At 49.2% G+C, this 127,227-nt stretch overlaps 7 protein-coding genes, 2 long non-coding RNA genes and 1 other non-coding gene across 14 annotated transcripts; 7 read left to right on the top strand and 3 right to left on the bottom strand.

The window, feature by feature from the left end:
- Positions 1-10,788: 10,788 nt before the first annotated feature.
- On the top strand, positions 10,789-18,619 carry THEM5 (thioesterase superfamily member 5). The gene is made up of 6 exons (XM_012462741.2): positions 10,789-11,416; positions 12,400-12,601; positions 14,128-14,263; positions 17,529-17,639; positions 17,959-18,083; positions 18,400-18,619. The coding sequence occupies exons 1-6, from the start codon at positions 11,294-11,296 to the stop codon at positions 18,441-18,443; spliced, it is 741 nt and encodes a 246-aa protein (XP_012318164.2). The 5' UTR covers positions 10,789-11,293; the 3' UTR covers positions 18,444-18,619.
- A 14,201-nt stretch (positions 18,620-32,820) lies between these two features.
- Positions 32,821-33,972, top strand: C2CD4D (C2 calcium dependent domain containing 4D). Its single transcript, XM_012462740.3, has one exon. It carries the CDS (start codon positions 32,821-32,823, stop codon positions 33,877-33,879), a length of 1,059 nt encoding a protein of 352 aa, XP_012318163.2. The 3' UTR covers positions 33,880-33,972.
- A 6,740-nt stretch (positions 33,973-40,712) lies between these two features.
- Positions 40,713-66,017, top strand: RORC (RAR related orphan receptor C). 3 transcript variants are annotated; one of them, XM_064370842.1, is made up of 11 exons: positions 40,713-40,774; positions 42,990-43,019; positions 55,750-55,835; positions 56,203-56,344; positions 57,558-58,058; positions 58,276-58,397; positions 59,661-59,793; positions 59,952-60,023; positions 60,240-60,350; positions 61,864-61,973; positions 65,721-66,017. In XM_064370842.1, exons 1-11 carry the CDS (start codon positions 40,732-40,734, stop codon positions 65,880-65,882), a joined length of 1,512 nt encoding a protein of 503 aa, XP_064226912.1. In that variant the 5' UTR covers positions 40,713-40,731; the 3' UTR covers positions 65,883-66,017. The 3 variants fall into 3 exon arrangements, with proteins under 3 accessions (XP_064226912.1, XP_064226911.1, XP_064226913.1); XM_064370841.1 differs by having other exon boundaries at positions 59,952-60,059; XM_064370843.1 differs by lacking the exon at positions 60,240-60,350 and having other exon boundaries at positions 59,952-60,059.
- A 1,849-nt stretch (positions 66,018-67,866) lies between these two features.
- On the top strand, positions 67,867-72,998 carry LINGO4 (leucine rich repeat and Ig domain containing 4). Its single transcript, XM_012462736.2, has 2 exons — positions 67,867-68,018; positions 70,501-72,998. Exon 2 carries the CDS (start codon positions 70,514-70,516, stop codon positions 72,293-72,295), a length of 1,782 nt encoding a protein of 593 aa, XP_012318159.1. The 5' UTR covers positions 67,867-68,018; positions 70,501-70,513; the 3' UTR covers positions 72,296-72,998.
- Positions 72,999-78,721: 5,723 nt separating this feature from the next.
- LOC110569009 (uncharacterized) lies at positions 78,722-83,167 on the bottom strand. The gene is made up of 2 exons (XR_002479153.2): positions 82,767-83,167; positions 78,722-78,884 (listed from the first exon to the last, which is right to left on the bottom strand). It is a non-coding gene; the product is annotated as an uncharacterized LOC110569009 (long non-coding RNA).
- A 311-nt stretch (positions 83,168-83,478) lies between these two features.
- Positions 83,479-109,171, top strand: TDRKH (tudor and KH domain containing). Of its 3 annotated transcripts, XM_012462732.2 has the most exons (14): positions 83,533-83,615; positions 91,651-91,799; positions 93,124-93,230; positions 94,235-94,424; positions 95,135-95,274; positions 95,371-95,692; positions 98,183-98,343; positions 98,521-98,693; positions 98,912-98,976; positions 99,254-99,405; positions 99,633-99,731; positions 99,989-100,085; positions 100,291-100,382; positions 100,566-100,654. In XM_012462732.2, the coding sequence occupies exons 2-13, from the start codon at positions 91,676-91,678 to the stop codon at positions 100,341-100,343; spliced, it is 1,683 nt and encodes a 560-aa protein (XP_012318155.1). In that variant the 5' UTR covers positions 83,533-83,615; positions 91,651-91,675; the 3' UTR covers positions 100,344-100,382; positions 100,566-100,654. The 3 variants fall into 3 exon arrangements, with proteins under 3 accessions (XP_012318154.1, XP_012318155.1, XP_064226910.1); XM_012462731.2 differs by having other exon boundaries at positions 83,479-83,615; positions 100,291-109,171; XM_064370840.1 differs by lacking the exon at positions 100,291-100,382 and having other exon boundaries at positions 100,566-109,171.
- On the bottom strand, positions 103,339-106,448 carry OAZ3 (ornithine decarboxylase antizyme 3). The gene is given in 6 exon segments (XM_012462735.3): positions 103,339-103,593; positions 104,417-104,502; positions 104,968-105,143; positions 105,889-105,963; positions 105,965-106,025; positions 106,304-106,448. Coding segments are annotated over 6 exon segments (564 nt in total). The 5' UTR covers positions 106,327-106,448; the 3' UTR covers positions 103,339-103,450.
- A 715-nt stretch (positions 109,172-109,886) lies between the features above and the next one.
- Positions 109,887-113,346, top strand: MRPL9 (mitochondrial ribosomal protein L9). The gene is made up of 7 exons (XM_012462733.3): positions 109,887-110,056; positions 110,234-110,390; positions 110,871-110,995; positions 111,214-111,264; positions 111,810-111,911; positions 112,447-112,530; positions 112,835-113,346. Exons 1-7 carry the CDS (start codon positions 109,904-109,906, stop codon positions 112,967-112,969), a joined length of 807 nt encoding a protein of 268 aa, XP_012318156.1. The 5' UTR covers positions 109,887-109,903; the 3' UTR covers positions 112,970-113,346.
- Positions 112,998-126,784, bottom strand: LOC110569008 (uncharacterized). The gene is made up of 5 exons (XR_010340480.1): positions 125,939-126,784; positions 117,477-117,633; positions 117,040-117,318; positions 115,302-115,394; positions 112,998-113,423 (listed from the first exon to the last, which is right to left on the bottom strand). It is a non-coding gene; the product is annotated as an uncharacterized LOC110569008 (long non-coding RNA).
- Positions 124,104-124,207, top strand: LOC135272351 (U6 spliceosomal RNA). Its single transcript, XR_010340512.1, has one exon. It is a non-coding gene; the product is annotated as a U6 spliceosomal RNA (small nuclear RNA).
- Positions 126,785-127,227: the final 443 nt, after the last annotated feature.

The following is a 127,227-nucleotide window of genomic DNA, read 5'->3' as shown; positions in this document are numbered from 1 at the left end:
TTCTTAGCCCATTCTGAGAAAGCAGGGGTGGCTGTCATCATGGAGGCAAGGGTGTGCTTGGGTGGCCATCAGCGTGGAAGAAAGACAGGCTCAGTGGAAGACATGCCTCAGTCATCACAGTGAACCACTGGAGACATGGCAGAGGTGACAGCAGCACCAGCATCAACACGGCCCCTCAGCAGCCTCCCACCCTGTCTTCCATGTGAGGAGCTGGGGCTGCCCCCTTAGCCCTGGTGGCTCCAGGCTTCTTAGGCTGCCTACGGGAGGCCAGGAGGAACAACCCTGGGGCAGGGTAAGATATGACACGTTGCCTGCCTGCGCAGTATTCACACCCCAAATAGGGTATGCACAGTTAGGAATGACTTTAATGAAAATGAAGGTCCCTACTGGCTGCCCTGGAACATGTGCCCAACCTTGAGCTGTGACAGTTCACTCGCCTCCTGCCAACCCTCCCCAGTCTTCAGGCTTGTGCTTCCAGAGCGCAGCAGTCTGGCCAAGTGCAGAAGGGGAGAAACAAAAACAGGAGTGTCAACTTCCCGGGGCAGGAATTTACATTGACCTTAAAGAACCTTTTCAGGCCGGGCGCGGTGGCTCACGCCTGTAATCCTAGCACTTTGGGAGGCCGAGGTGGGTGGATCACCTGAGGTCAGGAGTTCAAGACCAGCCTAGCCAACATGATGAAACCCCATCTTTAAAAGAGAAAAAAAACAAAAAAAAAAACCTTTTCTTTTCTTTTTTTTTTTCTTTTTTATAAAGATGGGGTTTCCCCATGTTAGTCAGGCTGGTCTTGAACTCCTGACCTCAGGTGATCCGCCCGCCTCAGCCTCCAAAGTGCTTAGATTACAGGCATGAGCCACCACGCCCGGCCAAAAAAAAAGAACCTTTTCATGAGCACATGTGCAATAGATTTAATGCAAGAATTTTACCCTACTCAGGAGAATCAGCGTTAAAGAAGACATACAGAGCCTGTTTATCAAGAGGCAGTATCCATCTGTGAGTGAAAAAAAATAGATGAATTGGCCCATACTGCTTCTCTTGAGCCATTCAAACCTACTGCAATACAAGTAATTAATTGTGAAAAAGAAAAGTGATAGCTATTACTCAGTTACAATTTGCCAGGCATTGTGTAAGCACATTGTGTCACCTTCTTTACTCCTTGGATACTATTGATAGCCTCAATTTACATGTGAGCAAACTTTGTGAGGCTAGGCAAATTCCCAAAATCACACAGCTAGCTACTCTATGAAGTAGGTACTCTTATTATTCCCGTTTTGCAGATGCAGAAGCTGAGGCAAACCTGGGATTTGCTTCTGGGTCCTCCTGGCTTCAGATTCCAAACTTCCAGCATCAGGGTTCACTCCCCCTCCATGATGACTAACACAGAAGTGCGTAAAGGTGTGATGGTGTAAGTGGAGAGGGATCCCGGAGAAGGCAGAGGTGGAAGGGATATTTATTTTATCACTGCACTCAAGGCCAGAGTTTCCAATTTGAGATTTTGAAAACTTTGTATTTATAAAGAATAATACCCTGATCAAGAAATTGATAAAGTTTTAGGCCAGGCATGCTGGCTTACGCCTATAATCCCAACATTTCAGGAGGCCAAGGCGGGAGGATTGCTTGAGCCCAGGAGTTTGACACCAGCCTGGGCAGCACAATGAGATCTCATCTCTACAAGTAATTTTTAAAATTAGCTGAGTGCTGGCCGGGCGCGGTGGCTCAAGCCTGTAATCCCAGCACTTTGGGAGGCCAAGGCAGGTGGATCACGAGGTCAAGAGATCGAGACCATCCTGGTCAACATGGTGAAACCCCGTCTCTACTAATACGAAAAAAAATTAGCTGGGCATGGTGGTGCGTGCCTGTAATCCCAGCTACTCAGGAGGCTGAGGCAGGAGACTTGCCTGAACCCAGGAGGCGGAGGTTGCGGTGAGCCGAGATCGCGCCATTGCACTCCAGCCTGGGTAACAAGAGCGAAACTCCGTCTCAAAAAAAAAAAAAAAAAAAAAAAATTAGCTGAGTGTGGTGGCATGCACCTGTGGTCCCAGCTACTCAGGAGGCTGAGGCGGGAGAATCTATTACGTCCAGGAGGTCAAGGCTGCAGTGAGCCATAATCACATCCTTGCACTTCAGCCTTAGTGACAGAGTGAGATCCTGTCTCTAGGAGGAAAAAAAAAGAAATTGATAAAGTTTTCCTTCTCTTTTGAAATGTCGATATTCTGGCTGGGCTCAGTGGTCTGTAATCCCAGCACTTTGGGAGGCTGAGGTGGGAGGATTGCTTGAGCTAGGAGTTTAAGGATCAGCCTGGGCAATACAGTGAGGCCCCCATCTCTGTTACACTAAATAAATAAAATAAAATATAAATATTCCTATGAAGGGTCATAATGTAAGAGTAGATTACATTATTTCATTGTATTACATAATAAAATAAAATTAGTTATTTTATTTTATGTCTTAGTTTAAATGGGAACCTAAGAGTAGATTTTGATAAGGAGAACGGCAAAATGATGGCAAAGGGGACGACGTTGAATCTGAGTTTATGAAAGAGAAATTTTCCCTGGCTGCATAATTTTGCCAGATATCCCATCCCTGAAAGGGCATGGCTGGACCAGACTGACCTCATCATAGGTGAAGCCCCACAGAACCCTCAGACTGAATCTGGAGGTGCCTCCAAGAGCCTTCGGTTCAAGTCCCTCATCGTAAAGAGAAGGAAACTCAAGTTCATTGAGGTTATGTGACTTGTCCATCTATACATCAAGCCTCATGGATGGCATTTCCGAAATTTATCTCGATTTGTTTACTCCTTCACATACCATCGATATATGAAATCCCATGGAAGACTCTGAGGCTATGTGCCTCCTCCTTGGACCAGTGTCCATGGTCAAGGGGTGGGGAGCTTGGATGGCCAAAGCTGTTCAAGTGGCCAGGTCTGATTGGCAGTCCTCTCACCCAGCTTGACTCTAAGGGCTTTCTGCCAAGTCAGCATGGTTCTGTTTTCAGAAGACTGGGAGGAAGGGATAGAAGATGACAGGAAAGAGAACTGGTGTTGAAGCAGGATCGGCCACAAGAAACAGACCTCTCGGACACCGAACTAGGAAGGAAGAGGTGTTTTATTATTACGGCCAGGAGCGAGGCGGCAATTTGTCTAACAGCCAAGCTCCACTAACAAAGAGAAGCTCTGCCTTTACATGGGCTTACACTCTAGATATTACACGTGAAAGGATCTTAGGTTTACAGCCTTAGAAATTACATGTGAAAGGGTCTTGGGTTTACAGTTTTAGGAATTACATGTGAAAAGGTCTTGGGTTTACAGTTTTAGGAATTACATGTGAAAGGGTCTTGGTCAATGGAAGAGTGGCATGGGGGTTTGATCTTGTTTAAGTAAAAACAATGTCTTCCGGAGAGATTCTCCCACACCATGCCTGCTATTTACAGGAAGGTGATTTAGGAGGCGCCAGTCGGCCAGGCTTTTCTTCTATTGAAATGCAGTGTGGAGGTCAAGGGGGGCTGATCCTGGATGCCTGGGTCTCCTTCCTCAGTGTCATGATTGTATCTTAGCAATAGCCTAGACATTTGTGACCCAGAGATGAATAGGGTGGAGGTGATGGAGGAGGCGTGTTCCCATTGTGGATTGTGTTTTGGCAGAGAAGGGATGAAACAGAGACAAAATCAGAGAGAGGAGGGGTGAAGGTGGTGTTTCTGGCTGAGGCTCATTTCCAAGTGCTACAGTTCAGTGTTTCAACCCTGGAGTTCTTTCGAAACTCGCTAAAGTTTGCAGGGGGGTTTTATAAATGAGCTGGGACTTGGGTGACTTTATGAAAACATTTCTCCCATATTTAGATTTGGGTGAGATAGATATTATTCCTGAATCTTGGTTCCAATACGTTTCCTTTTGTCACCTTGATCCACACCTGTGATTCAACAATAAGGTACTTCAGAGGCAGTCAACAGCTCAAGTGTTGTCTCCTAAATCATAACATTTATTTCATTTCTATTCCTGACGCAGCTAATGTACAATTAGAGATAATTAGTGGCCACTCTGTCACATCCACCCCCAGTCCTTTACGCTTTTATTTACTCATTACTTGTTTATTGAGTTTTTCTTCTGATCCTAAAATGGACACTAATGATATACCACTATCAAAATTTTCCTTATTATCAAAACTTTATCAATTTCTTTTTTTTTCCTAGAGACAGGGTCTCGCTCTGTCACCAAGGCAAGAGTGCCACGGTGTGATCACACCTCCAGAACTTCCCTGCCCTGCTGAAGGCCAGGACCCACAGCCACAGGATGGAAGGGACTTCCCAATGAATTATTTCCATGTCTTCATAGACAGAACACAAGACAGCCTCAGAGTCAGACACTTGCAGACAGCCCAGCTTCCAGGAGGGAAAGCCATGGTCAGGCTGGTTTAGTGTGTCCCAATCTTGTTGGGACACTCAAAGAACGGAATGTCATTGTCTTCCCTCACCCTCCAGAAGCCCGAAGATAGAGCCCTACCAGCCCCCAGAGGAAAAAGAACCTGTTTTGCAGTTGCTCATTATTCCTACCTGAGCTCAGATGGGAAGGAATTCTGAGAAGAAAGGAGGTCTGCCCAATGCTGACTAAAAGGGCTAGTTGGCTGGGGAGAGGGGAGGTAGAGAACATTGGCTACAGGGCATCTGGCAGGGAAAGGTGCCCAAAGAGGAACAGGGCTCTTTTTTTTTTTTTTTTTTTTGAGACGGAGTTTCGCTCTTGTTACCCAGGCTGGAGTGCAATGGCACAATCTCGGCTCATCACAACCTCCGCCTCCTGGGTTCAGGCAATTCTCCTGCCTCAGCCTCTCGAGTAGCTGGGATTACAGGCACGCGCCACTGTGCCCAGCTAATTTTTTGTATTTTTAGTAGAGTCGGGGTTTCACCATGTTGACCAGGATGGTCTCGATCTCTTGACCTTGCAATCTACTCTCCTGGGCCTCCCAAAGTGCTGAGATTACAGGCGTGAGCCACCGCGCCCAGCCCGGAACAGGGCTCTTTGTCTGGGGAACACAGAGTTAGGGGTGGCAGGGGGAGAACCTTGTGAGGCTCCCCTGCAGGGACAATACCCAAGAGCCCCTCAGGAGCCTCCTGGGGCCTGAGGAGGACTTACCTGCACCCCGCCCTCGCCCCGGCCACTGCTTTGACTATCAGCAAGGACAATGCCCTACTGGGGCCACGAGACTTGGCTCCATAGCTATCTGTTATCCTGTGTGGAACACACTCCACCCCTGGGATGTCCCTGACCTTGAGGAAGGGGACTGGTTCCTGTGCATCCCCAGCAGCCGGTGAAGTCCGCATCACCTGTACTTGGAAGGCTCAGGAGCTTGGTCCCTGAGCTGACTCAACAGCTAGCGACACCCCTGCTTCAGAGTTCTCAGAGGAGAAAGAGGCTCAGGGTGTCAGGGGTGTCAGTCATTTAATATGCTTCTTAGCAGAAATGCGGACTTACTGAGGAAGGAGACCTAAGCATCTAAGACCCCCTCCCCCTTGACTTCCACATTGCATTTCAATAGGAGAAGTAAAGGCTGGCAGACCGGGCCCACCTTAATCGCCCTCCTATAGATCACAGGCACGGTTTGGAGGAATCTTTCCGGAAGGCATTGTTTTTACTTAAACGGGATCAAACCCCCACCTAAGCCACATACCCCACACCTACTCCATGGACCAAGACCCTTTCACGTGTAATTTCTAGAGTTGTAAGCCCAGGACCCTTTCACCTGTAATTTCTAGAGTTTATAAGGTTAGGGATTTTCTTTGTTCGGGGCTCGGCTATTTGGGGCATCCAGACCCACTGCAGCCCCTGACCCAATAAATCACCACTTCCTTCCCAATTCGGTGTTCTAGAGGTTTGTTTCTCGATCTTTCCTGCTTTATTACTTTCTACCCCAAGCTAGTAAAGCAGATGTACCAGTGGCACTGTGTGGCTGTCCGACTGGTTTGAAAGTATTCCCTCTCAAGCCATGATCTGGATTTGAGGAGGGGATTGCAGTACAGGGCCGGCCAGGGCCTCTGAGCCTCACCTCAGCGCATGCACACACACATACACATGCACACACACACTCAAGCACCACACACGCACACGCACATGCACACACTCATGCAGCACACACTCATGCACCACACACGTGCAAGCACACACACTCATGCACCACACACGCGTGCACATGCACACACACTCATGCACCACACACACACGCACGTGCACACACACTCATGCACCACACACGTGCAAGCACACATGCACCACACGCATGCACGTGCACACACTCATGCACCACACACGTGCAAGCACACACTCATGCACCACAGACGCACACGCACATGCATACACACACTCATGCACCACACACGCACATGCACACACACATACACGCACATGCACACACATGCACCACACATGCGTGCACATGCACACACACTCATGCACCACACACACGTGCACACACTCATGCACCACACACACGCACGTGCGCACACACATGCACCACACGTGCAAGCACACATGCACCACAGGCATGCACGTGCACACACACTCATGCACCACACACGCACGCACGTGCACACACACTCATGCACCACACACGTGCAAGCACACACACACTCATGCACCACACATGCACGCACGTGCGCACACACACCCCTTCAGGATGTCACCACAGCTTTCTGAGCTTGGAGGTCCTGCCTTGCTGCCCCTTAGCATTTCACAACTAGGAACTCGGTTCTGGCTGAGCAGTGGTCAGGGCTCCGACATTTGTGGAATGGCCTCAGGTTCCCCTCAGTCCCAGCACAGTTCCTGTTTCTGTTCCCTGCTGAGACCCTATCAGCCCTGTGATCACACCGGCAGCTGCCCACACAGCCACCCCTGCCTCGCAGCTATGCGGCTCCCCTAGGCAAAAGGCCCCCGTGCCGTGGCCCAGTGCACCCTTCAAGCCCAGCCTCCCAGGGTTCCTCTGGGCAGAGCGCTCAGCAGCCATTTCTTTTAGCTCCCATCCTGTGCCCCATGTTTTGTCAAGACAGTCTTTTTCCTGGTTGCAGAGAGTCCTCACCTGCCCTGGCCTGTCTGAGGGTGAGTTTGTTCCCTTCCGCAAGCTGCACAAAGCCTGAGGCCCATAGAGCCAGCTGATTTATTAGTTTCAACATGTAACAATGACTTTCCTTTTCAGAGTCCTCTGTGGGTGTCCAGGGTGTAAAATGAATCTCAAGAAGGTCCTTCCCAGAGGGAACCAGGAAAAACTGGCTAATCTGGAAAGAGTCAGAGACTAGATCTGGGGCAGACAAGCAGCAGACTCCTGGAGGGCCTGGGAATGAACTGAGAACCAGGGGGCGGGACCGGCAACTCAGGACAGGATCTAGTCAGAGGCATTTGGTTTGGTTCAGGCAGTATTTCTGTAAGTTACTATTGCAGCATCTAAAGATTAGGAGTTTTCACATACAAGTCTAGATTGGCACCAGCTTTTCTTGAAAAAGCAGAGGTGCCGGCAGCTGGGCCTATATCAAGGTAACTCCCACATAGAGTGAGGCCAGAGTTGCCCCCAAGTCCCCTTGGGTCTGCCCACCACCCCTATTAGGCACAGCTCCTCCTGCCCAGCTTGCCTCTGACCCTTAGCTCTGCAAGTCAAGGAACTCGGCTTTCCTGAGGCAGGGCAGCCTCAGCAGGAGTTGCTCTCCAGAAGTTGCCCATGGTAAGCCTGCGGGGCTGAATCTTCAGGCGGGATCTGATGTCTAGAAAAGGTCTTTCCTCATCCAGATTGGCCAGATGGGATTCAGCCCAGACAGCACCATTCCAAAGTGCTGGGAGCCCCACCATCCCGCAGGGGACCAGTCAGTCCACATAAGGGGAGCTCAGCACATGTCCAAGGTGAGCTGAGAAGGGCCCCCAGGGCTACCCATGACATGGAGGACTTTGAGAGATACCTGGGAATGTTAATCATCTTCCTGTTTCCTCTTAGTGGTTAACAATAAATGTCTTTGAACAAAACATGTCCTCTGAATTTGTTTGGAGGGGCAACAAAGAGGACAAGCTGGGGAGACTGGGTACGCCATAGTCAGCCTTACAAGGGAAGGAAACTCCAAAAGATAGAGAGGTACAAGTGAGTTTAAATCTGGGACCAAGAGCTGTTGTGTTGAACCCACCAAGGCCTTGGTTACTCCTGCTCTTTCACTCCGAGCCAAAGAGATTCCTCACACAGTGGTATGCTGGAGCCGGGTCCTACTGGTTTACAAAGGCTGACTGGGCTCACCTCCTCCTAACTGCACAGTGACTTCATATTGACAGCTAGAAATCAGCCACCATGGGAATGTTTACACTGCGGAAATGGGCAAACACTACACATCAGAGCTCCCCCGACCTACCCCAGTCCCAGGTAAGACTGTTGTGTGTTTGTCCACATACCACTGCGGTTCTGTTGCGGACCACGGGCAGATCAGGCATAGGACTGGCTTCTGGGCACAGGTCATACCCCAGGAAGAGAAGCTTCCGAACTCAACGTCCACCCATGGGTCCCAAGCTGGAAATGAACCAGGCCAGCAGCACGCGAAACCAAAACTCAGCAGTTCTCAGCTACACTTAACGGGCACTGGCTTCCTCTTTTTTCCGATTGTTTCTCCAGAGACCCCAGGCCTGAAGAGAGGCTGTCTTGTCTCTGGGCTGAATTTTCTTTATTTTCTCTGAGCTAAATTCATACAGGAGGAGACGGGCTAGGGCTGAAGTTCATGTTGTCACAAAACCCATTCAAAGTATTAGCTGGGCAGCTTTCCACCTCCCTGGAGAGCCGACCACTGGCCCATATCCAGGAAGGGCTCCGTGTTGCAGGAAGTACCCACAAGAGGTGTGGAATGGTGGAAGGAGGAGTGGAAAGGGGGAAAGGAGCACTTTCTCAATAATCCTAGTCTTTCTTTTCCTACATGGCCTTGGAAACCTCCTTCATGCTCCTCCGGCCAGCCTAATTCGGGGCCACGCCCATGGTTGCACCATCAGCTATGGACGTTCTTCTCAGATATCCTAATTCCTTTCACTGTCAAGCCCTTGATCCAACCAGAGATGCTCTGCAGTATCACAGTCAGCACCAGAGCCTCGTCTCTTTTATTTTCTCCCTCCTGGACACTCTTCCCTCCTAGCAAGGAAGTGAAGGTTGACCTCAACCACCCGCCAGCTCCTTCCCTTCCCCTGTTTTCCCCTGGACCACATCATCCAGCTGAACCTTGGTGATCATCCACTCAAGAAAACAAAGTTATACAGGGAACAAATGTAACTAGTATGTGGCAAGGCTGAGAGCAAAAGTGACATAATCATAATTATGTAAGTATTTGAAAGTCAAGTTAACCAAAAATCATTGAACAACCAACATAGGAGGCAATAAGAGATTCAGACCCCACTGGGATCACAAGGGGAAGTGGCTGGAGGACGACCCAGCTCCCAAGTGGCCCTCAGCCAGTGAAACAGCAATTTCCTTTTCCAGGTTCAACTACTGACTTTGTTTTCTTTTAATTGAGACAGGGTCTCACTCTGTCACCCAGGCTGCAGTGCCCTGGCACAATCTGGGCTTACTATAGCCTCAAACTCCTGGGCTAAAGTGATCCTCCTGCCTCAGCCACCTGAGTAGCTGGGACCACAGGTGCACACCACCACGCCCAGCTAATTTTTTTCTTTTTTGTAGAATCAGGGTCTCACTATGTTGTCCAGGCTAGTCTTGAACTCCTGGGCTCAAGCGATCCTCCCACTTCAGCCTCCCAAAATGCTGGAATTACAGGCATGAGCTACTGCACCCAGCCACCTACTGACTTTTTGTGTGTGTGGGTGATGGAGTTTTGCTCTTGTTGCCAGTGCAATGGTGCAATCTCAGTTCACCGCAACCTTTGCCTCCCAGGTTCAAGCCATTCTCTTGCCTCAGCATCCTAAGTAGCTGGGACTACAGGCATGTGCCACCATGCCCGGCTAATTTTGTATTTTTAGTAGAAATGATGTTTCTCCATGTTGGTCAGACTGGTCTCAAACTCCCAACCTCAGGTGATCTGCCTGCCTCGGACTCTCAAAGTGCTGGGATTACAGGCGTGAGCCACTGCGACCAGCCCTACTGACTCTTCCTAGGAGGACAGCCCTTTCGTCCTGGGATCACCTTGCTGGGACCAGCTTTCAGCTGTCAGGTCCACCTGAGGAGCCCCTCCTGCTCCCCACTTGCCTTTTCTCTGACTCCTCTCCAGTTCTCCTATCCTTCCTATGATTTTTCTTTTCTATCCTATGTTCTCCTCAAGTCTATCCTTCCAGATCAAGGATGGACCCAGGAAATCAAGGGACACCAAGTGCCAGGGAGGCCTGGGCAAGCCACAGGCACAAGGTACCAGCCATAGCAACAGCTGCAGCCCAGGGCTGAAGATGACTGCTGCTGGATCTCCCTACTTATCTGGAGATGGCAACCAATTCAAATATCTTTGCTTAGACCAAGAGCCTGAATCGATTTAAAAAAAAAAAAAAAAAAACTGGTTCAGGCCAGGCACAGTGGCTCATGCCTGTAATCCCAGCACTTTGGGAGGCCAAGGTGGGAGGATCACCCGAGGTCCGGAGTTTGAGACCAGCCTGGCCAACATGGTGAAACCCCATCTCTACTTAAAAAAAATACAAAAATTAGCTGGGCGTGGTGGTGTGCGCCTGCAATCCCAACTACTCCGGAGGTTGAGGCAGAAAAATCACTTGAACCCAGGAGGCAGAGTTTGCAGTGAGCCGAGATTTCGCCATTGCACTCCAGCCTGGGTGACTGAGCAAAACTGCATCTCAAAAAAAAAAAAGGAGGCGTCTAAGGCTGTGAGTTGGTTTTCTGAGTCTCAAAATCATACCAGAGTTTTCAGAGTCAGGTATGCACTGCAGCATATGCCACAAACACTCCGCCAGCACCCTCCAATCAAGAAATGAGCTTTCCTTACCTTTCTGGAAATGCTCTTGGATTTTCCCTCGGAACCCCAGGCAGCTCTCCAAGGCTCTGTGTACCCCATGCTACTTGCTTATGTGCTGTTTCACTCCCACTCCTTTCGCAACTCAAGCCAGTCCTGCTGCCTCTTCATGCCCAACAACATCTGCCCCTCCCCAAGCACTGGGTAGGGTCCTGGGCCCAGTTAAAGGCAGGGAACATACACAGCGTGTTGCAGCATGCTAACCTAGCCTTGCCTAGCTCTCCGAAAGAAAGCCTGCGACCGAAGGGAGAGAAGCGGCCCCAAGTGCAGCTCAAGCACCCCTTAGGAGTCAGCCGAGACCCTCCGTCCAAGCAGGACCCAATCCTTGCACTTGGCCATGATAAGGAGAGGCTTCCAGGTCGTGGCAAGACTCGGCCACCACAGAGAACTTCTTGGGGCCCCCCGTATCCTGCCCAGACTCAACCCTGCGTCAGCATTTGGATCCTCCACAGACTCTCTGGTGAGTGAGTTCCCAGCTCAGCCAGATGGGCAGCCTTTTCCCAAGAGTCTAGGGCTTAAGGAGCACCCCAGATCTCCTCTTCCCAGCCCACGGCCAGGGTAGGCAGGCAGTATTTGGAGGAGCTATTTGATTTGGCAAAGGGAAGGTGCCTTGGGATACCAAGTGGCCCTGATTCTGAACTAAAACCACCAGGAGACCTGCATCCTGCTCTGAACCTTGTGTGGCCACCAACAAATCGCTTTCCTCCTATGGGACTCAGACTATTGCAGCAAAGCTGGGGTACCCCCAGACAGAGGACCCTCTCTATGGTGTTGGCAAGCAGCTTGCATGCTGCCCAGTTGTGACTGGTGTGTGAGCAGGTGACGCTACAGAGGACTTCCTTATGTCACACAAACGGGCACATAGTCTGTGCCCCATACGTGGCACCACACCTCTGTGGGAGCCACATGTGTCTCAAAGGCGCCACCCTGCCCAGGCAGGCCCACAGCAGCGGGCAGAGCTGGAGTCGTCCCTGAGGCAGGGTGACTAGAGTGGTCCTCCACAACCGTGACCCTGCCCTGCAGAGGAGACAGTGTCTGGTGCAACCACCAGCTCTCACAGTCAGATGCTTGCCAACCTTGGCCATATTCCCTCAGTTTCCCCATCTGTACAGTGAGACTGACATGAGCAGTTGTCGGCTTTACAGAGCTGCTCACAGGTTTTAAGCAGGACAAGGGTAACACACCGCATTGAGCAACATGCCCATCATCTCCGGCCCCACTTACTGCCCGCCCTTCCTTTGCTCTTTGTCCCTGTGTCCTGCTACCCACAGGGGTCCCCAAACCCCCTGCAGGGAAGATGGGCCCTTTCCCTTGGATCGATTCTCCTCTGGCAGAAGGGATTGAGAAGCCCCAGCACCCAGGAACAGCTGTTTAGAAGTCCCGAGCTCAGGCAGCAGCCCCTCTCCAGGACGCTGTCTCGTCCTTCTGATTTTTCCTGCCCAGGTCTCAAGATTTTGCTCAGAGAAGACAGATTTGAAGGATTATGCCCTTCCCAATGCCAGCTGGTGTTCAGACATGCTGAGCCTGTACCAAGAATTTCTGGAGAAAACCAAGTCTAGTGGGTGGGTCAAGTTGCCCTCCTACAAGTCCAACAGAGACCACATACGGGGATTCAAGCTCCCGTCTGGACTGGAAGTTTCCTCGGGTAAGGCCAGGACCGTGAGCACACACACCCCAGCCACCCTTCCCTGTGTTCTAAGACTCTCAGAAGCAACTTCACAGGCAACCTTCCAGTTCTCAGCCCAGTTCTTCCTGCTGTCCAACTCCACCCCTCACGCTGCAGCCCCAGGCAACAGGCAGGCAGGGTGACCTCTCAGGTCTCCAGCTCCCCTCCTCCCATCTGACACACCACACGCTGCTGGGCCCACCTTTGCTCCCAACCAAGCATGTCCCCACTGGAAGACAGCTAGCCCAGCTCCCGCCCTGACTTCTCACTGGCTGCTCCTCCCTATCAAGCCTCATCCCAAGCTTTCCCCTCCAATCCCATGAAAGCCCTTGGATGCCACACCCCCTCCACTGCAGGCCTTGCACACCATCCCTGCTCTGTGGGGTCTGGAGCAGCACTCCTGAAAGACCCATTGGTTCCTAATGATATAGAGCTTCCACCTTCGTGTGTGTGTCTGTGTGTGTGTGTGTGTGTGTGCACGCACGCATGTGTATCTTCCTGTCTCTCTCAGTCACATATGTGCTCTTCCTGCCCAGTGATGAATGAGTGGTACAGGGGACAACTACCCTTGGGTTTATGGCACAAACAAAGCAGGGATACCAACCAATAATTTTTTAAAAAGAATTTGGTACTACTGGCCGGGCACGGTGGCTCACGCCTGTAATCCCAGCACTTTGGGAGGTCGAGGCAGGTGGATCACTTGAGGTCAGGAGTCCGAGACCAGCCTGGCCAAATGGTGAAACCCTGTCTCTGCCAAAAATACAAAAATCAGCTGGGCGTGGTAGCAGGCATCTGTAATCCCAGCTACTCCAGAGGCTGAGGCAGGAAGAATAGCTTGAACCCGGGAGGCGGAGGTTGCAGTGAGCCAAGGTTGTGCCATTGCACTCCAGCCTGGGTAACACAGCAAGACTTCATCTCCCAGAAAAAAAAAAAGAATTTGGTACTTCTAAAAAAGGATGTGGTAGTGGTAGTTGTCTTGGAAAAAAAATCAGGACGTGGATGGATTTTCTGCTCTCATTTTACTGTTTAGTATTATTCTTTTGAATTATATGTGGATTACATAATTACATTTTCAATTTTCTTTTTCTTTTTTTTTTTTTTTTTTAAAGATGGGGTTTCACCATGATGGCCAGGCTGGTCTTGAACTCCTGACCTCAGGTGATCCACCCACCTCGGCCTCCCAAAGTGCTAGGATTACAGGTGTGAGCCACCGCGCCCGGCCACATTTTCAGTTTTCAATGCTTATGGTCTAAAGTCTTGCCCTAGCCCTGATCCTATCTCCACTCTCAGCTAGGACACTTCCTGCGTGTCTCTCCCCTAGACAGAAAGGCTCTGTGAGGACAGCAACTGCCTCTGCTCCCAGAGGGAAGGCTCCCTGGGGGTGGACCTAGTGTCTTCTGGTTCTCTCTCCTTAATCTTGTACCAGAGGCAAGACTCAACCAAACGGTGCTGCCTCCTGACCACACCTTCCTTTTCTGGCTGTGACACTGCTTCTCTCTCCCCAGGCAAAGGTGACTGGCGCATCTTCACCAGGTGCATCCAAGTGGATGGACAAGGCTATGAGTATGTCATCTTTTTCCACCCACCCAAGAAGTCGGTCTGTCTTTTCCAACCAGGCCCCTACCTGGAGGGTCCCCCAGGGTAAGGTCACCGGTAGAACCTTGGCCGCCTCCTGGGCTTGGCTCAGCAAGGCAGGTTCAGCACCCACCAGGCTGGCCCTGGAGTCTGTATCTTTCTCTAAGGGGTGAGGATGGGAGTGTGGGGCATGGGCTTCAGCCTCACAATACCAGGCCTGGAAGGACATACAGCGTTATCTGGCCCAGTTCCCACTGTGCAGATAAGGGCTCCTCATCAAAGTCTCAAACTTTTCCAGACAAAAGACCTACAAGGCCACTTTGAGAAGAAAGTGGTACACTTGGAAGAGGGCAAGATCTGGAATCTAGACTCTGACTTCCTGTCCTGCTCGGCTGCTGCTGGCTGTGGGACTCCGAGCAAGCAATCTGACCCCTGGTCTTTAGTCTTCTTACCTGAAATCTGGGGCAATAATGTCTACCTGCCAGGGTGACCAGAGACATGATATTATGGGCCTGTGTGTGTACGCTCATGAACATAAAGCACAGTACAGTATCAGACACTGCCCATCCAAAACCCAGGTTCTACTCATGGGGAAATGGAGGTGCTCACAGCTAAAGTAACTTGCCCAAGGCAGCACCAGCAATCAAAGTCAGATCCAGGACTCGACTCTGGGAGGTGAGATTCCAAGTCCACTCTTCTCCCCACTGCACTCTGCTGCCTCCAGACTCGGAACAGACCTAGGGAGGAATGCACACTGGGCATAAATGTGTCCACAGACTGGCCCTGGGCCACCGAGTTCATGGTTGTCCCCCTTCTCCACCATCCCTATGCCTGCTCCAGACAGTCACTGAAAGCTAGAGGTGGCGCTGGAGCTCCTGCAAAGGAAAGAGAGACAAGAGAGGGCAGGAGCGGCTGTAGGGTCCTGAGGCCTGAGAGGGGCTGAGCTGGGGTGAAATAGAACCCAGACTGCTAAATAGATGTCAGGGCCTCCAGAGGCTGTGGATGCCAGCTGCGGCCCTCAGTCACCCTGGTCATCCCAAAGGAGTCCTCCACCGGGACACTGCTCCACACACTAGGACATGCAGATAGTAGTGAACAATCCGTGTGTAAAGATTTCGATTAGGATGTGAAGAATTGCTGAGAACCCTGCCCAGGCCATGGACCCACCCCCTCTTCTGAAGCATGGTTGACTTTTATTTAGGGGCTGAAGGAGGTGAGGCCAAAGAGGCAGAGGAGGGCCATCCAACACTGAGGCCAGTCAGTGGATTGAGGGGTTGGGGAGGTCCAGAGAAGAGATTGGTATCCACCAGGCCCCAGACCATGGGGAGTGGGAAGGAGGAGTTACTCACTGACCAAGAGCTACTCTGCGGATCCACATACCGACCAGTGGGTCCCCAGCCTGGCCAGTGAGGACAAGAAGGAGAGAGTTGGGTTCGAGTTCTTTGACACCAACTCCTTTCACTCTCTTTCAAGCACTTTGGGAGGCAGAGAGGGCAGTGCCTACGAAGTGTGTAAATTATGTTTGCAAACTTTTATTTAATCCGCTGAGATCAAAATTATTCTTATTCACAATTCGTGGTGGAAAAACTAAGGCTCAGAAAGATTTAGCAATTTGCTCAAGATCGAACACGCAGTGAGCAATGAGGCAAGGAGTCCAACTGGGTGAGTGTGGCTGCGTGACCTCCAGCTTTCTCCACAGAAGAAGCAGGGAAGGAAGGGTATGGGAAAGCCACTGGTCACAGGAGCAGGAGAGTAACCCATGGCAGTAGAGCATGGACAGCTGATCTGGGTCTGTGGAGAATTGGGACTGTGGTTTTGAAAATCAGGAACTCAAATCCGTTTGGTGCTATTGGAATTCTAAAATTGGGTGCCTTTCTATTTTCCCCAGATTAGCCATCCATGAAGTAGCTAATATGAAGCTTGCACAAGCAAGAATGAACATGTTAATGCTTTTTTTTTTTTTTTTTGAGACGGAGTTTTGCTCTTTTACCCAGGCTGGAGTGTAATGGCGCGATCTCGGCTCACCGCAACCTCCGCCTCCTGGGTTCAGGCAATTCTCCTGCCTCAGCCTCCTGAGTAGCTGGGATTACAGGCACTCACCACCATGCCCAGCTAATTTTTTGTATTTTTAGTAGAGACGGGATTTCACCATGTTGACCAGGATGGTCTCGATCTCTTGACCTCGTGATCCACCCGCCTTGGCCTCCCAAAGTGCTGGGATTACAGGCGTGAGCCACTGCGCCCGGCCCCTGTTATGCTTTTTTTTTTTTAAGAGATGGGGCTTCTCCATGTTGGCCAGGGTGGTCTTGAACTCCTGACCTCAGGCGATGCACCCACCTCAGCCTCCCAAAGTGCTGGGATTACAGGCGTGAGTCACTGCGCCCAGGTTTTTTTTTTTTTAGACGGAGTCTTGTTCTATTGCCAGGCACCAGGCTGGAGCACAGCGGTGCAATCTTGGCTCACTGCAACCTCCACTCACCAGGTTCAAACGATTCTCATGTCTCAGCCTCTCGAGTAGCTGAGTTACAGGCACTTGCCACCACACCAATTTCGTTTTTGTATTTTTTAGTAGAGATGAGGTTTCACCATGATGGCCACGTTAGACTGGAACTCCTGACCTCAAGTGATCCACCCACCTCAGCCTCCCAAAGTGCTGGGATTACAGGCATGAGCCACTGCACCCAGCCATTCTAGGCATTCTAAATAAAGCAAATGTCTGCAGCATTTGAGCATTTCAGCTCAATTTCAGCAATGAGCCTGCTGAAGTGGGTTCTCTGCTTTCTGTGGCAACACTGCTCACAAGTCTGTCATGCCAGCCCCTTGATAGGTCATAAGTTATGTTTCACATTTACTTATCTTGACATGTGGGCCCCGCACTGACTGTACGGACTGGTAAGGTGAGAAACAGCCCAGGGCTGTGCCTCGAAGACTGAGTCAAAAAGTTCAGGGACTTTTTCATTTCCCGTGTATGCACATCCTTCCAAATTATGGCAATTGTGGCCAGCAATTAGGTAATGAATCAGAAAAGCTTTTCTATTAACTTTATCAGGAAAAAGCAGTTTTCGCTGATGAAATAGAATAGTTGTATCAGTGGCTACAAACACATGCCGAAGCAAAAGTGAAAAGCTCAGCTGATTTTGATGGATTTGATCAGATGGGATGCAGCTGTTTCCTTTCCTATTTGTCTGCCCTGAGGCTGAAGGTCTGTGTTTGGAAGGGTCTAGGGAAAGGGAGAGGCGGGGTCACCACAGGAGGGAGGAAAGGCCCAGTGTGGGGGTCCACCCAGCGGCCCCAGCCCAGACCTTGCTCCTCACCCCACCCCTACCCCCAGGTTTGCCCACGGCGGGTCCCTGGCTGCCATGATGGACGAGGCCTTTTCTAAAATTGCCTACCTGGCTGGACAGGGACTGCTCACACAAAGCCTCAACATCAGGTTCAAAAAGTAAGTAAGGGCCCTTGGGGCACTGGCCAAAGTCACAGCCCTTTTCATCCCTGGGAGTGGCCATCCTCGGCAGCTGGGATATGGGAGCCCTGCCTGCCACTCTCCTTCCCAGCCCACTCCCAAGCAGTTCCTCTAGTCCCTGGCCAGGACGCAGCCTCTGCTGTCCAACGTTTGGGAGCTGACAAAAAGGCCCTGAGCCCAGGGCCACTCATGAGACCTCGAGGCAGGGAGGAATGAAGAGAGGGAAGAAGACACAGAGGGTGACGGGGTGGGGGGCCGGGTTCACATAAGAGATGGGCTAAGCTGCCTCCTCTCCCAGCTTGATCCCCGTGGGCTCTCTGGTTGTAATGGACATAGAAGTGGAAAAGATCGAAGACCAGAAGATTTACATGTCCTGCATCGCCCAGAGCAGAGACCAGAAGACAGTCTATGCCAAGTCCTCAGGTAAAGAAGCCCCCAGCCCAACCCCAGGCCCCATCCTGCCACCACCCACCCCCAGAACAAACAGGAAGAAGGAAAGATGCCAAGGATTCACCCCAAGCTGCAGTCCGTCTTCTTTAGGGTGGGATAGGGCACCTACTGGAGATAGACGAACTGAGGGAGAGTAGGACTAGGGTTTTTTTCTGTATGAGTTATACAACCTGTCCTGAAAGGACAGCACCCAGGTAATGGGTAGTTTGGTGCCACATGCTCAGAGTGCCCATCCGTCTCCTGCCGTCTCAGTGCAGCTCTTGCAGCTCAGCTCACCTTTCTCTTGCAGGTGTCTTCCTTCAGCTGCAGCTGGAAGAGTCGTCGTCCCAGTGACAGTCACTGTGCCTGCAGGAAAAACTCTCACTGCTTCTCCTGCCTGCCCGGGACCCACCACAGAGCAGGGAGGGGTCCTCAAGAAGCAGTTGGTGAGGCGAGGGAAAGGGCTCTTTTCTCTGAGTTAATAAAGTCTCACAGCCCCATTCTCGGCCCAGGGCCTTTCTATGGTTGGAAATCAAAATCTTTCCAGGGCATCCCACATACCCACCTTCCCATTCAGCACCAACTGAAAAGACTTACCGAGTACCTGCCAGGTGCCAGGCACTGAGTGAGGCACCAGGCACCCAGCAGTGACAGACAGGACCCCAAACTCAAGATGCGCAATGTGGGGGCCAGGGGCCAAATGCACAGAGTGCCCCATCACACTTCTCCCACGCCCACCCTGCCTTCCATCATGAGTGCAGTGTCATCCCAAGGGGAGGAGAGGGCAATTTTACTCCACGAAAGCAATCAGAAAACGCCTTCTAGAAGAAGCTCTTCCTGAACTGTCTCAAAAGTTAAGTGTTGTTCACCAGGCAGGTAGGGGAGGAGAGGATATCTCAGGCAGAGGGAAAGTCAGACAAAGTGCAGAGGTGAAAGTGCACAGGGACTTTGGAGAAGAGCAAGGTGTTGAGGAGGGCAGGCGTTTAGGGAAAGAGAAGGTGGGCAGGGCAGGAGCAAGCCAGGGGAAGGCTTCATAATCCCTGCTGGAGAGCTGGAACTTTGTCTTGCAGGCAACAGGGAGCCTCTAAAGGGCTTGCGCTGGGAAGTGACAGAGATTTGTTATTTAGAAAGATGACTCAGTGGCAGTAAGGCGTCAGCAAGACTGAAGGCAGGAGCACCGGTCAGGAGAGCCCTGCAGGCTTTACACCAGACAGTAAGGGCTTGCAGGGGTCAGGGCCTCAGCGCTGAGAGGTATGGGAAAATGTTACAAATACAGCAAGTGCAGGATTTTGCCACCAGTTGTACAGTGTGGATCTGTGAAGGAGAGCTCTCTAGGATGACTCCAAGTTTCTGGCTGACAGGTTTCCAGGTGATTATCACTGGAAATACAGAAAGAGGTGGGGGTAAAGAATGAGCTCAGTTTTACATGCATCGAGCTTGAAGTGCCCATGGAAGTTGTACCATGTGGCGGGTGCCAGCAGGGACGTGGATATGGTGCTGTGGGGCTCAGGAGAGATGAGTTACTGATTCAAACTGTGAGTCAATATGAAATGTGACCTGAAGCCCCTGGGAGTGCCTTATGCAGAGTGAAAGTGAGGAGGAGGCAAGGGAAGTGACAGAGGTGAGGAGGGAGGGGAAATGGGAGGGAGGGAAGAAGAAAAGAGGTCAAATATAGAACCCGAACCTTAGGTCACACTGAGACTTCAAGTTGGGATAGAAGACCAAGGATCCACTATGGAGGCTGAGAACAGGACAGCCATGACCATCCTTCAGAGGAAGAGGCCAGCAGTAGCAAATGCTGACAAGAAGGCAAGGAAGATGAGAATTAAAAAGAAGCCTTTGAGCCAGGTGCAGTGGCTCGCATCTGTAATCCCAACACTTTGGGAGGCCGAGGCGGGAGGATTGCTTGAGGCCAAGAGTTTGAGACCAGCCTGGGCAACAAAGTGAGGCCTCCATCTCTACAAAAAGCAAAACAGTAGGAAAATAAAATAAATCAGCACATAATAAAATTAAAAAGAAGCCTTTGGATTTGGTCGTGAAGAAAATGTGGTTTCCTTTGCCAGAGCAATTTTAGGAGGTGGGAGAAAAATCCAGATTACAGTGGATGAAAATATGAACAGGGAATGAGGAAATGAATGTAGATGCTTCTTTCTAGGAATGTTGTTGTTATTCAAGGAAAGATATTTAAGGGTATTATAAATTGCTAGTGGAGAGAGGCTGAAACCTTTAGGAGAAAGACGGGGGCGCCCTCTAACGGAGCGGCTGTCTTACAGCTGTCTTGGAAGCCATGGGAGAGCGTCAGCATGACTGAGACCAAAAGGAAGGAGGTAGAGTGTAGATCGGGACAGGAAGTTGAGGGGATTCAACTCAGAGTGCTTCAGCTTTCTCAGTGACATGGAAGGCAAGGCCATCAGTGGGGAAAGAGAGGTCTGGAGGAAGGGGGATGGTTTGGAAAAGCCGCTGTAGGGATCAGGAAAACAGGTACCAGGTACATGTGTGGCCAAGACATGCTTGAGTGCCCAGCTGCCGGTAGAAAACAGGTGTCTGGAGTGGCACCAACCTTAGGAGAGAGGAAGGTGGGAGCCAGCTGGCAAAACCCAAGGGCAATGGTGGATGAGTCAGGTGAGAACAGTGGAAGGGGAGGAAAGAGAGCAAGATGGCTGGTACACATTTCTAAGGACAAAAGATTTGCTGTGAGGAAGAGGAACAATGGAGGAGGCAATGGCTACCCAGGAGAAGTCTGTAGCTCCTCTAAGCCTGGGGAGGAGAAGGACGGGACCAGCTTCCAGAGAGGGGGCTATAAGAAAGAGACGTCCTGTCTTGAGACTGCCAGAATTCCACTGAGGCTAGTAGGTGGAGGGGATGTTCAGACAGAGGTTAAGATTAGGGAAGGTTTAAAGGCAAAGAATGAGAACTTCCAGGGCCATATCATAAAGGACTTTGTTATTAGGTATGGTAAAACCAAATGTTAAAACAGATAAGTCTTTAAATCTCCATAGCTTAACCCATATCTTCAAATAGAATGTATTTCTCACTCACATAAAGTTCAGCCAGTGGTGTCTAGGAGTCATTCAGGAACCTGGCTGACCAAAGCTTTGTTATCTCCAATACACGACTTCCAAAATCACCCTCGGTGTTGGCATCCGGTTGCCAGATGAGAGAATCCACAAGGGAGATGTTCTGGGTCAGGCCCCCAGGTGGTTCCATCGGCCAGAACGCAGTCACAAGGCCCCACCAAACTGCAAAGAAGACTGGTTAGAAAATATGGTCTAACTATGTGTTTTTTGTCTTTTTTTTTTTTTTTTTTTTGTAATCTACAAACTTGATTCAGATTTTGCCAGTTGCCCACTAATATCGTTTTTAGGGTTCAGGATCCAATTCAGAATCATATGTCACATTCAGTTGTCATGTTTCTTTCTTTTTCTTTTTTTTTGAGACAGAGTCTCGCTCTGTTGCCCAGGCTGGAGTACAGTGGTGAAATCTTGGCTCACTGTAACCTCTGCCTTTAAGGTTCAAGCGATTCTCCGGCCTCAGCCTCCAGAGTAGCTGGGATTACAGCGTGTGCCACCACGGCTGGCTAATTTTTTTTTATTTTTAGTAGAGATGGGGTTTCACCATGTTAGCCAGGATGGTCTTGGTCTCCCGACCTAGTGATCGGCCCGCCTCGGCCTCCCAAAGTGCTGGGATTACAGGCGTGAGCCACGGCGCCTTGCAGGTGTCATGTTTTTTCAATCCCCTTTCATTCGAAACAGTTCCTCTTTCTTTGTCTTTCATGACTTTGACCTGTTTTTTTTTTTTCTCAATTTCTTTTTTTAGAGACAGGGTCCTGCTCTGTTGCCCAGGGCGGAGTGCAGTGACGTGATCATAGATCACTGCAGCTTCAAACTTCTGGGCTCGAGAGATCCTCTCGCCTCAGCCTCCCAAGTAAACGGGACTACAGACGCATGCCACCACGCTCAGCTAATTTCTTATTTTTTTATTTTTTGTATAGATGGGGTTTCTCTATGTTGCCCAGGCTGATCTCAAACTGCTGGCCTCAAGTGATCCTCCTACCTTGGCCTCCCGAAGTACTAAAATTACAGGCACAAGCCGCTGTTTGGAATCCAGTCCACTGACATGTTTCTCAGAGTGCAAGTTGGTTGTTTTGTGAGTGTTCCAAGGTTTGGATTTCTCCAGGGTTTCCTCATAACTAGATTGAAGTCGTGCATTTTCGTCAGCAATATTTCAGAAGCAATGCTGTGGCCTTCTCAGTGCTTCATGACAAGAGCAACGTGATGCTCATTTGTCCCATTCATGCCAATGTTCCCTTTGATCAGTTGATTGCTGTGGTGTCTGCCATATTTCTCCACTGAAAATTACTATTTTTATCTTCTTAATAAGTATCTTACTGGGAGATACTTTGAGATTGTATAAATACCCTGTTTCTCATCATACTTTTGCCCATTAATTTTAGCTTTTATTGATCATTCTTGCCTAAGGAAATTATTACTGTGATAGTGGCATGGGAATTTTCTAATGCCATCATCCCTTCAACATGTTTTCATTCTAACTACATGTTGGAGAAGAAAGTAAAATAGGGGGCCAGGCATGGTGGCTCACGCCTGTAATCCCAGCACTTTGGGAGGCTGAGGCGGGTGGATCACTTGAGGCCAGGAGTTTGAGATTAGCCTGGCCAACATAGTGAAACCCCCATCTCTACCAAAAAATACAAAACTTAGCTGGGTGTGGTGGCACACGCCTGTAATCACGCCTGTAATCCCAGCAACTCAGGAGGGTAAGGTGGGAGAATCATTTGAACCTGGGAGGCAGAGGCTGCAGTGAGCTGAGATCACACCACTGCACTCTAGTCTTGGTGACAGAGTGAGACTCACACACAAAAAAGAAGATGACGAAAGAAAAAGAAAGAAGAAAGAAAGAAAGAAAGAAGAAGGCCGGGCGCGGTGGCTCACGCCTGTAATCCTAGCACTTTGGGAGGCTGAGGCAAGTGGATCACGAGGTCAAGAGATCGAGACCATCCTGGTCAACATGGTGAAACCCCGTCTCTACTAAAAATACAAAAAATTAGCTGGGCATGGTGGCACGTGCCTGTAATCCCAGCTACTCAGGAGGCTGAGGCGGGAGAATTGCCTGAACCCAGGAGGCGGAGGTTGCGGTGAGCCGAGATCGCGCCATTGCACTCCAGCCTGGGTAACAAGAGCGAAACTCCATCTCAAAAAAAAAAAAGAAAGAAAGAAAGAAGAAGAAGAAGAAAGGAAGGAAGGAAGGAAGAGAGAGAAAGAAAGAAAAAGAAAGAAAGAGAAAGAAGAAGAAGGAAGGAAGAAAGAAAGAAAAAGAGAGAGAGAGAAAGAAAGAGAAAGAAAGAAACAAGAAAGTAAAATGGGTTTGGTGAGTAGCCAGCAGCCGCTGCCTCAGTTTGAGAGGAGGGCCAGTAGGAGATGAAAGAGTCTATGTAAAAACTCTTACTCTGGCAAGTAAAATATTCAGCTTCAGGCACATACTAGGGTTCCAGGATCCAGGGCAGGAGCTGGGTATTCAGGAAATCAGAAGGAATGAAACCCTTTGTGACATGGAACCAGGTCAGAGAGTTGTGCACAAATTCAGCAACAGTGGTGAGGTAGGAGGGTCAGGCTCCCTCTCCAGTACCTAGACCACGTGCTTCCTAAGCCATCACTCCCAAATGATGGGCAAAGGATAGGTGGACATGGATTTGAAGGGCCTCGATCCAGTGCCTTCTAAAAGCTACAGATGTACTGGAGGCCATAGCCCAAAAGCTTATGACAATCAACTATTTCCTCTCCCGTATATCCACATAAAAACCTTTTCTCCTGTGCTTTCACAGTGCCCGTGATATCTACACTCTAGCCCAGAGTCTAAAGTACCGTATACTAAAAAACTGGTTGCTCTTCATTCATGGTCAAGGAGAGTCTAATCTTCATTCAAACACTCCCAGAAGAAGGAAGGAAACACATTCCATCCTTCCTATGCAGTCAGGAAAAGGAAGAGGCTGGTCCGAGGGCAACAGCGTTTACAGCTAATCGATCACGGCCAGTTGCAGATTTCTTTTCTCCGTCTCCACTCCCGCTGCTTCATTTGACTGGCCTAAAGAGAAAAAAGAAAAGGAAGAAAAATTAAACAGTTGTGTTTGAGTTTCCATACTAAAATAGATTAAATGCATCCCATCACTTCTCTGCTGAGGTCACTGTCTAAGAGAAACAGGCACAGGGTAGAAATCCACAGAGGTGAGAGCCTCTCAGGCAAGGCCCCATAGCCAGGCTGGGAGTGTCAGCCTTGGGTAAGGCCAGCTAGGTAGGTAGGAGTCTTGGAAAGGGAAAATGTCCCAGCTGCTGGGGCACTTCGCTGGTGTCTAGGGTTTGGCAGATGCCTCTCCTCTCTCAGAGGCTATTACATTGTCTGGCAGAAACAAGGGACATTGCTGCCATCTCATTTGGAAGCCCATACTCACCTATAGTGCATTTATAAGGAATGCAGCTACTGCAGAGGTAGATGGGGCTGGAATCCAGCAGGCCATTCAGGAAAATGTAAAAGCAGAGGATGTATGTTCTCCAGATGGCTGAGTCAAGTACCAAGAGAAACCAAAGAATGAATAAGGCCAGTGCAAGGCCAACCAGTTCAAGAAAGCAGGGGATGTCAGTAGCTCAGACTAGCTCTTAAAGGAGGGGGCCATTGAGACCTTTCTGGAACCAAGACTGCAGAGACAGGTCATTCATTGCAGGTCCTGAGAAGAAGGAGCTTCAAGGCACAGTTATCACCAACCGTATCACATGCCCGAGCCCACTGTGAGCACTGGTGGCCAAGTCACGCTTAGGCCACCACTAGGCTGCAGGACATACAGCTAAGCAAGACTCAAAGCCTGGGGAGCCTTGCAGCAGCTGCCTGCGTCCCGGAGGAAAGGCCTGTCCCCTCTCTGCCTCTCCATCTTGCTTGGACCCAGGAAAGAACTCTATACCGCCTAGACCCCTAAGTGTCTCTCTGCAGTGGCACCTAGAAAGGAAGGCAGAGCCCTTGGGTCACCTGGGAAATTCTCAAGGAGTGGCAGCAATGGCGCTGGGAGAGGTGAGAAGACAGCACTCTGAGTTCCCACTCAAAGGAGCAGCTCTGCTCAAATCTGAAGACCCTTAGTGTATAAAAAAGAATAATGCAGCCAGGTGCAGTGGCTCACGCCTATAATCCCAGCACTTTGGGAGGCCGAGGCGGGTGGATCATGAGGTCAAGAGATCGAGACCATCCTAGTCAACAAGGTGAAACTCTGCCTCTACTAAAAATACAAAAATTAGCTGGGCATGGTGGCATGCGCCTGTAGTCCCAGCTACTCGGGAGGCTGAGGCAGGAAAATAGCTTGAACCCAGGAGGCGGGAGGTTGCGGTGAGCTAAGATCGCGACATTGCACTCCAGCCTGGGTAACAAGAGTGAAACTCCGTCTCAAAAAAAAAAAAAGAAAGAAAAAAAGAATAATGCTCTTTGAGATAAAAGATCTGGGTTCTAATCTCAACTCTGCTACTGTTTGGCACATCATTTCTTCCTGGGTCTGTTTCCTGTTCTGCAAAAATGAGGGTACATGAGGTGACATCCACGTTCCTTCCTTCCAGGTCAGATATTTCATTGTTCCAATCAAGCCAACTTTTGGCTACACATCTGCCAGTCTTTCCTGAGGGCTGACAGATCCCCAGCCTTCCCACATTCTGCTTTATAGAGCAGAGGGCCAGTGCCTGGGTGCCTGCAAACTATATTTTCCAGTCTCTTTTGTCACCTGGCTTTGGAGGCCCTGGTGGCACATTGGAAGGTGGGAAGAGGGAGAAGCAAGGTGTGATGGTTAATACTGAGTGTCAACTTGATTGGACTGAAGGATGCAAAGTATTGATCCTGGGTGTGCCTGCAATACAGGTTGCCAAAGGAGATTAACATTTGAACCAGTGGGCTGGGAAGGGCAGCCCCACCCTTAATCTGGGTGGGCGCAGTCTAATCAGCTGCCATCAAGGCCAGAATAAAAAGCAGGCAGAAGAATGTGAAAAGACTAGACTGGCTTAGCCTCCCAGCCTACATCTTTCTCCCATGCTGGATGCTTCCTGCCCTTGCACATTGGACTTCAAGTTCTTCAGCTTTGGGACTCAGACTGGCTTCCTTGCTCCTCAGCCTGCAGACAGCCTATGGTGGGACCTTGTGATCGTGTGAGTTAAAACGCCTTAATAAACTCCCCTTTACATAGATATATATTCTATTCGTTCTGTCCCTCTAGAGAAGCCTGATGAACACACAAGGGATTTTTCTGCCTTTCTCTCTGCTTTGGGAGGGAACTTACGTAGTGATTGTGTCTCCATGGTTGCAGATCCTTCTAGACACCCCCTTACCATCCTGTTTGCCTTTTAAACTCTTCTGACACCATAAGCTCCATGTTAAACTCCCTCCGTTGAGCCACTTAGCAAGTGCCATTTTCCTGGCCAGACCCTGACAAATGCAGCCAGCTTGTGGATGATGTGTGGTCAATTTCAGTCCCACTGGTGCACAGCTTTCATTTAATATCCACACAGAGAAGGACATGGAAGAGGAGAGGGAGGAGGAAAGTGGACTGTCAAAACTTTAGCACAATCTGGTTAATTCCAAATCTCTGTCCATCTTTCCACTGCTCACTGCACAGCTGAACAGCTGGAGAAAAAACACACAACCATGCTGTCCAGTTTCAGTTTAAAGTCATGATCACGATCCTCAAGAGGGCCTTTAATGCAGTCCTGCAATCATCCTGAGTTCCCAAAGCCATTCATTCTCCTGCTCTCCTAGGCAGCTGTTCAAGTCCTTACCCTCTCTACTTAAATTCCTGATACCACCTGTAAGGCCAGTTGCCTCACCTCCCTCTTTTTTCTGAAAGCTCGGACATGCTCGGGCATGTTCCCCTTTTCCCCTTCTCGCACAGCCTGGCTTTCCCTTAAAGAACCCAGTATGCAAGCAGGGTCTTGTGATTCTAGCCAATAGCAGCCAAGTCTTTCTAGCCAATAGCAGCTGAGTAATTCTAACCAATAGCAGCCAAGTCCTGTATGCAAACAAAGGCTTGTAACCTTATCCAATAGTAGTCCTGCTCTCCCACAACCAATCAAGCTCCTTCACTCCCTATAAAAACCCATGTCTGAGAGGAGTCCGTGCGACTTCTCCGGCCTCTCCTGTCGGACCGCAGAACCTCGCCCGGGAGCCTGAATAAACCCTTCATATTGGATCTTCTTGTGTTGGCCTCAGTTTCTTCCTTTTAAACTCGACAAGAACAAACCTTACACCACCACCTTCTCCCTTATCATCACTCTCAGCTGATGATCTTGCTTCCTCTTACGTGAAGAAATCAGAAGAATTCAGAAGAGAACAAGCTTTCAGCATCACACCTCTCCACCTGCCAGTCTCTACACATTTATTCTACCTTCTCTCCAGCATCTGTCCACACAGCAGGGAAACAACAACCCCTAGACCTATTTCTTATGCACAACATAAGAAATGGTCTTGTCTACCCAGTTGCACTATTCCAACATTTTTTCTTTTCTCTGCATTATCAATTTTCCCTTTTCTACTGGATCTTTCCAATCAGCATACAAACATGCCATTGTTTCTCTCATTTAAAAATGTTCCCGGCTGAAGCTCAGTGTCTCACACCTGTAATCCAAGGACTTTGGGAGGCCAAGGTGGGTGGATCACCTGAGGTCAGGAGTTTGAGACCAGCCTGATCAACATGGTGAAACCCCATTTCTACTAAAAATACAAAAATTAGCTGAGCATGGTGGCAAACGCCTGTAATTCCAGTTACTCAGGAGGCTGAGGCAGGAGAATCACTTGAACCCGGGAGGCGGAGGTTGCCATGAGCCAAGATCACACCGCTGCACTCCAGCCTGGGCAACAGAGTGAGACTCCGTTGCAAAAAAAAAAAAAAATTCCCTTGATTCTACCTCCTCCTCTGGCCATTACCCCACTTCTCCCCTACTCTTTCAGCAAACTCTTCAAGAGAGTTGTCTTTGCTCACTCTCTTTCTCCTTTATTCTTTCTTGAGCCCACTTTGATCAAGCTTTTGTCCCACCTCTCCACTGAAACTGCTCTTGTCAAGGTTACAAATAACTTCGCACTGCTAAATCCAATGATCAATTCCCAGTCCTCATCTTACCTCATTTTGCCTCATCCTCTGGCACAGCTGGTTCCTCCTCTCCCCAGTCTCTCAATGTTGGAGCACCCAGGATTCAGTCTTTGGATCCTTTCTCTTTTTACCTACACTCATCAAGTCTCATGGCTTAAGTTAGGGCTACGTTTCTCCTGGTGTCCACATTTATACTTCCAGCCTGGACCTCCCTTCCGAGCTCCAGACTCCACAGCCTACTTGACATCTCCACTTGATCTCTAACAGACATCTCAGCTTGAACAGACCCCAAACTGAGCACCTGATTTGGCCTCCTCTCAGTAAATGGCAACTTCATTCTTCCAGTTGCTGCTCCTCTTTCTTTGGATGAGGATGGATCCATCAGGAAATCCTATTTACTCTTATGTTCAGAATAATCCAGAAACTGACTACTACAGCCCTGATCATGTCCCAATCATCTCATCCCAAGTTTATTTCAGTCATCTCCTATCTGCTCTCCCTACCTTGACCCTTACCCGCTTCACTCTATTCTTAACACAGCCACCAGAGAGAATCTTGTAACACATAAGCCAAGTCATATCACTCCTTAGCTCACCACAAGTAGAAGCTAAAATTGCTGGGCCAGGCGCGGTGGCTCACGCCTGTAATCCCAGCACTTTGGGAGGCCGAGGCGGGTGGATCACAAGGTCAAGAGATTGAGACCATCCTGGTCAACATGGTGAAACCCCGTCTCTACTAAATATACAAAAAATTAGCCGAGCATGGCGGCGCACACCTGTAGTCCCAGCTACTCAGGAGGCTGAGGCAGGAGAATTGCCTGAACCCAGGAGGCAGAGGTTGCAGTGAGCCGAGATCGCGCCATTGCACTCCAGCCTGGGTAACAAGAGCAAAACTCTGTCTCAAAAAAAAAAAAAAAAAAAGAAGCTAAAATTGCTACAGTGCCTATGAGCCCCAACAGAGTCTAGCCCTGTTACCTCTCTGACCTCGTCTCCCCTCATTCATTCTGTTCCAGCTACACTGGCCCCTGTGCCTCTTGGATCACTCCAGGCATGTTCCCGCCTAAGTCCCTTGCATTTGTGTTTCCTTCTGCTTAGAATGCTTTTCCCTATTCTTCCTCCTTCCTTCACGTCAATACTGAAATGAGGTGGCTATCCCCGACCAGTCTATTTAAAAACTGTATACTCCTCTGGTGCCTTCACTCATCCTTCCCTACCTTAATTTTCCCTACAACACTTATTTCCATCTAATAAACCATACTTTTATGAATTTATTTATGTCCATTGTCTTTCTTCCCCCACTAAAGTTTATACTTCAGAGGAGTTATCACTGCGATATCCCCAAAGCCCAGAATAGTGCCTGGAACATAGTACGTACTCAATAACTGTGGTTGAATGAATGAATGAAGCCACAGAAGCAAATTTCCCTGGGTCCCACCCTACTTCTGGACTTCTTATAATGGAAGCCAAGTGTCCATATTGTTAAATCAGACTGAGTTGCGTTTTCTGTTTTCTCACACTTTTAGCAGATGTCAGCCTAACTGACGCCCACGTATTATCTTGTTTAACCCTCATACCAACTCTGAGAGTTTTATTCTTCTGGTTTCCAGATGGAAAAGGTAAGTCCCAAAGAGATTAAGTTACATGCTAGAGGTCACACAGCTAGTCAGTCGCAGAATCCAGATTCCCAGCCCATCTGACTGATGCCAAAGCCATAAAAACAGCTGCACCTCAAGAAGACTGGCCATACCCAGAAACACCACCAGGGCTACGCTGAGTCAGGATCCATAGGAATGGAAGGTCTGGAGGCTGCCAGGGATCTCCACAAAAGAAACACTTACTTTGTTAAGATCTTCATGTAGGGCCGGGCGCAGTGGCTCAAGCCTGTAATCCCAGCACTTTGGGAGGCCGAGGCGGGTGGATCACGAGGTCAAGAGATCGAGACCATCCTGGTCAACATGGTGAAACCCCGTCTCTACTATAAATACAAAAAATTAGCTGGGCATGGTGGCGCGTGCCTGTAATCCCAGCTACTCAGGAGGCTGAGGCAGGAGAATTGCCTGAACCCAGGAGGCGGAGGTTGCGGCGAGCCGAGATCGCGCCATTGCACTCCAGCCTGGGTAACAAGAGCGAAACTCCGTCTCAAAAAAAAAAAAAAAAAAAAAAAATCTTCATGTATCAGATGACAAAATAATCACTGCATTCCTTGGCTTGTTTCATCTTGTTTGTTTCCTGCATTTCACAATTTGTCTTATTGTTGCTTGCATGCTTATTGTCTATCTCTTCCCTTACACAGCTCTCTATTCTGTGTATCCCCAGCACCTAGCACAGTGCCTGGTACATTTTAGGCACTTCAATGAATGGATGAATGAATTGATTGGATGAACAAATTTTGCTTACTACTTCACTCATCAAATACACCCTGATTGAGTGCCTGCTTTGCACTAAGCACTGTTTTTATTATTCTTAGTCTAATAAGAGAGGTAGACATTAAACAAATAACCACATAAATAGAGGGGGGAAACCGTAATCAATGCCATAAAGGAAAAGTATGGGGTACCATGAAAGTGTACAGCAGGTGCCCTAATTTAGATGGGAGAGTGTCAATGAGGGCCTCCAGAGCTGAAGGATGAAGAGGAAGAGTGGTCCTAGGAGAGGAACTATCCTTGCTGCCTTTCTTTTCTTTTCTTTTCTTTTTTTAAAAATTTTTATTTACTTATTTTTTGTAGAGATGGGGTTTCTCCATGTTGGTCAGGCTGGTCTCGAACTCCCGACCTCAGGTGATTCGCCGTCCTCGGCCTCCCAAAGTGCTAGTATTACAGGCATGAGCCACCGCACCCGGCCCTCCTTGCTGCCTTTCAGGGACTGAAGGATAGTAGGTGTGCAACTAATGGTCTCATCTTCTCCGTGGTGGCCTGTGCTTCCTAAGATCTGCCAGAGATGGAGGGCATAGGCCAACTTGATCCTGCCTGTTGGATCCAGCTGTATCTTCAGTCTTTCTACGTCCAGCAATCCTGAGCCTGGCCACTTTTCCTTGAGCCAGAATAATTCAGAGAACTATTAGCCAGAATAACGCAGAGAACTGATCACTGCAAGTCACTCTACCTTGGAGCTATTGGAATGGCTCCAGAACAAGGCACTGGGGCCCAAGGCAGAATTCCAACGCGGAGGGTTTTACATAAGACAGACTCCATCTGGGAGGGCTGGGGTGGGAACCAAGCACCAAAGAAGACGGGAGGCCAGTGTCCACTGATGGCTGTCTCCCTCGTCTCTGTAGCCCTCCCCAACCCCTAAGCAGCCCAGCTCCAGCAGAGGAGGCCTGGGCACAGGAATGGATTGCTGCTAGAAACCTGGCTTCAGCTGGAGGAAGTCAGAAGGCTGGGCTGATGGCCGCGCAGACAGAGCTGTGTTTATCCAGGAAAAGAGGTAGGACGTAGGCAGCAGAGGCCCCTGCCAGCACCTCCCAGAAGGACTGCACTGGGGGAGCAAGCTGGAGAGGAAGCTGTTCCCCTCTGGCTCTGAACGTGTCAGGGCCTGAGGCCAGAACCCAGAGGCGACCCACAGGTAAGGCCTGCACTCCGGGCGCGCGACCGAGAGGGTCGCGGGCTCGGATCCCAGGGCAGAGGGTCGGAACACGGTGCTCTTGGTGGCCCGCGCAGGGGTGAGGCGAGCGCGTGGTGGCCGAGCCTTCCGGAGACCGCTCTGGGGTTGGCGGAGAATCAATGCTGCCTTTGTGCTCAGTGATTTCCTAGGGAGAAAAGGAGTGGAGAGTGGGAGGGGCGACCCAACGGCCCGGCCCCGCCCCGCAGACACGGGATGCGGTGGGGCTGGGAGGCGCGGGGCTACCGGGGGTGGGATTCTGTGTCCCCGGGAGGTGCGTCTCCTTGAACCAGCCCTGGGTGCCCTGAGGTCAGCAGCCAGGTGTGTCCCCTGGCTGCCGGGAGCAGAAGTGAGTCCTCTTCTGGCTTCGAGCGACTCGAGGAGGGGAGGGAGGAGCCAGAGGAGGAGGCAGGTGGGGCTAGGACTGAAGGATGGCTCAGGCCAGAGAAGCTTGCGCCGGGGCAGCCTGGCAAAGGGAAGGAGTCCAGAGGGGCGCCAGACTGGTTCCTGGAGGAAAACTGGTCTTCGAAATGGGCGGAGGAGAAGGGCGTGAGCCCGCCTAGGGCGCGGTGTCCCTTCCAGGGGGTTGGGATCTGGGTCCTTTTGGTATAACGCGGTTATTATCCTATTTGTCCTAATAGCACCCTACGGTTCTAGTGGGTGTGTTGGGCCCTCTAAAGTGAATGGCGCATCTTTAGTACCAATGGGAGAATCTGTGTACTTGGTGACCGAGGTCCGTATCTGAAAATGTGACTGGACCTGGTTTCCTCCATTTCTCCCCATCCTCCCAGACTTCACCGCCCCTTCTTTTTATCCTCAAATAGGGGTCTGCGCTCCCAGTGGGTCCGGAGACAGGGGCGCGGTGGCCGACCGTCCGGTGTACGCCAGCATCACCCACCTCTGACTCCTCTTCGCTCCTCGCTTAGCCCCGCTCCGCCCAGCACTCCCATTTGAGACTTGGGATTGGGATCCTCTCGGCCTTTGGAATTCGGAATTGCATTACCCAGCCCACTGCATGTGGCTCTTGGAAAAAGCTGGCTATAAGGTGGGGGCCACGGAATCTGGGGCCCGTTGGGCGCCCTCGGGCCTGTTCAAGCGTCGCGCCCCGGGCCCGCCCACCAGCGCCTGCCCCAACGTCCTCACCCCGGATCGCATCCCGCAGTTCTTCATCCCTCCTCGGCTCCGGGATCCCGGCAGCGCAGAGCCTGCGGCCCGGCGGGACGTGGCCGGGCGCGGCCTCCCCGCGGTCTGCTCGCTGCCTCACCTGGCTGGCCGCGAAGGCTGGGCCTTCCTGCCCGAGAGCCCGCACACGCGCCGGCGCGAGTCCCTGTTCCACGCGCCGCCGCCCACCCTGGCCGAGGGGCTCCCCGAGCCCCAGTCCCGGCTGCACGTCTCCGCCCCGGACCTGCGCCTCTGCTGGGCCCCCGACAGCGACACGGCCTCGTCGCCGGACTCGTCGCCCTTCGGCTCCCCGCGGCCGGGCCTGGGCCGGCGCCGGGTGCCCAGGCCGCACTCGCTGTCCCCAGAACCCGCGAGTTTGGCGGACACCAGCCCGCACCCGCCGCGCCGCGCCGGGCCGCCCACGCCGCCGCTCTTCCACCTGGACTTCCTGTGCTGCCAGCTGCGGCCCACGCGCGAGAGCGTGCTGCGCCTGGGGCCCCGCGGCGGGCAGCTGCGGCTCTCCACCGAGTACCAGGCCGGGCCCGGGCGGCTGCGGCTGCGCCTGGTGAGCGCCGAGGACCTGCCCCGGCCGCGCTCCCGCCCTGGGAGCGGCGGCGGCGGCTGCTGCGTGGTGCTGAGGCTGCGGCCCCGCGTCCGACCGCAGGCGCAGCGGAGTCGCGTGGTCAAGTGCAGCGCCAACCCCATCTTCAACGAGGATTTCTGTTTTGACGGGCTTGGCCTGGCGGACCTGGCCGCCCGCAGTCTGAGGGCCAAGGTGCTAGACAGGGGCGCGGGACTTCGCAGGGATGTGCTGCTGGGGGAATGCGAGACGCCCCTCATTGCGCTGCTGCCCCCGCTGGGTGGGGGACTAGGTCCCGGGTCCTCCCTGGCGCCCACCCATCTCAGCCTGTAGACTGAGCCCCTGGCTTCCTCAGCACGTCTCCACTGAGTCTGCGGTCCACATTCTTTCCACCCTGCCTGGCTTGTATTTATTTTTGCTAATAAAGTGTCCGATTGCCCCTAGCCAGATATTTCCCTTTGCTGGCACCTTACACGCTCGGGCGTAGAGCCTACCCTTCTTCCTTCTATCCCGGCCATACGCGGGGGTAAGATGCTCATTCGGACGGTCTGAGTAGAGCAGGCCCTAAGCAAGTGGTTCTCAAGCTTGAAGGAGCATCAGAATAACCAGACATTAGAAATCCTGGAAGAGCTCGTTAAATATGCAAGGCCCTGGGCTCCATCCTCAAGAGATGCTCTTTCGGTAGATCTGGGCCAAGTAGGTCCTAAGGTCCCCGTCCAACAAGGGCTCTGGAACAATCAGTCCTTCAGTCGCTGAGTCACTCTGACAGAAACCAACACAAGCCACCTTCCACTGGGGGTCCCTTGGGGCTGCACAGAGGAAATTAACACTCCCCTCCTGTGCCCCTCTGAAACCTACATCTGTCCTGAAGACAGATGAACTTTCTGGGTCTTAGGAGTGAGTCAGGGGAGGTCAGATGAACACACAGTGCCCTTTATTTTTTATTTATTTATTTATTTATTTTTGAGACGGAGTTTCGCTCTTGTTACCCAGGCTGGAGTGCAATGGCACGATCTCATCTCACCGCAACCTCCACCTCCTGGGTTCAGGCAATTCTCCTGCCTCAGCCTCCTGAGTAGCTGGGATTACAGGCACACGCCACCATACAAAATTTTTTTTGTATTTTTAGTAGAGACAGGGTTTCACCATGTTGACCAGGATGGTCTCGATCTCTTGACCTCGTGATCCACCTGCCTCAGCCTCCCAAAGTGCTGAGATTACAGGCGTGAGCCACCGCGCCCGGCCTTTAGTCTTACGACTTCTCTCTTGCCTCTCCACACCTGTGCCTCCCTTGGGGGAAGGGGCAAGTCTGGAGCCAAGAACCAGAGAGGGGCTTAGGTACCAAATGAATGGGATATAATGTCCCAGGGATTGGGAGGAGGGAGGAGACGTACTACCAAAGTGTGGGAACTGTTCTCAGGAATGCCAGAAGAGGCTCCTCCAGCCAGAAGGAGGTAGGGGTGGAGGGAGGTGGATAAATGTAGGTCACATCATGTTTACCTCTAACTGAATGTCCTAACGTCAGCAGTGACCTTCTCTCTCCCTCCACCTTCCCAGAACCCGGTTCCTCTTGATTCAGACCAGGCTTGGAGGAGGAAGGGAAGAAGGGAAGTAGGCATTAGGCCAACCCAGCTTCTTTCTCCCTCCCCCTTGAGCCCTTTCTCATTTTTCTAGGCACCAGCTGTGGCCTGCACCAGGGCTAAGCTTGCTGAATCCAACAAAACCTCAGCACCTGGACATGTTAAATTCCAGCACAACACACACACACACACACACACACACACACACACACACACACACACGCGGCTTCTTTCAGACAGCTCTACCCAGCCCTGGGCCAGAGAACTCTTGCTTCAGGTGTCCACCAGGTGGTGGCATTGATCAAACAATCCTAAGCACTAACTACTGCACATGGATTATAACTACTCGAGGAACTGTTTCAACAATTAGTCAAGCCGCTTGTTCCTCTCGGCACCTCCTATAAGGGTATAAATACTATCGTTATCCAACGTGACCTTGGGCCTCACATAACTAGTAAAGTGAAGATCTAGGACTCACAGAGCTAGCTAGTAAGGGAAACAACTCAGAATCTGGCTTCAGTTCTGGGCTCTTAATCACTTCGCAATCATACCCCCCACTGCCAGCTGCTGCCTCCCAAGGGGCCTCCTTCTCTACGATGGTAGTTTTGTACCCTGCCAGTTTAAAATCCTACGTTTGAATTCTGGGAAGTCTACCTGTAGATTTAGGTCTACCCCTGGTACTGTATTTCTGTTTTAGCCCCCAAATCCTCCCATAACAACCTTTGGTGAGAAACTGGATTTGATGCCCATTTGAAAGTATCTGGAGCCAGGCGCGGTGGCTCATGCCTGTAATCCCAGCACTTTGGGAGGCTGAGGCGGGTGGATCATGAGGTCAAGAGATCGAGACCATTCTGGTCAACATGGTGAAACCCCGTCTCTACTAAACATACAAAAAATTAGCTGGGCATGGTGGCGCGTGCCTGTAATCCCAGCTACTCAGGAGGCTGAGGCAGGAGAATTGACTGAACCCAGAAGATGGAGGTTGCGGTGAGCCAAGATCGCGCCATTGCACTCCAGCCTGGGTAACAAGAGCAAAACTCCATCTCAAAAGAAAAAAAAAAAAAGAAAGAAAGTATCTGGAAAGAAAGTTAGAGGCCGGAGAACCTTCATTCATGCATTCCTTCAACAATACTTCGGGAGGGACCGTGCAGTGGCAGGCATTGGATACAGCAGTGATTGAAACAGACATGGGAATCAGAAAAGTGACAAAATGAACCATTAAAATGTAAAGAATGCTACTTGGTGATATGTTACAGAGAAAAATAAAGCAAGAAAGGGAATAGAAAAGAGGGGTCAGATAAAGAGAAAGGAAGATTATAGGGACAGAAAGAGGAATTTTTTTTTTTTAACCACAGTACTTTGGACCAGGTCCTGAACTTTACCTGTGTTATCTCAGTTCATTGTCACAACCTTTCAGTAGAGTAGACATTACTATTATTATTATTATTATTATTATTATTTTAGATGGAGTTTCGCTCTTGTTACCCAGGCTGGAGTGCAATGGTGCAATCTTGGCTCACCGCAATCTCCACCTCCTGGGTTCAAGCAATTCTCCTGCCTCAGCCTCCTGTGTAGCTGGGACTACAGGCACGCACCACCATTTTTTTGTATTTTTAGTAGAGACGGGGTTTCACCATGTTGACCAGGATGGTCTGAATCTCTGGACCTCATGATCCACCCGCCTCGGCCTCCCAAAGTGCTGGGATTATAGGCGTGAGCCACTGCGCCCCGCCTTAGAGTAGATATTATTATTCTCATTTTACAAAGAAGGAAATAGATCAAAGAGGTTTGCCTGGGGATCAGCCGTGGCTGGAGGGAAGGGTTCTGACTGTGACTCCACCCAGACACCCCCACTGCAACCCAACTGCTTATTTTTGAAGACAGAGTCTCACTCTGTCGCTCAGGCTGGAGTGTAGGGGTGCAATCTTGGCTCACTACAGCCTCCGCCTCTTGGGTGCAAGTGATTCTTTTGCCTCAGCCTCCAGAGTAGCTAGGATTACAGGTGCCCACCACCACGCCCGGCTATGAGGGGAGGCTGTGAGGAAATCCAAGGCACTACTCCCAGGAGCAGTTCACTCAGCATTCACAGCCCTGAGGCTCCATGATGGGGGGCCCCAGTGATGCTGGAGGAACATCTTGGGTAGCTAAAGTACAAAAACATGGGGGTCAGGGAGACAGAGGGGTGTGTGCAAAATAAGGTCCTAAGAACCCCTCCAGTGTGCAGATTTCTGTGGCCCCAAAGCACTTTTATAAACACTAGTCAGAGGCCAGGCATGCTGGCTCACGCCTGTAATTCTAACACTTTGATAAATGGATAAATGTGGGAGGATGAGGCTGGAGGATCACCTGAGCTCAGGAGTTCATAACCATCCTGGGCAACATGGTGAAACCCCATCGCTACAAAAATTAGCTGGGGCTGAGGCAGGAGGACCACTTGAACCCAGGAGGTCGAGGCTGCGGTAAGCTGAGATCGTGCCACTGCACTCCAGCCTGGGTGACAAAGGGAGACCCTGTCTCAAAAAAAAAAAATCCACTAGTCAGGACAGCTACTTGTTAGCCACTGCACTCCAACCTGGGTGACAAAGGGAGACCCTGTCTCAAAAAAAAAAAAAGTCCACTAGTCAGGACAGCTACTATTGGCCCATTTTTACTGATGTGGTAGCTGAGGGCTGAGATTTGCCCCGAGGCCCACAGCTAGTAAATGGCAGACCACATTGTCACAAGTGCTTCTGCTCCAAAAATTTCAGCGCTCCAGCATGTCAACCCTCCTTGCCATTTCCAAGCCCGTGTGACTATAAATGTTAATTGGTAGAGGAGTGGTACAAGCAGGATCCCGGAAAGTTCAAGGCCAGGAGCTAGGGTCAAACTCCCACTATTCCCTCCACCCACAGTGGCCTTTGTGACAGGAAGGGGGAGGGGTGGGGACTGTGAGATCTGGAGGCTACAGATGTTTCTAGAGCCTGGGCTGTCCTTTCTTAACGGTTGAGGCACAGCCCTTCTCTGAGTCACTCCAGTGACTTGAGGCCTCCCCAGGCGTGGAACTCCCTAGGACGCAAAGAAAGGTTGTTCCTAATCACTGGATCAGGCATGCCAAGGAGAGGGCCCTCCAAGGATGGGGCTGGGGAAGTGTGTGCCACCGCAGGCTGCCCAGGCGCCACAAGTTTTCCACGTTGACCCCCAGGCCCTCCCTGGAAGGGCAGGTTTGTGCTGAGCTTTAAGTGGTTTCTGTGGTTTAGGGGTGGGGAGGGAGGGAAAGAGAAGTTGGGGACTGCTCCCCAGTGCCATGCCACCACCGCCACCTCCCACCCCTTCCAGAGTGTTTGCCCCCAGCATGGAGATCGCCTCTGATAAGGGGACTGGGCACATGGGGGTGAAATGATTCTCCGATTCCTATCAGCCTCTTCCTTACATAAGAATGTATGTGAAGAGGAAATAACCACTGCCCTGCTTTGAAAGGACTGATTCCTCCAGAAAAGGGGATGTGATTGCAGCAACGCGGAGAAAGGTTAGGCAAGAGGGTTATCCTTACAAAAGGATAACCAAGGGAACTTCTTGCCCTGGGGAGAAAAATAACTCAAGCTATCCACGCTTAGGGCAGGGGAGGAGTCGAGAATGCCTAGGAAGCATGTGACGTTCACAGGCCTAGAGGCCAGGATCCTGCCTTCTCAATCTCCAGACACTTCCTCCCCACCCTACACAGCAGCGCAAAGCGGCACAACCAGGGGAGGCAGCCTTGCCTGCAGTGTCTGGGGATGCGCGGTGTGGATCAGGCATTCTGTGTGACCTCCACTCCGTGCCTGCCGTTGCTGGGCAGTAAGAGGTGGTCAGGAAGGGCCCCAGGAGACCCAGAGTCAAGAGAAAGAGAGGCCTAAAGAGGAGAAAAGATAGAGAGGGGAGAGCTGGAGAAGAGCCACAGACAGGCGGGAGCCGCAGGGAGAGACAGAGAGACGGGGTAACTGACTCCCCTGCACTCCCACCCCCTGCATGTTGCTGGCTCCTCCTGTCAGCTGGAGGGTGCTGGGTGGGGGTGGGTGCTGCAAAGCACTTTACCTCTCACTTCAAACCTGCCCAAGGGGCAGAGCCCCCAGGCAGACCAACATCCTGTTCTGTGCAGAGAAGCATATGTGGATGCGTGGACCCACATTTACCAAAACAACACAGAGATAATCAGAGCCTCAGAGGCATAGACACATACCCTCAGCTCTCGTGCAGAAGGTTCCCCAAAACTTCCCCTCCTCTTTTTCACTCCTTATCCATTGTCAATGACCCCAGGAGCTGAAAAGTCCTTCTCCACGTCTACCTTTGTCCCTCAATCTGCAGCCATGAGGAGACTCTGAGAGCCACCTAAGAACAGAGGCGCTGACGGCAGCAGAGGGTGAAGCCCCAGGGTTGGCCAGGAGTGGAGGATGGTGAGATGAGAGGGCAGAAGAGGGAAGGGACAGCTGCCTGCCCTTTCCATGCCAGGTGCCACGTGCACCAGGTGCGGGGGGAGTGGGTGAGTCACGAGGCTGTGGCATGGCTGACTCCTGCTCTGCTGTTTACCAGCTGGGAATGGGAGCAGGAGGAGGTGCCAGGGAGCCTCTCTGCAGCCTGGCCCCTGGCCAGTTGCCTGTTGGGTAACCAGGAGAGCCAGGCCCAGCTAATCAAACTCTGGGCCCAGGCCGTGAAGGAGAAAAGCAGCACCAGGATCCCCAGAAGTCTTGTCCCCTTGGACCCCCTCAGAGCCTTCAGTGCAGGCCTCAGCTGGGCCGCTCAGTCTGCGAACCTCTCCTTCTCCCAAGGAGGCCAGTGCAGCATCTCCCTCTCCTCCTCTCCATCATGGCTCCTCCGCCTCCAGGCACTCCTCCAGGCCTGCCGCTTGCCCCAACAGATGAGGAGCGCGTGGAAGCATCAGGGGATCAGAGAGTCCAGGGAAGAGCAGCAAGGGGCAGAGGCGGGGCCGAGCAGTCAGCAGCCTCAGGGAACTGAGCAGTCACTGGGAGGAGTCTGACTGCATCCCGGAGAAGAGACAGAGTCCCCCAAACCCGTCCTCCCCCACTTTCTCCCCTCCCCATCTCCCCTACGCCTGTCACCTGTCTCAGGTAGAAATCACAGGATACTGAAGTCATGAAGACTTCGGTCCAAATCATAGCTCACCCATTTATTGTTCTTGTGTGAGTCCTCGGGCAAATCACTGTTTTCACTGAGCATCTCTCCACTCACTGATCAATCTGGAATAAGGATGTTTCCCTGTGGGGGGTGTTATGAACACAAAGAGCATGGATTTCCATAAAGGCCCTGCAAAGGGCCCAGCACACCGTAGGTGATCAATAAACGCTAGTTCCCTTCCTTTCTCCTATTCTGTTTCTCCTCAAGGCTCCATGCGCTTGGCCTCTGATCTCTCCTCATGTCCCCTCCCGGTGCCAGGACACTCTGCCAGCCACTCCTTTCCCCTGCCTGCTGGAGGGCCAGGTGTTCCCGCCCTCCACCCTCCGCCCTCCTCCCTCCCCTGGGCCCTGCTCCCTGCCCTCCTGGGCAGCCAGGGCAGCCAGGCCGGCACCAAGGGAGCTGCCCCATGGACAGAGCCCCACAGAGACAGCACCGAGGCTCACGGGGTAAGAGGCCCATGGCCCTTCTGGCAGGTGGAAGAGACTGCCAGAGGTTCAGAGGTAGGGGGAGATGGGAAGAGACTGGACAAGAAGCGAGGTGGGGAGGGAGGGACAGAAGTGCAGAGGAGAGAGCCCCGGGTTGGCAGGGAGTGCAGGAGGGTGAAACTGGAGGAGAAACAGGAGGAGGGGCTGCGGAGATGACAGAGGAGGAGAAATTGGAAAAGGAGAGAAACGGGAAAGAAAGGGAGAAACGGGAGAAGGAAGGGACAGGTGGGAGGGTAGACGGGAAGGGAGAGCTAAGTCAGGGGAACCAGATCTAGACCCAGCAACGGGTCAGAACGAGGACAGGCCCTCCCAGGTGTGGGCTGCCCCAGCAGGCGCGGGGACACTGCCTCCTCGATCTGGCCAGGACCCCAGGCAGCAGTGTCTGGGAGGCGGACTGCTCCACTTTCTGTTCATTCACCTGTGGAGAAGCCTGTCCTTTAAGGAGTGACAGACTTGGGGAGTGTGGCAGGGGAAACCACACCCTGCCAGCTGCCCACGACCATGTAGCCTGGCACTTCCCTCCCCACTGGCCCAGGGGTATTTCATCTCTGCAGAGAATGTGGGGCACTGGGCCATCGGCAGAGAGGGACAGAAAGTCAGGCCATCCTTGGCCCCACCCATGATCCAAGTCAGGAACCCCCTCAGAGCAAGATCCCAGGGGCCCAGGCTTGGTCAGCTGTGAGCGTGGAGGAGGAACGTTTGAGAGCCAGAGCCTCCAAGCTCCAGGGACACCTGGTGGAGGAAGAACTGGCTGCCTGGGCAAGCGAGGGGAGCACCCCCACCACAGGACTGCTCTGAGGTGCAAGGCTGGAGGCCAGGAGACGGTGCCACGTCAGGGAGGAAGCTGGGTGGGGCCAGGCAGGAGCAAGGGGAGGTGGGCGGGGCTGGGTGGGGCCTCGCCACCTCGGGGCAGTCTTTTCCCTCCCTCACCCCAGCAGAGCCCAGGTCATCAGGACACTCGCCCAGTGACCGAGAGTGGATGCCAGTGGGGAACATCAGATGCCAGCGGGGAGCATCTCCCGGGCAGAAGGGCATCGTGTGTGTGTGTGTGTGTGTGTGTGTGTGTGTGTGTGTGTGTGTGTGAGTCGGGTGTCAGGACTGAACAGCAGAAGGGAAAAAATAACAGAATAGAGTCAAAGGTTAGGGAAGCCACAGGGGCATAGGACAAGGCTGAAGGGCTTTCTGAGACAAAAGACAGGCCCTGTGCTCTGTGATGAGCTGCTATGTGGATGTAGAAAATGGACCAACGTCTGGCAGGGGAAGCCTCTTCCCAGGGGCTCCCTGGCGAGGTGTTTCATAGATGTTAACTGCATGAATGCGTGGCCCTCCCCTCAGCGGCTGCTCCTCCTGGAGGTCAGTGCATCCTTGTGACCCCATCAACCATGCTCCCTACTGCCTGGCCTCCACCCAGACCCGGCCACACAGCAGCAGCAGAGAAGGGATGCCTTCCTCTGCGGGCTGGTAGCCCAGGGAAGCCTGCCTGATGGAAGCCAAAGAGGGTTCTGTGTTTGCAGCTCTCCCCTCCTCTTCCTCCAAACATCCTCTCCCCCTACTCCCAACCCTCACATCTCTGAAGCCCTGGTGTTTTCAGGCATAGATAAGCAACCGAGAGATTTCAGTCCCACCGAGATTTAACTCTGGCTGTGGGATATTTTTGTGCACCTCCAATGGACCAGAGACTATGGAGGGCTCTGGAAATTACAAGTTGAACAAGACCGATGCAGTCCCTGCCTTCACAGGGCTTCACAATTTGGCAGGGAAGACCCATTTCCCAGACAATGACACAATTACAGCAGTTAGATGACAGTTAGGTGACGTGGTGAGTGCCAGGAAATAAAATGCAAGGAGCTGAGCATGTCAGCACAAGGGCAGGAGAGGGGGCAGGTGTGTGGCTTCTCCAAGGAAGAGACATAATCAGAGACCTGAGCGGGGAAGAGAAGCTGTCTAGATTCAGGGGCGCAGGAGGGAGGGGCATTCTAGGCAGAAGGAGCAGCTTGGGGGAGTCCCAGAGGCAGTGAGGAGCCCATCACTTCCGGGTACCTGGAAGAGGGCCAGCGTGGGCCAAGGACAGTGGAGAAGGAGAGAGGGCACTGCTGGAGTGGCCTGCCTGCCCTCCAGATGGCAGGCTCCGAGGGAAGGAGTGTGGCTTTGGGATCCTAGGAGTGAGGAAGGGCCTCAGCCACTCGTAGTCTTCAACTTTTGACGCCAACCCCCTCTCTTGTTTTTACAGAGCTGCTGGCTGTAAAGAAGACCCACACCTGTGAGTAGGGGGTTCAGGGCAAAAAAAAAAAAAAACGCTGGGGCATAATAAGATGGAGAGGAATTCAGCAAGGGCTCTGGGAGGGACTGAGGGTGGACAGAGGTGGAGGAGCCAGGAAAGCGAGGGGAGGCGTGAGGAAACCTCAGATCAGGGCAATGCGAGGAGATGAGGAAGAAGCGTGAAGCGCCAAAGGAAACGCTGTAAAGAAGCCAGGAGAGGAAGGCAGCAAATCACACTGCCACGTGTGTACCTATGCAACAATCTCACGTGTTCTTCACATGTACCCCAAAACCTGAAATGCAATAAAAAAATCAATAAATAAAAGAAACCAGGAGAGAACAAAGGAAAAGAAAACTGTGGAAAAAGGCGAGGAGAGATGCTGCACAGAGGCAGGGAGATGGCAGGGGGTGGGGGCCAACTGCCCAGCCCGGGAAGGAAGGAAGGAGATGGAGGTGGGGGGCATGTGGAGGCGGGGTGGCCTCAGGAACTCAGCCCCCCTGCCATGGGAGGTAGGGAGCCTGCACCAGGCTTTTTTTTTTTTTGAGATGGAGTCTCACACTGCCGTCCAGGGCTGGAGTGCAATGACATGATCTCGACTCACTGCAACCTCCACCTCCTGGGTTCAAGCAATTCTCCTGCCTCAGCCTCCCAAGTAGCTGAGATTACACCTGGCTATTTTTTGTATGTTTAGTAGAGATGGGGTTTCCCCATGTTGGCCAGGCTGGTCTCGAACTCCTGACTTCGTGATCCACCCGCCTCGGCCTCCCAAAGTGCTGGGATTACAGGTGTGAGCCACCGTGCCTGGCTTGTACCAGGCTTTGTGGTGCTGAGCCAGGTTTGGTGTTCATCTCTGTGGTTAACACATCCTGAGGTGTGAATAAGCCCAGAGCCAGCCTGTGCAGAACCAGAGAGCAGGAGAGCTTCCTCTCCGTAGGAGACAGAATGTACAGGGGCACTTTGTGTCCTGGGGCCCTGAAAGCCAGACTACAACAGGGAAGAAGGGCACTGGAGCTCAGAGAGGACTTCCCAGTGGACACTAGTGACTAAGCATCCTCTCTAGGGACTGCTCAGCACATCAGCTCTCCTCTCCTAGTTTGTGGCAAAGGCTAGTACCCAGAGAATGCACACAGTCCCAAAGCTATGCCCATCAGGATCATGCATGCCTTCAATAGCTTCTGTAAGCACAGGTCACTGAATCGACGAGGATCCCTCCAGGGTGGGAATAGACACACCATTTCTCCATGGCTGTCCCTTGCTTGCCTTGCCAGTTCCTTCTAAGAGCTCACTGCCATCCCTCCCACTGCCAAAATTGTCTAGAGCCTCCCTGTTCCAAGCAGAGACATCTCAGAGGACAGAGTGTTGCCCTCCTCCCTGAGCTGGGCAGCCCGGGGCTGACGGCCATCCAGGATGCTGCCTCCTCCCGGGTGGGGGTTGCTTTGCTCAGCATAATCCTGATCAGTGCCTCACCTGCCCCTAGCCACAGGGCCCCACGGAAATGCTGAGCAGGGCCCCGGGTGGAAAGCGGGTCAGGGAGTGACGCGGGTGAGCTGGGGGAGGGGGGTCATGGACCATATGTGGGTGGGGGGAGTAGGGGGACTTTCAGAGCAGCAGAAATGGGGAGAGGTCAAACCCTATTCCTACCCTTAACCTCTGACCTCAGAAACCTTAGCCAGGACCAAACCTCCTTATCCCCTTCCCAACCAGCTGGTCCTCATGTCCCCACCCCATGAGTGTCATCCTGAGGATCCAGGCTGACAGTGTCTCCCCCACTCCACGACCTAGCTCCTGAAGCCCCAGGAAACAAGGAAAGGCCCGTGCCTGGATGAGAGGGGCTAGAGTCCCAGCAAGATCAGATACCTCTCAGGAGTTTGCCTCACAGAATCCAGGGCACATTAAGGCCTCCCCCAGGCCGAGAGACTCTGAAAATTGGCTCCTGAATTGAGGCAACCCCAAGATGGGGAACCCAGGGAGAACTCCCCAGACCAAGAGGGAGCCTGAATACTGAGGGACCCTGAAGAGGGACTCTCAAAGTCAACAGAGCACACAAGAGGCTGAGAAGGCCTCTGAAATTGTTTGACCCCTGATAAGGAGCCCCCACCAGGCCGAAAAACACTCCAGAGAGACTCACATGCTGGGAGACCTCCCAGACTGAGGCACCCTGAAAAGCAGATCTGAACCAGAGAGGCCCTCCCATCCTTCAAGTGGGATCCGAAGCCAATCTGCCTGGGCTTGAATCCTGACTCTGCCACTTACTAGCTGTGTGACCTTGGGCAAGATACTTAACCTCTCTGTGTCTCACTTTCCTTCTTGAAATGAGGATAATGGTAGCTACTTCATGAAGTTTTTTTTTATTCTTTTTGAGACCGACCCTCCTGCTCCCGAGTTCAGGCGATTCTCCTACCTCAGCCCCCTGGGTAGTTGGAACTACAGGTGCTCGCCACCATGCCCGGCTAATTTTTGTATTTTTAGTAGAGATGGGGTTTCACCATGTTGGCCAGGCTGGTCTCGAACTCTTGACCTCAGGCGATCCACCTGCCTCTGCCTTTCACAGTGCTGGGATTACAGGCCTCAGCCACTGCCCCTGGCCCACATAAAGTACTTTGTGAGGATTAGATAATCCACATAAAACATCGAGAACCATTTCTGACACGTAACAGTCAGCCCATTATTATGATTATGAGTATGATGATGATGATGACGATCATTATCTACACTCCAATTTCAGCAGTTTGGCTCCTAAGGAAATTTCTCATTTCCTTCTGTGGACTGTGGGTATTTGCCTGATGATTATTACTGCTTCTATCATTTCCGTGTATTCCCTAGCGCAAGATATACGTAGTGTCTGCAGGGAAGAGCATGGGCATGGAGGTGGTGGGACAGACCCCCAGGCTGCACCACACTGGGCTTGACTGTTGGCAGTCCACAGGGTGTCAGGTGGCACATGCCACCACCCCGGGCAGACATCCTGTGACTTACCTCTGAAAACATCCCTGTCCCTGAAGTCACCTGGCAAAGAGGGTCAGGCTCAGAAGGTCCTCAGGGGGAGGAGGAGTAGAAACCTGGCCCCAGGCTCGTGTGAGCTCCATTCCGGCTCCCCAGCCAGAACTACCCTGGCGGGTGGAAACAGCTTTTACTGCGTGTGGCTGTCGCATGTGGTTTTGGAATTTTCCAACGCCCCCTACGATTGGCTGCCCCTCCCCTCACACCCTGCCCCAGGCCCAGATTGGCCACGTGGGGCGCCTGTCATCCTACTCACTGCACCCCTTGGGGGTGGGGTGGGGGGTTGTCACTTGGCCACCTGTGTGGTGCGGAGCTTAAACCCCCCAGCCCAGAAGCACTGGGGGAGAGCTAGGTGCAGAGCTTCAGGCTGAGGCGCTGCTGAGAGGGCCTCACCCCACCTCTGCTGCCAGCTGCACCCCACTCCTGGACCACCCCCTGCTGAGAAGGACAGGGAACCAAGGCCGCAGAGCCAAGGCTCAGTCATGAGAAGTAAGTGAACCGGGCTACCTGGGGGTGGGAGAGCCTGGACCCTGCCGTCACCCCTCTGGAAAGGAGGATCTCTTGGGAACAGTGTGAGCAAAGCTGAGTGCTCTTCCCTGGCAGGGTGTGTCCCGGTCAAGGTCAAGATCTGTTGGGAGATGGGTGGAGCAGCTGGGGAGTCCTGCTGGCCAGGCGGTTCCCTGACAGCAGCGATGCTGAGAGGACTGTTGAGAACTCCTGAGTTCCGAAAAGAACCTCCAAGAGTATCTGAGGTCTCCAGGCCCCTCATTCTACAAAAAGACTGAGCGCCCAGGAGGCTGCGTACTTCACCCAAGGTTATACAGCTGGTATCTGATGGAGGCTGGTAATTGCTAGGGGCCCTGAACGCACTCTCCTGGCTCCTGTGACAGTGTTTCCCTCTGTGCTTCCAGCCTGCTTGTGAGTAAAAGGAGGCCAGAGTGGTTGCTGTGCCTTGAAGCAACAGGACCACTAGAGTCAACTGAGGTTGGCAGGCAGCAGGGCTCAGAATCCCCGCATCCAGGCCTCAGAGGCACCAGGCTTTCTGCCCAACCTAGGGGCATGAAGACTAGGTGGGATCCAGTCAGGGTGCACCGGGGTGCGTGCCTGCGTGTGCATGTGTGTGTGTGTGCATGTGTGCCTGTGTGTGCGTGTATGTGTGTGCATGTGTGTGTGCACACATGCACCCGTGTGTGTGTGCCTGTGTGTGCGTGTGTGTGTGTGTGTGTGTGTGTGGTTCTCCAGGGTCAGTGGCCCATTCGATGGGGGAAGCAGGCAGTGGAGATGGGATTGGAAAGACCTCAGCCTCACCTTCTTCCTGGCTTGGAGCCCTGGGCCGACACCTGGTGGGCAGATGTCTGAGGTTCCTGTGCCTTCCAGCAGAGCAAGGGTGGGCAACCTCAGGAAGTCCCCTGTAATTGTTGTGAAGGGAAGCCAGGGAAGCCAGAGGAGCTCTCGGAGCACAAGGTGAAGGAGGAAAAGGGAAGCCCCATGCCCCTATGGCTGAGGCCTGAGGCAGCCCCAGCTTCAACCTGAGCTCTTCCCACAAGCCACAGAAGCGAGGCCGTATTGAGTCCTGGAAAGACCCCTGGACTGAGAGCGTCAGACCAGGCACTTGTGCCACCTGTCACTGGCTAGCCATAGAGACTTAGACAAGCCAAGTCACTGCGTTCTGGTCCGCCATCCGCAAAACAAGGGAGCTGAATTTTAAGATAAAACAACAAAACCAACTATGGAGAGTCTCCCAGTTCCAAAGGCCCAGGGCCAAGAGAGAGCCCAGTGCCCTGAGGCAGGCATCCCCAAGGGTGATGAAGAAGACTCAGCTCTCCCAGAGGATAGAAGGAACGGAAGCCAAGGAAAAAATTAGACTTCCACTTCTGTGATGGGGAGATGGGGACTGGGGCCACAGTGCAGGCGTGTGAGCTGCAGTGGATAAGGAGGGCTGGGGAGAACAGCCAACAGCTTCCACACAGAGGAAAGGTCCCCTCGGAGCTTCAGTTTCCCTTCTAGCTTCTTTTTTTTTTTTTTTTTTTTTCTGAGACGGAGTTTCGCTCTTGTTACCCAGGCTGGAGTGCAATGGCGCGATCTCGGCTCACCGCAACCTCCGCCTCCTGGGTTCAAGCAATTCTCCTGCCTCAGCCTCCTGAGTAGCCGGGATTACAGGCACACACCACCGTGCCCAGCTAATTTTTTGTATTTTTAGTAGAGACGGGGTTTCACCATGTTGACCAGGATGGTCTCGATCTCTTGACCTTGTGATCCACCTGCTTCGGCCTCCCAAAGTGCTGGGATTAAAGGTGTGAGCCACCGCGCCCAGCCCTCCTTCTAGCTTCTTTCTATTAGCAGCAAATGCTGGCAGATCGGTCTTTCCAGAAATGGCCCCAATTGTGCAAATCAACACTGAAAGGCGATGACTGGGTGTGCTTCTAGCCCAGGAGCAGAGCAGAAGTTCCCAGCAGGGGCTGAGGGAGACCTTGGCCAGCTCTCCATCAGATCCACCCCCAGCACACACACAGAGCCACACCCAGGCTGGGAGGTAGGAGAGGGGGCTTCTCCGACGGGGGTCAGTGCCACTGCTCGTTCTCACTTGGACACTCACAGATATCTCATAGCCCCAAGTTATCCGACCCCAGTGAGTGCCAGCCATCACCAGCCCCTCCAACCACTGAGGACGAGAGTCAAAGCACGTGGGGCTTGGGACTGTGACACACCCAGAGACCAAGGGCCTGACACACAGGAGCAGAAACACATCAAGAAATAAGGAGGGATGCAGAGGCCCGACTCAAAGGGCAGGTTTCTGGAAGACCTGAGGAGAGAGTAACGTCCAGATGGAAGTGTGCATGGAGAAAACAGGAGCAGAGCCAAATGCACGGAGGTGTGACCGGGCGCAGTGGCTCCCACGCCTGCAATCCCACTTCCGGAGGTTGAGGTTTCAGACCAGGAGTTTGAGACCAGCCTAGGCAACAAAGTGAGCGCCTGTCCCTACAAAAAAAGTTTTTTAATTAGCCGGACATGGTGGCGTGTGCCTGTAGTCCCAGCTACTCAGGAGATTGAGGCAGGAGGATCATGAGCCCAGGAGTTCAAGGCTGCAGTGAGCTATGATCAATGTCACTGCACCTTAGCTTGGGTGACAGAGTAAGACTCTGTCTCTTAAACAAACAAACAAACATGAAGGTGTGAAGCCCAGAAACAGAGCTGGAGTGCAGAAGATCGCAAGGCACATAGACACAGGGAGAGGCGGAGAGAAAGAAAGACTGGGAGGAGAGGGAAGACAGGGAGACACGGGGTCTAGGAAAGCAGTAAGGTGCCCTCTGACAAGGATGGCACCAGCTCCCTGCCATCCGACCTGCTGCTGTCAAGTGGAGGGAATGTGTCTGTGCACCAAAGAGACTCCCAGCCAGCCAGAGGGAGGGTAACACAGGCATCTTCCCCTAAGGGTCATGGCCAGCATGGTGCCAATAGGCACTAAGGCCCTAGCATTAGGCCTGGATGGGGAGGTGGGAGGCCGAGGGGTGCGAGGTCACTGGCTGTGTCCTGATCTTTCTTAGGTCTGGTCGTGATCATGAGGAACAGCGGGCCAGGAAGGACTCCAAGTCCCTCACCCTGAGAGCCCAGGGCCATCTGAGGACTCTGTGAAGGGTTTCCTCCTTCCTTGCAGCACTCCAGCGCCCTTCTCTTTCTCCTTCTTCGCATTCCTAATAGAAATACCAAACATCTCGAGCCCAAGGCACTAGACTTTGAAAAGACTCAGCAGGTCCCAGCACAGTGAAAATATGTGGTCCCTAGCGGGGCGCCTCCTGCTCCCCAGTCTCTGTGCTGCTGACTCTAACAGGGAACGGGACTTTCTAAGGGCTAAGGGCTCCCCCAGGCTCCTGTTCCCATATGGCTAGTCCTTTCTGAGGTCTCACCTCCACGCCTGCTGCTGCAGTGCAGCCCCTTGCCTGAGGCTCTGAGGCTCAGAAAGGATGGAGATGTCTATTTTGGGGGAGGGGCAGTAACAAGGCAGGGCCTCAGGGCCAGAGCCGAGGTCTTTCTGGGTCCACTACCCTCCTGGAGCAGCAAAGTTGCTCTGGGAAGGGGGACAGACGGCCCTGGAGGCAGGGAAGGCACAGGTGGTGACGTCTGGGCTCCCACTCCTCAGAGCTTCCTCCTGGTGATTCATCCCCTCCCCCATTCGCTGCTTGTTTTCACTGCCTTTCTCCAGTCCCAGACTGCGGGGGTGGCGGAGGCACCAGGAGGGGGTTTCGGGTGGCTGGCTGGCTGTCATTCATGGCTTTTCAAAACCCCAGACTCTCCCTCGCCCACCTGAGTTTTAGCTTCACTATTTTCTCAGCCCTAGGATCTGGGTGTTTCAGCAGAAAATTCTCACCAGGAGCTGTGGGGAGGGCCCTGGTCTGGGCTGGGGGTAGCGTCTCCCCCGGCCCCCACCCAGCCCTCCCCCTCCTGCTCCCGTGTGGTGGCACCCACCACCTTGGTTTCCAGCTTTGCAGAAGCTGGGGGAACTGATGGCTGAGAAAGGAGGGAGGCTGGTGACAGGTTGGGGTGTGCGAGGGACCCCTGACTGGAGCTGTGGTCTCAGTGGGGATTGAGACGGAGAGTTCTAGCTGTGGGGAGAGGAGGGGCCCAAGCTAAGGAAAGAGATGCATTCCTCTTTCTCGCTCATTCATTCATTCTGCAAACAGAGGCAGGATGTATGCGAACCCTGTCTACACCCTAAAGGGGCTGTGGTGTTCTCGAGGAGTCCCCAGGAACCCTGTTGGAATATATGCTGTCCCACTTGGCCTTTAGAGAAAGGGGTAAGGGCAGGAGGAGGCTGGGAGCACAGAGGAAGAGTTGGGACAGAGGGAAAAATATCTCTTGGGATCTTTATATGAACAGGAGTCCTGGCTTCAGCTGTGTGGGTTGCCTCTGTGAATTCCGTTCCTAGACCACCACCCTCCTCACACTCTTCCCACTGCAGCCGATAATGACGTCCGCTATCCAGTTCTCCCGTGTGCATTTGGGCACCTTATCCTCATAGAGTATATAGCTTAAGGGTTGAAGGCACTGACTCAGGAGTTACAGAGATCTCGGTTCAAACGCCAGACCTGCCGCTTCTGACTATGTGACGTTAGTCAAGCTGCTGCTTCTCTCTGGGCCTCAGTTTTCTCGTCTGTAAAATGAAGATGACACTAGCAGGGCCTACTTCACAGGGTTGCTGTGATCATTAAATGAAAATGCATGTAAAACCCGGCGCAGAGTAAGAATTCAGCCAAGGCTTATGTCTATCATTATCCTTCCTCCCTAATCAATATCCAGCGGAGAAAAGGGAGAGAGAAAGAGAGGCAAGGAAAAGGCCCAGCTCTAGACTGACGAGGCGCTGGGAGGAGATGAAGACCCCGGGGTTCCTCGGTCTGAGCCCCTTCTCTGCCATGACGGTGGGGGGTGGTTCTGGGGTTTGAGGGGAGAGATCCCCCTGGGTGGCAGCCCCTCCCCTGCTCCTACCACTTCCTCTCTGTGGCATAGGGCACCTGGACAGGGCCCAGGGTTGGCTTCCTAAGCTGGCACAGGGCCAGGCTCTGGAAGTACTCAAAGAGCATTATCACTGAATCTCGCAGCTGTGAGAGGCACGATTAGAGGAGGGTGGAGGACTTTGCTTCTACCGTATTTCCCCTCATAAAAGGAGCTACTAGGATGCTCCTGGGGGTGCTCCAGTCTCTGAAGCAGTCCAGAGGAGATTCATTTCTTTTTCTAGTATTGTCTCAGAATGCAGTTTTAGAGGTCACACTGGATGACAGAAAACATACAAGAATGAGCTCGGGAAAAGATCGCCAACCCTACCCCCACTCCCTGGAAGGAGCGGCCTGGCCAAAGGGCAGGAACAGGGACTAAGTTCTTGCTACTCAAAGTATAGGCTGAAGACCGGCAAGCTTAGGCACGAAGAGCTGACCAAAGTGCGGGGTGTGAGTCCCACCTCCGATCCCCAGGTAATCTCGTTTGAGACGCAAAAGGCCATCGTCATTCGATGATTTAAGGGGCTGGCATGTGCATTTGGGCGTCTGTCTCTCCTTTTGGAAGCATATGGAATTGGAGAGTTTTCTTGTGGTGAGTCTCAGGAGAGAGCTACAGTGAGGGGGCTGCAGGTGAGACGCAAAGATCTGTCCAAGACAGCAGGCGAGGGTAGAGTTAGAGCTGCCATGGAAGCCGCGGTGCAGGGGCTGGTTTGAGGTTCCTGACCTTTGCTTGGCTCTAGTTCCTGGCACTGGCAGGGCCTTAGATGGTAAGTTCCTGGCAGGCCTGGCTCCTGGGCAACAGTTTGAGTAATCCTGTGATTACTCAGCTCCTTCTCCCCAATCTGGGTTCCCACCACCTGCTGCTTCAGGGACGTGTCTCCAGGGGTAGCTTTTGAAGGTGAGTTATCATTAGAGTTGTTTTCACCTCCTATCACCACCCCCCCAACCAAGTCTACCAGTCCCCTTCCCGCTCTCCCCCACCCCTTCTCCACAAGTAACACACAACACTCATACACACAGCACTGGTGTTTTCTTTCTGAGGTTTGGGTACATGGCATTAAAGGGGGTACAGGCGGCAGGGGAAGGGCGGGGAGCATGACTAGAGAGTCTGAAGTGCTGAGGGGGAATGGGTTGGGCAGAGGCCAGGATCCAAGTGTGGATTCTCTGTGCTTCTGTGTTTCCGCAGGCGTCTCTCCATCCCTAGGTCCCTGTCTCTGTTTTTCCCGGTCCCAAACCTCTTGGTGTCTCCAGCTCAGTGAGGCTAGGGGTTCTGACATTCTAGCTTGGAGCCTCTGGCCCTATGTGCCTGTCTTGGACTGGAAGGATGGAGGATGGGCTGACCAGGTGGCTGGAGTCCAAGGCTTTGGTGTCCCCTAAACATGGGTATTTGCAAAGCGGGTCCTTGACTGGCCGCATCTTCCTGTGAGAAGGTCAGGGTCTTGGTGACACTGTTGTGAGGTTCCTAGGGCCAGAAGCAGCAGTGGGTCAGGCGTGGGGCAGGGAGATGTGTCTGGGGTCACCCATGTGGTCAGCACACACACGCACACGGATGTGGCTCTTGGAGAAGGGAAGAGGCAGGGAGGCCTGTGGTTGACTGCTGGGCCAGAGCCCGAGTTCCCACTGTGGCTTGGCCTAATCTCCCTCCCGCTTACTTTTTTGGGTGGCCCACGTTGGTTTCTCCCGTCTCTGGTCTTAGGCCACTGAAGAGAGAGATGCCGCAGCGTTGGAGAGGGAGGTGTTGGGGAAGAACAGAGTCCACAGGGCCCGAGTGCCCCTCCCAGCCTTGCCAGGCCCACTGGGCTTCTTGGCCTGACCTCTGCCCGGGAGTAACTTGAATACACAGTGCTTTCCATGGGTGATATCATTTCATCATTCGCTGCTGCCTACAATCACCCCATGGACAGGCAATAATACCTTCATCCTGATCTTACTGAGAAGAAAATGCAGGTCTAGAGGGAGAATCTAAGTGACTAGAAGGACGAGTGCCCCCACATTTCTGCCCCTGTTCCAGGCACCCAGTGCCCTCTTATTCTTTCTTCTCCTCCATGCATTAAAATCTGCTGTTGGGCCAGGCACGGTGGCTCACACCTGTAATCCCAGCACTTTGGGAGGCCGAGGTGGGTGGATCACGAGGTCAAGAGATCGAGACCATCTTGGTCAACATGGTGAAACCCCGTCTCTACTAAAAAGACAAAAAATTAGCTGGGCATAGTGGCGCGTGCCTGTAATCCCAGTTACTCAGGAGGCTGAGGCAGGAGAATTGCCTGAACCCAGGAGGCGGAGGTTGCGGTGAGCCGAGATCGCGCCATTGCACTCCAGCCTGGGTAACGAGCGAAACTCCGTCTCAAAAAAAAAAAAAAAAAAAATCTGCTGTTAATTCACTGGAAAGAATCTGGAAAACTCACTTACCACCTGGTCCTGGGGGGACCACTGTTTACTGTGTGAGCACTGGAAGCTTGCTGCTTCCAGGGAGGCACGTGTGGCTGGGGGTGGGGGAAGGAATCGCGTGCCAACGAAGGGATTTCAGATACCCATGTGCCCTGTCATCATGAGGAGGCAGCTACTGCCTCTGACTCACCCTAAGACTGGCTTGAAGGATGATGGTTTAAGAATGATGGAAATAATATTTTGGTGAATGGTGGGCAAGCCATGGTCTCCCTACCCACTTCACATCAACAGGCCCTACATGTGACCAGCGGCCAGGCCAGGGACTGGAGGGGAGCTCACAGCAATGAGCATTCGCTCTCCAGAGAGGCTGCCATTCCTTTTGCCCCTTCAGTGGGAGACATGTCATAGATGAAAGGGGGCTTTGGCCCTTCTCTTCACTTTTCTGGCCTGCTCTGCCCCCAGAGCTCGCCACTCAGAGGGGAGGCAGCAGGTCAGAGATGGTGGAAAAGAGACGCACGTGCTCTGGGAAGTGCTAAAAACACCTAAAGTTACCAGGGATCCCAAGCTTTGCCCAGCTACCTTTCAAGGATGAGCTGGGAGGAGGCCTCCCATGGGCCCTTCAAGCTCAGCAGAGAGCTGTGGGCATTAACAGGGAGGGGACAAAGAGGAGATGAGCCTAGGACCAGCAGCAAACCACAGAGGTCGGGGAGCAGGTGCATGTTACGGTGAGTTCAGTGGGAGAGAAAGCCTGGGGTCCTAGCGCCCCATGAGCAAACGCTAACATACAAATATGCACGTGTGTATGCAGGAGCAACCAGATATCTTTCCTTGGAGGCTCACAAATGACACATACTTTTCATGCATATGCACACGCACAAGCACACCTTCAAACATACCCACTGATAGGTGTACCCCAAAAGACAGGGACACAGAACAGCGTAATGGAAAGCTCAGGGGAACTGGGAAATAGACCCAGCTCTCAGGCAAACTAGCTTGTGACCCCGGGCCAACCGCCTTGCCTTATCTGGCCTAGTCCTTCATCAGTAAATGAAGAGGCTGAATGAGATGGTCTCCAGTCTCAGCCAGTTTTAATGTGGATGATTCATGTTCACACAAATGGACACAGGTGTCCTCGTACAAACATAAGTGTGCACACTCAGACACACGGATGTATGTACACAAAGCCATCCTCTCTCTGCTCTCGGGCCTAAGAGCCTAAGAGTCCTGGTTAATTCTTTCCCTGGGATCTCAGGCATCCGGCAGAGCTGGGGTGTTGAGCCCTGGTCTCCTGGGCTCCTCCCTGCCCCACACCCTATCTCTGTATTGCCCCTCCCTGAACCTTCACTGCCTGGCTGGGAAGGGCTGGCATCTCTGCCTAGCCCCCCCATTGTACCTCATCTTCCTGCCATACCCTACCCTCTGCCCATGGGAGCTGAGCCCCAGTAGGGGAGGGAGGCACAGAGGAAGCCCCTTGGGCGGGAAGCAGGTGTTGTGAGGCAGTGAGGAGTCCTGTGTCCCAAGGTGGGAGGGAGGCAACTGGAGCTTTTCAACTTCAAGGGCTGAGCAGGTGGCCTCTCTGCAGCTGCTTTCTCTGCCTCCATAGCACTGATACAGCTCCTGGCCGCCCCTTGACACAATCCTCCTCTGTGAAACAAACACAGCTTCCTCACACCCTTTGCTGAGAAGCATTTGGCATTTCACTTCCCCTTCCATTTTGCAAGAGGGAAATGGCAAGCTGGAGCTGGTTGGAGAAGTTGGGGAAGCACCAGGGACCTGTAGCTGCGGCCCAGGTACGTGGTGGTTGAATGCAGGAAAGCCTCCTGGGTCGACCTACTTCTCCTTCTCTCTTCCAGCACAAATTGAAGTGATCCCTTGCAAAATCTGTGGGGACAAGTCGTCTGGGATCCACTACGGGGTTATCACCTGTGAGGGCTGCAAGGTGAGTCGCAGGCATGTGTATGTGTGTGCGTGCATACACACACATGCACACACACACAGTGTCTCCTTAGAGATAAACAAGGGGTTTAATGGCCTTTGTTCTCACTCCAGGGATGACCTCCTGGGCAGCCAGGGAAATCCCTGAGTGGCGCCACCTTGGAGCGCCGTCAACACGGGGAGGGCCCTGTCTTAAGCTGGGGAAGTGACAACAGGACAAACTGCAATGACACAGATAGAGATGGAGGGGAGAGAAAACTGACAGGTCGCGGAATGTAGAAAAGCTGCCAGAGCTTGCGGGCTGGAGGCCTTTGGGAGTGGGCTGGGCCGGGCCAGGATAAGCAGTCTTGCGCTCCACCTGCTGTCCCCAGGGCTTCTTCCGCCGGAGCCAGCGCTGTAACGCAGCCTACTCCTGCACCCGCCAGCAGAACTGCCCCATCGACCGCACCAGCCGAAACCGATGCCAGCACTGCCGCCTGCAGAAATGCCTGGCGCTGGGCATGTCCCGAGATGGTGAGGCCAAGTGGACAGCCCCCTGGGGTTTTCCCGGTGTCTCCAGAGGGGCGGTCCAGCCTGCTGAGCTAGACAAGGCTTAACCTGCAAGACTGCCCGTCCTCTGGTCTGCTCTCCGTTCCTCCTCCTTACCACCCCTTGTCTCCTCCCCTGCAGGGATGGGTGGGTCACCCCCATCAAAGTTCTTTGGAGTCCCCAGCTTTCGGCTTTGCTAGAACAGACCTCCTCTTTCCAAGGTCCCATACCTCTTCATCTCTTCTGACTAGGGATGGATTCTCCTCCTTCTGCTTCCCTCTGGCCCCGCTCCCATGCAGCTCTGGCACCTTCCCCTGATACCCCCTTGTACTTCTAGCTCCCTTCCTAGTCGCCCGTTCCCATTCTTGGACACGGGACTGTGGCCAGGAATGGAAACAGAATTGGCCTGAGAGCAACCAGAGGGCGGTCAGAGCGGGGGAGGGCTGGTGTTCCTGGTGCCTTATCCACCTCCTCACCCACCACCCCCTCACCGGTCCCCCCGCACACCCCCACCACCACAGAAGGAGCCCAGGGCGGAGCTCCTTGAGGTGATGAGGAGCCAGAAGGAGCCCGTCAGCACTTTTCAGTGCCCAAAATAACAAAGCGAAAGGAAGCACGCAGGGGTGCAAAGGGGCAGGCGGGGCGAGGGGCTGTGCCCCCACACCTGGGAGGGGCGGTGGGGGGAGTAAAAAGGCAGGAAAGAGAGAGCAGAAGAGGATGTTCAGAAACAAGCCACGGAGCCCGGGTTGGGCTGTGGTGAGTATCTAGGTCACCAGGGAGCCTGCAGGCCTGACCACAGGGAGACCTGTGTTCTCAGCTCTCCTCTTCCTCCGACCCTCCCAGAAAGGCGAGGTGACCCCAATACAGCCTGAGGCCCTCTGCTAGACCACCCCCAGCCCCAATATCGGGAGGCCAGAATCCCCAGCCTAGACTCATTGCTTGAATTCTGCCATGATTCAAAGCTGGCTTAGAACTTGCTTGGAAGATTGAAACGGTAGGCTGGACAGACCCCAGCAGCAAACAAGAGTAAAGGTGGACAGGGTCTGGAGCGTAAGTTCCCTAAAACCTGGAGAGGCGGTGCTCGGAGTCAGCCATTCAGAGAGCAGCAAGTTAATCCTTTGATACCACATGGCTGCTGACCCTGCCCTGTGCCGTGTTCTCCTGCCTCATAAACCCCTGGTCCCTGGACCTCTTTCAGCTGTCAAGTTCGGCCGCATGTCCAAGAAGCAGAGGGACAGCCTGCATGCGGAAGTGCAGAAACAGCTGCAGCAGCGGCAGCAGCCAGCTGTCAAGACCCCTCCAGCAGGGGCCCAAGGAGCAGACACCCTCACCTACACCCTGGGGCTCCCAGATGGGCAGCTGCCCCTGGGCTCCTCGCCTGACCTGCCCGAGGCCTCTGCCTGTCCCCCTGGCCTCCTGAGAGCCTCAGGCTCTGGGCCCTCATGTTCCAACGACTTGGCCAAGGCAGGGCTCAATGGGGCCTCATACCATCTTGAATACAGCCCTGAGCGGGGCAAGGCTGAGGGCAGAGAGAGCTTCTACAGCACAAGCAGCCAGCTGACCCCTGACCTGTGTGGACTTCATTTTGAGGAACACAGGCATCCTGGGCGTGGGGAACCGGGACAGGGGCCAGACAGCTACGGTAGCCCCAGTTTCCGCAGCACACCAGAGGCACCCTATGCCTCCCTGACGGAGATAGGTGAGCAGCTGGGGAGGCAGAGAGGGTGGTAGAGATGAGAGAGGGGCTTTCACCGGCACCCCGTATCAAACAAACATGAGCCCGAGAGAATGAGGGGTCCCGGACGAGGGGCGGAGGGAGGAGGCGGGGCAGGATCTGCCAGGCCAAGAAGTGCCCTTTTGTGGGTAGGGGTAGGAGCTGGCCGAGATCAAGCCGTGCCTTCCTTCTCCGGCCCCAGAGCACCTGGTGCAGAGCGTCTGCAAGTCCTACCGGGAGACGTGCCAGCTGCGGCTGGAGGACCTGCTGCGGCAGCGCTCCAGTGTCTTCTCCCGGGAGGAAGTGACTGGCTACCAGAGGAAGGTGAGGCCAGGAGACCTGCAGGAAGGGAGCACATCCCACCCCCACGGGAAGAGTTCAGAGACGGCTACCTGCACACGCCTGGGTACTGGGGTAGGGCGGCACATCACAGACACAGGCTGGCCAACAAGCACATGCACAGCTTCTACATACGGCTGTGAACGTGTGTGTGTCTGTCTACACTCCAGCAGGTGGATGAGAGCTTTTTCTTAGTCCTTGCCTATTAAAATTGTACCTGGCCTTTATCCTCCCTCCTCTACCACGCAGATCTTGGTGCACTCTCCTTCTTCCTCTTCCACCAACAATAACACCAAGCAGAACCCTGATTACTCTGCCAGGCATCGTGCTAAATGCTTTACGTAAATTATCCTCAGCCCCTACCACAACCAACCTATGAGAGTGGCATTTATTCCTATTTTTAGTAGACAGAAACTGAGCCCAGAGGGGTTAATAGATTTCCTCAAGGTCACAAAGTGATGGAACCAAAGTCAAATTCAGATCCGTCGGGCTCCAAAGTTTATGCTGCCTCTTCGCTCACACTCTCATGATGCCGCCTGCTCTAAACACATTCATTTGACACTTCACATTTGCTTCTCTAGGTTACTGAGACCTTGGGCATAACCTTTGTGGGGGAAGGGGCCACAGTACGTCCTTCTCACCTCAACAAGGTGTACCTTGTTGGAGGGTAAAGCTGTATCTCAGGCCGGGCGCGGTGGCTCACGCCTGTAATCCCAGCACTTTGGGAGGTCGAGGTGGGTGGATCACGAGGTCAAGAGATCAAGACCATCCTGGTCAACATGGTGAAACCCCGTCTCTACTAAAAATACAAAAAATTAGCTGGGGATAGTGGCGCGTGCCTGTAATCCCAGCTACTCAGGAGGCTGAGGCAGGAGAATTGCCTGAACCCAGGAGGCGGAGGTTGCAGTGAGCCGAGATCGCGCCATTGCATTCCAACCTGGGTAACAAGAGCGAAACTCCGTCTCAAAAAAAAAAAAAAAAAAAAAAAAAGCTGTATCTCATACTTTTTTTATTCCCTCACAATAGCTAACTTGGTGTCAGTATCCAGTGGGTGCTCAGTGTGTGGGACCCACTGGCAGGAATCACCCCAAGTGCATTTGTGCTAAGACCAGGCTTTAAAAAATGCTAGTTGAGAAAATGGGAGTTCAGAACCTAACCCCTTGCAGTTTATTAGGTGGGGCTCCAGGGCTCAGGAGGATCACGGGGCCACACAGAGCGCTACAGCGGGACCCTCCTCCCTCCCTGCAGTCCATGTGGGAGATGTGGGAACGCTGCGCTCACCACCTCACCGAGGCCATTCAGTACGTGGTGGAGTTCGCCAAGAGGCTCTCAGGCTTTATGGAGCTCTGCCAGAATGACCAGATTGTGCTCCTCAAAGCAGGTGCTCAGGGAAGGGTGGGCAGACCTGGGGGCAGGGGGACAGAGCACGCCACGGGGCAGAGCCAAGTGGAGGGAGGTGGCTTAAGGAAACCAGGGGGATGGAGTCAGCCCCTGGCTTTGCTTGACACTGTCTCTGCATCTTCTCTCCCCACTGCCCAGGAGCAATGGAAGTGGTGCTGGTTAGGATGTGCCGGGCCTACAATGCCGACAACCGCACGGTCTTCTTCGAAGGCAAATACGGTGGCGTGGAGCTGTTCCGAGCCTTGGGTGAGGGGCAGGGGGAAAGGAGAGAGAAGATTCTGATGCCAACCCCAGGGAAAGCTTTGTGACCCAGGGCACCCTCTTTTCAGGGCAAATTGCCGCTCTGCTCTAAACACCACGAGGGCGGTGTCCTCAGGTACCATCGCTCCAGCCGCTCTCTCACTCTCCTCATTTCCACTCCATCAGGCTGCAGCGAGCTCATCAGCTCCATCTTTGACTTCTCCCACTCCCTAAGTGCCTTGCGCTTTTCCGAGGACGAGATTGCCCTCTACACAGCCCTTGTTCTCATCAATGCCAGTGAGTGTCGCTGGGCTTGGGTAAAGGACGTTCAGGTGGCAGAGGCATGGCAGATATTGAAGAAGAGTCTAGACCTTCAGATGTGGTTAAGCCTGGGAAATTGCTTTAAATAGCAGAATGCGCCCTACTCAATATCGCTATGAAACAAAATGAGTTAAAATAAAGATTCAGAGGAGCTTCGGAGATGGACAAGGGCAGCATAATGTGGGGTTGTGGGAAGTGGGGAGAAATGAGGCTGAGCGGAAATGAGCCCCTTCCCCGATAGACATGTGTCTGATTGTTAGTCTGTGGCAGTGATTTCATTGTAGCACACATTGGAATCGCCTGGGGAGCTTTAAAAACTATTGCTGCCTGGGTCCCAGTTCCAGAGATTCCAGTGTACATGTGCTCCAGGACTTATGACGGGGTTATGTACCAATAAACCTATCATAAGTTGAAAATATGGTAAGTTGAAAATGCATTTAATACGCCTAACCTACTGAACGTCACAGCTTAGCCTAGCCTGCCTTAAACGTGCTCAGAACACTTACATTAGCCTACAGTCGGGCAAAATCATATAACACAAAGCCTATTTTACAATAAAGTGTTGAATAGCTCATGTAATTTATTGAATATGGTTCTAAAAGTGAAGAGCAGAATGGTTGCATGGGTATTCCAAGTATAGTTTCTACTGAATGTGAATGGCTTTCTCACCAACATAAAATCAAAAAATAGTAAGTCAAATCATCCTAAGACTAGGACCATCTGTAATTGATCAGGGGTGCACTGAATTTTTAATAGCCACCCCCCGGCCACCAAGATTAAGAATCACTGCTCTGTGTGAACTAATTTTAAGGCTGTATGCCTGTAATGGGAAGACTCTGGATATCCTAACCACTCCCCTGGCATGGAGTAGCTGGGCTGAGCCAGCTGAATGCTAAGTATTCAGAGAACCTAGGGAAGTGGGTCAAGCTGTTAACGTGAGTTTGCAGATCGAGACTATCAGTCTTTTGGCTCGGCCAGTGAGTAGACACCTAAACATACCCCTCAAACTAGAGATTAAGACTTTAAAGACGACTTCTGGGTGTTTTATAGAATCAGGGCAAAAGTTAGCCACAGATTGCTGCAAAGCCCCCAGTGCGGGCCTGGTCACCTTCAGGAACGCCACCTCCTTTCGGGAGCCTTTTTGGTACATGGGGGAGCTCTTTTCCAACTCTTGCTCCCCCTGTGGCAGAATCCTAGTGCCTAGCGTTGAATGAGCTAAGTGGAATATCAGGTTACCAGGGAGAAGGTAGCTTGGAGTCAGGAGATCAGAAGTTCTCATATCTTTCAGCTCTTCCCAGTTGTCCTTGTAGACAGCTAGCCAAGCCCAAGGTCCCAGAGCTTACCATTATCAAACCAAGGCACTCACATGCACATGCTCAGCTGAGAAGACCTCTATCCAGCACAGATGTCCAAAAAGATACATCCTTTTGTTGGGAGTTAATGTCCATGTTCTTTCTTGTTCTCATTACGGTCCCACCCCCTCCTCCAGACCGGCCAGGACTCCAGGAGGAAAGGAAAGTAGAACAGCTGCAGTACAATCTGGAGCTGGCCTTTCATCACCATCTCTGCAAGACTCATCGCCAAAGCATCCTGGCAAAGGTAGGAGCAGTGCCTGGGCTGGAGGAGGCCAGGCCCATCGCCAGCTCTGTGACCTCGGAGTTTTCAGGGGCCAGGGTCTGCGGGTACAGAGGAGGGAGTGTGCAAGTGCCACGTGGTATTAGAGAGCTCGCATCAGCAGTGAGAACTAAGCGAATGAACAGCTGCTTCCGTGTGCATAAAGACTGGAAAGTTAGAGAGCCTGGAATTGGGAGGGACCTCCAGGGAGCAATTCAGTTTAATATAGCCAGCACTTATCCAGCACCTGCTTTTACAAGGCACTGTGGAAAGATACAGAGATTCAGTCGCTTCCCCCACCAAGAGATTTTAATCTGGTATGAAGAGATCTGTGTATCACTAACGCTAACATAGAGTGGAATGTGGTATGTGATATAATAACAATGCAATTAACAGAGTGCTTTTGCTGACATGTTTTCTCATCCTCATGGCAACCCAGTCAATAGGACAGGTATTAAACTCTCCCTGTAGCGGCTGGGCACAGTGGTTCACGCCTGTAATCCCAACACTTTGGGAGGCTGAGGCAGGCAGATCACCTGAGGTTAGGAGTTTGACAGCAGCCCGACCAACATTGTGAAACCCCATCTCTACTAAAAACATAAAGAATTAGCCAGGCATGGTGGCGGGTGCCTGTAGTCCCAGATACTTGGCAGGTGGAGGCAGGAGAACTTCTTGAACCCGGGAGGCAGAGGTTGCAGTGAGCTGAGATTGTGCCATTGCACTCCAGCCTGGGCGACAAAACAAAATCAAAAACCTCCCTGTAGCTGGAAGGAGACTTCAGTGACTTAAATGCAAGACTGAATCCCAGTGCTCTTTCCGCTCTTTCTATCCCTGTGTCCCCTATGTATAACTATAATAAGAGACACTGGAAAAATGTTATCAGAGCATGAAACAGGGATTAAAAATAATTTGGGGGTAAAAGGAGTGGGTCATAAATACTTTCTAGGGACAGTGACATTTATACTAGGCCATGAATGATATAAGATTTTAACAGGCATTCATGGGGGTGGGGCAGGCATTCCAGGCTTAGGGAACAATAGGAGCAAAAATAAGGAGGCAAACAGCTTATGGTGCATCCTAACTAAAGTGTAAAATTAGGAGCTGGGCTAGACTAATTGGGCAGAAGAACACCGGAAGATCAGCCTGAAAATTAGGTCAGGGGCAAATCAGAGAGGACTTTCAATGCCATACAAGAGTTAAAGCTTTATTTCTAGGCCACAGGGAGCTCCAAAGGCTAGAAAAATGACACAATCAGAGATGTTATTTAGGCAATTTACTTTGGAACCAGTGTAAAGGACCCATTTATGTAATTATTCAAGCAGGCCCTTGCTATGTGCCAGGCACAGGGCTGGGTGTTAAGGATACGGCAATGACTTACACAGTCTGTGCTCTGAAGAACTTGAACTTTAATCTGCTACAGGATGGATTTGAAGGAGGAGAGACAGGAATCTGGGAGAGCAATTGGAAAGCAAATCTGGTTGGATCTACTTTCAAAATAAATCACTTCCCCTACGATTACCACCACCCCGGCCCCTACCAGCTCTCAGCTCTCACTTGGACTTTAGGAGGGGCCTCCTACCTGGGGCCCTGTTCCACCCTCGTCTGCCCTGTAGGAACCACACCACACCTACTCAGCACCCACGGTAGCCTTTTTAAAAATACAATCTCATCATGTCCCACTCCTGTTCTTTTTTTTTCTTTTTCTTAGGCAGTCTTGCTCTGTCACCCAGGCTAGAGTTCAGTGGTGTGATCTCAGCTCACTGCAACCGCCACTTCCCAGGTTCAAGCAATTCTCCTGCCTCAGCCTCCTGAGTACCTGGGATTACAGGCACCCGCCACCATGCCCGGATAATTTTTGTATTTTTCGTAGACACGGGGTTTCACCATATTGGCCAGGCTGGTGTCGAACTCCTGACCTCAGGTGATCCTCCTGCTTCAGACTCCCAAAGTGCTGGGATTACAAGTGTGAGCCACCACGCCTGGCCCCCACTCCTGTTCTCAGCCCTCCCGTAGCTGCCTGTCACGTTGAGAATCAAATCTAGAGTCTGTGTCATGGCCAAGTGGCTCATAACATGGTCCCTGCCTTCTTTTCCCACCTGATCTTCCACTGCCCCTTCAACCACCCATTCCAGCCGCACTTGCTTCCTTGCTATTCCTTGAACACATCAAGCCCAGTTGCAGGGCTTTCATTCCTGCTATTTCAGTCACCTGGAAGTTTCTTTCCCTGGTTTTCCAAGTGGTTTGCTCCATCTCTTCATTTAGGAGAGGTTTTTCCTAACTAGTAACCCCTGACGAAAAGCTTTAGTTTTCTTTTAAGAACTTATTATCTGACACATGACATATTTATTTTCTGGGTCCCTCACCAGAATGTAAATTTAATCAAGGTAGAGATTATACTTTATTAACTGATATATCTGATATATCACCAGATTCAGGTGGGTTCTCAGCAAATATTTGTTGAATGAATGAAGGAAGGAAGCTATTACCGTAGCCCCCAAAAAAGCTCCGAAAAAAGCAGTGGAGAGGAAGAGAATGGATCCAGGAGATATGAAGGGATCACGCCCTGCTGCCTGCTTTTCCCTGTCTCTTTCCAAGAAAACTAAGCTAGGGGGAGGGAGGCGATGGCTGGCAAGAGACATTTTTCAGCCCCTTGGTTATAGAGGAGACTGTGAGAGATAAACTGTCTTTTTTTTTTTGAGACGGAGTTTTGCTCTTGTTACCCAGGCTGGAGTGCAATGGTGCGATCTCGGCTCAGCGCAACCTCTGCCTCCTGGGTTCAGGCAATTCTCCTGCCTCAGCCTCCTGAGTAGCTGGGACTACAGGCACACGCCACCATGCCCAGATAATTTCTTGTATTTTTAGTAGAGACGGGGTTTCACCATGTTGACCAGGATGGTCTCAATCTCTTGACCTCATGATCCACCCGCCTCAGCCTCCCAAAGTGCTGGGATTACAGGCGTGGGCCACCGCGCCCGGCGAGATAAACTGTTGTTTCAGCCTTGCTCCGGTGAGGGCTTCCTGCCTCCCTCTGCTTACGGGTTTCTACGCCTTTTCCATCTCCCCTTTGGCTGAGTGCTGGCAGCAGCGGTTTGCTACTTGCAGTGTTAGGTGCCTGCTTAGAAAGTCTGTTTAGTTCAAACAAAGAGTTACGGAGCCTTTGCCATGTGCTAAGCATATGATAAGTACAGAGGAGACAGAGAAAGAGAGATCCCAGCTAGAGCTGAAATCTAGGGTGGGAAGGCAGGCAAATTGGACCGTTTTCCTGCAATGTGGTAAGTGCTACACAGAGGAAAGCCCAAATGAAGGGCCCTCAATTCAGATGAGGGTAGTTAGGGAAATAGGAGAGGTGACACTGGAGGGTAAGAATTAGGAACGGGAGGAGGGGACAACATGCACAAGGCGGAGGCACATGACAGCATACAAGCAGAGTCACAGACGATCACTCTTACGAAAGCCTGAAGTGCTTGTTAGAGTCTTTAACGAGGTTTCTTCTAGAAGTTTCGGGAACATAATTTGAGGGCTTCACTTCACTTCACCCACCCACTCTCGCTTCCCTCCGGCGTCCTGAGCACACACATATTTCTACCGGTGGGATTTGGCTGATGCCAAAGTGCCAAGTCCACAGGGGGAAGACAAGGAGGGTTTGTCCCAGCCCAGGAAGGACCAGAGGGCTTCTTTTCTCTGAGGAGAGCAGAAGTATTGACTCTCCCTTCCCCATTAACCCATCTCCAGCTGCCGCCCAAGGGGAAGCTCCGGAGCCTGTGTAGCCAGCATGTGGAAAGGCTGCAGATCTTCCAGCACCTCCACCCCATCGTGGTCCAAGCCGCTTTCCCCCCACTCTACAAGGAGCTCTTCAGCACTGAAACCGAGTCACCTGTGGGGCTGTCCAAGTGACCTGAAGGAGGGACTCCTTGCCTCTCCCTATGGCCTGCTGGCCCACCTCCCTGGACCCCGTTCCACCCTCGGCCTTTTCCTTTCCCATGAACCCTGGAGGGTGGTCCCCACCAGCTCTTTGGGAGTGAGCAGATGCTGCAGCTGGCTTTCTGTCCGCGGGCTGGGGCTGGCACAACACCATCTCCTGCCTCAGCTTTGACTGTCTTGTTTCCTATATTCCTTCACACCCAGCTTCTGGAAGGCGTGGGCTGGCTGGGATATAAGGACTTCTGGGGGACCAAGGCATCCTCAAGAAAGCAGGGGCATCCAGGGCTCCCTGGATTGATAGAACACAATTCATTCAGAAGCTCAGAAGCTAAGAATAGGCCTTTGAAATACCTCATTGCATTTCCCTCTGGGCTTCGGCTGGGGGAGATGGATCAAGTTCAGAGCCTGGCGGTGAGAGCCCAGGAGGACCTGTATAAAATGAATCTGGAGCTTTACGTCTTCTGCCTCTGCCTTCCTCCCAGCTCAGCAAAGATGTGTTTGGGCATCCTACCGTTTTCCTGGGGTCTAACCGAAAACTGGATGGGATGAGGATGAGAGGCTGGGGATCACTGTTTAGTGGGATTTACGTGCGGGACTAGGGTACAATGAAGGCCAACAGCATCCTGGATATAGAGTTGAAACTCAAACCTCTTATGTGCACTTTAACAATAGACTATAGGGGCTGGCACAAATCTGATCAGAGACACACACCCATACACAGGTGAAACACATACAGACTCAGCTGCAATCATGCAGTTCCAGAGACATGTGAACCTGACACAATCTCTCATCCTTCAGGCCACAGCTAGGAGGAGCCTAGTGGCCTCAGGGAAAGACCCAATCCTGAGGGACTCCCCCAGACATTTCCATGGTGCTCCGGTCCACTGATCTTGGGCCTGGGGTGACCCAAACACCACCCCAGCTCCAGCTGTCTTCTACCATTAGAAGCCCCAAGAGAAGCAGAGGTGGCTGGCATCGGTCAGTCGGAAGGCAAGGACAGACCCCGGAGGACTTCCCTGGCCTACCCACCGACCCTGCTCTTGTTGCGGAGAAGGAAGCAGATGCAATCGCAGCACCCCGTCATTGGGCACCGCTGACTCCGGCATGGAGGACACCAGGGAGCAGGGCCCAGGCCTGTTTCCCCTGCTGTGATCTTGCCCAGAACCTCTCTTGGCTTCATATACAGCCGTGAACCCTCCCCTGGGGGATAAACAGCAATGATGGGTGGTCATGGGGTTGGGGGGTGCGGGGTGGGATTGTTTCCAGGGGACGGGTTCATCTGAGTAAACATAAACCCCAACTTGTGCCATTCTTTATAAAATGATTTTAAAGGCAAGAGGTGTGTGTGTCGGGGGTGTGGGGGGGAATCCTTAAATTAGATCACCCGCATACCTGCTCTCCAGTCTCATTCCTCCAGCAAGACCCAGGTTTCTAGCTCAGCAATCCCTCAGCATTATACATATCCAACCCACCCTCACCGCACCTCTGCAGTTTCTCCCCAGGTGGAGCAGTTCCCCGGTGAGGAACCTCCACTGTAGGAGCCTCAAACTGAGCTCCACAGGAGATGCTGTAGACTGAGAACTTTCCACAGATGATACCCACAGGGAACATTTAGATTTATAGATTGCACAGAATTGCTCCACATCTGGGAGACCAAACGACAATCCTCTGGAAGGTGGCTGGCCTGAGCTCCCCAGGCGGATCAGGATGTCAGAGAGATCCTCTAGATCTCTTGCCATTGCCTGACCCCTCCCTGGCACCAGAGCCTCCCTCTTAGATCCCTCCCCTGCCACTCGCCAGCCTGTATGGTGCTTGCTGCAGCCCTCCCTGGTTGCTTTATTTATTTATTTTGCACCAACAGGGTTGCTGCAGACTCATTCTCGCCTGGTTTAAAAAGAGAGAGAGAAAAAAAAAAAAGGAGAAATGCTTTCTGGCTCTTTTCTCCACCTCAGTCTTGGCAGCAGCGGCAGGCAGCAGGCGGCTGGCGGGCAGCGGGGGGTGAGGCACGCGGGGAAGGTGCAGGGGCCTGAGGTGCAGCTCGAATGGGACAGGGCCCCCAGCGCTGGACAGATGCGGTGCCCAACTTGATGCCACCCTCCAGCTTCTCCGGTAAGTGCCCCCACCCTCTGTCCCAACGATGCAGCTGCCCTTTTCCATAACATTCTTGGAGACAGGCCAGACTAGTGTGCCCCTCAAGGCAAGAGGGTTTGGGCCCCCGCACTGCCAACAATTAATCCTGACCCCATGGGACTTTGAAGGGGAAACTAAAATGTCCCAAGTGCCCCTGGGTGGAAGGACTCCAAGGAGGTCTCCCTTCCATCTCCCTAGTACTCCCCCTTTCTCTGGAAGGGTTTTTCTCCATAACCAGTGTGGATCTTCCAGAAATCTTTCCCCCAGGAACCCCTCTCCCCACAGTTCCCATCCATCAGTCAGGTGTGCTTTAAAGAGGATACAGGATACTCAAGTCCAAGGTGTCTCTGGACTGCCACATAAAGACAAGAAGAAAGCTCCCTATCCTTGAGAAGTGATGCCCCAGACCCCATCCCACTGAAGGAGAGAATGAAGTGGTTCTGACATCTCTCTTTCTGCAAAGTGGCCGGAAGCCGGTCCTGCGGCCATGGAGGTTGGCAAGGGAAGTTTGTGATTAAATTAGCCACTGTAGAAATAAAATAGGTTGCTCTAGCTCCCTCAGCCCCTGGCCCAGCAGGCTTTGGGACTCAGGGGAACTCACCGGAGCAGGAAGGAAGAAAGCTGGGTTACACGCTTCACTGCACTTTTGCTGATGGCAGAGCAGAGGATGAGCAGGAACTGCAGCAGTAGTGATGAAGAGCTAGCTGTCAGGTGGACTTCCCAGAACAAGCCCGGGGAGAACAAGGGAGGCTGGGCCACCTCTCCTGGGAGAGCATGCCACACAGATCTGTTAGGTCAGGATGGGAGAGAGGAGGCTGCCCTGCGGTCTTTGCCCCGCGTTACTTTCTCATCCCCAAGCTCAGACCAGTGTTCTGTATCCCTCTGCTCTTTGGGCCTCATTCTTCAGTTCTCCTACTAGGACAATGCTCTGAACTGGCTGTAGGATAGCCGCTAGAATGATCCTTCCAGAGGGTGGAGAGTGGGAAGGAAAGGGGAAGAAATGACCGTCTCTTAAACCGCCTCTCCTAAGTTCCACGTGGAAAAAAAATAGGGCATGTAGTAGGAAGCTGACCCTGTAGAGCCCAGAGAGCCTGAAGCCCATAAGCCCAAAGGTGATCAGGATTGCTGCTCAGGAGAAACTCAGACGCACTCTCTCCCAGGGAGCATCCGTGGGCTTTTGCTCCTATCTCTGTAGCCATCCCTTGCCAATTCCAGTACTCCTCCCCTTCCTTGGGGTCCCTGTTGACATTGAACAGGGTGAGTCAGAGGCCCTCACCACCTAGAGGGCCCCTTCTCCTCTGTCACCTCAGCCATTGTAGTCACCATCTTCCTGAGATTTCCCAGACCCTGGTACCCGGAAACCAGCTGTAAGTCGACAGGCTCTGCACATGGCCTGTGCCCAGATATCTGCTGTGCCAGCCAAGGGCTCCCTTCCTCCCCACCCTACAGCGCACAGTCAGATGCTCTCTCTCCACAGTTAACTATGCTCCCGGGTCCACAGTCTGTCTCGTGGGAATTTCTCAGGCAGCTCAGGCCAAAAGGGGCAAGGGCTCTCCCTCAGATCCACACACTGGACCAGAATCAAAACCATTAAGGAGGGATATGAGGGAAGCCCAAGACTGAAGACCAAGCCACAGAACTCAAAACCTGGGCATCCTGTGGGTCCCTCACACACCCCAACTTCATCTGTAGTGGAGAAGCAGTTGCCATTGGGCTCTTGCAGGGGATTCCCAGCTTCCCAGTCAAGTGCCCCCTGCATCCTATGCCACAGCTAATGTACAGCTTGGCCGTTGTCCATACAGGCATTTTGGGGAGATTGGATTTTGCTAGTCCAGGGCTCAGGCCTTGGGCCAGGCTGGAGGAGGGCTCAGCATTGGGGGTGGAGCTGAGGCCTGCATGTTTCCCAGCCTTGGGTGAGCTAGTCAAGGTGAGGACCTCTCCAGTCAGGACAGGGAACTCTGGGCCAAGGACGCAATCTCCCTGAGCCTTAGGCAAAAGCTATGGGTACATAATATGGGAGAATAAGGGTGGGCAGAGAGGGACAGAGCAGAGCTTGAGGAGAGCAGGTATCAGGGAGAGGAAACCTGAGATACTCCTGGATCTCACAGACATCAGGAAACCCATTACAGAAAGACTCAGTTACCTCCCTGCTGTTCCCTGCCCCATTCTCATAAGTCCTTCCCCACAGAAATCAGGCTTGGCTAGGGTTCCATGAGCCAGTAAGCACTTGGCTGGTTATCCAGGGCTGGAAGACGGAGGAAAGTAGAGATCCCCAAAGAGAAACTCCAGGAAGCCCCTGGGAGGTGACACACAAGAACTCTTCCTGGTTCTGTGCCCTACTTGTTGGCAATGCTGAGACAGATAGAGCAATTTCTCTCCCCTCTAAGAAGGGCCAGGAAGTCCAGGGTCACCATCATCTGAAGCCACTTTCCAAAAAGAGCCATGTCATCATCTGTTCCAGGACTGAAGAGGGAATGGATACGGCCACAGCTCCAAAGCCAGCCTGGCCCCCATGGCCCCCGCTCCTTTTCCTCCTCCTCCTGCCTGGAGGGAGCCGTGGCAGCTGCCCTGCTGTGTGCGACTGCACCTCCCAGCCCCAGGCTGTGCTCTGTGGCCACAGGCAACTGGAGGCTGTACCTGGAGGACTCCCACCAGACACTGAGCTCCTGGACCTGAGTGGGAACCGCCTGTGGGGGCTCCAGCGGGGAATGCTCTCCCGCCTGAGCCTGCTCCAGGAACTGGACCTCAGCTACAACCAGCTTTCCACCCTTGAGCCTGGGGCCTTCCATGGCCTACGGAGCCTACTCACCCTGAGGCTGCAGGGCAACCAGCTCAGAATCATGGGGCCTGGGGTCTTCTCAGGCCTCTCTGCCCTGACCCTGCTGGACCTCCGCCTCAACCAAATTGTCCTCTTCCTAGATGGAGCTTTTGGGGAGCTAGGCAGCCTCCAGCAGCTGGAGGTTGGGGACAACCACCTGGTATTTGTGGCTCCGGGGGCCTTTGCAGGGCTGGCCAAGCTGAGCACCCTCACCCTGGAACGCTGCAACCTCAGCACAGTGCCTGGCCTAGCCCTCGCCCGTCTCCCGGCACTAGTTGCCCTAAGGCTTCGAGAACTGGACATTGGGAGGCTGCCAGCTGGGGCCCTGAGGGGACTGGGGCAGCTCAAGGAGCTGGAGATCCACCACTGGCCGTCTCTGGAGGCTCTGGACCCTGGGAGCTTGGTTGGGCTCAATCTCAGCAGCCTGGCCATCACCCGCTGCAATCTGAGCTCGGTCCCCTTCCAAGCACTGCACCACCTGAGCTTCCTCAGGGTCCTGGATCTGTCTCAGAATCCCATCTCAGCCATCCCAGCCCGAAGGCTCAGTCCGCTCGTGCGGCTCCAGGAGCTACGCCTGTCGGGGGCATGCCTCACCTCCATTGCCGCCCACGCCTTCCACGGCTTGACGGCCTTCCACCTCCTGGACGTGGCAGATAACGCTCTTCAGACGCTAGAGGAAACAGCCTTCCCTTCTCCAGACAAACTGGTCACCCTGAGGCTGTCTGGCAATCCCCTGACCTGTGACTGCCGCCTCCTCTGGCTGCTCCGGCTCCGCCGCCGCCTGGACTTTGGCACGTCCCCCCCTGCCTGTGCTGGCCCCCAGCATGTCCAAGGGAAGAGCCTGAGGGATTTTTCGGACATCCTGCCTCCGGGGCACTTCACCTGCAAACCAGCCCTGATCCGAAAGTCCGGGCCTCGATGGGTCATTGCAGAGGAGGGTGGGCATGCGGTTTTCTCCTGCTCTGGAGATGGAGACCCAGCCCCCACTGTCTCCTGGATGAGGCCTCACGGGGCTTGGCTGGGCAGGGCTGGGAGAGTAAGGGTCCTAGAGGATGGGACACTGGAGATCCGCTCAGTGCAGCTACGGGACAGGGGGCCCTATGTCTGTGTGGTCAGCAATGTCGCTGGGAATGACTCCCTAAGGACCTGGCTGGAAGTCATCCAGGTGGAACCAGCAAACGGCTCTCTCTCTGACCCCAACATCACCGTGCCAGGAATCCCAGGGCCTTTTTTTCTGGATAGCAGAGGTGTGGCCATGGTGCTAGCAGTTGGCTTCCTCCCCTTCCTCACCTCAGTGACCCTCTGCTTTGGCCTGATTGCCCTTTGGAGCAAGGGCAAGGGCCGGGTCAAACATCACGTGACCTTTGACTTTGTGGCACCTCGGCCCTCTGGGGATAAAAACTCTGGGGGTAACCGAGTCACTGCCAAGCTCTTCTGACCCTTCCTTCCCCAGTGGGGAACCCACCAAGTCAGCTTCAGATACCAAAGGGGGTGACAGAACCGAATCCAGAGCAGCACCGCTCTCCCGCCCCTCCCGCCCGTCCCGCCCGCGTTCTTTCAGTAACTAGCAATGCCTCCTGCTAGAGAGTCTGCTTCCCGAGCCTTTCTGGTCTCAGGATAGCATTGCCATTTCTTCACTGAGGGTCCCAGGGAGCTGCAGATGCAGACCCCGTCATTATTCCAGCCCTCCCTTCGTCCCCCTCCACGCACAAAACAGGAAACAGAACCAAAGCTCTAGTCTGCTCGTCTAACCACTGGGCTTTCTTCACACACGTTTATATCCCTTAATAACCAACACCAACCGCCGGCCACAGCTCTCAGATTATTTCAGAGGTGGGGCTGAGAAGTGCCACTTGCTCCTTGGAGTCTCCGTTTGTCAACCAGGCAGAGTCCCTTTCTTTTCTGCTCCCCACCCCAAACCTGCCCCTAGGTGCAGGAATAAGAGGCAAGGAGCCCGAGGCTACCGAGAGGAGGACGGGGACAGAATGTGGGATGGGGAGGACAGACCACGCACTGCACTGAGTCTGCATGAGCCTCCACCACCTCCCTGTGTCTCCCAGATCATTAAACCTGCTGCCAAAGGACCACAACAGTAGCTGCCAAAACTAATGTCATCTCTGGCGTTTTCTTTACTTCGGTCTATTTGCTACCCTCATTTCTGTTCTATCTCTCGCCTCCTTCTCTTCCTGCTTCCCATTGATCCTGTGTCCCAGTGGCCTTGCCTCCATCTAACCTGCCTGACAAACAGGGTAAGGAGTGCCCTCCCACCTCCACTCTCCTCATCCCCCTGCACGCCCCCATGCCTGGAGGGATCAGCACTCCCAGCCCCGGTTTCAGCCTCAATCCTTTACCTTTCACTCCCCATCTCTGGAAGTGGAAAAGGAGCGATCCTCCACCTTCCCAGGGATCCCCACATAGAAATTCCACCTGGGACACCCAGCTGCTGCCCCTCTTTGCCATTTCTCCATGGGAGCCCCCCATCATTTTGTGTCATAGATCCCTAGTGCCCTTGGGGGAAAGTCAAAACTCCAAGTTAATGACCGACAAATGCAAGAATCCTGCAGTTGTCAAAGGAGAGAGACCCAGGACACTGCAGAGACTAGGCTTGGAGGAACAGGGAGGAGGGTGCAGCAGGCTGTAGTGAGAAGCGGTGGGAAGGGAGAGCAGCAGTAACTGCCTCCCTAGTTAATTTCCACCATCCTTCTGCAGCTTCCTCCGGTTCTGTGCTTCCCGCAGTGGGAAGCTCTCTCCGGGTAGAGGTCACTGACTTACAGAGACCCCCAGATGGGGCGGTGGAGTAGGAGGTGAAAGTGCTGAGTACCACTGGCTGTGCTTCAAATAGAGGGCAAAGCAGAGCCCAAAAAGAAGTAGAGATGCTGGAAGCTCAAGGGACAGAGCAACAGCCTCAGCATCACTGGAAGGGAGGAGTGACAGGGAGAGGAGAGGAGCGGGAGGAGGGACTGAGAAGGGAAGAATCACGTGGCCCCAGGGAACCTTTCTCCGCAGCAGCATCTGCCCAGCGTCCTTAGTTTCCTCCTACCCACCCCTACACCAAGCCAGATGCAAGCATTGTGAGCTTTCTGGTTGATTCCTGCTGCTGTTGTCCTTGCTCTGAGGAGACTCCACTCATTAGATTCCCAGCCCAAACTGCCCGATAGGTGAGACACTCAGTGCCACTGAGGAGGTGAAGCTGGACTTCACAGGGAGGCCACTCTTTAGTGGGGCAGAGATAGGAATAGGGGGGTAGGACCAGAGGTGAATGTGAGAACTGGGCAGACAGGAGAGTGAGGCTGGAGAAACTGACCTGCTTGAGAAATGAGCTTTTCTGAGCCTGCAACCTCCCCACCCACCATGCACACACAACCCAGTTAGCATCCCAGCAACTTCCCCTTCTCCAGTTTATAGTGTACCAGAGAGGTTTTTTAGGGCACAGCCCTCCCCCTCCTCACCATAACCTTCCACCGCAGCTTATTAGGTTGGGACTTGGGAGTCAGACGCTGAAGTTTCCCACTCTCGCTGCCCTCTCTGCAATGCGGAAGCAGCGATGCTGTTCAGAGAAGTCTTCTCTGGGAAGCCCCTGCCGCAGCGAGGAACAGATGACTGTCTGGCGCTGGGACGTGCTGCTGCCCAAAGTCTCTGGAGGCTCAAAGTCTCCAGAGCAGAGCTACCCAACAGACATAGAATCCAAGTCACCTATGTAATTTCAAGTTTTCTAGTAGCTACTACATTAAAAAATCAAAATGAAACAGATACATTTAATTTCAATACTTATTTTACTTAACCCAATGTACCCAAACTATTATCATTTCAATATATTATCAATATAAAATCAATCATAAGATATTTAACACTTTTTCATATTAGGTCTTTAAAATCCAATGTATATTTTACACTTACAGTACATCTCAACATCACAATTCAGTTACTAAATTTTCACCAGAAAAATCTGTATTTGGATTTCATACAGGTCACTATAGAGAAAGTGGATTCACACATCCAAGTTTTTTTCAAACATAAAACGTTTTCCAATAAGGGAATCAAAATCTGTTTTAAATTTTAAATTAAAATTAGATAAATTTAGAATTCCATTCCTCAGCTGTAGTACCTACCTTTACAGGCATTCAATAGCCACACGTGGCCAATGTTGCCATACTGGACAGCAAAGCGTCAGACACCACAACCTGGGGCACAGACTAAGATCTCCTTGGCAGTGATGGGTGGAGAGTATCCCTCAAGAAACACATTTAATCTCAGGGAAATGCCTGTGGAGCTACTCCCATTACAGCCCCTTCGTCTCCTATCACAGCTTCTCCAGAATACTTTTGAGGGTGAAGCCCATTGGCGTAACAAGCTTACTAAGATGAGCACTTCCACAGCCTGTCCAGGCATTAGCAAGCCGGTTCCTCATCTCACCTGTCAGAAAGTCTGCCCTCAGCTCAGCTGTGACGGTACAGGCTGCTGTGTGTGTGCAGACGAGTGTGCAAATGCAACCAAGGTTATGAGTAGGGGGCGTGAGTGCAGAAGTTTTGTGGACCATGTGCATGGGGACAATCCAATGGAGGCTCTGTCCAGGGTGGGACAGACGTTCAAAGCAAAGAAAATAACATTAATTGAGGGCCTATTCTATGCCAGTGACTTTATATGTTTTCTTACTTAATCCTTACATCAGCCCTATAAAGTAGGGAGGCATCTTAGCTGATGAAACTAAAGGTCAAATAGAGTAAGGGCTCAAGTGTGCAGAGTTAGTAAATAGTAATTAGCTCAGGGCTGACTGAAAACTCCCACTTCGCAGCAAGCTGCCATCCTAACTGCCACGCCCTCATGGCTCTGTCTCCCAGGGCCTCTCAGTTGCAGGACACGACCTGTAAGAAAGGGGAAATCTTCCAACCTATCCACTCTGAACTTTCAGCAGGGACTGGGCTGTTATTGGTCCTCACCTTCTTTACCAACTCTAATGCACCTGATACACAAGGTTGGGGTTTTTCTTTGTCTTTACTCTTTCTTCTCAGTCCCCTCTCCCAGTGTCCTTACAGCCTCTGCCTCAGGGACTGGTAGAAAGGAGCAGAAATTCCAGGGAGCAGAAGGCCTGCAGTGAAATGTCTGACTTCCAGCAAAGGATTCTCTGAAACGGAGGCTTCAGATTTCCTAGTTCCTTTCTGGGTTCTAACCTCAACAACCTCCTAGGTTAGAGAGAGGTTGCACACATTGGCAGAACAATCTGTGAGCTATTTCAGATTGGAGAAGAATTTGACTCTGCCTACCTTCTACCCATCCCTGCTTGACAGAACCTTTCCAAGGGCATTCCCTCCTGCCCTCCTTCCACTCCTCTCTCTTCCATCTCAGATATGGTCTCACTTAAGTTGTGAGATAACTTTGGATCCAAAGATACTGTGGCACCATCTCCACACTCCACATTTTCGTCACCGATAGTCTTTCTTTCTCTATTTCTGACTTCTGTTTCCTGTGCTATGCTGGATCCCTGATTCAAGAGATGAGAGCCCTGCTGAGCAATGATCTTCAACTTTTTTGAGTCACAGACCCCTCTGAGAATTCCTGATGCAAGCTATGCACAAAAATATTCGTAAATTATCCAGTCATTCTGAAGCCATCACAGACTCCATCGAGTACAGGTTAAGAAATTCTGCTATGAGAAGCCACAGGTTGCAGGGGAAACTGAGGCCTTAGGCCACATTTGCTTTCCAGGGTCCATTAGAGGCAAAGAGATAAGGCTGGGAAGGATTACAGTTCAAAGTGGATGTCAGCACAGGTAAGAGCAGGTATTAGCATGGGCCCGGCAAGGACACACACACAAATGCCTCCAGCATCCTCTCCTCACCTGTCCCCTTCTCCCACCAGCACCCATCTGAGGGAGAGGCAAGAGACTTTGGGTGGAACTCTTGCTGTAAAAAGTCAGTACGGTGGTGACTCAGGCTGGAGAGCATCTGAAACCAGGGACTCCTGGGTCCTGTTCCCCCAAACTGCTTTGTAAGGGGAATTAAGTAGGAAGACAGCTGGGTGGTGGTTATCAGAGAGGCTGAGGAGAATTCTCTCCTAGAGCACCTGCCACAGTTCAATCTGGTCTGAAGACTGAAGAGTAGCACCAGCATAAGTTAGGACACTAAGGCTCATGCTCCCAGTTGCTGGTTTCTGGTGAAGAAGCTTGATTAAGTGGGGAGGAGGGGGTGACTCCTATGATGGGCAACAGGAGAGATGAGTGCTATTCTCCAAAGACTCAGACAGCTGAACAGCATTTGAATGGATCATTCGTATGTCGTGCAGGGAGGGAACTCTGCGGGCAGCCAAGGCTCTGGGAAGGCTCCTTGTATTTGAGAGCCCCTCACTGCCCGACCCCTAGCTAAGGTCTACTTAGCTTCAGTTTGCTAAAGGGAACACTTGCCCACTGAACCCTCTGGGCAATCCAGACCTTATCTTACTCCACCTAATGCCTTCCACAGCCTGTTCAGAACACCCTTCAGGGAAAGAGAATAGACTCTTAGGACTGGAGATGAGAATGAAGAAATTATAATTCATCCAATCCCAGCATCTCACAATTCAGTCTCTCCATCCTGATTTGGGATCTGAGAGGAGAAATGAGATGATAAATCCCAAATGTACAGTGACTTGAGGGTGAGGGGTGAGCTCACTTGAAGTTATTCCTTCTGCTCCCCAACAAGTTAGAAGTCAATCTTATTTTTAGATAAGATAAAATCAATCTTATTTTAAAATAAGATTATGGTGGCTCACACCTGTAATCGCAGCACTTTGGGAGGCTGAGGCAGGTGGATCACCTGAGGTCAGGCATCTGAGATCAGCCTGGGCAACATGGTGAGATCTTGTCTCTACTAAAAATACAAAAATTAGATGGGTGTGGTGGTATGTACCTATAATCCCAGATACTCAGGAGGCTGAGGCAGGTGAATTGCTTGAACCCGGGAGGCAGAGGTTGCAGTGAGCTGAGATCATGCCACTGCACTCCAGCCTGGATGGTAGAGTGAGACTCCGTCAAAAAAAAAAAAAAAAAGAATTCCAGGAAAAGGATGCCACTTGGTTTTTCACTGCTGAGTGCATTGGCTCACTCCTGTAATCCCAGCACTTTGGGAGGCTAAGCCGGTGGATGCCTTGAGCCCAGGAGCTGGAGACCAGCCTGGGCAACATGAAACCCCATCTCTACTAAAAATACAAAAATTAGCCAGGCGTGGTGGTGCACGTCTGTAGTGTCAGCTACGTGGGAGGCTGAGGCAAGAGGATCGCTTGAACCTGGGAGGTGGAGGGTGCAGTGAGTAGAGATCATGCCATTGCCTCCAGCCTGGCAACAGAGTAAGACTCTGTCTTAAAAAAGAAATAAAGAAATACCTCTTGTGGTTTAACTATAAATTGTAACCCCTTTTTTGGACTTCATTTCCTCTTTTTTGCCCATCCCGCCTTCACTGGAGCTAGAAGATACACCCATAAAGTAGGTCTGTGTTTTGTGGCAACACTGGACACATTTTACCCTGAATTTGAACTACCATTTTGCCTTTTTAAAAGTAAAAATAGCTATAGCAGTCAAGGCACTCAAATACCTAGGAATAACTTTAACAAGAAATATGCAAATTCTACATGATGAAAACTAAAATTTCATTGATTGGGCACCAATGACTTAAGTGTGTAGGCAGAGTCTATATCATACATTCTAGTTTAGATAATCCAAAAATATGTGATTCCAGTCAAAATAACAATAACAGAATAGAAACGTAAATTATGGTTCAATATAGCCCCACAATATTATACTACACAGTAGTCAGAAGGAAGGGACTAAAACTATTCACAATGTGGCTGAATCTCACAGAAATAATTTGAACAAAGGAAGCCAGACACAAAAGAGTACATACTCTGTGATTCTTTTTATATAAAAAGCAAGAACAGGCAAAATTCGTTTCTGGTATCAGGAGTTAGAAGAGTGGTTGTCCTTGAGAAGAGCAGTGACTGCAAGAGGACACACAGGTGGCTTCTAGGGCACTAGTAATGTTCTGTTTCTTGATCTCCTGCTGGTTACACAAATGAATTCCATTTGTGAAAATTCATCAAGATACATGCCTGTCATTTTTGCATTTTTCTACATGTTGATTGTACATTAATTTTTTAAATTGTGGTAAAAAACCGTAATGTACATAATTTTTAAAAAATTTTAAATGAATGGATCAATGGAACAAAATGAAAAATCTAGAAATAGACCCAAATACATATGGCAATGTGGTATTATAAAGATAGCATTCAAAAACAAGAGAGAAAATATGGGTTATTCAATAAGAAGGATTTGAATAATACAAAACAAAGTTGGATCTCTGTCTCACACCTTTACACTAAAATAAATTCCAGGTGAATCAAATATTTACATATCCAAAAAGACACTATCAAAGTACTTTTTAAAAACATAGGAGCTTTAAGAATAATCTTAAGTATTGAGAGACTTTTCTAAAAATTATATGAAACACGGAAGTTGGCCAGGTGCAGTGGCTCATGCCTATAATCCCAGCACTTTGGGAGGCCAAGGTGGGTAGATCCCTTGAGGCCAAGAGTTTGAGACTAGTCTGACCAAAACAAGTCTGACCAACATGGCAAAACTCTGAGTCTACTAAAAATACAAAATTACCCAGGTGTGGTGGTGCACGCCTATAATCCCAGCTACTCAGGCTGAGGCACAAGAATCTCTTGAACCTGGGAGGCAGAGGTTACAGTGAGCTGAGATCATGCCACTGCACTCCAGCCTAGGTGGCAGAATGAGACTCTGTCTCAAAAAAAGAAAGAAACCCAGACATTATCAAAGAAAATACTGATAAATTCAATTACATAAAAATTTTTAAAATTCTCAAAGAATAACCATAAATAGGTCAAGGGCAGTGGCTCAGGCCTGAAATCCTAGCACTTTGGGAGGCTGAGGTGGGCAATTACCTGAGGCCAGGAGTTTGAAACCAGCCTGGCCAACAAGGTGAAACCCAGTCTCTATTAAAAATACAAAAATTAGCCAAGCATGGTGGCCTGTGCCTGTAATCCCAGCTACTTGGGAGGCTGAGTCATGAGAATCGCTTGAACCCCAAAGGTGGAGGTTGCAATGAGCCCAGATAGTGCCACTGCCCTCCAGTCTGGTAACAGAGACTGTCTCAAAAAAAAAAAAAAAAAAAAAATCACCGTAAACAATATACATAGAACAAACTGGGAAAATGGAATTTTTTTTTTTTTTTTTTTTTTGAGATGATCTCACTCTGTCACCCAGGCTGGAGTGCAGTGACACAATCTTGGCTCACTGCAACTCTGCCTCCCAGGTTCAACCGATTCTCCTGCCTCAGACTCCCAAGTAGCTGGGATTATAGGCGCTTGCCACGACAGCGGGCTAATTTTGTATTTTTAGTAGAGACGAGGTTTCACCGTGTTGGCCCAGGCTGGTCTCAAACTCCTGACCTCAGGTGATCAGCCTGCCTCAGCCTCCCAAAGTCCTGGGATTACAGGCATGAGCCACCACACCTGGCCGGGAAAATACTTTTAATTTATATACAAACAGCAAGTATTAAAAAATGACCCTATAGGCTGGACACAGTGGCTCATGTCTGTAATCCCAGCACTTTGAGAGGCCGAGGCGGGCAGATCACGAGGTCAGGAGATCAAGACCATCCTAACACGGTAAAACCCCATCTCTACTAAAAATACAAAAATTAGCCAGGCATGGTGGCGGGCACCCATAATCCGAGCTACTCGGGAGGCTGAAGCAGGAGAATCACTTGAACCCGGGAGGCAGAGGTTGAAGTGAGCCAAGATTGCGCCACTACACTCCAGCCTGGGTAACAGAGCAAGACTCTGTCTCAATTAAAAAAAAAAAGAAAAGAAAAAGAAAAGGGCTGGGCGCGGTGGCTCAAGCCTGTAATCCCAGCACTTTGGGAGGCCGAGGCGGGTGGATCACGAGGTCAAGAGATCGAGACCATCCCGGTCAACACGGTGAAACCTCGTCTCTACTAAAAATACAAAACATTAGCTGGGCATGGTGGCGCGTGCCTGTAATCCCAGCTACTCAGGAGGCTGAGGCAGGAGAATTGCCTGAATCCAGGAGGCGGAGGTTGCGGTGAGCCGATATCGCGCCATTGCACTCCAGCCTGGGTAACGAGCGAAACTCCGTCTCAAAAAAAAAAAGAAAGAAAAGAAAAAAAAGAAAGAAATGAGACTATAACCAATAAAAATATGAACAGCATATATAAACAGAGAATTTACCCAAAAAATACAATTGCCATTTAAATATATTAAAAGATGCTCTAAGAGCCATGAAATTTTTTCTTGCAATGAGATACCATTTACACTACCAGATTGTCAAAAATCAAGAAATTTAACAGCACGAGTGTGCTATCAAACAGGTTCTTTTCATACATTGCTGATGGGAGACAAAATCGGTAAAACTTCCGGGGAAGGCAATTTGGTAATACTAACCAAAATCATTTTCAAAAATTGCTAGTGGCATGAAAATTATAAAAATCTTTGTGGGAGGAAGGGAATTTGCAAAATTTATCTATCCAAATGAAAAAACAATGCACACACTTTTTAAACTTCACACTTGCATCCCTAAGTATTTATCATACAGATATGCAAGAGGGAAATGAAGTATGCTTGCATATCAACAAAATGTTAAAGGACTGGTTAACTATATCTTCATATACATCCCTCAGGCATACTATGAAACTATCACCATGAGGCAGATACTTACATGCTGCTATGGAATGTTAAAGGACTGGTTAACTATATCTTCATATACATCCCTCAGGCATACTATGAAACTATTACCATGAGGCAGATACTTACATGCTGCTATGGAAAGATTTCCAGACTGTATCAAAGAAAGTTGCAAAATAGTAGGTATGTCATTAACTGGATTGAAGTATATACTTTATATATATATATATATATTTTTTTTTTTTTTTTTTTTTTTTTTTTTTTGAGACGGAGTTTCGCTCTTGTTACCCAGGCTGGAGTGCAATGGCGCGATCTCGGCTCACCGCAACCTCCGCCTCCTGGGTTCAGGCAATTCTCCTGCCTCGGCCTCCTGAGTAGCTGGGATTACAGGCACTCACCACCATGCCCAGCTAATGTTTTGTATTTTTAGTAGAGACGGGGTTTCACCATGTTGACCAGGATGGTCTTGATCTCTTGACCTCGTGATCCACCCACCTAGGCCTCCCAAAGTGCTGGGATTACAGGCGTGAGCCACCGTGCCCGGCCCTGAAGTATATACTTTATATATTACATATATACACACGTTAACTATAGAATATCTTGTGAAATTTTTCACAAAAAACTGGTAACCCTGGTTGCCTTGAAGGAAAGAGGAAAGACTTGAATTCACTCTAATAACCTTGTTTCTTCTGAATTTTGTAGAATGTAAATCTATTACTTATTTAAAACGCATACACATTTTTATATTAATAGAAAACAAAAACTGAGGCCCAAAGGCATCTCCCTAATTGACAAAAGATACAAACTTGCGTTCTTTCAGCAAACGTTTATTGCTCATCTCGTGCCAGGTATTGTGATGGCAGCTAGTGCAGAAGATCCCTCAAAGACGAGGAGCGCCCGACCCCTGTCCCCAGGGTGAGCCCCTAGCGCGGGGCGGGGACAGGGTGGACAGAGTAGGGCGCAGGGCTGGGCTCGCGAGGTTCCCCGCCGAGCGGAGGCGGTAGCAGGACCCAACCGATCTTAACGGTCCAGGGACCAGGACAGCGTCTGGAATTCAATCCTCCAGAGCAAACTGCCGCCTGGAGAGACCGGCTCCCTTCCCCGCCCCCACAGAAACGCCCCCCGGCTTGGGCTTTCACGCTGTCGCCTCGATCCGTTTCCCCGAATCCCCAGGGAAGGAGGGCCCCTGGCGCCCCCACGGCCCGCAGCCCCCTTACCACGGCGGTCGGAGCTCGGGTCTCTCCTGCCGCTGTTTCGGGCCACACGGTGTGTCCGTGCCTCCTCTGCAGAGGAATAGAAGAGTGGGTCCTCGCTCTCTGCGGCGCACCGCCTGTCCCTTGACCTCCTCTCCATCTACAAAGCCTATTTCATGTTTTCCAAAACAGAAAACGTTTCCCGTGTCTCTTGAGTCCCGGTCGCCACATGCGGGGCCGGACCGATCTACGCAAAAGATCTCAAGAGAAACAACTGACGGAGCATCGCCCATGATGAGACTGCTCTCCCGATGGTCACTGAGTTGTGTTGTGGCACTATCTGTACAAAGACACCAATTTTGTGAGAACGATGACAAGCATGATTCAACGCTCTCAAGTCCGAGTTCCAGCAGCTAGAGCGCCGATTTTCCCCGGTGGGTTAGAAGGTAGAAAGCTCCTCGGTAATTGGCCTAGAGGTGGTCCGCAAGGACGCCGGGAAGCTTGTAATTGGCTGTTTAATTCTCAGCAGGTGCGGTCTCAATTAACAACATCTGCTTTTCCTGGATCTCATTGGCTGACAGGGCGGACCGGCTTTGGACTCCATCCGGGTAATTGGGCAGTGGGTAGCAGCAGCCACGTCGCTCAGGGACAGCTCGCGGAAGGATTGGTTGTGGCGAGAGAAGGCGATTGGTCGGACTGAGAGCAGGGTGTTGATTGGTGCTGGCGGGCTGCGGGGGCGGGGAAGTGGCGGCTGAAGCGCCGCCGGCTGGACTCTCAGTAGCTGTGTGAGTGGGAGGCGGTGGCGGCGGTGGCGGCAGCTGGGGTGAGGTGCGAGGTGCGAGGCGGCGCGCTCGACGGCTGACTGGAGGAGCGGTAAAGGCGGGGATGGAGAGCGAAGGTTTGGGGAGTGGGAAAGACTGGGTCATGGGCAGCCCGGGCCACTGGGAGACGGAAATGCGGGGTCGAGGGAAGGGAGGGGTCTGGCCTGCCCCCGTGGAGAGGGGAGCGTGTGGGCGCAGGGGCGGGAGTCAGAGCCCTGGGCTGCGAGACGCCGCTCGGGGGCAGCTTTACCCACTGGGAAATCCTAACTGTATCTGAGGAACATGCTCCGGTCCCACGCTTAGGCCACAACGGCCCCGGTGCGGGAGCGTTTGCGTTTGCCCCGAGTCAGTTAAGACTCTTCCACAGGGCCTTTTTGAGACTGAGAGCTGCCATCCATTTATCACTTTGCCTTTAACTTTCGCCAGCTTTTTCTGTAGTTATCGCTGATAGGATGGCTATTTACAGTCGTCAGAATAATACTTTGGGTTTTTTATTTTTCCCCAGTATCCCTCCTTATTCCTTAATGCAGGTATCATCGTAGGGGTTGGCTGGAGACCCCCATTTCAAAGACTTTTAGACCCTTTCCTTGTTTTGAGAGAAAGGGGTTGACGCCTTTTTTTTTTTTTTTTTTTTTTTTTCTTCTCCTGAATTTAAAATAAACGTACCAGGGATGAGAAAATTGAGCTGATTCGATTCAGGCATGTCACCGTGTTATAGGTCTTTTGTAGGTTTTGGTTATTAGATGAGTTATCTATGCTTTCACGGAGCTCACAATGTGATTTGACTCCTGATCTCATCCTATTTGACTCCTATCATTTAAAATTATAAAGTAAGCCTTAGAGATGCATGTCAAATAGTTGTTGGCAATTGTTCAATACAAATGTCGGGAAATTTCAAAGTTCGCTTTTACAGAAAACCATTATCTAACCACATTTCTCACTCAGCAGTGATCTGCATGTCCTTCTCTTCTTAGCTTCCCCTAGGAACTATGGTCTTAAGTTCTAGTTTCTTCTTCCTTTCCATTCAGTTTTAAGTAATAAAACACAAGCTGGTAGTCAGTACTACGCAGTTACCCCATTTCCATTATTTTCCATTTCTTTCTTTAAGAGAAGCTTGTAACTAAAAGGATATGAAAATTGTGAACAAAACTATATTGACTGATCAAGTAGATTCTCATTTTTTGAGACATCAGCTGATAGCACAAATTCATTTGTAATATCTGAAGAGGAGTTAGTGAAATTTAGCTTTTGCTTCAAATAGAGATCGGCCAAAAAAAGCTGTGCCTATCTCAACTACACGGGACGATTGGGGGAGTTTAAGGCTGTAGTGAGCTGTGATCATTCACTGCATTCCGACCTGGGTGACAGACCAAGGCTCTGTCTCTAAATAAACAACAACAAACTCTCCAGTTCATCAGCTTCTATCGGTCTCCATCATTGATTGACACCTGGACTAGTCCCTGATTGGTCTTCTGCAGCCACCATTGCTGCCTTCAATCCATTCTCTTCACCACAGCCACAGATGTTAATCAAGAATGATAAGCATGGCATGTGTTATGAAGGGATATTGGGGATACTGGAAAGCCCATAGCAATGTAACTCAACCCCCAGTGTAGGGGTTCGAGATTGAGGGGCCTTCGCTGCAGAGGTCCCACTGCACTTGATCCTGATAGTGTCAGAACTGGAAAACAAGGCCGGGTGCGGTGGCTCACGCCTGTAATCCCAGCACTTTGGGAGTCTGCAAGAGGATCACCTGAGGTCAGGAGTTCAAGACCAGCCTGGCCAACATGGTGAAACCCTGTCTCTACTAAAAATACAAACTAGTTGGGCGTGGTGGCAGGTGTCTGTAATCCCGGCTATTCAGGAGGCTGAAGCAGGAGAATCACTTGAACCCAGGAGGTAGAGGTTGCAGTGAGCCAAGATTGCACAACTGCGCTCTAGCCTGGGCAACAAGAGGGAAACTCTGTCTCAAAAAAAAAAGAAAGAAAAACTGGAAAATAAAAATGCTGCTAGTCCTTTGGGCCTCTGTAAAGAGGTGTGATCTTGACTGGCCAGCAAAACAAGATTTATTTCCCTTGCACACTGTGTTGTATAGAAATGACTAATTAGTTGTGTGACCTTAGATAAATCCATTTCTATCCCTGAGCCACAGTTTCCCAAATTGCAACATTATTAATGGAATCAAATAAGTTCTGTAGTCCCTTCTAGTTATAAAATCTTGTGATTTCTATGCTCCGTAAGCATTAATTATGGCCAGAAAGGTGTTTTTAAAAGCAGACAGCATGAAAATACAGATCAAGTTTATGCTTGTTCGCAAGGCTAGATTTCAGTTTCCCCAAAGCCTTTAAGACCTAGAGACTCCTGCCTGTCAAGATCTTCCTTGCCAGACAGGAAACTCCATGAAGGCAGCTGCCAAGTCTATCTTGACTGTTGTGTCCCCAGGGCCAAGCACACATCAGAACTCGATATTTATTGGTTTGAACAAATGTCCATTTACTGCAGTTTATTAATGTAGTACTGGTTTGCAGAAGGAAAATGAGTAGTATTTTAATGAGATGGTTTTCAACTATGCACCATCTAAGAAATAAACCTTAAAGTTCTAGCTTCTTTCAACTGTCGCATTGACCAAGAATTTATACAGTCGTCCCTCCCTTCGTCATCTGCAGGGGATTGATTCCAGGAACCCCGCAGAACCCAAATCCGTAGATGTTTGTGTCCCTTGTATAAGATGGCATAGTATTTGTATATAACCTATATACATCTTCCCCTATACTTTTTGGTTTTTTACTCCTTGAGCAAAGTCTCGCTCAGTCACCGAGGGTGTAGTGCAGTGATGCAATCAGTTTACTGCAGTGGCCACCTCCTGGGCTCAAGCCATCCTCCCACCTCAGCCTCCTGAGTAGCTGGGACTACAGGCGTGCACCACCACGCCCAGCTAAATTTTTTTTTTTTTTTTTGGTAGGAACAGAGTTTTACTCTGTTGCCCAGGCTAGTCTCAAACACTTGGTCTCAAGCAGTCCTCCCTCCTCAGCCTCTCAAAGTTGCTGGGATTAATAGACATGAGCCACCGTGCCCGGTCTGTTTTGGTGTTTATCTTTCCTACTATAATATGTTTTCAAGTAGAAATTCTTATTCCTCCTCCTGTCCCCAACACGCTCAGCATGTAAGAAAGAGCTAGTACTATTTAACCAAGACACATTAATAATGGAGACAAGCTTTACACTTTACTGATCACATAAGAAAATATCTAAAGTAACCAGGGGACAAAAGTCAAATCCTTTCTAGATACCAAGAATAAATCATCCCTTAATGTAGGAAAGTAGCAGTTTGAGAAGTATGTATTCGAGAATTAGAAGCCAAAAATCTCCTTTATGAAACAACTTGTTTCCTTTTCTTTGGTATATACAAACATGCTTACATAATACCATCCAAACTTTCAGAGTGGTGAAAGGTTTCCTTTGCAACCTATTTAAAAAAAGAGAAGCTAATGTTTATCCAATGAGTTGGACAAAGAACCTCATACATGAAAACAAACAGCCTACATTATACTCAACCCTTTCTGTTCTACATTCTAAAAAGGTTGGGAGAAAACAGTATTCCCTCAGATTGATAGTCTCCAAAAATGATATACTGAATTTACTGAGTAACTAATGACCCAAAATAGACAACACACTTGAAAAGAGGTACCCATTCCCCACCCTGGGTAATAAAAGGAGGTTTAATTTTTTGCTCAGGCCATGAGTCTGGCCAAGAAGGTGGATTAAATTTGTTTAAAACCAGGAAAGAGAAAAAATAGATTTGGCAAACTTGTGGTAATTCTCTGAAGAACTTTATTCAGTTCTATTGATCAGTAAAACTGTGAGGCCAGATGCAAATTATGGTCATCTGTATGACCATGTAGTAGTGTCCCCTTCTCCATGATTTTGTTTTCACTTACCCATAGTCAATCCTGGTCCAAAAAGAAAAAAATGGAAAGTTCCATAAATAAACGATTCTTAAGTTTTAAATTGTGCTCCATTCTGGCTAGCATAGTGAAATCTCCATCCTGGCCCAGACGAGAATCCTACCTTTGTCCGGCATATCTGTGCTATATGTGCTACCCACCTTAGTCACTTAGTAGCCATCTTGGTTATCAGATTGAAAAAAACCTGTAGATAGGGTTCAGTACTCCAAGGCATCCACTGGGGTTCTTATAACAATGCCTTGAGGATAAGAAAGGACAACTATAGTAAGAAATCCACCTCCAGTCTGCCTTACCAGACTCTCTGCTCCTCAGTGAGATTTCAGTGTTAGATGTTCTCCTTTCTCTCTTCATTCTTCCTGATTGACTGTGCTTTTCCTGAAAGCCTTAGTTTTATTCCAGAGTATGTTTTGTGTTAAAGAGTATGTTTTTAGCCTTACCAGGATATGGCCAGTTTTTTCCCCCAAGGTGAAAGACATTTTTGTTTACTGTAATTATTTGGGTTGAATTTTTGTACCTGAAGGCAAATCATGGCATAAGTTACATTTACTCATTTTTAAGCAAATCTCATTTAAAACCAACTTGTTTTGTTCTACCTGATTGTAATATCTGGAAATACAGATATTTAGTTTTCAGTTTTTTATCATCTATCTTAGGTTTTTAGTCTTTAGTGTGTTTTTTTTAACCACCGACAGCGCTTTCTACCAGTATTAATTTTGAACTGAATATGTTGATCAAAGTAAATAGTAATAAAGATACTGTACTGTTACCCTGAGAGTTTAGGTAAAAGGGAGGATGGGGAAGGATTTCTAAAATCACTTTAAAAGGTTTTTCACAAGCAAGTAATAACCCAGACTCTGTGTTAGAGATGAGATAACCTCTTCAAGCATGTGTACTCTTCTGTGGTGTTATTTCCTGCCTTATAGGGTTATATGACTATTAAATAAAATTATGAAATGTGCCTGGCATAGTGGTATCTACTCAACACATTTATCTTTTCATTTTTGTGTCTTTAGTGCCACAGTAGCATCTAGCACATAATGCTTACTCCAGCTCTTGTGTTGACAATAAACTGAATGGACAGTGGCAAATGCAGGAACATAATAAAGCAGTGCGATAATCTAGGTGTTTTAGCGCAGGGTCATAGAACTGCAAAGAGAAAATGTGATCAGATTCTGGATAATTTGAAGGTAGAACAAGTAAGACTTGTTGACAGGCTAAGTGTGCAGTTTGAGTGAGAAGATGACTAAGGAAGTAAAAGAATGCAGTCGAGGTGGGGTGCAGTGGCTCACACTTGTAATCCCAGCACTTTGGAAGGCTGAGGTTGGTGGATCACTTGAGCATAGGAGTTTGAGAACAGCCTGGACAACATGGCTAAACGCTGTCTCTACAAAAAATACAGAAATTAGCCAGGCATGGTGGCATGCACCTATAGTCTCAGCTACTGGGGAGGCTGAGAGGTGGGAGGATTGCTTGAGCCCAGAGGTTTCTGCTGCAGTAAGTCATGTGCCACTGTACTCCAGCCTGGCGACAGAGAGAGACCCTGTGTCAAACAACAACAACAACAGCAACAAATGGAATTGCCATTTGCTGAGATACCAAAGATTATGGGAAGGGGGTGAATCAGGAGTTCAGCATTAAGTGAGATGTTTATTAGACATCAAATGGAGATCCATGTAGGCAGTTGAGAAAGGTCCTAAATGGATCTATTAATTTGGAAGTTATCAGTATATAAATAGGAGTTAAAGCCAGGCTGTGAATGAGACCAAAGAAATGAGGCAGAACAGAGAAGAGGGCAAAGGACAGATCCCTGAGTCACTCCAGTGTTTAGAGGTTGGAAAAATGAGAAGAAACCAGCAACTGGGAGACTGCTGGAGCAGCCAGAAATGAAAGAGGAAAATTGGGAGGGTGTGCTATGGAACAAGTGTTTCAGAGAAGAGGGAATCACCAGCTGTGCCAAAACTATGGGGACATCTGGTATCAATCTTTGGATTGAGCAATATAAAATTGGTGACCCTGATAAGAGCAGTTAGAGTGGACTTAAGAAGATAACTTGAGGACAGATATATTGACACTTGAGTTTTCCTTTAAAAGGAAGAAAAGGGAAGTAGTTGAAGTGCAATCCAGGAAGAGTTTTCTTTAAGAATGGAGAATATTTGTCTGCTGATGGGAATATCCAGTAGCCAGGAAAGAAAATGTTAACTCAGGAGAAGCAAGGAGAACTTGTGGAGCAGTGCTTTTATGAAATACTTCAGTGCTAGGAGCAGAGACAGTTCATCTGTGGTCACAGGAGAGAACAGCAAGCATTTAGGCATAGGTGGAGGTAGGTGGCAAATGTGTAGAAGCTTGTGGATATTTTCTCTGGATGCTGTACTTTCTCAATGAAATAGAAAGCAAGAACCTCAGCTGAGAGAGGTTGGAGGAGGTGACATGAGAGGTTTGATGGAGAGGGAGGCTGAGAAACTATGTGGAATAAGGAAATATAATGAGGAGGATGTTAAAATATGCTTGGCAGCAAAATGAAGATAGAGTGTCAGAAACTCATAGCAAAAAAGCCTGTAAGAAAGCCATTGCAGTAGTCTAAATAAAATTAAAGCTTTTGAATCAGGCCAGATGCAGCATTGTTGGTGTCATTAATATATAGGTAGAAATCGAACCCACATATGTGGATGAAATTGTCTAAAGAAAGCAGAGTGACATTAACAATTGATGGCACAGGAAGAGAAGCCCAAACTTGTAAGGACCCTGCAGGGAAATATGAGAGGAAACCAAGAGAAAGAGGGCACAGAAACCAAGGAGAAAGTTTTGTGGACGTAGTGGCCACCTTCCTGCTATCGCAGAGAGATTAGGTGAGATAAAGTTCCATGCGTGCCCTCTGGGTTGATTAGGAAGTTATAGGTTTGGTGATGGAGCAGGGTAGAACCCCATTTCACTGTTGGTTAAGGGGTAAATAGAAACAGAAAGTAGAGACAGTAAATGAAGACTGTACTTCCAACAAAGATAATTAGTAAGGCCTTTGCTAAGTCTGGAATGGCATTCCTTGCAGAGGCAACAGCTTCTGGTAAGGCCTAGAGGCATAAAAGGACTTAAGGACTTAGATAAGTAGGCTGGTTTCCTGCTGAGCACTCTAGAAAAAGAAAAAAAAAGAAAAAAAAAAAGATAAGTAGGGCGATAAGGGCTTGGTGGCTCATGCCTATAATCTCTGCACTTTAGGAAACATGGCGGGCCGATCGCCTGAGGTCAGAAGATCGAGACCAGCCTGGCCAACATGGTGAAACCCCGTCTCTACTAAAAATATAAAAATTAGCCAGGCTTGGTGGTGTGCACCTGTAATCCCAGCTACTCGGGAGGCTGAGGCAGGAGAATCACTTGAACCCGGGAGGTGGAGGTTGCAGTGAGCTGAGATATCACCGCTGCACTCCAGCCTGGTGACAATGTGAGACTCTGTCTCAAAAAAAAAAAAAAAAAAGAACTTAGATAAGTAATTTTAAATAATTTAATATGAAATCTAAATGTATGTATTTTAAATACTTGATTCATTTAATTTTTTTTTTTTTTTTTTTTTTTTTTTTTTGGAGACAGAGTCTCGCATTGTCACCAGGCTAGAGTGCACTGACGTGATCTCGGCTCACTGCAACCTCCGACTCCCTGATTCGAGCGATTCTCCTGCCTCAGCCTTCTCAGTAGCTGGGATTACAGGCATGTGCCACCATGCCCAGCTAATTTTTGTATTTTTAGTAGAGATAGGGTTTCACCATGTTGGTCAGCCTGGTTTCAAACTCCTGAGCTTGTGATCTACCTGCCTCTGCCTCCCAAAGTTCTGGGATTATAGGCATGAGCCACTGCGCCTGGCCAATTTTTTTGTCTTTTAAAACTGATCACTTCTCCTTGGGTGGGGAAAGCAAAGTATGCTTCTATTTAATCCTATGTGTATGTGCACCTTAACTAACTTTAAAAAAATACCCTGAGCCCTTTTTTATATGAAATAAATTTTGAAATTGCTGAAGCTCTTGAAATTGGAAGGTAGGCAGTATTCTTTTCAATAATAATGTGCTCCCATGCCTCTCTGCTATTCATGCAAGTATTGGATGAAAGCACCTTCTTTTCCCTGCTTTGCTTGTTTCAGAATGTAAGTCAGAGTACAGCAGAAAATGTCCACTGAACGGACTTCTTGGACAAGCCTGTCCACCATTCAGAAAATAGCCCTGGGCCTTGGGATCCCAGCCAGTGCAACAATTGCCTATATCCTATACCGCAGGTATAGGGAAAGCAGAGGTAAGTGAGCCCTATGACGCTGCATGTGAAAATGTTCAGACGTGTTCCTGCCTTGTTAAATTGAAAAACTCTTTCCTTGCCAGATACTGTGTGGGTTTTGTTTTGGGTTTTTTTGTGGGGGTTTTTTTGAGACAGGGTCTCACTCTGTCACCCAGCCTGCAATACAGTGGCACGATCATGGCTCACTGCAGCTTCAACCTCCTGGGCTCAAGCAGTCCTCTCACCTCAGCCTCCAAGTAGCTGGAACCACAGGCATGTGCCACCATACCTGGCTGATATTTGTATTTTTTCTAGAGATGAGGTTTTGCTATGTTGCCCAGGCTGGTCTTGAACTCCTGAGCTCAAGCAACCTGCCTGCCTCAGCCTCCCAAAGTGCTAGGATTACAGGCATGTGCCTCCATGCCTGTCCGAGGTATTGCAATTGGCTTTCTGAGAGGATCTTTGACCAAAATTATTTAGTCTTCTTTTTTCCTTTGAGACGGAGTCTGACTCTGTTGCCCACACTGGAGGGCAGTGGAGTGATCTCGGCTCACTGCAAACTCTGCCTCCCATGTTCAAGCCATTCTCCTGCCTCAGCCTCCCAAGTAGCTGGGATTACAGGAATGTGCCACCACTCCTGGTTAATTTTTATATTTTTAGTAGAGATGAGGTTTCACCACCAGGGTGGCTGACCTAAGTGATCTACCTGCCTCTGCCTCCTAAAATACTGAGATTACAGGCGTGAGCCACTATGTCTGGCCTAGTCTTTGCTATGTTCTTACATAGCAAAGTAAGCTAGTCTATGAAATGAATTCATTTTATAACTCCATTGATCTGTTTTCTTCAGCAACAACCACACAGCAAAGGGTTCTTTTTTAACTTCTATACTCTTTTTTCATATATATTCCTTTTCTCTAATTAGTTGTTAGGAGAAGGCACTTTCCTCAAAGGCTGGATCTAGAGGATAGGACCTAGAGAAACGACTTATGTACATATCAGTCAGGAGAAGTTCTGAGCCTAATGGACACCTCAGGCAACTTTTGCCCTTCATTCTTCTCCAGTAGTCATGTCTCGGGAGAAGTAGTTTGCCCAAACCCCACCACCCCTTTATTGCAGAGTCTGCTTTTTCCATTTTGGCATCTGAAACTGTGTCCAAGAGAAAATGCCCATCTCTGACCTTCTAATTCCTACTCAGATGCCACTTTTCCTCGTTATTGTGGTTGAGAATCCTCAGTTTATCTCTTGGATCGGTGTCTCTTCGACAGCCAGATTCTGGGGAGGACTGGTAGTTATAATAGCTTTAGGTGTTATCTAAGTCTGATCTGATGAATGATGATCTGTGCAGAAGAGCGGCTGACGTTTGTTGGGGAAGATGACATTGAGATAGAGATGCGGGTTCCCCAGGATGCTGTGAAACTCATAATTGGCCGGCAAGGAGCCAATATTAAACAGGTAAGTGTGTGAGCAGGAGTCCACTTCCCCAAGGATTGATTCTTTTCATTGATTTCTTGTTTCCTTCCTCTGACCCCATATCACAAAATACTCTCATGCTTGCTCGCTCGCTCGATCTCTCTCTCTCTCTATCACGTTCTCTGTGTGTGTGTGTGTGTGTGTGTGTGTGTGTGTGTGTGTGTGTATTTTTTTTTTTTTTGAGATGGAGTTTCACTCTTGTTGCCCAGGCTGGAGTGCAATGGCGCAATCTCAGCTCACTGCAACCTCTGTCTCCTGGGTTTAAGTGATTCCCCTGCCTCAGTCTCCCAAGTAGCTGGGATTACAGGCGCTTGCCACCATGCCCAGCAAATTTTTTGTATTTTGAGTAGAGATGGTGTTTCATCATGTTGGCCAGTCTGGTCTCAAACTCCTGACCTCAGGTGATCTGCTTGGCTCAGCCTACCAGAGTGCTGGGATTACAGGCGTGAGCCACTGCACCCAGCCACTATGTATATTTTTAAAAGAAGAAATAGAGGAACTTTTTAGCTAACTAAACTTGTTAGCTACTTCCCTTCTAGAGAAGAGTACTCCCTAGAGAGAGAGGATGACTTAGCTTGAAATAAGGGTTTTTGACTGGGTGATTATCACCATGGTATAGCTTGAATTACCCTTTTCTGTGGAATTAATGAACTCTCATTAATTGACAGTAAATATTGAATGGCTACCTGGTTCTTCTTACCATCTTCCATTGTTCAGCTGAAATGTCAAGAAAACAAAATATTTGATTCTCCAGTCCAAATAAATTAGCAGGCAGAAAGGATTCTATACACAAAGATAAATGAGTTTGAATTCAGTGCCATTTGGGGTTACATTTGTTGCTAATCTCCTTACATAAAGTAACTGAGGACTGGTTTAGCCAATTCTTTTGGCTAACACTACCTCCAGGGTTTGGTTTAGAGTATCTGTAGCTGGGCTCAAATGGGAGCTCTTCCAGAATGTACTGCCAAATGTCCTTTTCTCTGCAGCTGCGGAAACAGACAGGTGCTCGGATTGATGTGGACACAGAGGATGTAGGCGATGAGCGAGTGCTGCTTATCAGTGGTTTTCCTGTTCAGGTGTGCAAGGCCAAAGCAGCAATCCATCAGATCCTGACAGAGAGTACCCCAGTGTCTGAGCAGCTCTCAGTTCCCCAGAGATCTGTGGGCAGAATCATAGGTACCACTGGATGGCTTCCTCTACTGTTTCCTTTATTCTTTACCTTTGCCTCTCTTCCACACCTTCCCAAGGGTTTCTTCTGGCCTAGTTCCCCTTCACCATGTAAGGGAAAAAAAGACAGGGACATTAAGACCAGAGGTTTACTGTTTGGCAGAACTAGTGGTAAAACCTTGTTTCCTCAAGAAGTTGTATGATTTCAGCCTTATAAATTGATTCCTTAAGGGTTCTAGTAGATGTATTAAATTTACCTGTTAATTGATTTTTAAAGGGAAGCTTGGGATGCTGTTATCTTAGGTCTTTGAAGATAGTGCTCTAGAGAGAGTACCTTTTATGCTTTCCCCTAGAGCATCCCTTAGTGCTGCTGTTAGAGGCAGAGAAATGTCCTGCCCTTGATCCAGTGTTCTGACACACCATGTAGCATATCTTCTTGTGACTTGGCATGGCCATGCTGAGCAGTCAAAATGGAAATGACATGAAGTTAAACTAGCCAGAGTATAGAGTTTAAATAAAATGGATAAAGCAAATAATATGGTATTCTCCTTTTCACAGTATTGATTTCAGTAGCTCCTGCTTCCCATACAACATCTTATATTTTGTTCACTTTAGAAATGAGAACTCATTCTCTTCTAGTATATACAAAACAGTGATTTCCCCAGTAGCTAAGGTTGGCCAGGAGGGAAGGGCAGGTTTTTACATATTGTTCAATGTAGGGAGAGGCGGCGAGACGATTCGTTCTATCTGTAAGGCCTCTGGAGCCAAAATTACCTGTGACAAAGAATCGGAAGGGACATTACTACTATCAAGACTTATAAAAATCTCAGGAACACAGAAGGAAGTGGCAGCAGCCAAGGCAAGTAGCTGATAGACTTGAACTATACCTAAGCATGAGAAGATCCTTTTACTCTATCCTGGGTCAGAATATCATCCCTTCTCTTATTTTCTACAGCATTTGATACTGGAGAAAGTTTCAGAAGATGAAGAACTTCGGAAGAGAATTGCTCATTCTGCAGAAACTAGAGTCCTACGCAAACAGCCAATCAGTGTGAAAAGAGAAGAAGTGACAGAGCCAGGTGGAGCTGGAGAGCCAGCTTTATGGAAAAACAGCAGTTCCAGCATGGAGCCGGCTATACCCCTGGTGACTCCTTCACCCAAAGGAGGTGGCGACATGGCCGTGGTAGTGCCAAAGGAAGGTTCCTGGGAGAAACATAGTGATGACAGCTTTCAGAAGTCTGGAGCCCAGGCCATCCCAGAGATGTCCATGTTTGAAAGTATGTAACAAAGAGGGAGCCCATTAATCATAGAAGATAGAAATACTGGCTTAGACATTGGAGAGATTACAAGGAATGCTTTCTCAGTCTGTGAGCAGCCAGTATGTTATGGCTGGGGTCAGGATAACAGATTCAGTAAGATATTATGAAGGTACGATAGTGGTAGAGTCCACACCAACAGTTGCTGGACAGTTTGAGGATGCAGATGTTGATCACTGAAAATGATTTATGCAGGTTTAAGATTCTGCTCCTAACTGTAGGAGAAAACTTGGTGCCTCTTCCACTCTGGACCAAAGTTGATGGAAGTCTTCTTCCTTTTCCAGAACCCAACCTGAACCACTTCTTTCTTGAGACAGACTATACCGAGACAAGTTGTCACCAGCAGAAGATAGATATTAACAAAGATGAATTTTATTAACAAAGATGAATTAACAAAGAGGGTATTTGTAGTTTATTATTTACCCTAAAACTTTCTGTGTCTGGGTACCCTCTGAGTAGGCCTATAATTCCTGCCTTCACTGTAGGCATTTTCTGTAAGCTAGCAGACCTATGTGGTGAAAATGCACAGGAGCTTGGAGGTATAAATAGACTGGGTGGGAAAGAGAGAGCTCCTTTTGCCATGTTTTACCAGCCTGCTCTTTATAACCTCTTAGATTATATCCTTTAATTTCCAACTTTTTAGGTTAGTTTCTGTAGCAGAACAAGTGAGTCTGGGATAATGTCCTCAAAGTACTTCAAATGTTTTGTTTTTGTAACAACTTAAATAAACACGGGTTTTCTTTTAAAAAAAAAAAGAAAAGAAAAAAGAAATACTGGCTTAGGGCATGGTAGTGCGACCTGTGGTCCCAACTACTTGAGAGGCTAAAGTGGGAGAATCATATGAGCCCAGGAAATTAAGGCTACAACAAGCTGGGATTGTGCCACGGCACTCTAGCCTGGGTGACAGTGAGACCCTGTCTCAAAAAAAAGTTGTTTTTTTTTAAAAAGAAATACTGGCTTAGATTGCCCAAAATAGGAAGCAATAAAAAATGTTTTCTGTTTTCATGAATACGCCTATGTCTATCATCACAGATATTCCTTTCTGGTAATATTTTACTTGGATTAATACTACACATAATATTTTTCTAAATATAAAACAGCTGAGGATGAAAATGAACAAAATATGCTGACACAGGAAACAAATGAGTAATACATCAAATAACTGGATTTACATGATACTGTTTCTCTAGACATACTTTTTCTTTTTCTATTTTTTTTTCTTTTGAGACAGAGTCTTGCTCTGTCACCCAGGCTGGAGTGCAGTGGCATGATCTCCGCTCATTGCAACCTCTGCCTCACAGGTTTAAACAATTCTCATTCCTCAGCCTCCCTAGTAGATGAGACCACAGGTGCACACCACCACACCCAACTAATTTTTGTATTTTTTAGTAGAGATAGGGTTTCATCATGTTGGACAGGCTGGTCTCAAACGCCTGGCCTCAAATGATCCACCCACCTTGGCCTCTAAAAGTACTGGGATTACAGGCATGAGCCACCACACGCATCCTAGACTTACTTTTTCAACAAGTAAAATTCTTAGCCAGATTTTTTATTGCCTGTCTCATTACTGTTTTTAAAAATCATCACTATTCAAAAAGAAAAGGCTGTGAGCTTTCTCTTCTATACATAGGTGCTGGCCTGGGCAGAGAGGACCTGGGTCCCCAAGAAGCTCACAGACTTGTCCAGGGTCACACAAGGAGTCAGTGGTAGAATGGGATCTGGAACAGGCCCATATCCGTCGCTGTCCATGTGAAGGTTGCTGTCCATGTACCTTTTTTCTGCAGCTAGCATATGGAGGATTTACCTTCTTTATAATTGGTGACTTGAATACATAGAACATGACAAAGAATGTAAACTGTTCTTTCTTTATAATTGGTGATTTGAATACGTTGCACATGACAAAGAATGTAAACTGTTATTACTCAGTTACATGGAAAGGTACAAAGGATAGCTTAGTATCAGAAATTTCTTTTTTTTTTTTCTGGAGAGAGTCTAGCTCTGTCACCCAGGCTGGAGTGCAGTGGCACGATCTCGGCTCACTGCATCCTCCACCTCCTGGGTTCAAGCGATTCTCCTGCCTTAGCCTCTCGAGTAGCTGGGATTACAGGCGCCTGCCACCAGGCCCAGCTAATTTTTGTATTTTTAGTAGAGACAGGGTTTCACTGTGTTGGCCAGGCTCGTCTCAAACTCCTGACCTCATGATCTGCCCGCCTCAGCCTTCCAAAGTGCTGGGATTACAGGCATGAGCCACCATGCCCAGCAGTACCTTTCTTTAGGATATTCTTGTTTGATTCATCCAGTTGTCCCTCCAGCCATTTTAAAATGGTAACAGCCGTTTTGTAAAAAATACAAAAATGGCTGTATTTGTACCTCTCACTCCCCTGATGTAGTCTCTTTATTCCAACCAGAGTGGTGGTCTGATATGGCCACCATCCTTATCTCTGTGTTCAGTCCCCAGTCCTGACTTCAGTTTCCATGCTGATGAGTACCTAGAAGTCTACGTCTCTGCTTCTGAACACCCTAACCACTTCTGGATCCAGATTGTTGGCTCCCGCAGCCTGCAGTTGGACAAGCTTGTCAATGAGATGACCCAGCACTATGAGAATAGTGTGGTAAGTTGCCATGGGGACAGGGCTGGGGTTTAATGAAAAGAAGGCATATCTTTTTCATTATAATCTCATCCTTTCCCTGTGGAGCAACTACTTTTTGTTTTTTTCTTCTGCGATTCTATTTACGAGCCTACCACTTTGTAACTCTATGCCTTCCTGACTCCTCATCCCCATGTACAGCCTGAAGACTTGACTGTGTATGTAGGAGACATTGTAGCAGCACCTTTACCTACAAATGGTTCCTGGTATCGAGCCCGGGTCCTTGGCACCTTGGAGAATGGAAACTTGGACCTCTACTTTGTTGATTTTGGAGATAATGGAGATTGCCCACTGAAGGACCTCAGGGCTCTCAGGTCAGTGCTGAGGCCACAGTGAAGTTAGCTGCATCCCAGCTATTGACTCCGTTCTGGCCATAGGGTGGTGAGCTGTTGGCATTTGTTAGGGGGTTTGGAAGGGAACCTGTGTATAGAGAGCAGATGGTTATCGTCTCATGTTAGTTGGTTCTGTCTGAAAGCAGCAATATAAGAAGTTTCTGGCCCCAGGATTCTAATTTTAGTTTCTTTTACTTCAGGAGTGACTTCCTAAGCCTTCCATTTCAAGCAATAGAATGTAGTCTGGCACGGATCGCCCCCTCAGGTAAATTGATCATGCCACCTATTGAGCTTACCTCCAAATAGAATAATTTTCATACAGTTCATTGGAAGGAATTCTCACGTTCGCAGGCTTTTTGAATTCTGGGGACTCAGGTGCCTTTTCCTCACCAGCACTAGCAGCAGCCAGAAACTTGCCTGGCAGACCCAACCCCACCAGAGAAGACACAGGTGTCTTCCTGAGTAGAAAAGGGTAGTTCCGACTTCCTTCCAGGGTGTAATCCCCGCCCCTATCAGCAATAAACCCTACAATCTTTTGCTAGGTGACCAATGGGAAGAGGAAGCTTTGGATGAGTTTGATAGACTCACTCATTGTGCTGACTGGAAGCCTCTAGTAGCCAAGATCTCTAGCTATGTCCAAACTGGGATCTCAACTTGGCCAAAGATCTACTTATATGATACTAGCAATGGGAAGGTGAGACTGGCATTCACACATTGCGTATTATATCTTCGGTGTATTTATAGCCTAATTTACTTTTTCTTTCCCAGAAACCCTTATCTGATATTACTCTTACTTTGTAAGATCCTTCTTACCATCTCACCAAAGGAATATCTTTAAAGTGTCAGTCCTTCTGCCTTGTTTTCTCAAATTTTCCCTTGCTTACTAAGAGAACATCATTCCCTTTTCATTTTTCTTCTCAGAAACTTGATATTGGGCTAGAATTAGTACGCAAAGGATATGCAGTTGAGCTTCCTGAAGACATGGAAGAAAATAGAGCTGCCACAGACATGAAGGACATGGTGAGCCATTGTAGTTTACAGGGTGCTTCTTCCAGATAAATCTAGCACATAGACACTAAGGGCTTCTAGTCCTGACACTGTATTAGCTTTCTTAAGGACTCTGAGCTCCTACAGTACTTGACCCAAGGAGCTTTTTGTCCATCCTGGTAGCCAAATGCAGCTGCCTTAACCAGGTCCTATGAGAGGAATGAAAGGGTGGCTTCTTTTGTCCTAAAAGCCAACATGTTCCTCCTTTTTTCCTCTTTTCATCCACTCAGGCCACAGAAACAGATGCCTCTCTCAGCACCTTGCTCACTGAGACCAAAAAGAGCTCTGGAGAGATAACACATACCCTTTCCTGCCTCAGCTTATCAGGTACAAGCAGCATTTCCTCCCTAGAGCATCTTTGGAAGTTAACTTTTCTCATTCAGTCTTTCCAAACTAGGGAGGTTAATTGAAGGCTTGGTTCCTAGTTAGGTCATTGAGCACCAAGAGGTCCATTTTTCTTTTGAGCCTCGCTGGCACTGCCTGCTAGAATAGGGCAGTGTCTAACTTTCTTCTCCTTATTTCTCTTCAATAGAAGCTGCTTCCATGTCTGGTGATGATAACCTTGAAGATGACTACTTACTCTGAAGTCTGGGCTTCAGCTTGCTCAACCATCTGCTTTGCTGTGTGAGTGCAGCTATTATCTATCTGTAGCAACAGGAAAGTAATGAGGGTGACACTGGGGCACTTGCTTTAATTCCCTCTTTTCTGCCCTGTCTTAATATTCTTCTCTGCAGCTGCTTTCCTGCAGCTTAACTTGCTCTCAGATTGAGCACTTTCAAGCTTTTTGTGTATTTCTGTCTTTGGCAGGATTTGGCAATAGAATTGGTGCCTGGAGGAGAGGAGTGTATGATAAAGGATCCATGCAGTCCTTCCTTTATTACACATACAGTATGGCTTGCTGTGGACCAAATTCATGTTCTCTTCCCATTGGACTACCAAAAAAAGGTGTGGCACAGAGGGAGACAAGTGTGTCTCCCCCATTCCACCTCCCTGATCTCTCTCCAACCCTCCAGGGTTTGAATACTGCTGTGTTGCTTCCAGGCTGTTCAGCGTCAGGCTCAGTCCCCTCTACCAGTCATAATGTGCATCACTGCTAGGCTGGGTCCTTTTCAAGGCTGGGAAACAGTCAGGCTTTGGTCATTGGAAGTGATGATTCTGCAGATTTCTGACTCACCTTATCAGGTGACTCTGGTTAAGGAAAGTTTTTGAGTGGTGAACTCAAAGACTGTAGTTGAATTAGGAGGCAAAGGCAAAAATTAGCATAATTATATTTAAAAGCCTCAGGAAGTGGGAAGAGAATACTGCCTCCCAGCCTCAATTGCTAATATGTTATTGGAGACAGGTTTTTGAAACTGCTCCAGCTATTTCTCTGTAACCTTTAGTTAAAATACAAGTAGAAAGGAGACAGAGGCTCAGGAAATTTTCTAAATTGCTAGTGTAATATCTATATGTATACACACATATACACTCATGGAGAGAGAGGAAGAGTATACAGTTCTGTTTAAATCATTTGGAGGATTTTTTTTTTTTTTTTTTTTGCTGAATAAAGTTCTCAAGAACATTTTCTAAAACCAAATTCTGATTGAATCACAAGGTGGAAGCAAGCTGTGAGCCTAAATCTGATGAAAACTGCCAACTGCCGCACAGAAAGGGGCCCATCTATGAAACAAGTGTCCCTCCCTCCCATGTAGACATTTATATTCTTTCCCTAAAGTCACTTCAGAAGTAACCATTTACTGGCCAGGAATGGTAGCTCACACCTGTAATCCCAGCACTTTGGGAGGCCAAGGCAGGCGGATCACTTGAGGCTAACATGGTGAAACCCCATCTCTACTAAAAATACAAAAATTAGCCAGGCATGGTGGCGGGCACCTGTAATCCCAGCTACTTGGAAGGCTGAGGCACGAGAATCACTTGAACCTGGGAAGCAGAGGTTGCAGTGAGCCCAGATCACACCACTGCACCTCCAGCCTGGGCAACAGAGCAAGACTTTGTCTCAAAAAAAAAAAAAAAAAAAAAAACTATTCACTAAGAACCAGAACCAATTTAGGTTTAGGCTGTGTGAATAAGACCCCACCTATACTATTCAAAAGAAAAGGCCCAGATTAAGATTCTAGAAACCAATATTCTAGGAGCAGCTCTGGTGAGTAGCTCATGTAGTCTTGGAGGAATCTTTAAGGAAGAGATCTCCACTGTAAACTTTTTACAAAATGTTAACGCGTTTCCTTACAGCATCTTTCCATGTCTAACAGTACTGCGAGGCTTCAGTGAGAGCCCTGAAGTACTTGAGGTACTTGAAAGTAAATATTAATGTATAGTAATGTGGACGGTAGAAAAATGGCAAGTGAAATGAACTGTTTTTTTAAGGATAAAGCCAGATAAACTAGAAAACTTAATATTAGTAAATAAGGGTTTTGTTTTTTTTTTTAATATGGAGATTAGTGAGAGCTACCTGTATACTACATGGAAATTTTCTCACAACCACAATTCTCAAAATTTATTTTCTCAGAAAAATCTCAGTATTAGCCAGGCACTGGTAGCTCACGCCTGTAATCCTAACACTTTGGGAGGCCGCGGCAGACCTGCCTGGCACCATGGTGAAACTCCATTTCTACCAAAAATACAAAAAAATGAGCCAGGGGTGGTGATGTGTGCCTGTGGTCCCAGCTACTCGAGAGGCTGAGGTGGAAGGATCGCTTGAGCCCGGGGAAGCAGAGGTTGCAGTGAGTGAGCTGAGATTGCGCCACTGTACTTCAGCCTGTGTGACAAAGCAAGACGCTGTCTCCAAAAAAAAGAAATTAGAAAAATCTCAGTACCGATTAGCAGAAAGGCTGTAGTGAAGGAACAGCTCTGGTGAGTAGCTCATGTAGTCTTGGAGGAATCTTTAAGGGGCTTCCATTTATTTGATATTTCAGATGTTGGCTGCAGTGAACTCGTTGAAGCATGTTCAGCCCTGGAATTGGTGCTACCATACAGGGTCATGAGGCTATTTAGTCCCCAGTTTCCTTAGTTCCTTAGGGAACCTTTACTCTTAAGGATAGAGGTCCCTGATAGAATCATTCATAAGACTTCCTAACCTGGAAAATGAGTAATGTCTCATTCCTACCTGCAGTTTACTATGTATAAATGTCTTTAAGATGCCGTTAAGTCTTACCTGTTTACATCCCATTCTGTCAGTACAGCCCAGTACTTTTCCTGCTGCCTGGAATGCCCTCTTCTATGTTACCTATTATTCTGTCTTTTGAGATCGCCACCTCGGGCCAAAGCCAAGGGATCTATGTGCCTTCTAGGGTTTTCTCCACATCTGCAGCACCTCTACTGAAATATATGGATAAAAACAGCCCAACAAAACTTAGTCTTTCTGAACCAGGGAGTTCACTGATTAGTGCTCAGTAAATGGTTAGAATAAATGGGGAAATGGTTTGGGGCATGGAGGAAGGCAAAGGGAACCGAAAATCCTTGGGTACTTTCCCTCTCTATTTAAGTCTTCTGAGATCTTTTCAGTGAATTCAGCTTTGTAAAGGTGTATGTCCCACTCCAGCCAACCATATTATCCCCCCAAGAAACAGTGAACACTTGATGATTGCACTGCCCTTTATTCCTAGGATGGAAGGTGTCCAGAATCACATCCCAGGCCCCTGATTCCCATGTGTCAAGGCTTCCAGCCCCTCAAAGCGTTGGAATAAGCATGTTCAGGGAGGCTCACTGGGCAGGTGGCCAACATCCCTTTCAAGGGGATACACCATAAAGATGACATTGTCCCAGGGAGGGAGGGCAGGGTGACCTGGTCTGACCACCTCAAAGCCCATGTAGCTGAAGGCCCGCAGCAGGGCACCTGTGGAAGAATAGAACAAATGATTAGAACATGCTTTAAAACTCAATACATATATGTCCCCAGATTTGATTTCTTCCACTAGGGAGTGGCCCTGGGAAGCAGTGTAGTGCAGGCTCATAGGATGTGCTGTAGTCAAACAGACCTAAGCTCTAACCCTGGCTTTAACACTTGTAGTCCCTCAGAACTTCAGTTTTCCATTTATAAAATTTTCCATTTACAAATCATAGAACCTTCCTTCCTCACAGAATTTAAGATTAAATGAGATGTTCATGAAGTGCTTAACACTAGAGATTAGTGAAGTCTATCTATATACTAATACAATGATGGCATAGTAAGCTCTGAAATAGTATCTATTACTTATGAATGGTTATTCATCCCTTGTGTTGTATCCAACAGGCTTTGAACTCCTTGAGGCAAGAAGCTATAGTTTCTGTAACATATGCTCCAGGCATCTGCTTAAATATGTTCCCGTTCCCTTTGCCTTATGTCTGACCCTTTCACATTGCAGGTGCTCAGTATATTTGAGATCCATTTTGTCCTGCTGACCACATCCCTTGAATGGATTCTTTGTGATTTCAACAGTTCTCCTTTAGTCTGGCCTCTAACACCACCTGTAGGGGCTTCTTGAGAGTTCAATTGTAACTTAATGGAAAAGAATGCTAGGCACTTTAACTTCCTTTGTGGTGGGTGGGAAGAAAAGAATCCCTGAAATGCCTGAGGGTACATTTTTAAAGATTATAGGGGAAGAGGGTCTCCTATAAAGGAATAGGAGCGATCCAGCTGCCTCAGCTAGAAGAGCAAGGAATAACAGTAGATTCCCCACCTCTGTCATTCCGATCACTCTGGAAGTTCACAAACACTGAATCCACATTTGTCTTCTCTTCCACGAACTCCAGCGTTGCAGTCAAACTAAGAGCCACAGAAAAACAGTTAAGGAAATGTTTGGCCAACTCAGAATCCAGAAAAGACACCTACTTGGAGCATAAAAAAATCTTACTGGTCATTTTCTACCCTCCACCCACCCAAGCCAGGAATGAAAGTTGCTAAACTAGTTTTGGTAGATTTTTCTCTGAAGCCAAAAGATTGCACACCACTGATGTAAGCCACAGAAGGGATCTGGGGAGAAAGGATACTGAGATGAGCAGCTAGAAAGCACTTCCCATTATTCAACTATTTCTGGATCTAAGTTCAACTTCCCATGGACTCTTATCCCTTGAACCCCAGATCTTGGCTCAGTTCACAGGCTTATCTGCATGCCAAGTGAATGGATTGCTTATATCTAGCTCGAGAATCAGCCCTATGTACTATGACACAATAAGATGGGTGAAATCCCCTATCTCTTCCCTCCCCATTCTCCCATCCAGGGTCAGTCACCTTTCTCGGTTGCCTTGATCCAAGGCCCGATATGGCATATCCAGGAAGAGTCTATGGTCACAGAGAAGGCCGTGCCAATGAGCAGAGGTCTGGGAAGTGAGGCGGAAGTGAAAGTCTAACTGTACTGGGTCCTGGTGGAGCAGGGGGTCAGTAGCTAGCACCGTCAAGTTTCCAGCCTGGAAAAGGACTAAAAATGCTCATCTAGTCTTTAAATTAGACTTCAGGAAGATTTGGGTGTGTCCGTTGAAGCAAGGTGGGCGTTGATGGAGGGAGCCTGGGAGAATTGGAACCAAGATCTTAAAGATGCAGTAATATCCCTTAGTCCTAAGAACTAATAGCCTATGCCTATTATAGAGTTCTCCTCTATATCAAACAGTCCAGTTAAGGCAGTATTACTGCCTGCTGACTTCACTCCAGGAGTACAGTGACCATTTACGAACTTAGAAATGTTTGCATCAGAGAGCTTAGGATTAAAACAAAGATTTATAATGTGCTTCCTTTCTCACTAATAATTTCCACTTTTTTCATTATATGGGTTTTCTCTAAAGTCTTCTATTTAAAATGCCATGGTTACAACCAGACTTGTTACTGCAATATGATACATGGGCAAGTTCTGGATTCCAGATCCTGCTTAGCATCTGAACAGCTTTATGTCCCAGAAGTTCTATAGAGTTTGTTCTACCTTTGTCCCCACTCCCTCTTTTTCTATCCTGATTTTCACTACCACCTGTCGGACCCTGATTTACAGCCTGTGGGCCAGAATTGTTGTCCACATAACAAATAGCTTTTACACATGCATTCCAGTGTCCCATCTACCTCTGTCTATAATTCATCTTTCAACTTGCTGATGTCCCTCTGCAAGGTATCATTACAGCATGCAAAAGGCTGCCCTGTCACAGCACCAGTTCACAGCCCACTTACTGAATACAGTTCTTTAAGCTGGTTGTGGTTACTCTGCTCGGTGCTTTTGCCCACTTGGAGGCCTACTGGGAACTCAGGAGCACGGGAGGCAGGAACGGGGCTGGAGTGTCAGGTCCTCCTCTTCCTTATAAGTGATGCTGGTTGGGAAAGAGACCCAAATTATATTGGAATCGAGGTGGGAAGATACAACTTCTAGATACACAGGACCAGGCTCTGGTATGATCTGTATTTTCTGTTGTCCAGCCTGTTCCTATGTTCCTGGACCAACCAGATGGAAAAATTATAAAGGTTTCATGCCAGCTTTCCACCCCCTATTCTGCTGTTATTTCTTGCCATTTGGGAAATTGTTTCAAATTCTTTTACTTTTTCCTTACATTTTATATAATCAACTGCAAACAGAGATGAAAACAAGTACCTTTTATAACAACAAGGCAGCATCTTCTTCCGGAGGGTGATCCGGTACTTGTAACAGTAAAGGTAATAGGCGTATGGTGACCAGATTGGGTAGAGGTAGTTTCGTGTTTTTCCCCTCTTGATATAAGAAAGGGAGTAGACGGAGGGGCACCACCTGTTACGAGGCAGTTTTTCAATTCAGTGCCTCCCTGTGGCAAAGTGAGGTTCAGAGGTGGGTGGCAGAGATTTAGGCAACCTGGTGTCATTGTGACCCGGCTGGCACTATGACATGGACGAAGGGTCAGCCCTTATGTCTCAGGACTCCACTGCTGCTCTCCTACCCTACCTTAATCTTTTATCCAAGGCTAATATTCAGCTAGTATGCATATTATAGCTGTATGAATAAAAAACAGAACTTGAAGACTTCTATACTGGTTGGCAAACAGCCCTGCCTGAGCACTTGTGCCTACCCACCCTGCTCCTCTGGGGACACTCCCCTTCCCCTAAAATCCAGCAACTAAAGAGTTGGTATCTGACACTGCAGGAGTCTTCCAAGGCTCTGATCCAGTGGTGACCTGATTAGTTGGTTCCCAGCTCCTACCATTTGAGTATTTTTATTACCATTCCTGTCCTTAATAACCCAGGGTTGCTACAGATTGTTGAACCCTTGTAGGATAAGAATTCCAAACTAAATGCCTTCAGGGACCTAGACAGCCTATGGAAATTAGTGGAGTTGCAGTGTGACGCTATAGCAAAATGGGAAAGCTCACACCTTATCATCTCAAAGAAGTCCATACAATGCAATTCCATCCAGTTCCATGCAGGAATGCAGAATTTATGGTGCTATATCGTACGATTTTTCAACAGAAACTGGAAGGACAGTTTTGTAGTAAATCTCTCCAACTTTAAAATATTACCGACTGCTAGAAAAATTGTTGATAAAAACTAAGCAAAATTTGGTTCTGGCGCTGCCAGCTTGAGACATCTGCATATTTATCCATTCAACAAATATTTATTGAGGGTCTATAAGCCGGACACTATTCTAGGTGCTTGAGATACGTCAATGAACAAAACACATCCCTGCCCTATGGGACAAATCTTCTAAAAGAGGACAAACCTAGAAAATCAACATAGTATATTATTTAGTATGTTAGAAGGTAACTGCTAGGGGGTGGGCGGAATAGAGCAAGATGAAGGAAGATCAGGAGTGTGAAGGGGATGGGTAGGGTTACAGTAACAAATAGGGTGATCTCTCACTGAAAAAGAAAGTGGCATTTAATTAAACACTTGGAGGGTGTGAAGTTGTTAACCAAGCCAGCATCTGAGGATAACAGCATGCAATGTGAAAGCAGCTAATGGAGAAGTCCTGAGCATGAAATGTGCTGGTGTTTTCAAGAAACAAGGAGGCCACCGAGTGAAGCAGTGTAAACTATAGAGAAGGAGCTAATGGAGTCAGATTGCAAATGGCCTTGTAGACCTTTTTGATGGCCTTTTTCTTTTACCCTGAGTAAAGGCAGTCATTATAAAGTTTTGGGTGGCAGAATGACATGATGTGACTGAGGCTTTAAAAAGGTCATTCTGGCTGCTATAAATAAGCGATAGAGAATGATAAACTAGAGAGTTAAGGGAGATCTTTTAGGGGACTATTGCAGTAATCCAGGAGAAAGTGGTGTCTTATTCCAGGGTAGAGCATTGGTGATGGTGACAAGTGGTTGGATTCTGGAAATACACTTGCTCCTTGACTTACAGTAGGGTTATGGCCTGATAAACCCATCATATGTTGAAAGTATCATAAGTTGAAAATGCATATAATACACCTACCAAACTGTTAAATGTGCACTCTGAATGAAGAGACCCCCTCTGAACAGGCTTTGTGTGAGCAACATTGCTGCTTATTCACCAAGGTACAGGCAGGCTGAGTCTGAAAAGAGAGCACAGGGCGGTGGGATGAGCTGGTTTTATAGGTTTGAGGTAGGCAGTGGAAAGTTATAAAAGTTACAGTTCAGGGCAGTTGTCACAAGCTGGGAGGGGGTCGTAGGGTCTGGAGTCACAAGGTTGACCAAGGTCGGTTATATAAAGTCCAGTTGCCTTATCAGTTGAGGCGGGAATAAGGAACAATAGAAGAATGTCTCAAAGTTAATTAGGCACCACAGGGGTTGATCATTTCTTCTCCTTTTGTGGTTTTCCAGTTACTTCAGACTTTCTAGTTCCAGGAACTCATCAGGAGTGTATGTGCAGGTCACAGAGGTTACCATGCTGTCTATGACACAGTCAGTCAATCTAAAAGACCTTAACCAAACACCATAGCTTAGCCTAGTCAACCTTAAACATGCTTAGACAACTTAGCCGACAGTGGATAAAATCATCTAACACAAAGCCTATTTTATAATAAAGTATTGAGTATTTCATGTCACTTATTGATGTCCTACTAAATGTACATGACTTTCATACCATCACAAACTCAAAAACTGTAAATCCAAATCAGGGACTATCTGTAGTTTAAAGGTAGGTAGAACCCACAGGATTTCCTGATGGAGTATGAGAGAAAAGAGTTAAGGTCAGTCCAAGAAGAAACAATGGAGTTTCTATCAGCTGAGAGGAGAAAGACTGCAGATAGGGCAGTTTTTGGGGAGGGGGCATAAATAAATTGAGTTTAGTTTGGGACATGTTAACTTTGAGGTGTCCTTTAGACACATAAGAGGAAAATAAGCAGTTGAATACTTGAGTTTGGGAGATGTCTAGGATGGAACTAGAAATTTGGGAGTCATTGGTGTATAAATGGTATTGTAACCACGAGACTGGATGAGATCAACAGTGAGTATATACTGAGAAGAGTAAGGGTCCAAAAACGGAGTCCCGGGGTGGAGGGGGCCGCATTCTAAGAAGCGGGGAGAAAAGGAGAAATCAGCAAAGGACACTGAAGAAGACCAGTGTCCTGGAGGCCAAGTAAAGAGTATTTAGGAGGAAGGAGGCCTGGTCAGAATGTTTAAGGCGAGTCTTTCCATATTGTCTGCCAAACGGGCCGCCTTTCATCCAGTTTTTATGGTCTTCTGTCCAGTACTGAGACCTTTCCCAGAGGGTACTGTCAGGGCCCTACCATAGTTGGGTTTTTTTATGGCTTACATAGCTTGTGATTTCGAATTCTCCTTTTTTAGCTTAAGTATTGCTGTGTAATGATTAAAGGTTAGGCTCTTCCTGGGGCTGGCACAGTTTTCCAAGGAATCCCATCCTTTACACTTTTAGGTAGATTTGACGTAAAAAGTGAGAGCATCATTCTCCCATCAGTATCGTGTCATCACAGAACGTCAGAATTAAAAGTTATCTCAGACAGCAGCTAGAGCTGAAGCAAAGCCCACACTTTAAAGAGGAAAAGCGTCTTTTCTGGCGTCAGTCCACCTAACATTCATTCCATTATCAGTCAGTAATTCTGGGCTCCTCCCCCAACCGGGCCCAAAAAGAAAAAATAGGCAAGCCGCGGTGCCATCTGTCCCCGCCCGCTCCCCATCTCCCATCTCGGGCCAGACCAAAGCCGTGCCGGCGCGCCACAGGCAGCCCTGGCGGGGGCCTTTCCTACCTCCTGACGCCGGGGTCCTCCCTCACGTTTCCTTTTGTGCCTGCGAACATGGCGGCGCCCATTGTCACGGCCCCAGGCAGAGCTCTGTTGCGGGCGGGCACGGAGCGGCTGCTGCGAGGGGGCCTCCGGGAGCTACTGCAGCCGCGACATGAAGGGAACACCCCTCGCCTGGAGCGTGACTTCAGCCTCTCTCAAAATCGGGTGAGGGCTGTCTGCGGTAGGGAGTATATACGATCGAGTATTGTTTTTGGGGGTGCATTGCGACCTGGAGGTCCCGACGTGGGAGTGGCGGGCTTTCCTTGAGGGGCTGGCGGCAGTGGTGGAGGGAGAGGGTGTTCCTTATGGCGACTAGTACACCGTCGCTTTCCTGGCCACCAGGACACGGTCATCGTGGAGCGCTGGTGGAAGGTACCGCTGGCCGGGGAGGGCCGGAAGCCGCGCCTGCACCGGCGACACCGCGTCTATAAGCTGGTGGAGGACACGAAGCATCGACCCAAAGAAAATCTGGAGCTCATCCTCACGCAGTCCGTGGAGAGTAAGGCCCGGGCCGAGGCGCTTCCTCTCAGGCTGGTCGGGTTTGGCATCAGCTTTTTCCTGCCCATTCCCCTCAACTATTTGCCTTGCTTTTTCTTTGTGGAAATAATCAGCTCTATATGTGAGACGAGGAAGCCATAAAAACTGTGTGATGTTGGCCTCCAGCATTGAAAATTAAAACATAAAGGCAGCAATCTCATTAAGTGTGTGGGGAGAGGGGCCCGACAATTTGTGCCACAATTACTGAAATCCTCTCATGGGACAACTCCTCCCTCTATACAGGGGATCTTAAATTTATACATCAAGTCCTAAATAAACTGATTAGTAGTGTCTTAAATCTTGTTTCTAGTGAATATGAATTAGCATTTCTTTTAGGAAAAATAAGCACTGTGAGAAAGCAAGAGGTGCTTCTCTCTTTGATCATCTTTTCTTTAGGGACTCCTAGATAGTTCTAATCCCCTGTCTCTGTTCTCACTGACAGATCTTGGAGTCCGGGGTGACCTGGTCTCAGTGAAGAAATCTTTTGGCCGGAATCGACTCCTTCCTCAGGGACTGGCTGTATATGCATCTCCTGAAAACAAGAAGCTGTTTGAAGAGGAGAAATCGGTGAGCTCAAAGGAAGGACAGAGAGACTTGGAGAAATAAAACTTCTTTTCTCTCGCAGCTTCCTTCCCTTTGATATTTAACTTGAAAATGAAATAGGAATTAGAAGAACAGGAATCCAGAAGCCCAGCCAATCAATGCCAGCATAGGAATAGTTTGATACTATTTAACATGGGCTCATTTTTCTTTTACTGCTTTTCATCTTTAACTTTCTTTTCTAGCTGAGACAAGAAGGAAAATTAGAGAAGATCCAGACCAAGGCAGGTGAGGCGGTGAGTAGAAATGTAAAAAGTATTTATTGGTCACTTTCAAGACTTACCAACCTCACCCTGGGAGTCTCCCTGATTCCCTTGAGGTGTCCTGATTGCAGACACAAGAGTGGGAGAAAGCGGAAGTGTTGTGGCTGCCCCGTAAAACTGGGTATGGAAACCTCTTGGGAGATCCCTGATGCGTTGGGTGAAGTGCTCTAGACTACCGAGGGAGGTCCCAATCTGGGCGTCAGGGAATCCACAGCATAGTCTGAGATAAGGGTTCTGCCTTCAATGATATTTACATACAAGTTGGAGAGAACACAGACACATGAAAATCAGTACAGGCACCCACCACCACGCCCACCTAATTTTTGTACTTTTGGTAGAGAGGGGGTTTTGCCATTTGGCCAGGCTGGTCTCAAACTCCTGGGTTGAAATGATCCACTTGTCTTGGCCTCCCAAAGTGCTGGAATTGCAGGCATGAGCCACCATGCTCCGCTCGCATACCTTGTGACTCTTGCTGACATATTTCCTCTCCTTTGACTCCAACTCATAATTCCTTTCAGACAGTGAAATTTCTAAAAAGCTGTCACCTGGAGGTAGGGATGAAGAACAATGTCAAATGGGAGCTGAACCCTGAAATTGTTGCCCGCCACTTCTTCAAGAATGTGAGTGTCCCCAAAAACCACTCTACCCCTGAGGTAGAAGCTACTTCTGGGAAGGAGACCCAGGATTTATCCCTTTGTTAGGAAATGGTGTGATCATCCAGCTGTGGTTAGGGAAAGTATTCTTGGTTAATTTGCACGAGTATGGGAGGGAAATGGTTAAGGACTAAGAGTTTCACATAGAATTTGAAGACTGGTAGGAGAAGGTGGTGGTTTCCATTTATTTCCCGCCTACCTAGGGAAATGCTGGGGATTTGTGACTCACTGGAGAATTGTTACTTTTGTGGATGAAGTGGTTTTGGCTTCAAGGCCTGTTTCTCTTTGTAAATCCACCTCCCTAAGAGATCAGAAGTGAATTTCTCTACTACCATCTGTGAAGGTCTATGCCCTCCTCTCCCATGGAATCGGCCAGAGTAGACACCCCAGTTTTATTCATCCCTGTACAGGAAATTCTGTAACCCTCTTGATGAGTTTACCTAGAGTGGCAGCCATGAAAACAGAGTCCCTTTGAACTGAGAGTTGTTGTTGTTGTTTGCAGCTTGGTGTTGTGGTCGCCCCACATACATTAAAGTTACCAGAAGAGCCTATCACACGGTGGGGCGAGTACTGGTGTGAGGTGACGGTGAGCGTTTTGTATGCTTTCTTTTTTTTCTTTTGTTTCCCCTTTCCCCTCTTTTTTCCTTTTGTTCCTTTTTCTTTCCCAAGACAGGGTTTTGCTTCATTGCCCAGGCTGGATTCAAACTCCTGGGTTCAAGTGATCCTCCCACCTCTGCCTCCCAAGTAGCTGGGACTACAGGCGTTAGCCACTGCACCCAGCTCTCCTTTTTCTGACTGGGAGAAAAGTCAGGGTGAAAAGCTGGGATTAGGTGGTGTTAAATCTTATCTACCTGATTGATCTCTAAGAATCCCAATTGTTTTGTGTACAGGTAAATGGGCTTGATACTGTGAGAGTGCCTATGTCTGTGGTGAACTTTGAGAGGCCCAAGACCAAAAGATATAAGTACTGGTTAGCCCAGCAAACTGCCAAGGGCATGACCCTCACCGGCCCCCAGAAGATCTAAACCTACTTTTCCTCCAAGGCGGCAAAGCAGAATCAGGAGCGGTGGCGCAGAAATGGGCAAGCACCCTGATCTCACTCCCAGCTCTGACCAAATACAGAATTTTAGAGAATACCTGAAGACAGCAGACTTCACTGCGTATACATGTTGAATTCTTCATTTTGCCATCTTTTACTGTCATCACTGGGGCAGTCTTGTTCCAGATGTACCAGGCTGTAGATTTGATAAGCTGCATACAATAGACCAAAACCGTCCAGATCCCATTTAGCTTCTTCCTCCAGTGGGGTTTGTTGGGACACACAGAAGAGCCGGCCATTGTCTCCAGATCCAAACTGAACATTTCCATCCCAAGCAGAAATAAAGAGATTATGTTCTTTTTAGGTGTTGTTTACTGGTTTTGAGTAGACGGGACAGGACATCCACGTGAGATGTTTCCTTGAGCCAGAGAGGTTTGCTGCTAAAAAGGAGAGAAGAGAATATCTTAGACTGCATCCCACAGTTACTATGGTGTGAACAAATTGTGCTGAACAAGGTGGTGACGTGTTTGGTCTTAACACTTACTCTTCTTAGACATATTAATGCAGTCATCAGTATGAATAAGCACAACGGATGCTACTTCTCTAAGATCTGAATAAGGCCTAAGGGTAATTGTTGTTGGAAAGCTGGGATGAAAGGCGCTTCAAAAGGGAACTTTGTTCCTTGAACCAGCTCCTAAAATTCTGAAAAATAAGATACCTTAATTTCCTAGACCAAGATTAAGATGTGGAGCTAGTCATAAGGTAACTCTGGAATGGATGTCTGGATGGGAAATAAGGAAAGGAGACAATTTTCTGTAAGTTCAGAGTTTCATTAGTAGGAAAAAGAACATCCATGTACAGGTGGATGATGCCAGGGTCACTCAAATACATACAATGTGAGGTCATGCAGTTTCGGGCGGTAACCGTGGGATCGCTGACTCCTTTGCTATCCGTACCAGACGTTGGTTTCTATCCTATTTGAGCTCACCTACCACTCTGAGTCAGTTAAGCACTTTCGTCCCATCTCTGCTAATGAGACGTGTGTCATCAGTAGTTGCACTGACAACTGTAGCCAACTTCATCCTTGCTGGAGCTCTGTAACTCAAGTCTGGCACTGGCACTATCTGAAATTTAGCATTTCTTCCCCTCCCTGCTTGTTTTTGGAATGGGAAAATAACATTATTTCTTTTTTTTTTTCTCTTTTGCTCTGTCCACTGAGGACACAGCAACATTATTTCACATTAGGGAGGAGGCAGGCATCCAGGCTCTGAACAGGAATTGCTTCTTGGTGGCTTTGGGGACCCTGAGCATGTTGAAGTGTACCATCTTGCTCATGCTGCTGCTTACCCAACCATGATGATGTGCTGATCTGGATGTCCCTGAAGCAAGGGTGCATGAACATGTTCTTGGGGTGCTTCTTGAAGAAACTACTTACAGACAGAATGGAAATAGTCTTGGCGGATGACATTGATCTTTTGCATCTTTATCTTGGTCACCACGCCAGACAGCATCCACCCTCAGATGGACACATCACCCCTGAAGGGGCAATCAGTGTAAATTCAGGTATCCTCAATGGCCTATTTGGGCATCTTGAAGCCCAAACTAATCTTTTTTTTTTTTTTTTTTTGAGACGGAATTTCACTCTTGTTGCCCAGGCTGAAGTGCTGAAGTGTAGTGGCATGATCTCGGCTCACTGCAGCCTCTGTCTCCCAGCCTCCACCAGGAGTTCGCTGGTATCGAACTCCTAACTTAGGTGCTCCACCCACCTTGGCCTCGCAAAGTGCTGGGACTACAGGCGAGAGCCACCGCGCCTGGCCGCAGACTGATCTTATATGTAAGTCCTATAGGAACTTCTCATTGCCAGTGTCTCCCAGCAGGATCCTCTTGTGAAAGATGGTCAGCTGCTTTTGGTAGTCACACTCAGTCTTGGATTTCAGAGAATAACTTCTTGAAAGGTTTGAGCCTCCATTAACTTGAGACCCCAGCATTTAGGAAGCGCTAATCTAAATTGGGGCAGATGCATACACTTTTGCACCCCACTTAATCCCTAGTGAGTTGGGGACACCCAGAATTAATCCCCAAACTGAAGCCCAGAGTTCTGCCGTCCTGGACACGCCCTTGAGGTCTGGGGAGGACCTGAAGCCTTGGCATGAGCCCCAAGCCCACTGAAATTTGCCATTTCAATGATCCCCATTCCTACTGTCCTTGAAATGATAGGCTCATTAAACAGCATCTCTCAACATGACCAACATGAAGCTCTCTGAAGTTGAGCAACAAGCACACGTTTCACACAGCTACCTTAAAAAGCATTTAAATACCTGCCATAGGTTGAGTTCGAGTTCTTGGCAAAAACACTGAATTGGAGATTCACGTGCAGGAAGTTTATTGCAAGGAATTATCTGCGTCAACACCTGTTGGGGAGTAAAGGCAGTAAAATTGGGTAGAGGAAATTGAGCTGATGGAGTCTTAACAAATGCCTCAGTCAATCAGGAGCTCAAACTAGGATGGCAGCAGGATGCCCCAGTAGGGCAAGTGGGCTGGACCTATACCTCCCCACCTGACCAGGAAAGGAGTATGATTTTGGGTGAGTGGCTGACTTCAGCCAAAGGCAGTCCCCGGATGGGGCACGGGTGACACCTGTGCTGTCAGCATTCTCAGCAGCTTCAATCCTGAAGGGGAAAATATGGGCCGCATACCACAGTCAACACTACAGACCCCCCCTTGCACTGCTCAGATTGACTTGTTTCATTAGTTCTGGAATGGTTTCTTCAGGATTCTAATGGATCTCTTTCTGGGGAAACTTAAAAGAGGAAGGTTTGGGACAGACCACAGCCTCTGCTGCTGTGGCTTGAGTTTGCAACTGGCATCCACCTCCCTCCTCTACTACCCACTGTTGATCTTTCCCCAAACCCCTCAGACTTGTACTTCTGGTTCATGTGGGTCAGCAGATGAGCTACCTGGCCATCATGTCCTTCTCAGGCCATGACTGCACTTGTTCATTTATCATCAAAATTGGGTCAGGAGAGGCCGGGTGCGGTGGCTCACGCCTGTAATCCTAGCACTTTGGGAGGCCAAGGTGGGTGGATCACCTGAGGTCAGGAGTTCAAGACCAGCCTGGCCATCATGGTGAAACCCCATCTTATAAAAAAAAAAAATATATATATATATATATATATATGTGAAAGGAACAAATAAAAAATAATAAAATTGGGTAAGGAGAGGCTCCTCCAGGCATAGCCTGTGGGTGGCCCTGCTCTGCAAGGAGCAGTCAAAAAAAAAATTGGGTAAGGAAAAACATACTGAAATGGATGATCTGGGTGCCAAATATATTCTTCCCTGTTCCCACTGTGTAATAGTAGCTCTGCCTCCTGATAGTGACTCGTTTCCTTGCCTTCTTGTCTCTTGGTAGTGATTTGAAGTAATCTAATGCCTGCCATAGCTTAAAAGTTTAGTGAGACTCAGTGTGTCCACTGGTGCAAATATTCCCATTCTGGGGACCAGGACTTCTAAACCCTTAGAGTCCAGAGTTGAGATAGAAGGCACAGATTCCCCTGTTGGGTCACTGGGAGTGATGATAATGGCAGGCTGCTCCTGCGGCCACCCCTTGTTCCCCGAGCCACATATTTTCCTTAAGGATACACTATTTGATGGCTGTTGATCTCAGATATGTATTGCATCATGAAGGATGAAGCCTCCTCCTTACAGGGTATCATCTCCAATCTGGTGCCACTGGACTTCTAAAAACTTCACTGATCCTTTAACAAGCACTGTATCGGGGAGCAGCTGCTGCAGATTATGGTGGTGATTAAAGCAGATTCCATCATTGCGTACCCAGTGGTGTACCTCCTTGCCATCAAGTGGGTCTCTTGGTTTGATGCAACGTTATACGAGACTTCAGGCAAATGGATCAAAATTTTGTAAACTTTTTGATGGTGTTGCTGACTGAGGCTGTGCAGGCAGGAAAGGCAAAGCAGTTCCAATAATACCCATCAATGCCCCCTCAAGATACAGCACTTCCCCTTCCAAGGTAGCAGGGATACAGTGGAATCGACTTACCACCAAGGGGCTGGATGGTTTCCTTGAGGAATGGTGATATCAGGCTACGTGTTGGTATCTGTTGCTGGCAAGCTGGACATCCACTGATGCAGTAGTTAGACTTGATGAGTCCATGATGTCGAACCCGACGAATTACCTCCACCGTGGCTCCTCCATTCATATGATCACTTTGCCAGCATTGGGGTGCCAACAAAGCCTGATTAACATTATTTGGCTAAGTCATTCCATCTGCTTGGTTGGTGCCTTTCCTGTGGTGGATGTTATCTGGTGGGCATCAACCTGAGGTACAAAAATCACCGTGCTCTATACCCATTCTCAGGTACATCATGTGCCTTTTTTCCAGACTTCCTTGTGTTTAATCTTCCAGTTTGTCTTCCAGGCTCCTAACCAACTCGCCAATTCATTAACCATTGCCCATGAGTCTTATATATACTTACTTCTGGCAGGTGCACAGATCATCTCTAAGTGGGGCCATGGCGCAGCCACAGTATACTTCCAGCTTGCTTTCACCAACTGAGACAGCCCGTACATTCACCACACTCAGCCTTTTTCCTCTTCTGTCATCAGGTCATGACGGATCTCTGATCCATGTGGCTACAGAGGTAAATTGAGAAGGAAACACCAGTGCAACAGTGGTGGGTGACAGGGATCTGGGCACCTGCTTATGTAGCTCACTTTTGCCTTCCAGCCCTGCTTGTGCCCAATTCTATATATGCCACTTTGATTTTATGAAGGATGACTGGTAGACCCACCCAGCCTTATGACTTCTGGGTTTGACAGAAGCCAGGTTATCATACATCATCACTTAATGTCCCAGAGCCAAGCACACTGTCTCAACTAGGACTCAGGAGCATTCCAGGAGCTATCTTGAAAGGTGTATAATACTCTGTTTCAGATGGCATGGCATTGCTCCAGCACTGTAGGGGGCTGTGTGTGACTTCCTATTGGGATTTGTCATGAACAGTATATGATCTTTTCTCACCATTGACATCTCAAATATAATACACTGTCTTGTGGGCCAAGCAGCAGGGCCATTTGTACCACAGTCTTGACCTGTTACAGAGCTTCTTCCTACTCTGGGACCCACTCAAAGTTGGCAGCCTTTTGTGTCACCTGATATTTGGGTCAAGCAATATTCCCAAGCGTGGAATGTGCTAGCAATAGACCTCAAGACATTTGCAAGGCATCGTGCTTTTTAGTGGTGAGAAACGTGAGACGCAAAATTTCTCCTTATCGTCTTTGGAGGGAACGTCCTGGTACACTCCACACCCCTGGACTTCTAAAAACTTCACCGCTCTGGCAAGGTCCTGAATATTTGTGGGGTTCTGGCACTACCATTTGAAGAAGATTTATCCTGCCAAGGCCTCTGATACAGGATCCTTTCAGGTTCATCCTGTACAATTACCATGATCTCATCAGTGCAGTAATGGGATGTCCTGTGGAATGTCCAAATGGTCCAGGTCCCTTTAGACTGTGTTATGACAGAGGCAGGAGTTTACATGGTCCAGATGTAAAACTGTAAATGTATATTATTGCTCATCTCAGTAATGAAAGCAAATTTTATGATCTTCCTTTTTACAGGGATGAAAAAGGATGCATTGTCCAGATCAATACATAACCATGTAGGCTGCGTTAATCTTTTTTAGCAAAGATACCACATTTGGAACAGCAGATAGAATTACCATGATGTGTTGATTGAGAATGCAGTAATCCACACTCGTTCTCCAGGATCTGATTTTAGCAGGGGCCAGACTGGTGAATTAAATGGCAATATGATGGGCACCACCACCCCTGCATCCTTTAGGTCTCCAAGAGGGGCACTAATGGAGTAATTTTTATTTATTATATTGGTCTGGAATGCTGGAGGCAGTTCCAGGCACTTCATGTTGGCTTTCCTCACTATGATAGTTCCTACCTCACACACCAAAAAACCAACGTGGTGGTTCTGCCAACTGTCAAATATGTCTATTCCAACTTTCCATTAAGGACTCGTGAAATAACCAGCAGGTGAGTCTGTAAACCTAGTAGACCTACTGAGAGTGAGACCCGGGCGGGAATACATTTATTACCTACCCTCCACACCCTGCCACTCTAACACGAGTGTTGATTGAGGTCCGTAGTGGAGCTTCAGATCCTAGGGTGTCAGTGTCAATGGACTCTATCCAACAGTGCTTGAAATGTTTGGATAGTTCACTTTCTCTCATGTGTGATATGAAAACAAAAGGTCATAGGTCCCTGTGGGTTAGGACTGGGAAAACCACCTATATACTTGTCATGGTGTCTCAGGGTCCTTTCTGCTAGAGACGTAGCCTCTTTAATAAATCGTTTCCAGGTCAGCTATGGTGGCTCACGCCTGTAATCCCAGCACTTTGGGAGGCCAAGGCGGGTGGATCACGAGGTCAAGAGATCGAGACCATCCTCGTCAACAAGGTGAAACCCTGTCTCTACTAAAAATACAAAAATTAGCTGGGCGTAGTGGCACACACCTGTAGTCCCAGCTACTCGGGAGGCTGAGGCAGGAGAATTGCCTGAACCCAGGAGGCGGAGGTTGCGGTGAGCCGAGATCGCACCATTGCACTCCAGCCTGGGTGACGAGAGAAAACTCCGTCTCAAAAAAAAAACAACAAAAATAAATAAATAAATCGTTTCCAGTTCAGGTGTGGTGGCTCACGCCTGTAATCCCAGCACTTTGGGAGGCTGAGGCAGGTGGATCACCTGAGGTCAGGAGTTCAAGGCCAGCCTGACCAATATAGTGAAACCCGTCTTTACTAAAATTACAAAAATTAGCCAGGTGTGGTGGCATGCACCTGTAGTCCCAGCTACTTGGGAGGCTGAAGCAGGAGAATTGCTTGAACCTCGGAAGCAGAGGTTGCAGTGAGCTGAGATCGTGCCATTGCACTCCAGCCTGGGCAACACAGTGAGACTCTGTCTCAAAAATCAAACAAAATAAAAATAAATAGTTTCCAGCTGAAAAATTGGCCCAAGAGGACTTTCACTTCTTCCAAGAAGGAATTACAGCTACAGAAATTGCCCTCCCACTATAAACAACTATGAAACCAGATAAAATTATGAAAGAAATATTTCTAGACATTGGAAAGCAGACAGTACAGAATTTTAACTTAGAAACGGGAAACGAGATGAGCCACATGACTGCCTCGGCTTCTGCCTAGAGACAGTCTCCTGGACTATGCTGTAAGGAGCAGTGTAGAGAGGGGAGCCGCAATAGAGAGCCGGCAGTTTCACTGAGTGGAGAAAACAGAGATTACAGTCGGTAGAGGATGAGTTGGCTAGAAATTAAGAGGGAAAATGCCGGAGATGAGGGAATGACACAGAGAGAGCTTTGGAGATCTGCAGAGAGGTCCCGGACCTCAAGATTTTAGCTGAATACTAATATATACCTCACTGAGGTAAAATTCCACAAGGCAGGGGGTTGAAAACAACAACAGAAAATGACAGGCCAAACAATTCTCAGAGCTTCTACAACATTTGGAATCTTTTGTTTGTGTTCCTGACAGCCCATATGAATCGATCCTGTAATACATGGGGTATCATATAGAGACTTTAAAAGGACTCAGTAGTGGTCGCTAGAATAAAGGCTACTCTGATCCATCATGCAAAGCCTGAAAGCAAGCACTGATGATCAAACTGATACCAAGCATGCCAAAACCAAGTCCAACACTCATCAGAGAAATGCAACAAAACCTAGCACTGAACAAAATTAAGTTCCCAATGTTTGACATTGAATTTAATATTGTCATACTGAATGTGGTGGCAGGTACCTGTAGTCCCAGCTACTCAGGAGGCTGAGGCAGGAGGATCAGTTCAGGTCAGGAGTTTGAGGCTGTAGTACACTATGATCACACCCAAGAAGAGCCACTACACTTTAGCCAGGGCGACACAATACGACTCTGACTCTTAAAAAAGAAAGTATTATAGGCCGGGCACGGTGGTTCACACCTGTAATCCCAGCACTTTGGGAGGCCGAGGCGGGTGGATCACAAGGTCAAGAGATCGAGACCATCCTGGTCAACATGGGGAAACCCCGTCTCTACTAAAAATACAAAAAATTAGCTGGGCACGGTGGCGCGTGCCTGTAATCCCAGCTACTCGGGAGGCTGAGGCAGGAGAATTGCCTGAACCCAGGAGGCAGAGGTTGCGGTGAGCCGAGATCGCACCATTGCACTCCAGCCTGGGTAACAAGAGCGAAACTCCGTCTCAAAAAAAAAAAAAAAGTATTATAAAAAGAGATAGTAAAACATTACCCAGAACCAAAAGAAACAGTCTCAGAAATGTCAGCAATGGTGAAATTAGAAATGGATGAGACTAGCTTTTGAATCCATGGACTCAGTAAAGCAGATTACTCTCCCCAGTGTGGGTGGGCATCATCCGATCTGTTGCGGGTCTGAATGGAACAGAAAGGCAAAGAAGCAGCAAATGTCCCTGTTTTGCTTCCTGCCTACCCTACCTGAGCTGACACGTCAGTCTTCTCTTGCTCTTGGACTGGAATTTACACCACTGGCTCCCCTGGTTCTCAGGCTTTCAGACTCAGACTGGCCTTATGCCACAGACTTTCCTGGGGCTCTTGTCTGCAGATGGCAGATCATGGGATTTCTCAGCTCCATAATCACATGAGCCAATTTATACATATATTCCATTGGTTCTATTTCTCTGGAGGACTCTATTACAGTGGCACTACCCCCTCCATGCCAAAACTAAGTGGGAAACCTAGACTTCCACTCTCAAGTTTTTAACAGGCTACCCCAATACCCCTTCCAGAGTGCCATCACACAAGGCCAGGTAGGGAACTGGGACTTGTCCCAGCCCTCCTCTCTGTGTGCATGGTGGCAATCAAGACTGTGGTGTCCATGGGGAACCTGACATCCAGCTGGCAGAAATGAGGTACCCCTCTGCTTTTCTGCTCGGGTGGTATCAGAGGAGGCCTAGTAGAGAGTCAGGACTTTCACCATCACCCAGAGGTAATGTCACCGCCGCCACAGTATCAGTGGAGACCATATGGGGCTACAACATGCACCTCTATCCAGCAGTAAAGAGGAGGTCTGTCCCACTTGAGTGTCAACAGAGGTGCCGTGGGAAATCCGAAGTTCTGCCTTCACCTGGCAGCAATAAAATGACATCCCCTCTCATGCCAAAGTAGTGACAGAGAAAGTTAGTTAAAATGAAAGTTTTAAATTAAGATCCAAAGTCTTATAACATAATTCAAAAATATCCAGATCTCAAACTGAATGAAAAAAGACAACAGACGTCAACACTGAGATGGCAGCTATATTAGAACCTCTGACCAATATTTAAAAGCAGCTATGATAGAAATGCTTCAAGAAGCAATTAGGAACACACCTGAAAAAAGTGAAAAAATATAAAACTTCAGCAAAGAAATAGAAGACATAAGGAAGAACCAAATAGAAATATTAAAACTATAAAATACAATAACCAAATAGAAAAGCTCAGTGGATAGGCTCAATGGGAGAATAAAGAGAACAAAGGGAAGAATCAGCATACAGTAAGGTAAAACAATAGAAACTACTCAATCTGAACGACAGAGAAACTAGAGTGAGAAAATGAACAGCGCCCCAGGGACCTGAGAGACTGTAACAAGAGATCTAACATTCCTGTCACTGGAGTCCCAGAAGGAGAAACAAAAGAAGGCAGGGCTGAAAAAGTACACCAAGAAATAATGACTGAGAACTTCCCAAGTTTGTCAAGAGACATAAACATAGTGATTCAAAAAGATGAGGAAGGCCGAGTACAGTGGTTCACGCCGGTAATCCCAGCACTTTGGGAGGCAGAGGAAGGCAGATTACTTGAGCCCTGGAGTTCAAGACCAACCCAGGAAACGTGGTAAAGCCCCATCTCCAAACACACACACACACACACACACACACACACACACAACCAAGTATGGTGGCATACACCTGTGGTCCCAGCTGTGAAAGGATCACTCGAGCCCAGGAGGTCAAGGCTGCAGTGAGCTGTAATCACACCACTGCACTCCAGCCTGAGCAACGGAGTGAGACTCTGTCTCAGAAAAAAGAAAAAAAAATGATGAGGAAACCTTAACCAAGATAAACCCAAATAATCTGCGCTAAGACACATTAAAATTAAACTTCTGAAATCAGACAAAGAAAAAAAAACTCTTGAAAATGTCACCATAAGGGAACAAACAATTCAATGACAATGGATTTCTCATCAGAAATCATGGAGGCCAGAAGGAATTGCTACAATATTTTTCAAAGGCTGAAGGAAAATAACAGTCAACTCAAAATTCTATACCCAGGAAGAAATATCCTCCAGGAATGCAGAGGAAAGTAAGACACTATCAAAAGCTTTCTTAGGAAAATGAAAACAGTTTGTCAACAGTAGACCTACCTAACAGTGGCTAAATGAGATTCTCTAAATGGAAAGGAAACAATTAAAAAAGAAATCTTGGAACATCAGGAAGAAAGAAACACAGCAAAAAAAATATGAGTAAAAGCAATAGACTTTTCTTCTATTGAATTTTCTAAACTATGTTTGACAGTTGAAGTAAATATGACATTGTGTGATTTTATTCCAAAGGTATGTAGAGGGAATATTTTTTAAAATTATAAATTAGGCCAGGCACGGTGGCTCACGCCTGTAATCCCAGCACTTTGGGAGGCCAAGGCGGGTGGATCACGAAGTCAAGAGATCGAGACCATCCCAGTCAACGTGGTGAAACCCCGTCTCTACTCAAAATACAAAAATCAGCTGGGCATGGTGGCGCAGGCCTGTAGTCCCAGCTACTTGGGAGGCTGAGGCAGGAGAATTGCCTGAACCCAGGAGGCGGAGGTTGCGGTGAGCCGAGATCGCACCATTGCACTCCAGCCTGGGTAACAAGAGCAAAACTCCATCTCAAAAAAAAAAAAATTATAAATTAGAGAGGGAACAGGGACAAAGAGAGGTAGGGTTTCCATACTTCACTCAGACTGGTAACATAATGACAGCAGTAGGCTATAATAAGTTATACGTACATATCTAGAACAATCAATAAGAAAGCTATACAAATATACTCATAAACACTCTAGAAATTGCTCACTTCAGCAGCACGTGTATTAAAATTGGAATGATACAGAGATTAGCATGGCCTTTGTGCAGGGATGCCATGCAAATTTGTGAAGCGCTCTATATATTTTTTTAAATGCCATAGATAAATCAAAATAGAATTCTAAAAAAATGTGCAAGTAATCTTCAGGAGGTAGGGAAAAGAGAGCAAACAAGCAAAAATCAGAAAAAACAACAAAAAATGGCAGACTTAAGCCCTAACATGCCAGTAACTACATAAAGATGAGTAGAACGAATTTAAAAGCATGACCCAAACCATGTACTGTCTACAGAAAACTTACTTTAAATATAATGATATAAGGCCGGGCGCGGTGGCTCACGCCTATAATCCCAGCACTTTGGGAGGCCGAGGCGGGTGGATCACGAGGTCAAGAGATCGAGACCATCCTGGTCAACATGGTGAAACCCCGTCTCTACTAAAAATACAAAAAATTAGCTGGGCACGGTGGTGCGTGCCTGTAGTCCCAGCTACTCAGGAGGCTGAGGCAGGAGAATTGCCTGAACCCAGGAGGCGGAGGTTGCGGTGAGCCGAGATCGCACCATCGCACTCCAGCCTGGGTAACAAGAGCGAAACTCCGTCTCAAAAAAAAAAAGAAGAAGAAGAAAAGGAAAAAGAAAAAACAACTCTCAGAAAAATAGAAATACAGAGAAACTTCCTCAGCTTAACAAAGAGCACCTGTAAAAAGCTTACAGCTAACATTACATTTAATGGTGAAAGTCCGAATGTTTTTATATTCAGCGTCGTGCTGAGGTAGTACACAGGTACAAAATCAATCCAGTGGAGAAAAGCTAGCCCTTCAACAAATGACGCTGGGGCAACTGGACAGCCATGGGCAAAAAGTGAAACTCAATCTAAGTCTAGTACCTTCTACAAAAATGAGCTCGAAATGGCTAAAGACTTAAATGTAAAACTGTAAAACTTATTTTTAAAATGGAACACCTTCAAATTCTAGGATTAGACAAAGAGTTCTTAGACATGATACCACAAGCACAGTCCATAAAGAAAAATTAAGATTTTGGACCTCATTCAAAATTAAAACTTTTGCTCTTGGAAAGCCCATGTGAAGGAGGTGAAAAGACAAGGCAGTGGGAGCCAATATTTGCAAATCACATATCTAACAAAGGACCAGTATCTTCAGTGTATAAAAAACGCCTCAAACTCAATAGTTCCACGCCCAGCCCAGCATGCCCATTCTTTTGAGCCTTTTAAAGAAAGTGAGTGTCCTTTGGAATGTCTGATGGAACATAAGCATTTGGTGAGTTTTCTGACTTTACATAACCTATTCATTCGAGCATACCCACTCTTGTTTTTAAATAGTGATGGAGTCTTGTTATGTTGCCCCAGGCTGTGCTTGAGCTCCTGGGCTCAAGCAATCCTCCTACCTCAGCCTCCCAAAGTGCTGGGATTACAGGCATGAGCCACTGCGCCTGGCCTCGCATGCCCACTCTTTTGAGCCATTTAATACTCCTTCCACTGTATGCCACGGCAGTCCTGACATGCCTACTTCACTTAATGTGGGCCATGGCTTTTTCCAAGCTTCCCAGAGCCATCCCGTTGTAACCAAAACACAGGGTCAGTTGCTCACCGCTTGCAGAGTCCAATTAACAAGAGCAAGATCTTGTATAAAGAAAGCAGCTTTTTATTCCAAAGCCAACTCAGGGGAAGAAGTTACAGCCTCCGCTTTTAGAGCACCACTTTGCTTTTGGAGCAGAAAGCAAGTGCTTTTAAAAGGGGACCTGGCATGCTGATGTGAATGGCATGCAGGGGAAGAAGCGGCAGATGGGGCGCCCGCATACTCACTTTGGTGCCTTGTCTACGGGGTGGTGGAGCCGGTGACCACTGGTGCCTTCGTGGACAGGACTAGGTTGCCAAAGCAGCCAAAAACTCTCCAGGTGAGAGTCTCATAGCCGGCATACGTTGGCTTGTAGATGGACTTGTAGGCTGACTCCTGAGGCAACCTCCCGCTTGGGTGACAGTTCTGCTCTGGGACTTAAAACACAGTTACATGAACTTGCCCTGTTGTGAGTGTCTGTTGAAGAGGAGGTAACAGGCTGTAAATGCATTTCTAAAGAGCTAAGTAGGAAGTGGGAAGAAGAGAAAGAGAGAGAAAAAAATAAACTAGCTCTTGGAACTTGGGGTACTCGGTTACACTATGAGAACATTAGCAACACCTCTTGGGGTCTTTGTCAGAGTGTTGAATCCTCTGTGCTAAGAACAGGCTTCCATATCCGTATATTCTCCCTGATCAAACTCTGTGTCCCACCCTCCTTGCTCCAACACCCTCAGAATCCAGTCCTATACATCTCCAACCTGTACTTGCTGGTTAGCTCCTCTTGAACCTCCAGGGCATAGCGTATTTTTTCTCTTCGGGGAATCCTGGCTGAGGTCTAAAAGGACTTAATCCTGGTTATTGGTTTGCAGATCCGGACAGGAGGTGGGGCAGGTTTTGAATGGAACCTGTGTGGTCTTACAAGCCAGAGGTTTCTCTATCATCCTCAAGCAAGGAAGTAGTGATGGCCTTTACCAGGAACAAGTGGGCACTTTTGCAGGCCCGAAAGAGAGAGAATTTAAAGATTCAAATTTTTTAAAGTATTAACCCAGCTGACACCCCCCCCCCCACATGTCTCAGGGTCTCACTCCTTGCCAGAGTTAAGAATTCAAACTTCTCCGGAGTCCTGCTACTCTTTTTTTTTTTTTTTTTTTTTTTTTTTTTTGAGACAGAGTTTCGCTCTTGTTACCCAGGCTGGAGTGCAATGGCGCGATCTCGGCTCACCGCAACCTCTGCCTCCTGGGTTCAGGCAATTCTCCTGCCTCAGCCTCCTGAGTAGCTGGATTACAGGCACGCACCACCGTGCCCAGCTAATTTTTCGTATTTTTAATAGAGACGGGGTTTCACCATGTTGACCAGGATGGTCTCGATCTCTTGACCTCGTAATCCACCCGCCTCGGCCTCCCAAAGTGCTGGGATTACAGGCGTGAGCCACCGCGCCCGGCCCCCTGCTACTCTTATAAGTAAATATTGGACCTTATTCTCAGTTTTTTGGGGCCTCTAAATGTGAGAGATAAAAAATGCCTTTTAAGTTGCTAAG

Source organism: Aotus nancymaae, unplaced genomic scaffold (genome assembly GCF_030222135.1).
Source record: "Aotus nancymaae isolate 86718 unplaced genomic scaffold, 86718_ANA_hifiasm-v0.15.2.pri h1tg000108l, whole genome shotgun sequence".
In the NCBI taxonomy this organism is placed as follows: Eukaryota; Metazoa; Chordata; class Mammalia; order Primates; family Aotidae; genus Aotus; species Aotus nancymaae.
Note: the sequence above shows the minus strand (reverse complement) of the source record. Positions and strands in the feature narration are given on the sequence as shown.

Bases quoted from the DNA above. Each gene is read 5' to 3' on its own strand.
- THEM5 (XM_012462741.2), top strand. From the start codon at position 11,294: ATGATAAGGAGAGGCTTCCAGGTCGTGGCAAGACTCGGCCACCACAGA. The intron at 17,640-17,958 runs GTAAGTAAGGGC...CTCCTCTCCCAG, and splicing joins CTCAACATCAGGTTCAAAAA to CTTGATCCCCGTGGGCTCTC. The intron at 18,084-18,399 runs GTAAAGAAGCCC...TTTCTCTTGCAG, and splicing joins AGTCTATGCCAAGTCCTCAG to GTGTCTTCCTTCAGCTGCAG.
- C2CD4D (XM_012462740.3), top strand. From the start codon at position 32,821: ATGTGGCTCTTGGAAAAAGCTGGCTATAAGGTGGGGGCCACGGAATCT.
- RORC (XM_064370841.1), top strand. From the start codon at position 40,732: ATGGCCCTTCTGGCAGGTGGAAGAGACTGCCAGAGGTTCAGAG. The intron at 43,020-55,749 runs GTGAGTAGGGGG...TCTCTCTTCCAG, and splicing joins TGTAAAGAAGACCCACACCT to CACAAATTGAAGTGATCCCT. The intron at 60,060-60,239 runs GTGAGGGGCAGG...CCACTCCATCAG, and splicing joins GGAGCTGTTCCGAGCCTTGG to GCTGCAGCGAGCTCATCAGC.
- LINGO4 (XM_012462736.2), top strand. From the start codon at position 70,514: ATGGATACGGCCACAGCTCCAAAGCCAGCCTGGCCCCCATGGCCCCCG.
- TDRKH (XM_064370840.1), top strand. From the start codon at position 91,676: ATGTCCACTGAACGGACTTCTTGGACAAGCCTGTCCACCATTCAGAAA. The intron at 91,800-93,123 runs GTAAGTGAGCCC...TGATCTGTGCAG, and splicing joins CAGGTATAGGGAAAGCAGAG to AAGAGCGGCTGACGTTTGTT. The intron at 95,693-98,182 runs GTATGTAACAAA...CTCTGTGTTCAG, and splicing joins AGAGATGTCCATGTTTGAAA to TCCCCAGTCCTGACTTCAGT.
- MRPL9 (XM_012462733.3), top strand. From the start codon at position 109,904: ATGGCGGCGCCCATTGTCACGGCCCCAGGCAGAGCTCTGTTGCGGGCG. The intron at 110,391-110,870 runs GTAAGGCCCGGG...TCTCACTGACAG, and splicing joins CCTCACGCAGTCCGTGGAGA to ATCTTGGAGTCCGGGGTGAC. The intron at 112,531-112,834 runs GTGAGCGTTTTG...TTTTGTGTACAG, and splicing joins AGTACTGGTGTGAGGTGACG to GTAAATGGGCTTGATACTGT.